This window comes from Dama dama, chromosome 4, assembly GCF_033118175.1.
Source record: "Dama dama isolate Ldn47 chromosome 4, ASM3311817v1, whole genome shotgun sequence".
NCBI lineage: Eukaryota > Metazoa > Chordata > Mammalia > Artiodactyla > Cervidae > Dama > Dama dama.
This window is the reverse complement of record NC_083684.1, coordinates 35,483,142-35,627,320: the sequence shown is the minus strand read 5'-3', so window position 1 is coordinate 35,627,320 and position 144,179 is coordinate 35,483,142. Positions and strand designations below refer to the sequence as shown.

Genomic DNA, 144,179 nt, shown 5'->3' with positions numbered 1-144,179 from the left:
CCTCCATTTGCAGTGGCACTGGCATTTCATTTGCTTGAATGTTGACATGGGGGTCTTCAGAAAATAAAGTACAGCTGATCAATTAGAAAGTTAAAAAAAAAGATATTTCAGGCCCATGTCGTTGGGGGCAAGGGAAAGGAAGAGAAATGTCTGAGTAATCTGAGAGTGATTTTTACACTCTCAATACACAATATGCCAAGCATATTGTGGTTTGGACCACACTGGCAAAGCTCCATATCCCTAGCTTAGTTTTCCAAATGATCTTTCACTGCTTCTGCTTTGTGATGGGTAGAGTCTCTCATTTCTCTGCTCTCTTTACTCCTTCAGTATAAACACACATTTTATAGATCTTTGTAATGAGAGAGCAGACTAGATCCCAGCATCAAAAGCAAAAGAGGCCAGGGGTGAATGACATGTTATATTTCTTTACCCATAAAATTGCTTTGGTAGAAGCATCTTTCCCATTAAAGGTGGTTGTAGCGGAGATATCAATATGTTCCCCTTTCAGCAATAGAGTTCAATCTATCACGTGTGCTCAGTCATGTCTCTTTTGGGACCCCATGGACTATAGCCTTCCAGGCTTCTCTGTCCATGAGATTTCCCAGGCAAGAATACTTGATATACAAGAATGAGGATATGGGTTGCCATATACTCCTCCAGCAGATCTTCCAGACCCAGGGATTGAACCCGGACTCTTGTGTCTTCTGCATTGGCAGGTGGATTTTTTGACCCATCATGTTCCATGAGCAAATCAAGATGCAATGCTCAGTCTTAAGGTGATATCCAAAAGAGGACAGATACCCTTCCCCACATTTGATACGTGGGAACTTGGGGGCATATTGGAACCCTCACTTTTAAAAAATTTGCTTTATGACACTTGGCTTTTATGAGGGACATACAGTAGTATCTGTTTCTGCTAACTGAAAGAAATTTGAAGAGAATTTTTGTTTTTGTGAAAAAAGTGGGAAAAAGTTAAAACAGGTTGGGTTTTGACATTTGTTTTGTAGTGAGCCAGTATAGTGGCAGCAGGCACCCCAAGCTTGGAGAGTGACACCACCAAGCTCCTTCCTTGGGAACCACGCTCAGCATCTCAGCCTCAAGCTGCTGTATCTCTGAACTGTGTCTGTAAGCATCTGTATTTTATCTCCATTTATTTTGTGCATTATTAGCAAAATGTGCTCCAAAGTAATTGCTTCAATTTACACTTAGGGAAGATTTCATAGGAATACTCTACTTTTGGATGGTGTGTGGGGGGGCAGGCTGTAAATGATATCTCTTTTTTGTGCATTATAAACTGAAGTTTCTCCTTAGAGTTTTCAGGGGTTACTGTTCTTGCTTTTGTTTTATGTCTTGGATTCACTTTTGTTTTTATGTTAAAAAGCATGTTGCATCTTTTCAGTTGCTTTTTCTGCAACACTTGAGATGGTCATGTAGTTTGTTCTTCATTTCCTGGTGTATTAATGTGGTGTATTACATTGAATTTTGTGTGTTTAACCATCCTTGCAATCCAGGAATAAACCCTATTTAGGCAGGGTGTATAATCCTTCAGTGTGCTGTGAAATTTGTCTTGCTAGTGTATTGTTGAGGATTTTTGAATCCATGTTCATCAGGGATATCAGTCCCTACTTTTCTTTTGTCTATCTTTGGTATCAGAGTTTTGCTGGTTTCATAAAATAAATTTGAAGGTGTTTTCTCCTCTTCTGGTTTTTGGAATAATTTAAGAATAAACTGTGTTAATTTTTCAAATGTTTGTTACAGTTATCTAGTGAAGTGAATTGGTCTTGGGCTTTTCTTTACTGGAATGTTTTTTGATTACCAATTCAGTCTCCTTATAGGCTATAGATTTGTTTAGGTTTTTAATTTTTTCATGATTCTGTTTTGGTAAATTTTATGTTTCTAGGATTTTAAAATTTTTATGCAATTTATTGTTGTATAATTGTTCATAAGTATGCTTATAATTTTTATTTCTGTGGTAGCAGTTGTAATGTCTCCTTCATTTCTGATTTTAGTTGAGTTTCCTCTCTATATATTTGTCTCTATATTTTCTTTACCAGAGTCTTTATTTTCTCATTTTTTTTCTGTTGCTGTTTAGCATAATACTGTTGCAACTTGAAGGACTCCCTTTTTCACTTCTTATAGGACTCTTCTGTTGGTGATGAACTCTCAGCTTTTGTTTATGTGAAGAAGTCTTAATTTTGTTATCATTTTTGAAGGACAGCTTTGCCAGATATAATATTTTTGGTTGGCAAGTTTTATTTTTACTTTTTTATTTCTTTGAATATATCATTTCTCTTCCTTGCAGCCTGCAAGGTTTATGCTGAGAAATGCACTGATAATCTCATCCTTATCTCTTACAGGTGACTAATCACTTTTTTCTGCTTAATTACTTTTTTCTTCTGCTTTCAAGAGTCTCTCTTTGTGACTTTGGCATCTTATTATAATGATTTGACCATAATGTGTCCCAGTGTGGGCTTCTTTAAGTTTTTCCTAGTTGGAATTTGTTGAGATTTTTGAAATTTTATACATACTTTCTTCCTCAAATTTTGGTCATTTTTGGCCATTATTTCTTCAAATAGGCTCTCTGCACTTTTCTCTTTCTCTCTCCTCTTGAGAATCCTGTATATTGGTTGCTTGTTGGTATCTTATAAATCCCTCGTGGTTCTCTTCACTTCTCTTCATTCTTAATTCTTTTGCTCGTCTACCTCAGTAATTTTAAATAATGTCTCTTCAAGTTTGCTAATTCTTTATTTTCTTTGATCAAGTCTGATTTGAACTTTTAGATTTTTCAATTCAGTTGTCATATTCTTTAGCTCTAAACTTTGTTATTCTTTTATATATATATATATATATAGTTTCTATATTCTTATTGAAATTCTCATTTTGTTCTTATGTAGTTTTCCTATTTTAATTTTATTGTATATTTGTGTTGTCTTAGTTCACCGAGCAGCTTTAAAAATGTAACGTTGAATTCTGTATTAGGAGATGTATAGATATATGAATCTTCAGTGTTAGTTTCTGGAAATTTATTTTCTTCCTTTGTTTGGGCCGTATTTTCCTGCTTTTCTGCATGCCTTGCTATCATTTGTTGAAACTTAGGTAGTTGAAAAATAGAGACCTCTGCCATTCTTTACTGATTTTGTACCAGGAGAGACTTTTCACCAATCATCCCACCTAGAGATCCTGGAGGCCTTTTAAACCTTTTCTAGGAATATGCCTTCTCTGAGCTCATGCGTGTAATTCCCCAGCTAAATTGTTCTGTCATTTATTTTCAGGAGTTCACAATCTTTTGTTCTCCCCAGCATCTTTCTGCACTTATACAGTCTCTTCTGGTGCCTCATTAGTCCACTGTGCTCAATTTTGTTCTCAGTAGCCCCCAGGCACTCAAACTATGCAAGTTTCCTTTGTTGTTGTTGTTCAGTTGCTCAGTTGTGTCTGACTGTTTGCTACCCCAAGGACTGCAGCACGGCAGGCTTCCCTGTCCTTCACCATCTCCCGGAGTTTGCTCAAACTCATGTCTATTCATCAGCGATGCCATCCAGCCATCATGTCCTCTGTAATCCCCTTGTCCTCTTGGCTTCAATCTTTCGCAGCATCAGGGTCTTTTCCAGTGAGTGAAAAGAATGAGGTCTTTGCATCAGGTGGCCAAGTACTGGAGCTTCAGCTTCAGCATCAGTCCTTCCAATGAATATTCAGGATTGATTTCCTTTAGAATGGACTGGTTTGATCTCCTTGCAGTCCAAGGGACTCTCAAGAGTCTTCTCCAGCACCACAGTTCAAAAGCATCAATTATTTGGCATTCAGCCTTCTTTATAGTCCAACTCTCACATCCATACTGGAAAAACCACAGTTTTGACTATAGGGACCTGTGTCAGCAAAGTAATGTCATTGCTTTCTAATATGTTTTCTAGGTTTGTCATAGCTTTTCTTCCAAGGGGCAAGAGTCTTTTAATTTCATGGCTGCAGTCACCATCTACAGTGATTTTGGAGCCCAAGAAAATAAAGTCTGTCACTGTTTCCATTGTTTCCCCATCTATTTGGCATGAAGTGATGGGACTGGATGCCATGATCTTGGCTTTTTGAATGTTGAATTTTAAGCCAGCCTTTTCACTCTCCTCTTTCATGTTCATCAAGAGGCTCTTTAGTTCCTCTTCGTTTTCTGCCATAAGGGTGGTGTCATCTTTGTATCTGAGGTTATTGATACCCTGCAATCTTGATTCCAGCTTGTGCTTCATCCAACTCAGCATTTCAAACCAAGTTTCCTTTAGTTCTCCAAATCAAGCAAAATAGAAAACAGATCCTTGGGCAGTCCCTCAAAATGCCAAAATAGTGTATGCACATTCCACTCTTTTCTTTTATTCCTAAAACAGTAGCCATGTTTTAGGAACTTTCTTATGATTATGCCACACCACCAGCTAGGGGAAGGTCTATACAAGCAATGAACTTTCTTACCCATTTTGATGCAGTTATTCTTGATTTTGTATTGCTTTGGATGCTACAACTTCTTAACTGGTTTTGGGGGTTCTCACTAAGGTAATTTGGTCCAACTTAAAAAAGTCTCTTTTCCATAAAGGGCTCTCTAACCAGGGCTTCCTATTTCATCGTCTTAGTGACATCATTCCCGAGCACCCAAATTTGGTTCAGATATTCAGTTGGCACCAGCATCCCAGATGATATTAATGTAGAAGATATGAAGAACACATATTTGAAAATATTGTTCCATAACAGTGGTTCTTAATATGGGTGGAGTGTTAGAATCCCTGTAGATGCACTGATGCATAGGGTCCACTTACAGACATCCTGATTTAAATGTTCTGTGAAAGTGAAAGTGAAGTCGCTCAGTCGTGTCCAACTCGTTGTGACCCCGTGGACTGTAGCCTACCCAGGCTCATTTGTCCATGGGATTCTCCAGGCAAGAATACTGGAGTGGGTTGCCATTTCCTTCTCCTGGGGATCTTCCCAACCCAGGGATCGAACCCAGGTCTCCTGCATTGCAGGCAGACGCTTTAACCTCTAAGCCACCAAGGAAGCCCCAAATGCTCTGTAGTGGAGCTCAAAGTCAGACGTTAAAACACTTGCATGGTGACTGTGATGCACAGCCATTGTTGAGAACCATTGTTCTCATGCCACTTGCAGATTAATTGATTAACTCTAGGAGTCTCTTAGGGCAGCTCATCTCTCCAAGGAATTAATGTTTAACTTAGGTATAGTTTAAACACCAGTGAAAAACTCCATTTAGCATCAGAGTCTTCTTCATTCCGTTCAGATCTCCATCCTTGTGTTACTAATTAAGGTCAAAACATTTAAAGATACATGCATTTGAAAAGGACTGTAAATCTAATACCACTAGTAAAAGAAACTGACTCAAGCCCATTAAAAGGTAAAGCAATTCAGCCTAAATTGTTGAACTGAAACAACTTACATTTCTTTCTAGATGAGTCTAGGGAAATGACAGGCAATTTTAACTCTTGACACACACTTTGGTTTATTAGACCACACAGTTAAGACGAGAGTGTAGGAAGAAGTACACTTTCTTTGTTGCCATTGAGATTTCCAAGTGGTATTTGAGTATAACTCCAGCCCTGATACTCTTACCAAATCCAGATTTCCTATGAGGTTTTTGTGAATCCTTCCAGCTAAGACTTCTGCCAAAGTAAAGAAGGTGATATAGGTATTAACTTGGACTTATCTTTAACTTGGGCTTCCCGGGTAGTTCATTGGTAAAGAACCTACCTGCCAAGCAGGAGACACAGGAGATGCAGATTCGATCCTTGGATCAGGAATATCCCCTGGAGAAGGTAATGGCATCACATTCCAATATTCTTGCCTGAAAAATCCAATGGACAGAGGAGCCTGGTGAGCTATAGACCCATGGGGTTGTAAGAGTCAGATACAACTGAGTAAGCATGCATGCCCCATGTTACTAGAAATATCTAAGGTGCTAGAATAATCTGGCATGTGGAAGAGATTCAGGAAACATTTACCCAAATAATGGACTATATCTGGATATAAATAAATTGTTTGCAAAAATCAACCAGGACACCTCCCTTCAAGTCTAGACTATTCTTAATCCACATGTGGCCTCCAGGACACTTTGGTCTTTAAATTCCAATTCTTTTCCTACATATATCTTTCCCAACCAGAAGCAGACTTCATAACTTCAGATTCCATCCTTTGGACCCAGTAACCCTACTTTTCTGGGAAGTTCTTTGGAAAAAGTATAGCATTAACTATAGGCAGTGTTGCATTGAGTTTAATAAGTAGTCTTATTTTTCTATTTAATTTTAAGATTAAATGAAAGCTTAGATAAAGTTTTGGTGCTAATAAGCATTATTATTCAAGCATGTATTTCTGTATCTTTAACATAATGTTCCTTTTCATGGAGTTCATCCAAGACCTTAAGCAATTCATTAGTAAATTCTAAAAGACCTAATTTTGCTCTCTTCGTCATTATGTAGCACCATTACCTACACATTTCTTTCAGAATTCCTTTCAGGTTATTTGCTTAGAAACATTGTTCTATGAGTGGATTGGAAATCCTCTCTGCTCTTTATCTCCTTCAGGAATTAAAGTGGGTGAGAGGTGAAATAAGAGATTTTGATCTCAACACTATTTCTAACAGCTTTTATTTCTTCATTTCTCCAAATTTGGTTTTGTTCTTCCACCCCTGCTTCTTTCTAACTAGGCTAAAATTTCTCTTTTACAAAAGCCCAGGACCTAAGCTAGGTGAGATGTCATAAATATTCATATATAGGTAAACCTTGACGTCTGCAAAACAATCAAGCAAACCAACCCAAACTCAAGTTAAACCAAAAATGAATCAGACATAGACTTCCTCTCTCTCTCTGATACTGTTAACAATTTTCCTGCTTTGACCATCAAATTGCTATAATATAATTTTTATGCTTATTGACAGTTTTAAAGGATTAAAAACAGTATAAATTGCAGCAAATTATACAGCTCCCTATTATTGAAACTTCAATTCATATCAAACTGACAGTTGAAAGAAAGCATTCTTTTATATCACCCTACAAAAATTCATCGAAAATGACCTTTCTGAATAATTGATGAGGATTTTTTGTCTTTGTTGCAACTTTCTAAGGTGTGCACACCACACTGCAGCCATATTATTCCAATGGACTGTGCAAAGCCTAATTTGCAACTATTCCTGTCAGCTTTTCTCTAAGTGGTGATATTTGTTAGGAAACTCTTCTAAAGCCAGAATAGATGAAATAGTTTTAGGACATAATCTGTTTCACTTAATTTACAAATAAACCCATTGGTTGAACACTGTCCAATGTGCTGTATAACGGATGATGAAAGTCAGTATTTATGGGTCAATTTTCCCCTTCCTACAGGTTAGAAGAATACTAATCAAAGACAAATGATAATTTAAAGGTCAGAATTTTCACAGTCTTTCATGTGTGAAGTTAATGTGCATTTATAGCGTGCTTTTAATGATGGTCTAGTTATGAAGCATAAATACAAAAGCTAGTATATTCTATGTCAGTATTTATCAAACTATATACAACATAGCAAGAAATAGCCAAATAAGTCGTTTATAGTCACTTAAACCAATTTGAAAAGTGTACCTGCAAACTCTAGCTAATCATATGCTATTAACTTATTGTGTTAATGGTACCCCTGATTAATATATATATATATATATATTTATATATGTGTGCATGTGTGTGTGTGTATGAAACAGAAAGCAATAAAAACCACCTCTAATTATATCACCCTGACTAATCACAGTCCAAGGAGATTTTTCAGTAATTAATATATATAAATGTAGCTGTAGATAATTAAAATCTATGGCCATGCCATTCTTTCTGTAACCATATAAATTATTGAATATGTTTTCACAAAATAGGAATCATAACATATACATAGTCTTATATTCTTAAAATTATTTTATGAAATATCTAAAATATACACATATTCATTTTCTCACTAAATTGAATCTTAACATCATGCTATGTTTACTACAGTTTCATTGTTTTAGAAAATATATGATAACTGAGACACAGTTAAAGCCCCCTGGGAAAAAAACCATCTGATTCTATTACCCTCTACCAAGGTAATCCCAAACTTGAATTTACTGTTTATCATTCTCATGCATATTTTAATATGTAATGTATATTTACATATTCCTAAACATAATATAGTCTTGTGTTGGAGAAAAGTTTAAGTAAATTAAATCGTACTTTATATGGCACTCTGCAACTTGCTACTCCTGCCTATTAGGTGTGGAAATTTATCTTTGCTAATAGATATATTTCTCATTCAGGTGTTCTCATACTTTCTATTGCAACAAGCCTGAGTCTCTTGAGTTCTTTATCATAGGTGCCCAATAGATGATTCTGATACATGCCAAGGTATAAGACCCAGTATTCTAGTTTGTTTTATTTGCATTGTATTGTATATCATTGCATAAATACATCACAGTTTATTTATTCTCTCTTGGCTGAATGTTTTATGTTATTATTATTTGATTTTGCTTTTGCAAGTAAAATACCATGTGAAATGCTAAGCAATGCAATATTGCCCTTTAGAGTTGTTATACCAATTTATAGTCCCATTGCCGTGCCTATCTGGTTCTAATTTGCCTGGAACTTCCTCAGTGTTAGCAGAGGTATCTTGGCAGACTGGCACAGTTGATTATCCTAATGAGAGTGGATAGTTTCACATACCCTAAAACATTAGTATTGTCCCACTTTTTTAAAATAATAATTTTTGGTCAAAGGGAAGGGATAAAAATAGTAACTAATATTTGTTTTATTTTGTATTTTTTGATCAAAAGGATGACTGATTGCTTTTTTATATCTATTAATCCTTCAAATTTACTCATCTTTTTCCTTTTTTATAAGAGAATGCTTATTCTTTCATATAGATACTTGAGTTTTATGAATTTTAAGCATTAAAAATCATAAAAATCCATTATCATTCATACATTACAAGTATTTTATGGAAGTCTATGCTGGCTTGCTTTTACCCTTTTCTTTATTTTGTACAAATTTCATCTTTCACAACATCAAATTTTTAATCTTGTATGTTTCATGCTTTTTTTTGTACTTAATCTAAGAATTCTTTCTGTATACTCTGCAAATAACTTTAATTTACAGATTTTTTTCCCTAACATTTTAGAATTTTACTTTTGACATTATATCTTCAGTATACCTAGAGTTATATGTGAATTAAAGAGTCAATTTTACTTTTCTGCATATAAATAATTAACTATTAAAACACTATATATTGAAGTCTGTTTTTTAATCACTGATTTATAGTATTATTTATGTCCCAAATCTATTTTTAATATATTTTACTTTAATTTATTGTTTCTGTATTTAGTGCAATTAGTCTATGTTGTAAACTCTATTTTCTCTCACCCCAACTAATTTCTCTTAATTATTTTAGTTTTAAATTAGACATAATATCTCATAGAACAAGTGATTTCAGTTGTTCTTTTTCAATAGTCTTGCTATTTGTGACCCTTTGCTCTTCTGTTTAAATTTAGTGGTACATTGATTCAGTTGTACTTAAATGTGATTTGGATTCAAACCATATTCAATTAATAGAATAATTTAGAAAGAATTGTTATCATAATGTCAGTGTTCCCATCCATGAGCATGGTATATCAGTCCTTTCCGTCAGTTCTTTACTTCTTGAGTAGTTTTTCTTCTGTCCTAGAAGTTTTACATATATTCTTGTATGCTGTTACATAATGGATATATTTTATAATTTCTTCATACTGATATCTACAAACACTAAGTTTTTGTCTGCATGTTACATTTTCATTATGAAGTAAATGTCTGAACATATGTAGATAATCATACATTCTAAAAACGGAAAGGGCTTTTAATTTTTTTCCCTAACTTATATAGCTGTGATTTCTTTTACTTATTCTATCATCCATTTAGCAAATGTTAAATAGAAATAATAAGGAAAGCCAAACTTCCTATGTTTTTGAATTTCTGAGAGTGCTTTTAAATTTTCCCCATTAAGTAGCAGTTGGGTTAATATATGCCTTAATGGTTTAAGAAATTTCTCTTCAACATTATATTTTCAGACTGTAAAAACATTTTTTCTTTGTAAATCATAAGTGAGTACAGCATTCTGAAGACTTCCGAACACGTGCATTGAAGTGATTATATTTGCCTTTTAGATGCAGTGGTAGGCAGTTACTAAAACAGGCCCCAGTGACTTCTACTACCTAGTACCCATGCAGTGTATAAGCGCTCTAATACATGATGGATAAAATTTGTGTGACTTTATATTCTTGCATGTTCTAAATCTTAAAAAGAAAATATTTATTCTTTTGCCATTGAGTGTGATAACAGGTATCTTGATTGCCGATGCCCTTTATAATAAGAGAATTTCAGATTTCATTCTGTTCCTAGTTTGCCAAATGCATTTCATTCATATATGGAAATGATATGTTTCTTTCAAATACTTTCAAAAACATTGTGAATTACCTTAGTTGGTTTTTTTTAAGCATTAAACTAACCTGCATTCCTGCAAAAATTCTACTTGATCATGATGTGTTAAACTTTTATACATTGCTGGATTTATTTTACAATTTTTATCAAAATAATTTGGACCTATGCTTATGAGGATGATTAGTTTGTAATTTGCTTTCCTTGTAAAGACTTGTCCTGGTTTTGTGAGTGTAATGTGGTTATCATAAAATGAGCCTGGAAGTGTTCCTACTTCTATATTCTGCAAGAATTTTATGGCTTGATATTATTTTTTCCTTAAATGTTTGATGTAATTCTCCATTAAAGACATCTGGGCTTTTTGTTTGTTTTTGTTTTTATCACAATTACATATGTATTATAATTAAGAGTCAGTTGAGTTTTCCTCACCATTTCCAACTCTCATGCCTTCCTTTTGAGTTTACTTTTATTCATATTAAAATATATCTTTCATGGGCTTTTTTTCCCTCCTCTTGAACTTCTGTGGGTAGAAAAATTTTGTTTGTATATGGCTGAAAATATCTTTATTTTGCACTCTCTCACGGGTCCAGCTCCTGATGCTGAAGCTGGGTTGATAAATGCTGTGAACATATTGGTTTCTTTATTTTAGTCTTATCTCTGAAGTCAGAAAACTCCCGTCTCTGACCATGACTTGAAGCAAATTGAACAATTTTCTTTCTCCTTTACCCTGTAGGACCCAAACTCTCCAGGCCTGCATGGTTACAGATACAGGGAACAGAAAGACTATAGTTTTTGTTTATTTGTTTGTTTTTTAGTGTCTGATAAAAAACCTACTTTACTTAAATTTGAGTGAAGTTACATTATGTTGGCTTCCTCATTTGCATGTCACCCTTCATTGCTAAGTGTTTGGATCAGAGGGTCTACCCATGTACTTTGATTGCCATTTTCACCCACAAGTGGATCATAGTTTAACACTGCAGTGTAAAAACTCTGTGTCACATCTACTAGTTGTATATAGGTGTCTAGGTATTACTAGTAACTAGGTTGTATCTTTTATTATAAACCTATCCACAGTTGCTAGTGACATGTGTGTATGCCAGATACTTGCTGAATGCTTACTGTGTACTAACCACTCTTCTAAGTATTTTATATGTATTAATTAATTCTAACAAAGACCAAATGAAATAGCTATTATTGCTATCTCTGTTTAAAAGGTGAAAAATTGCAGTATACATAGATTAGGTAATTTTCCAAGGGCAAGGAAAAATGAGTTGCCTAACTAGTACTCAAACCTAAGTTGTTTGACTACATCACTTAGATGTTTGATGAATGAAGAACAAATATGAATATTCCTGATGACATCTGTCCATCCTGGCCTACCTCTTAATCATGCCTTACCCTGTCTTGTTGCACTCATGTTCTGGCTTCATAAGAGCAAGAGACATACTTTATCATCTCATTATCCCTTACACCTAGCACTGAACTTAGAACTTTCTAGATTTACTGCAAATTGTTGTCATGGGGCTCAATCAGACCTGGGTTAGGATTCTTTCCTGAGAATTCACTCTATATACTGGTTAAGTGGAAATAATGCCTTTCACTATTTTGTTACGAGGCCTATTCAAACTTATGAAGCATTCTATTTAAAATTTACTTTAAAAACATTAGCTCTGCTGGGGATACTGTAAGGAGACAGTTGTTTTCTATCAGCATTTTACCAAGTGTTAGGGAAAGAAGCTTTGGGAGGACTAACAACTGGAAAACTCTCATTCTTATCAGAGTTTCTTTTTCAAAAGCTGTAGAAGGAAATGAAACATATTGTTGTTTCTCCCCAAATAGTTTGACCATTTCTCAGCATGAGCTCCATATAATGTTATATGTAAGATCTTCAGATTAAAAAAAAAAAATCCAACATGAGCAGATTAAACTTTTGTCATAAAATGTAGTACTATTCTGGTTATTCAAAATAAAAAGAAAATGAGAAATAAAGACATTTAATTCTCTCCCGTGTCATCTAGAATGCGGGGACATGTTCAAAATCAGCATCTCCCAGTTGGAAAAAAAGTCTCTGGGAAATTACTGAGGGACTTCAAGTAAAACCTTGGCAAGGAGATTCAGGATGCACAACTGTGGGATACTTATTCGAACAGAGCAATTAGTGTCCACTTTTCCAGTTTCCCTGCTGAGAAGACAGCCCTGTCAACTGCCTTCTTGCTGCAGAAATAGTCCCCACTGCCAGCCCTCATCTCTTCTGTGGCTTGCTTTTGTCTACAAATTGATACTTTGTTCGCCTTAAATGATCCAGCCCCTGAGAACGCCTTGGGTTCTGAACTCTGATGCTGGCTGATCAGCATGGGAAGGTACTATGGAAGGATCCCTGCTTGGAGATGACCGTCTCCACCTAGGAGCGAAGCTGCAGTGAGCGGCCAGACCGTGTGAAAAGAGCTAAGTTTGGACAGTGCCACTCAAGCCTTCATGCTGTCCAGGAGACTCTGGGTATTAATTTATGCTTCTCGTTTTGATTGGTTCCAGCCAGGGAATTAAGTAGTTCCCTTCTCTCAAGTATGTTCTGAAAGAGACTGAGGCTTAAATCAGTTAGATGTTTGTCTGTCTTTAAGTAAATGCATTAGTAAGAAGAGTTATGCAAAGTCAAACAGATTACTCTTCCCTGTCATTCTGGCAGATAATGGAGACACAGGAAGACTCCTGTAAACTCAACCAGTGGGAAGTCTTGCCTCTTCCATCTCTAGGGAGAATTTATTCTGCCTGATCCATTAGTCTCCATTTAGATCAAATTGCAGCCTGTGAAGAGCTTTACCCCTGAAATATTTTACCAAATGGTAATTCCAAAACCCCCAGCATAACTTATGACATGACTGATAAAAACTGATAAGATATCAAATGTACAAAAAAGACAGGATTTATGAACCTTTGCCCATGAGACACAGTAGAAGAACAACTAAGAATCACAGAGCCTTTAGAGAAGTTATATATCCAAACACCCCCTGATCCTGAGAATCAAAACCAACAAACACTGGTTAGTGAAAAATTTTCACCTTTGGTTGGATAACCTAGGTAATATGAACTTAACAACAACAACAAATATATATATATATATATATATGTATAAGCTTTTTCTCAAAACACACCTTCCTCCTCTAGATATGCCTCTCCACCCTACCCCCTTCATTTTTCTGTCATAAAGCAGATGCTAAAATGGGATGTGTTGTGTTCTGATGCATAATGCATAATGCTTACCAAATCTAAATGGCTAGATTATCAATCTGGGGTATGTGGAACCAAAACTGTGATTCCCACAACACTTCAGACACTGATATATGGCCATAAAGCCAAATCTAATGTGGGAGAGATGTCATCAGTCTCCACTGCATCTCTGTGTCCTTGTCTGACACCATGTTAGATAAGAAAGAAAAAGCAGGAGAAAAAAAAAAAAAGAGAGACGGTCAAAAAAAAAAAAAAAGAAGCTTGTGATTAAAGAGCTAAGAACATAGGAAGTAGGAGGATGTACAGCAAATAAATGCAATGCTTTACTGGTCAAAAAGTGCTTTGAGAAATCTCTGTTCCCTGGATCCTCGCAACAGGAATTTGAGATAGCTCCTGACTAGTGGCGTTGTTCATGCGTTATTTGTAGGGATCCTGGTGTTCGCAGTAAAAGTGAGAGACTCCAAGCCTCTCAAAACACGAACCCAGGATTACTGATTCTTTATCCCAGTATAGCCACATGACATTGCACAAAATGTGCAGGATGTGAGGATCAAATTCATAATTGATAGGAAATATAATTGCAGAAAATAAACCTATTAATTTCACATTGTTAGGGCTATTCACAATATCAATATCATTTTGTTGCAATTGCAATGCATACCCCAAGAGGGGATGGAGTTTTTTTTCTTACTTTCCTCAATATAGGTGATGATGAGCATCTAGAAGTCACAAGATAAATAATTTTTGAATGAACATTTAGAAGTAGAATAAACAGGTTTATAAACAGATGGTGCTCAGCTTGTAAAATCACTTTAAATGTTTGGCCTTCAGTTTTGTAAAAGGCAAACAACAACAAAATAGTTGATCTGATTTCTGAAATGTTTTCAAGTTCAAATGAAATTTTACTCATAAAATTATTTTTCTTTCCATTATTTGAAAGTTCTTTAAGGCTACAATTGTTTTAATTGTGTAAAGAATTATAAAGATTACACACTTCAACCATGATTGATGATATGTTGAGATATTTTTTTCTAAACCAAACCTTAACTCCTGGATCATATTGGAGCACCTGTTCTCCAAAATAGTACACAATTCTAAAAGTATTCCCAAATAGATCAGAAAGTGAATTCTTTAGAGTTATGCACTCTCTAATTTATTCTTGCATTAACAGCACCTGAAACGCTGGTGATATAAGAATAAATGAAGCTCAGTAAACTGTATTGATAATTATAGTGATCGTGATGATGCTTTATGATCACACACACTCACACTTTCTAATTCATGATATTTAATCTTGGCTGATTAAGATTCTGTTTATATGACAGCAACAAAATATTAACATTAGAATCCCTGGATGTGGGCTACATGTGGTGTCTATATTTTAATTATTTATAAGCTAGTACAAACACAAGACTTTGATAGTTTTTGTTTCCTTCTATTTTGTCAAGTTTCTCCTATTTAGTACAGAGCCCCGAACTAGTTTCAGGCACAAGTTGTTTTATTTTAAAGCTTTTTATCGCCAGTTGAAAGTAATATTTTATTTTCTTTTATTTGGGAGGAAAAGGAGCATTTTCATGATGAGTAAAACATGTCTGAAGCTTCTCAAGTAATTTACTCTGGTTGAGAATAAGCAGGAGTGATTAGAGCTTCAAATCAGAAAACTTCAGAGAGCCAGAAGCTATCAAAACGTGCAGCTTTAATGAACGATTTCTCACTCATGGCTGTGTAGCAATCACCACTGATACACTCTCTAGTTTTTTCCAAAGCATATGTAATTGAGCAAATCATCTAAACCCCCCACAAGCAGGCAATTATTCAACTACATTGATGCAGAATTACTGGGTCCAACATTTCATTAGAATATACCATAATCCCTTGTTCTCATGTTAACCTTCTCTGTGAAAACTCTAACTCATCCCAAACTGACACAGTGTCCTCTTGGTTATGCAAATAGTGGCATTGCAGGAGACAGGGTTTCAAGCCACTCTTCTATCTTCAGTCCCACGTGTAGGGCTCTCATCCCAATCTTTAAACAGAGCCTAGGAGTTCTAATAATTATTCAGCTAACATATATAAGCTCCCTTTGTGCTTCTTTTTGAAAATGTGCTTATCTTTTTCCCTTACAGAAGAGAGAAAGAGACATTGACAGGGAGATTGAATGGCACTGCCAATACCAGAGGAATAGCTGGGACAGAGAGCAGGAGGGCACTTTGGTGCAAGAGAGATGATAAGAAAAGTATAAAGCTGCTGGGGGAGGATGGTACTGCACCCCTCACCTTCTCTCCATTTCTGTAGCCCAACTGACCTTTTTCCAGACCCTGTCTTTGCATTCTATTGGAAAGAGCATGACATTGGATCCTCCCTGCCTGGGCTCAGGTGCCATTATCTGTCCCTGACTAGAGTCCATCCTTGACCATATTATTTAATATCTCTGAGCTCATGAAAGATGAGAATTACATGCTGTGGAAATCTGGGACAACTAGTACAATGCCAGACACGTAGCTGCAGGCACATAGACCCCCTAATCTGATGAAGGATGTTCCCCCCTGAAAAGCAATGAATATTTTATAAACATCTTCTATTTCTAAAGGGATATGACTTGAGAAGCATGATAGGAAGACATTTTGACAGAAACTTGATTGTTGTATGGGCCCTGGGATAATATACTTCTGAAAGAGTATATTCCTTCATTCCTGAGTCATGATTTCAATTTACTTTTTTCCAACTTGCCAGCTTGTGATTCAAATCAAGTTAAGCATTATAACATTAACTAAAAAAATATGCTACTTTACACTTTTATGTCATTTTCATGAGAACTCAGAAGTAAGACTAATCCCCCACTTTCTTAATAATAACAAGAATAATGGCAATTTTACATTTTATGGAGTACATACTATGTGGCCCATGTTAACTGATATCTGTGAAGTATTTCATTTAATTCTCACAATATCCATGACCTCATTGCTGTTTTTATCCTCACTTTACAAAAACCTGTGTGTCTGCGTCTGTGTGCTTATTTCTCAGTAGTGTCTGACTCTTTGTGGCCCCATGGACTGTAGCCCTCCAGCCTCCTCTGTTGATGGGATTCTCCAGGCAAGAATACTGGAGTGGGTAGCCAGTCCCTTCTCCAGGGGCTCTTCCAAACCCAGGGATCAAACCCAGGTGTCTTGCACTGCAGGTGGATTCTTTACGTCTGAGCCAGAAAGATTATAGACATTAACTTGGCCAAAGGTACACAGTTATTAAATTCCTGAGTGAAGAGTCAAACTCAGGCCCTCTCTATATACCTAACCAACCTTCTGTCCCAGGCAGTCTACCAGCTGCTTGCTTGTCTCATATGGTCAGCTCTCTGATCTTCCTTTTTGTTCTACTGAGGAACACTGCTGCCATGAAGCAAATCACTGTTTTTCAGCTCATCTAAGAGAGCTCTCAAGTTGCTTCTAGTTAGACCTAGCTGTCTCACTGGCTGTTTGTGGAACGATGGTCCTCAACCTTGGCTGCAGAGAGGAATCACCTTGGGAACTTTAATAGTGGTGTTTGGGCTCCGCTTCCAGGGGTTGATTTAATTTGTCTTGTCCCAACTAAAGAACTTTTAAAATGTCCGCAGATGATTCATACGTGAAGCAGTCCTTGGGAAGTACTGCTCTACAGCTTTGGGCCTTACACACTCTTCTTTCTGATTGCAGCCAAGTGGAGTCTTACAGATCTGGTCCTGAATTGGAGTTATGTGGTATTCAAGTTAAGTACGAAATATAAGTTTGGAAAGGATGAAAAAATGAGAGTGACGATGATGATAGCCAGTTACCATTTGTTGAAGGTTGCTCAATGCTACTGATTTGCATATATTTACATACATCATTAATTAGGCTATATCACCACTTTTCTTCAGAATCAAAGGCATGGGGATTGAAATTAGTTGACCCCCAAATCCAAACCAGGTATGCCACTTGTTGTGGGTGACTTCAAATCTCTGCTTTTAATTGTGTGATTAAGTCCATGAAGGAGAAAATGATGGATAGGTTTGGACATTGATGGTGATTATTGAAAGACTTGGGGAAGTTTTATGCAGGGGCTTCAAACTTGGTTGTATGGCAGGGTGAAATGGAATAGGAGGAATGGATTTTAGTTCCAGTCAGCTTTCTCTGGAGCAAAGCCAGTTAAGCACAAAGAAATCTGCTCTTGGGTGCTACAAGCTAAATGTGTTAAGAGCTGGCAGCAGAATTATTCCCAGGAGGAAAGACAACCGATCTACCATAGGGCAGAAATCAAAACAGGGAAAGTCAGGTGATGGGGGCATGCAGGACAAGCAGAGAATTAACTTGTACAAAACAGAACCTGTAGGTATCTGATGGCCATAGAGAAAAATTTATTTTGAAGATAAAGATTATTATTATTATCCATTGGCAAGGCAATCAGTGAGCTGTCAGGGAGTAAATAAGCTCAGGCATAGTTTATGGACATTCTCTAATGTTTATAAATGTCCCTCTGTGTTTGGGTTTGCTTCTTTATTAAAACCAAGCAACAACAACAGTAAAACTTAGTCTAGAACATTAGCTAAGATAGAAAGTAGAAGCTTGGGAATTTAAAGAAACAAGAAACAAAGATGTCCGCTCATGAATTTCAGGATATAACAGCAGTATTTGAGGGAAAATATAAATCTAGGGGCAAGGCTCTTACCTGGTGGCTCAGAAGGTAAATGCCTCTGCCTACAATGCGGGAGACCTCAGTTTGATCCCTGGGTCGGGAAGATCCCCTGGAGAAGGAAATGGCAACCCACTCCAGTACTCTGGACAATCCCATGGACAGAGGAGCCTGATAAGGGTTCATGGGGTTGCAAAGAGTCAGACACGACTGAGCGACTTCACTTCACTTCACTTTACTTCATAAATCTAGGGGCAAGCCTTTGGTACCCAGAGTACTAAGCAGAGACAGTCATTTCTGGAGAAGTAACAGTGGAATTCCAGTTAATAAAGTATATTAGTGGGTTTTCAGAAATGCTTATCAGCATAAGGCAGCAGATGATCACCTCTAGATGCTATTGTTAAACAAGGTGTCATATTAAATATGGTAAATTCAAAAAATAATAGTTGTTATGACAAAGCTATTTTGTAAATCTATGTATTACCCTTTTTATAATATTTTTTATTTTTGTTGTTTTTTTAAATTAATTTTATTAGAATATAGTTGCTTTGCAATGTTGTATTAATTTCTACTGTACAGCAAAATGAATCAGCCATATGTGTACATATGTCCCCTCCCTCTTGGATTTTCTTCCCATTCAGATCCCTGCTGTGCTTTTGGTAGAGTTCCCTGCGCTATATAGTATGTTCTCATTGGCTTTCTCTTTTTTACATTGGCATCAATAGTGTATATGTGTCAATCCCCAAATCTCAATTCCTCCCAACCCTGCTTTCCTCCTTTGTTCTCAATCAAAAATAGTACACTTGTTCATATGCACATATGAACAAATGTATTTTTCTATTGTTGTTCAGTCGCTTAGTCACATCTGATTCTTTGCAACCCCATGGGCTGCAGCACACTAGGCTTCCCTGTCCTGTATCTTTTACTGAGCTATAATTGACATAACAGCATTCATTTCAGGTATACAACATGCTGATTCTATATTTGTATAGATTGTGAAGTAAGTCTAATTAATATCTAATGTCACCATACATAGTTACAGAATTACTTTCCTTGTGATGGGAACTTCCAGGATCTACTTTCTTAGCAACTTTCAAATATGTGATATAATGTTAACTATAGTTATGATGCTGTACGTTACATCCCCATAACTTATTATCACATAATTGGAATTTTGTACCTTGTGAGTTGCCTTACTCATTTGGCCCACCATCACCCCCTATGTCTGGCAACCACCAGTCTATGAACTTTTTTTTTAAGATTATCTACATATAAGGGAAATCATACAGTATATGTCTATTACTTTCTGTCTTATTTCACTTAGCATAATGCCTTCAAACTCCATCCATGTTGTTGGAAAGGCAATAATTTATCCTTTTTTACAGCTGAATAATACTCCACGGTCTACATATGCACTGCATTTATCCAGTCATCTGTTGATGGACTCTTAGGTTGTTCCCATATCTTGGCTATTGTAAATCACACTGTGGTGAACATAGGGGTACATATATCATTTCAAGTTAATGTTTTTATTTTCTTCCAATACATGCCCCAGAATGGAATTTCTGGATCATATGATAATTTTATTTTGAGTTTTTTGAGGAATCTCCATATAGTTTTCCTTAGTGGCCACCCCAGTTTACCCACCAACAGTCCAGAGGGTTTCTTTTTCTTCATAACATCACCAACACCTGTTGTCTTTTCAACCTTTCTAAAAGATGTCCTATTATATCATGATTTGCATTCCCCTAGTAATTAGATGTTGAACGTCTTTGCCTGTGTGTTTTGGCCATCTGTATGTCTCTGGACAAATGTCTATTCAGAGCCTCTACCATTTTTTAGTTAGACTTCTTTATTGCTGAGTTGTATGAATTCTTTATATATTTTGGATATTATTCAGCCCTTATCAGATTTATGATTTGTAATTATTTTCTCTCAGGAAGTTTCATTTTCAATGTGTTCGTGGTTTTCTTTGCTGTACAGAATTTTTTTTAGTTTGACATAGTACCACCTATTTTTGTTTTTGTTGCCTTTGTATGCATTATTTCAATTATAAATTTTCAACATACTCTGAGGTAAATTGAATAGATGCCCATTTTATAGATTAAAAAAAAAAAGTCAGTGAAGACATGTGCCAGCATACACTAGTGATGGACATGAGCACTACTGTCCTTTTTCTAAGAACTGTCTTTGGCAGTGTTTAGCCTTCCTGTGGAGAATAGTCACAGATGATCTTTAGCAACACAAGATGGCATCCGTGGAAGATGAATTTATGGCAGATTTCATACTTCTGATACTTACTCCAAAGGCTTTTCTGAGTTTCTGCATACTTCTCAGTGTAAATGTGAAGTCTTTCAGAGGAAGAATGTAAAATATGAAGCCACAAAGCTTGAATTATTTTTTGGTAGATATGAATCAGTTATATGATACCTACATTGACAATTTTTAAGACCTCATAAGCAAATTTTGCAGAAAAGAAATGTTAGAGAAAAAAACAAGAAGGGGTAACAAATAAATGATTGGAGCAAAGTACATGTATGTTAGTACTGATACTGCTGCCGTTTCGTTGCTAAGTTGTGTCTGACTCTTTGGAACCCCGTGGTCTATAGCCCACTAGGCTCCTCTGTCCATGGGATTTCCCAGGCAATACTGGAGTCGGTTACCATTTCCTTCTCTGGGGGATCAAACCCGTATCTCCTTCCTAGGATTCTTTATCACTGAGCCACCAGGGAAGCCCCTGTTAATACTAATAGATTGGCTTTAATTCAATCCTCGTTACTTCTATTATCTCCTTATGATTTTTGTTTTTGGCCTGTAACCTTTTTGGCTTTGGCTTACAGTAATATGTGTGTGCTGGCAGAGTACCAGTTGTGCATCTACAGATACTGTTGCTATAAATGAGGAGGGCCTTGACACTAAGACTGGTGTGATCAATTGCAAAACCTGACTAGGACACACCTACTTCTTCCTCTACCCCCTGTCACTGGATTCAACCAAAGGAAATAATCACCATGCTCTGAATGAGCTCACTTCAAATAGGTTTGTATTCAGCTCAAATTTCCACAGTTGTCTTCATTAAATTATTCATTTGTGCCATCCAGAAATGGGGCAACAAGATGTCAGCAAAGGTCTCTTTCAGATTTTGCCTTAAATATCTTTATAAATATAGATTTGACTGCTAAGTTTATTTTTGTACTAAATAGTAAAGCTACTAATGTGGTTGGTAGATATAAAATATATACTAATAGTCTTATCTCATAGATTTTGAGTGAAGAGGATTTCCTCTAAATTTTTAATCATCAAAGGAATAGTTTCTGTTGAAACACTTGTACAAAGGACATCTTTAAAAGTACAATGGATGCTAGTGCTTATTTGGTAGAAGTTCATAAAATGCCATAGAATTTTATGTGCTGACAGTGCCCTGGAAGAAACAGAAACTCAGACTCTTCTGGGTTTACCAGCTAGGCTAGAGCAGTTTAGCAGAGAAGGCAATGGCACCCCACTCTAGCACTCTTGCCTGGAAAATCCCATGGATGGAGGAGCCTGGTACGTTGCAGTCCATGGGGTTGTGAAGAGTCAGACACGACAGAGTGACTTCACTTTCACTTTTCACTTTCATGCATTGGAGAAAGAAATGGCAACCCACTCCGGTGTTCTTGCCTGGAGAATCCCAGGGACAGGGGAGCCTGGTGGGCTGCCAGCTATGGGGTCACACAGAGTCAGACACGACAGAAGTGACTTAGCAGCAGCAGCAGAGCAATTTAGAGGCTTGTCAGAGGTAGCAAAGTCAGTAAGTGGCAAATGGATAACTTGAACCTACATCTCCCGATTAACATTCTAGGGCATAGACATCCTCTATGTGTGACATCATTGGATAATTACAATGAGCCAAGTATTATTATTATCATCTTCACTTTACAGAAAGAAAAGTAAGCAAATGAGTAAGTGACTATAATCAAAATGATTAAGTAAATTGTTCAAAGTGATAGCAGTGGGATATGAAGCAGGGCATTTTTTTCACTTCAAAATACATTCACTTATGTAAAACATTTATTGAGTGTCTCCAATATTCTCTGGAAAATTAGAAAATTAAAATAGCTCTATTTTAATTAATAAAATTAAAATTAAAATTGTTATTAAAATAGAATTAAAATTTATTAAAATATAATTTTAAATTCTATGAAAATTTTTGTTGATTTATTAAATTCTAATAAAAGTATTATTAATTTAATAAAAGTATTTCCATCAATTTTAGCAAAATATTAAAAATTCTATTTTAATTAGAATAGTTCTATCTTAATTCTAATTAATATAATCTAAAATTTATATTCTAATAGAATAATTAAAATTAAAATAGAAAGTTAAAATCTCCAGTTCTAACACCTCCATACATGGATATAACTAAGAAATAAACAAATAGACTTGTATAAATAAAATATTACATTATTTTTTCTTCTTGGCAAAGTAATATCTTTAATAGACATATATTTAAAACTATTCACCCCCAAATTTTCTCACTTCTCCATTTTGCTGGAGTAATAGCCAAAAATATATGAGCAACTCCCACTTCTATCATCAACTTGCTGGCAGGATGCTTCAACTCTCCAAGCCTCAGTTGTTTCACAAGTTAAATAGGTTTTTGGGTTAAGTGAGTAGCTTTCTGGACTTCTCTGGTAGCTCAGCTGCTAAAGAATCCACCTGTAGTGCAGGAGACCCCAGTTCGATTCCTGGTTTGGGAAGATTCCCTGGAAAAGGGATAGGCTACCCACTCCAGTATTCTTGGGCTTCCCTGGTGGTTCAGATGGTAAAGAATCTGCCTGCAATGCAGGAGACCTGGGTTTGATCCCTGGAATGGAAAGATCACCGGGAAGAGGTCATGGCAACCCATTCCAGTATTCTTGTTTGGAGAATCCCCATGGACAGAGGAGCCTGGTGGGTTACAGTCACAAATAATCAGACAAGACTGAGCAATTAAGTTCAGTTCAGTTCAGTCGCTCAGTCGTGCCTGACTATTTGTGACCCCATGGACGCAGTATGCCAGGCTTCCCTGTCCATCACCAATTCCATGTCCATCAAGTCGGTGATGCCATCCAACCATCTCATCCTCTGTTGTCCCCTTCTCCTCCTGCCTTCAATCTTTCCCAGCTTCAGGGCCTTTTCTAATGAGTCAGTTCTTCGCATCAGGTAGCCAAGATATTGGGAGTTTCAGCCTCAGCATCAGTCCTTCCAATGAACAGTCAGGACTGATTTCCTTTAGGATGGACTGGTTGGGTCTCCTTGCCGTCCAAGGGACTCTCATGAGTGTTCTCCAACACCGCAATTCAAAAGCATCAATTCTTAGGTGTTCAAGCTTTCTTTATAGTCCAACTCTCACATCCATATATGGCTACTGGAAAAACCATAGCTTTGACTAGATGAACCTTTTTTAGCAAAGTGATGTCTCTGCTTTTTAATAATGCTGTCTAGGTTGATCATAGTCAAGGCTATGCGAAGAGTTGACTCATTGGAAAAGACTCTAATGCAGGGAAGGATTGGGGGCAAGAGGAGAAGGGGACGACAGAGGATGAGATGGCTGGATGGCATCACCAACTCGATGGACATGGGTTTGGGTAGACTCCAGGAGTTGGTGATGGACAGGGAGGCCTGGCATGCTGTGATTCATGGAGTCACAAAGAGTCGGATATGACTGAGCAACTTAACTGAACTGAACTGAGGTTGATCATAGTTTTCCTTCCCAGGAGTAAGCATCTTTTAATTTCATGGCTTCAGTCACCATCTGCAGTGATTTTTGGAGCCCCCCAAAATAGTCTGTCACTCTTTCCATTGTTTTTCCATCTACTTGCCATGAAGTGAGGGGACCAAATGCCATGATCTTAGTTTTCTGAATGCTAAGTTTTAACCCATCTTTTTCATTCTCCTCTTTCACTTTCATCAAGAGGCTCTTTAGTTCTTCACTTTCTGCCATAAGGGTGGTATCATTAGCTTATCTGAGGTTATTGATATTTCTCCTAGCAACCTAATTCCAGCCTGTGCTTTATCCAGCCTGGCATTTTACATGATGTACTTTGCATAAAAGTTAAGTAAGCAAGGTGACAATATACAGCCTTGACATACTCCTTTCCCAATTTGGAACTAGTCTGTTGTTCCATGTCCAGTTCTAAATATTGCTTCTTGACCTGCATACAGATTTCTCAGGAGGAAGGTAAAGTGGTCTGGTTTTCCCATCTCTGGTTTTCCAAGAGAATTTTCCAAAGTTTGTTGTGATCTATACAGTCAAAGGCTTTGGTGTAGTCAATAAAGCAGAAATAGATGTTTTTCTGGAATTCTCTTGCTTTCTCTCTGATCCAACAGATGTTGACAATTTGATCTCTGGTTCCTCTGCCTTTTCTAAATCCAGCTTGAACATCTGGAAGTTCACAGTTCACATAATGTTGAAACCTAGCTTGGAGAATTTTGAGCATTACATTGACAGCATGTGAGATGAGTGCAATTGTGGGGTAGTTTGAACACTCTTTGGCATTGCCTTTCTTTGGGATTGGAATGAAAACTGACCTTTTCCAGTCCTGTGGCCCCTGCTGAGTTCCAAATTTGCTGGCATATTGAGTGCAGCACTTTCACAGCATCATCTGTTAGGATTTGAAATAGCTCAACTGGAATTCTGTCACCTCCACTAGCTTTGTAGTGATGCTTTCCAAGGCCCACTTGACTTCACATTCCAGGATGTCTGGCTCTAGGTGAGTGATCACACCATCATGATTATCTGGGTCATGATCTTTTTTGTATAGCTCTTCTGTGTATTCTCCCCACCTCTTCTTAATATCTTCTGCTTTTGTTAGGTCCATACAATTTCTGTCCTTTATTGAGTCAGTTCTAGAAGTTTGTGATGGACAGGGAAGCCTGGAGACTAAGTATAGATTGACTTTCTAACTTCAATGTACAGAGATTTATCCTGGAAAATACTTCAGGATCCAATGTGGAGTAAGAGTAGAGTGGCCTTGCAATTTGGGATTTTGGTCACTTCTGTAGTTTTGAGCAATAATTTGCTTTATGTAGTAAAGTTCAGTGTTTTGACAAAATTTGTTATTATAAAAATTTTGGAAGCGAAACGAGTTTACTCTTAGGTTCATCATGGTCATATATGATTGTTCAGCATCATCCTTTAAGCCATCCATTATATTTCCCACATTGAATATCTATTGGACTAGAGACACATTTTTTGAGCAGTTGCTATGGTCTTTTGAGCAGAAACTTTTTGTTTATCTAGAGGAAACTACCTCTTTTGATAGGATAACATGAACTTTCTCCCCAACCTTTATTGACTATTAATTAACAAACTGAAGTGATATCTATTGAAGGTGTATCACCTGGTGTGTGTGTGTGTGTGTGCGCGTGCGCACGTATCTGTTGTGAAATGAGCATCACAGTCAGGTTAGTTAATGTATCCATCACTTTTCATGGTTAAAATTTTCCTTCTTTATTTCTGTGGTGATAATGCTTAAGATCTACACTCGGAGCAAATTTCAAGTATACAGCATAGTACTATCAATCATTATCACCATAATGTACATTACATCTTCCAGACTTATTCCTCTTACCTAACTGAAATTTTTTGTCCTTTCACCAACATCTCTCCACTTCCCTTCCACCTTGCCCCAGGTAACCATCTTTCTACTCTCTGCCTCAATAAGTCTGACTACCGTAGATTTTTTTTTATAAGGCTTTGTTTTGGTGTATCCACAATCTGCCTCAGATTTTAGAATATTAGAGGAAAGGAAAATTCTTTGGAATTAGCTCGGTCCTGATGTTGACTCATGATTCCACACTTTACTAGCTATGAATAGCTAGCTACGCTGATGCTGCTAAGTCGCTTCAGTCGTGTCCGACTCTGCGTGACCCCATAGACGGCAGCCCACCAGGCTCCTCCGTCACTGGGATTCTCCAGGCAAGAACACTGGAGTGGGTTGCCATTTCCTCCTCCAATGCATACATGTGACCCCATAGACGGCAACCCACCAGGCTCCTCTCTCCCTGGGATTCTCCAGGCAAGAATACTGGAGTGGGTTGCCATTTCCTTCTCCAAGTCACCTAACCTCTCAGAGCTACAATTTTCTCATTTGTGATAGCAAAAAAAGTACAAATAATTGCATTGGTCATTCTAAGAGTTAAACGTAACAATGTATTTGCATGGTTCAGTATAATTTCTCACCCACAATGTACTGATAAAATTTTTAACACTGTTTTTTCTCAAAAGTCAACTGTATAGTATTATCGTTACCAAAGAAAATATTTCTTGATAGAAAAGGCAAAGTACTATATCCACTGAAGTATCAAAGATCATGTGTTGGTAGATATTTTTTCTATTAAATTAGAAAAGCACGTGGAACACAAACCTTTGGGAGACAGTTTTCCTTGTGTCTCGTGTTTTTCAACATCTCTTGTGTATTGTCATTAACTACCCTTTTGTTTTAGGCTATCTATTCAAGGATTTTGTACAGTAAATAGTCTTTGGAGATATAGATAATGTCTGCCTCCAAAGCAAAGGGCAGGTTTGTTTACTATGCATTATAACAAAGGTAACATTTCCCTTTCAGAGCAAAGTTTGGGTAGGCTTATTTGGAGCTCATTATAAAAGATTTGCATTCCCTAAGCTTGAGAGTCTTCAGCTATGATTCAAATCTACTCCATGCATAGCTCCACCTGGAACCCTCTGTTTTGCCTTCATGAGACTTGGAGGGCAAGGAAAACTGCAAACTTGTCATTCATGCTGATTACTCTGCCATGAGTAATAAAGTCCTGTGTCTGTGATCCAAGGGTCTCATGTCTTCTGCCAGCATCCATAAATCTACGATAGGTAAAATTGTTAGCTGATAAGTAAGTAAAATCTCCAGACCTTTTACTAGTCTTGGGACACCTCAATATAATTATGATTATGTTCTTAAAAGTAAGTTAGAGAAAACAGCCTAAATATCCATCAACCGGTGAATAGTTAAATAAATGTGATGTACCCAGATAATAAATATTATTCAGCCATAAAATAATGAAGCAATGCTATATGCTATAACATGAATGAACCTTGAAAACTTTGCTATTAAAAGAAAACAGACACATTTTTTGTGATTCTATTTCTATGAAATGCCCAGAATAAGGGAATCCATAGAGCCAGAAAGTAGATGAGTGTGCTCAGTTGTGTCCAACTCTTTGCAACCCCATGAACTGTAGCCCACCAGGCTCCTCTGTTCATGGAATTTCCCAGGCAAGAATACTGGAATGGGTTGCTATTTCCTCCAGGGGATCTTTGCAATCCGGGGATCAAACCTGCATCTCTTGTGTCTCCTGCATTGACAGGTGGATTCTTTACCACTGAGCCACTTGGAAAGAACCAGGAAGTAGATTAGTTGGTTTTAATAGATTACATGAGACTGCAGTTGTGGGGAGGAAATTGGGACTCATGGCTCATAGGTACTATGGTTCTTTTTGGGTTGATGGAAATACTCTGGAATTAGACAATGGTGAAGATTGTATAGCATAATAAATACACTAAAAAACACTGCATTGTGTATTTTAAAATAGTGAGTTTTATATTGTTTGCTTTTTTATCTCAATGGCAAAAATGTTGTAAAGGAATGAGGATGAGAGAGGAAGAGGAAGAGACAGGCTTGTCTGTTGCTGAGAAAGCATAGTTTGAGGCTAACAGACATGAATTTGAATCCCAGCTCTCCTTTTTACCATTAGCACCAACTCCATCACCTCTCTGCCTCATTCTCCACATTTTATAACTGTTCAACATAGTACCCACCCACAGGTTCATTGTGGAGATAAACAACATATGAGAATGCCTTACTGACTGATCCAGAGTTGATGTTAACTAATTAGTAAATATAGATATGACAGTGACAATTTCTTTAGAAAAAAATAAAAGAAAAAGAAAAACCAAGCCAACCCTCTGTGATGTGCCACTGCATGCTTACAAATACATAACTGGGGATAGAATGAATCTACGACTTCCCTGGTAGCTCAGCTGGTAAAGAATCCACCTGCAATGCAGGAGACTCCAGTCCAATTCCTGGGACGAGAAGATCCCCTGGAGAAGGGATAGGCTACCCACTCCAGTATTCATGGGCTTCCCTGGTGGCTCAGATAGTAAAGAATCCACTTGCAAAGTGGGAGACCTGGATTCGATCCCTGGGTTGGGAAGAACCCTGGAGGAGGGCATGGCAACCCGCTCCAATATTCTTGCCTGGAGAATCCCCATGGACAGAGGAGCCTGGTGGGCTAGTCCATGGGGTCACAAAGAGCTGGACATGACTGAGCGACTAAACACAGCACAGAGTGAATCTACCATGATTACCATAGAAATGTGTCTCCTACCAATACTTAAATAAATGCATTTAAAATATTATTTATGTTTCTGCAAGTGATTGGAAGTATCCTTCCTTTTCACAGTTCTATAGTAAGAATAATACATTATCAACAGAATTGACATGCAAATAACTTTTTAGTGTACATTAGTGGGGAGATGTTGGATAATTAAATCATATTGAGAATACGTTTGTAATAGCTTTTCTGACTGTGGACCATGCTCATTTTAAGAAATGGTATATTGTTTTGTAGTCAAGATGGCAACATACAAAAGCTTTGTTTTATAAAAACAGTTTTCATTGCTTCCTTAAAATGATGACACTTTTTTACTGATAAGACTGAGATTCTTTAATGGAATGTATTTCATGAAGCTTAAGCATTACTGGAAGGAAAAGACAGCAAACAGTACTGTTAGATGATGGGGCATTTTAATAAAGAGTACCAAAAGGCATTAAGATGTTGACACTGCGTACACTCTCATCATTATATGAAATTAAGCCAACTTCACCCACCTTCTTTCTGAATGAAACACATTTTTACACAGTTGTGGAAACCCTACATGGGCCTTAGCCAATCAATGCTTTTTAAATATTTAGCCATTGTTTGAGAGTATCATAAATGGTAGTTTTTCTTCATGGCATTTGAAATAAGGCCATCAGAATCCACTCCTTTTTTTTTTTTTAATTGTAACACCAGAGAGAACAGTAAAGAAGGGGTGAGCAAGAAAAAAAGATAAGAATGTGTTGTGCCTGGTTAGCAAAGGCTGAAAGAGCATCCTTGGAGTTTAAAAGGTGGAGAGGGCAAGAAAGATCAGCATATGAATCAGAGGGGGGAAAAAATGTATTTAAAAGGTGAGGAATATGCTTCTGTTTTTTCTCTGGCTATTCTCATTCAAATTCCATTTTCACACCTCCCTTTCCATTCATCCTCTGTCCTTCACCTATTCCGTTTTCTCTCCTGCCAATGCCTCCCATGTTACCGCATGCTGTCCTTGTTCCTCTACATATCATTTCCCACCATATAGTCTCTTCTTTCTGTCCCACACATTGCTTTAAGCCAATTTCCCAAATTGGATCCAGGGGCCCAATAGCTCACTTGGGAGTGTCTCGGCAGGGGCCCAAGCTGGAGGCAGTCAAGAGTGAGGGGCGTGGGCAGGGACTCCATACCTACTTCAGCTCAGTGCTGCTTGGATGGAAGCAGCCCTTGGGGCTGACAGAAAGGTCCTCGGAGAGAGTCGTTCTGTGCCAGTTGTAAATGCTGTCTAGGCCTTGGCATTTCAGTCCCTCGCACATTGAATGCAGAGCCTGACACAGTTCCAAGTGTACTGAGATGAATGAATGCAGTGTCAAAGGAGGAAGCAGCTGCTTGGGAAAAGGCATTGTGCCTTGGTGCATGTGTTCCAACTACGCGTAAACACTTCTTTTCTTAGAGGATGTTCCAAAGTCCTTTTACCCAGTGTGAATTGTGAAAGTCTGAGAGATGAGGGTTTTTTTTCCCTTTAACTCCTTCAAGGTACTACTCAACATTGTAGTAGGTTTATATTTATTTTTAATAATTGTTTTCTATATGACAAGTGAAAATGCTTTTGCAATTAGAGTAGAGGTTTTGTTTCTGAAGGCTATTGTGACAAAGTGCAACAGATATGATAGCTTAAACAGCAGGGAAGATTTATATTCTCACAGTTCTGGAGGCTAGAATCCAGGATCAAGGTGTCAGCAGGATTGGTTCCTAATGAGGGTCATGAGAGAATGTTCTGTTTCTCCTTGGCTTATAGATAGCCTCTCCCTTTGTCTTCACATTGCTTCCCTCTGTACAGGTCTGAGTCCAAATTTCCATTTCTTATAAGGACAAGAATCATTCAATTAGGACCCATCCTAATCATCCCAATAGGTCCCACTGTGACATCCTAGGGCTTAGGATTTCAACCTCTGAATTTTTGTGGGGAATACAACTCAGCCCAGAACAGGTAGTGATAAACCAAATTTTGTTTTACATAAATTTAAATAGAATTTTATTTTAAATTATTAGGTAAGAATTAAGTAAATATAAAACATATTTGTGCTTAGTCTTTCAGTTGTTTCCAACTCTTTGTGACCCCATGGACTGTAGCCCACCAGCCTCCTCTGCCCATGGGATTCTCCAGGCCAGAATACTAGAATGGGTTGCCATTTCCTACTCAAGGGAATCTTCCTAACTCTGGGATCAAACCCAGGTCTCCCACATTGCAGGCAAATTCTATACCATCTGAGCCACAAGTAGGGAACTATTAAATACATTTATCCCTGTCAAAACACTAAATACAGATTACCTCCTCCCTCTGATATTTCAGACATGCAGACTTACAGATATAGAAAACAAACGTTTGGTTACTGAAGGGGAAAGGGAACTGGAAGGATAAAATTAGGAGTCTGGGATTAGCAGAGACAAACTACTAGATATAAAATAAAAAATGAGGTCCTACTGTATAGCCCATGGAACTATATTCATTATACTGTAATAAACTATAATGAAAAAGAATATGAAAAAAGACAATGCATATATATATATGTAAAACTGAATCACTTTGCTGAACACCAGAAACTAACACATTATTGTAAATCGACTGTGCTTTAATTTTTTAAAAAAGGAAAATTGTTATCTTCAAGTTGCAGATTTTGCAAAACCCGAAATCTTGATTTTCAGTAAAATAGAAATGCATTAAAAAATTACTATGTAGTACACCTGAAACTAACATAGATTTGATGTCAACTATATTTTAATTAAAAATTGATAGCAGCAAAAAAATTAAGTGATGCATACACATATTACTGAGCAATTCCATTCCTAATTATTTAACCAAGTGAAATGAAAACATATGTTCACAGAGAAACCTGCACATAAATGTTTCTAAAGCTTTATCATAATTATCAGAAACTGGATAAAACTCAAGTGTCCATTAACTGATGGAAGTATAAAAATACAATCCATAGAATAGCATTCAGTGGAAAACCACTGAATGATCAGTCAATCAATAAGGACAGAATTACTGATGTACAGGATAACATGGATGAATTTCAGATGAATTATGTTAAGGAAAAGAAGGCAGACTCTAAAAATGGACTCTGGGACTCTCTTCATATGACCTTCTTGTAAGGACAAAACTATGTGGACAACAAATTCCTGTTTGCAGACGTTAGCGATGGGAGGAGAGGTTGATTAAAACTGGACATAAGGGATTTTTTGAAATGATGGACTGTTCTATACCTTGACTGTGGTAGTGTTCACAGAACTATATAAGTCTGTCAAAACTCATACAACTTTAAATAGAGTGAATTTTACTGAGTGTAAGATATAATTCAAATTATTGTTGTTTAGTCGCTCGGTCATGTCTGACTCCTTCTGGCCCTGTGGTCTGCAGCCCGCCAGGCTCCTCTGTCTGTGGGATTCTCCAGGCAAGAATACTGGAGTGGGTTGCCATTTCCTTCTCCAGGGGATCTTCCCAAACTGGGAATTGAACACACATCTCCTGCACGCATCTTCTGCATTGCAGGTGGATTCTTTACCACTGAGCCACCAGGACAATCCTTATTTAAATAACTTGACTTAAAACAGTTAAAAAGTTAAAATTATCTTGCACATTAGATAAAAAGAGCATGCCATATGTCAAAGGGCATAAACAAGCATTTTGCAAAAGAATAATTAAATGGTCAAATAAAAAAATGTTCACCTTCAGTAGTAACTGGATAAGCCTAAAACTTGAAATGATATATCTGATATAGCTTACTGTAGTGTCTGTTTCATGTTCTATAAAATATATGTTTTCATAATTCTATAAAGAGCATGTATTTATTAAAGTACTTAAATGGGACAGTACAACAATGCACATCATAATTCTAAACTGTATAGATATTTGGTCCCAGCAAATCCACTGAAGGAAAAATCAGGTGTAAATTTTTCTTTAAATCAATTAGTAAAGGTGTGCATTCTAATAGGATAAATAGGAAAATATTTGAAAGTTCAAAACTAGGGGCTGGACAAAATTAATCAAATGCATTTGTAAAGTGGAATAAAATATAGGCATCAAAATGAGAGTGTGTGTATATATATAATATATATAGTTGTTACTTGTTGCTGATCTGAATATCAGGACACATTGCAAGTAAAATTTCAGAAAACAAAATAATACATACAATATTACCATTTTAAGATGTATTTATAATCGTTCTTTTATACATGACCATCTATGATAGCTCATACACTTACAACATATACCATGAAAAGATGTTCAAATGGTACATCATCTGCCAATGCAGAAGACACAGGTTTGATCTCTGGGTGGGGAAGATCCCCTGGAATAGGAAACAGCAACCAATTCCAGTATTCTTGCCTGGAAAATTCCATAGACAGAGGAGCCTGGCAGGCTATAGTCCTTGGGGTCACAAACAGTTGGACATAACTGAGCAATGTATATATTATATAAGGTGTCTTTAAACGTACACACATAAAACAAGGTTACTTACTAATTGGTATACAGAAATATTGTTGCCAGGGGCTCAGAGGAAGCTAATTCTGTAATTCTCCTAGGAGCAGTGGTTTAGTTTGCTAATTCAGTGCTCACACAGATGTTAAAGCACGTAACTACTGTCAATGAATTGACTCCAGTTCACTTCAAAGCACCATTTTTTTAGACAATAAAAATTTCCTGATAATAATGAAAATTTTCCTATGGGAACTAGATGTGATAATATTTTGGAAGCACAAGATTTATTTAGTAAATTATACCTCCAGTGATAAAGAAGAAAAAAGTGGTTCTGGTGAGAGGTGGTGGTAGCAGGAGTAAGAAAGAGAAGCCACAAGTCCTCTTTTATGATGAGGTAGGTAGGGAGGGAGGAAAGGGAACATGTGTGACCTGGCTGACTCATTCAGATTAGCTAATGAGCTCGTTAGCTCAGTGGTTAAGAAAATGACTATTTCTTTCAAGTGTTGTAAAAAAAAAAAAATCATTCCTGTTACCAGTTTTAAGTATAAGCTTAAGACATGCATACATGCATGCTAAGTAGCTTTAGACCATAGCCCGTCAGGTTCCTCTGTCCATGGGATCCTCCAGGCAAGAATACTGGATTCTGTTGCCATACCCTTCTCTAGGGGATCTTCCCAACCCAGGGATCAAACCCCTGTCTCTTATGTCTCCTGCATTGGCAGGCAGATTCTTTACCACTAGGGCCACGTAGGAAGGCCATATGCTTAAGATCTCCATTCTTAAATACATGGTATTGTGCTGCTATGGCAAGACGGAGATGACAGTTTGGTTCTTAAGAAAATAAATTAATGCTATAATACACAGAGAAACTTTTAAATATCATTATCTTATAGGACTAGTTAATTTTGAGGATAAATTTTTCTTATTATCAAAACAGATTCTATAATTTATTCTACCACATCAGAATCTAGAAATCTGAATATTTTTATAAGTCCTCCATGTTGTTTTTAAGGATCAAAGTTTTAAAAATATGAAAAGGGAAAAGACAGATGCAGAATATGTAGTTCAATTATCTTCATGTGGGAAGTATGATATGACAAGGTGTAAGCATGTTTTAAATGAATGAAGTTTTATTTTCCAATTCAATCCAGTCCCTCAGTCATGTCCAACTCTTTGCAACCCCATGGAGTGCAGCACACCACAGGCTTCCCTGTCCATCACCACCTCCCAGACCTTGCTCAAACTCAGGTCCAATGAGTCGGTGATGCCATCCAACCATCTCATCTTCTGTCGTCCCCTTCTCCTCCTGCCTTCAATCTTTCTCAGCATTAGGGTCTTTTTTAATGTCAGTTTTTCATATCAGGTAGCCAACGTATTGGAGTTTCAGCTTCAGCATCAGTCCTTACAATGAGTATTCAGGACTGATTTCCTTTTGGATTGACTGGTTTGATCTCCGTGCTGTCCAAGGGACTCTCAACAGTTGTCTCCAACACCACAGTTCAAAACCATCAGTTCTTCAGTGCTCAGCTTTATAGTCCAACTCTCACATCCATACATGACTACTGAAAAAAACCAAAGTTTTTTCTGTACGGAACTTTGTCAGTAATGTCTCTGCTTTTTAATATGCTGTCTAGGTCAGTCATAGCTTTTCTTCCAAGAAGCAAGTGTCTTTTAATTTCATGGCTGCAGTCACCATCTACAGTGATTTTGGAGCCCATTTCATAAAATCTGTCACTGTTTCCATTGTTTTCCCATCTATTTGCCATGAAGTGATGGGACCAAATGCCATGATCTTCATTGTTTGAATGTTGAGTTTTAAGCCATTTTTTTTTTTTCAGTCTCCTCTTTTACTTTCATTAAGAGGCTCTTTAGTTCTTCTTTGCTTTCAGCCATAAGGGTGGTGTCATCTGCATATCTGAGGTTATTGATATTTCTGCCTGCAAGGGAATTGATTCCAACTTGTGCTTTATCCAGCCCAGCATTTCACATCACATACTCTGTAATATGTTAAATAAGCAGGGTGACAATAATCAGCCTTGACGTACTCCTTTCCCAATTTGGAACCAGTCTGTTGTTCCATGTCCAGTACTAACTGTTGCATCTTGACCTACATATGGATTTCTCAGGAGGCAGATCAGGTGATCTTGAAGAATCTCTTAAAGAATGTTCCACAGTTTGTTGTGATCCACACAGTCAAAGGCTTTAGCATAGGCAATGAAGCAGAAGCAGATGTTTTTCTGAAATTCTCTTGCTTTTTCTCTGATCCAACAGATATTGGCAATTTGATCTCTGGTTCCTCTACCTTTTCTAAATCCAGCTTGAACATCTGCAAGTTCTCCGTTCTTGTACTGTTGAAGCCTTGCTTGGAGAATTTTGAGCATTACTCTGCTAACGTGTGAGGTGAGTGCAACTGAGTGGTAGTTTGAACATTCTTTGGCATTGCCTTTCTTTGGAATTGGAATGAAAACTGACCTTTTCCAGTTCTGTGGTCATTGGTGAGTTTTCTAAATTTGCTGACATATTGAGTGCAGCACTTCCCAGGTTGGGAAATCTGTTCTCAACCCTAAAACTTTGGCAACAGTGTGAGAACTTCTTTGGTATAATTGTTTTCCAGTCTGTGGGTTGTCTGCTTGGCGGCTCTATGGTGGGGCTCGCACGCTGCGCCTCCCAGGTGTGCTACAGCCAGAGCTCCTGTCCCCATGGCAGGCCACTGCTGACCCATGCCTCCACAGGAGACACTCAGACACTCAAAGGCAGTTCTGGCTCAGTCTCTTGTGGGCTCCCTGGGCCCTGGTGCACACAAGGTTTTGTTTGAGCCCTCTGAGCATCTCTTTTGGGTATGGGGTTTGGTTCTAAATGTGATTTTGCCCCTCCTACTGTCTTGTTGGGGCTTTTCCTTTGCCCTTGGATGTGGGGTATCATTTTTTGGTTGGGATCCAACATTCTCCTGTTGATGGTTGTTCAGCGGTTGGTTGCAGTTTTGAAGTTCTCATAGGAGAAGATGAGTGCACATCCTTCTACTCCGCCATCTAGTTCCCAAAACAGGGCATAGGCCACATGGAGTGAGCCTGCAGCTCCCACTTCCCAGAATTCAACTCCAGACTTCTAAGACAGGGAGTCCAAGCATGGGTCTGTGACCCACCATGGAAGCTGGAGTCCAGCATCCTCTGCGTGTCTGGTGTGCGCGTTCCCATCACTGTGCATGCCTGCACTCTCTCTGAAGATTTGTTATACAGGTTTGGTTAAAGTGGCAGTCTTTCCTGGTGGCTCAGATGGTAAAGAATCCATCTCCAATACAGGATACCGGGACTTGATCCCAGGGTAAGGAAGATCCTCTGGAGGAGGAAATGGCAAACCACTCCAGTATTCTTGCCTGGAGAATCCCATGGACAGAGGAGTCTTGCAGTCTACTGCCAATACCGTCGCAAAGAGTCAGACAAGACTGAAATGACTTAGCATGTACCCACACCTTATCAAAATAGACTTGGATTTTTCCTAGGGGGAATATGGTTATGTGGTTCAGAACTCAGAGAAGCTAAAGGAAAAGTGAGGAAGAAAAGGAGGTGACACAATTGAGTTAACACTTGATGGATGAGTACCAGTTAGCTTGTTCAAGAAATGTCAAGAGACTTCCTGGGAGATGGAACAGCTTTTGTAGAAATGTAGAAAGAAAAAGAGAACTTGTCATGCTGGTAGCAATGAAGCATTGTCCACCTGGAACATAAGTTGGAAATTGGTGATTTTTGAAAGATGACCCTACAGAGAGAGAAAAAATGATCAGAAAAGGTGTTAGGGAGTTATGTCTTTGATAATTCAACTGAAAAGTGAATTAAGGAATGCTTAAAATGTGTTCAGTATTGTGTCAATGATGGCACAAAGGCAAGGTATTACCCTGTCCTTGTAGAAAGATGCTATTGTTAAAGGAACAAATAAAGTTCAGATATGTATAATGCTATGAATGAAACAAAGAGGGTTGACAATAGAAAATATAAAGATCCACATGCAAGACCAAGAGTTTTCCAGCCCAAAGGAAATGACAAGATCAAGGTTTGATATTCTTCTAGATGTAGAATGGGGGACATTGAGCATAGAGCAGGAAAGATAGCACCCAACAATGTCCAAGAGATGGAAGGAAATAGATGATGTAGTTCTTTGTGGTTCTAAGATATATTCTGGCCAATTCTCTTTATGCAACACTATAAAATAAAACACTTTATAAAAACAGAAAAGCATTTATATTGGCAAAGTCACCCTAGGGAATCATTTGTTCCTTTTCTACATGGTGTCAACGTTGCTGGGAAAGGTACTCTTGAGAGTTGTCAAATTTTAGTCTTCCATATGGGAAAACGCCTCATAAAAATAAATTGTTTGTTGTAAGAGACCTCATCTCCATTTATCTCTTCATGTCTCTGAAGTGCAATATGTAACATGTCTTTCAGGGATTGCTATGGTAAATGCACATTTTTCATTAAATACGAGAGTAAAGTGATGCTACTAGCAAGTGTTATGTTATTGGGTTGAGGGAACATTGTCTTTTTTTTTTTTTAAACTTTGCCCTTACAGAGCCAGTTTTTGCTGCCCCTAGATCTCTGTTGGTTGGTTTGTATGTTTTTCTTTTTCTTTTCTCACCTGTATGCACTAACTTTTTGAACAGGTCCCTTTCTCTCTTTGAAATGAAAAATTCTTATGGTGATATCTTTGTAACTCAAATTAATAGCATTGAAGAGTAATCAGGATGAAGATTATGTGAAATTTCACTGAAAAAAAGTTACTAAGTTTAGAGAAACAAGTTGTGTTTTGTTTTCAGTAATGAGCACATTCTAACCAAAAAATATAAGTGAGAATTTTTGCAGGAGACAATCCATCTGCACTCACAGAGATCCTTGAAAGGGCCCCACACTTGATTCCAGCTCCTCCCAGACACAGTCCACAGGCAGTACTGCAGGACCAGGGATCTAGCAGCAGATTCTCCTGCCCATCTCAGAAAATCCTGAAACAACCCTACAGGTGTCTTCAACCCCTCTAGCCACAATCAGCAGGCTAGCCTGACCAGGATACTAGCAGGAGACATACCCACCCATGCCTCCAGAAGAGATCTACAGGTTTCAGTCTTGGCTGTGGACCCTGAAATAACCCTGGGTCTCAGGTCCATCTCTTCTCAGACATGATGCAGTGCTAGTACTGCCTCTACCATATATATATGAGTGATATATATGTATGATATGATATATGTATATATGTGTATGCATATATATTTTGGGGGGCTTCCTGGTGGCTCAGTGGTAAAGAATCCACCTGCAATGCAGGAGATGCAGGTTCCATCCCTGGGTCAGGAAGATCTTCTGGAGAAGGAAATGGCAACCCACTCCAGTATTCTTGCCTGGAGAATTCCATAGACAGAGGAGAGCCTGGCAACCTATAATCCATGAGGTCGCAAAGAGTAGGACACAACTTAGTTACTGAGTGCACGCGCGCACACACACACACATACACATATATATGAGTGATACAACCCATGAAAAAGAGCTAAGAGATTCGCAGAAGGGCGTTCAGTCATGATCTGGAAGGCTTTTCTAATTATGCCTCTTGAGATGAGCCTTTGCAGCCATGAAATTAAAAGATGCTTACTCATTGGAAGAAAAGTTATGAGCCACCTAGACAGCATATTAAAAAGCAGAGACATTACTTTGCCAACGAAGGACTGTCTAGTCAAGGCTATGATTTTTCCAGTGGTCATATATGGATGTGAGAGTTGGACTATAAAGAAAGCTGAGCATAGAGGGAGTGATGCTTTTGAACTGTGGTGTTGGAGAAGACCCTTGAGAGTCCCTTGGACTGCAAGGAGATTCAACCAGTCCATCCTAAAGGAGATCAGTCCTGGGTGTTCACTGGAAGGACTGATGTTGAAGTTGAAACTCCAATACTTTTGGCCACCTGATGTGAAGAGCTGACTCATTTGAAAAGACACTGATGCTGGGAAAGATTGAGGGCAGGAGAAGAAGCGGACAACAGAGGATGAGATGGTTGGATGGCATCACCAACTCAGTGGACATGGGTTTGTGTGGACTCTGGGAGTTGGTGATGGACAGGGAGGCCTGGCGTGCTGCAGTTCATGGGGTCGCAGAGTCGGACACAACTGAGCGACTGAACTGAGATGAGCCTTTAGTAAAAATTAAGAAATCCTTTCCAGTAGCAGACAGTATATGAGGGTGATGAAGTAGTCAAGATTTTGTGCTTTGAAGGTTTCCTAGGAGTCCTAATTTTGCCACTATCTTAGAAAATTTATATACCATCTGTTTTTTCTCACTTGAAAATAACAGTAAAAATCACCAGTATATAAGTTATGAAAATCTATTACCCAATTAATGCTTATTTACCTTGAAACCTTAGCTTAAACATAATTTATTGAAACACATCTTTGACCAGTGTTTTCTATTTTGTGAATACATTTATATTTTCTCTATCATTATTTCTGCTGCGAAGCTTCACACACTAGTGATTGTGTACTTACTGTCTCTGTTTCTGGTTAGACAGTGAAGCTCCATCAAGGAAGGTTCATGCTTGTTTTCTTATAGGATGCTGGCCCCTAGCACAGTGTCTGGCACTTGAATCATTTGTTGCTGATGACTGTTCCTAGAAACCATTTGGTGAGCACGCCACGTTGTTCGAAGGGAAGAATAATTCTCTTTCAGGCACCGCTGGTTTGAAGTCCAGGATAAATCAGTCTAAAATATGAATCTATCTGACTTTTTCAGTGAAAGAGCAATAAAGCATCATCTTATGGAAATTTCTGACACCAAATGGTAGCAAAAGAAAATCAAGTGAAAGGTTATCCAGAAACTATTAAAAAAATGATCCTCAACTACTTTTCCAAACAGCCTTAGAGAACTAAAAATAACAAATCAATGTGTAGTACTATTGGAAGCAAAACTTGTGTCCCCATAAAGATAAATACATAGCAAATCACATTGTCTATAAGCTGGATTCCGGTCCATGAGAAACATGTCTAAAGCCTCAAACTAATAAGAAAAAAAAAGAAAAGAAGACGTGACGTAAATCTTTTTCAGGTATGCTTTATGATGTATGGCAAGGAGGCAGTCATATCTGTTTAAATATATCAGAGACTAGAGCTTAGTGACATTTTTCTGTTGGAGGCAATTCATTACTACTTCCCTGAAGTATGAAAGCTTTGCACAATTGGCATTAGAAATGTTTCAGGGACTTGAGAGATCGATTTATGGTGAGATATTACAGCAATTAAATATGTGCTATGAAAAAAACCAAGGCTCATAACTATCTAATGTCTGAGGGTTATGAATACTATGAAATGAAATAAATGTTTGAGATGATAAAAAAGGTTGTGATGAAGAGTCATGAGATGAAACTGAGAGATTAGAGATGCCCTACCTGGAAACATAGTCCAACAACTGTCTTCCTGGTTGTATTTGTTTCCTAGGACTGTGATAACCAAGGACACCAAACTGAGCAGCTTAAAAGAACAAAATTTATTTTATCACATTCCTAGAATCTAGAAGTCCAAAATCAAGGTGTCAGCAGGGCCACATTTTCTAGGGAAAGGCTCTAGAATGGAATCTATCCCATGTCTTTTTCTTAGCTTCTCTTGTTACCAGCAATATTTGGCATTTCTTAGCTTGCAGCTACATAATGCCAATCTTTGCATCTATCTTGACATTACATTCTCTGTGTGTGTGTGTCCTCACATCTTTTTATAAGGACACTGAGCATATTTGATAAAGGGCTTATTGTTCCCCAGTATGATCTCATCCTTGGGCTTCTCAGGTGGTGTAGTGATAAAGAATCCACCTACCAATGCAGAAAGTGCAAGGGACCCAGGTTCGATCCCTGGGTCAGGAAGATACCCTGAAGGAGGAAATGGCAACCCACTCCAGTATTCTTGCCTGAGAAATGCCATGGGCAGGGGAGCCTGGCAGTCTACAGTCTATGGGGTTGCAAGGAGTCAGACACAACTGAGCCACTGAGCATGGATGCATGACCTCATCATAGCTAATTACGTCTGCAATGACTCTAGTTCCAAAGATCATGTTTTTAGGTACTGAGGCTTATAGCATTAACATATCTTTGGGGGACATAATTCAGCCCAAAACACTGAGTACTGAAGATACAAAGAAAGGAATTGATAATTTAGTCCCTTCTTAGAACCAGCTTAACCTGTTTCATACAGTCCTTACCAAAAAATCCTTTGAGAATGTACGTGGGGAAGCTATAGCTAGTAATAACTAAGCCAAAGTCAGTCACTTTAAGTGGAAAAACTGGGATCCAAACACTAACTTGATCCTCCTCTTGGCCTTTTCTCATACTCTCCCCAGCATGTGCTATGCTGTGCTTAGTCGCTCAGTCATGTCCGACTCTTTGCGACCCTGTGGCTGTAGCCCTCCAGGCTCCTCTGTCCCTGGGGATTCTCCAGGCAAGAGTACTGGAGTGGGTTGCCATGCCCTCTTCCTGGTGATCTTCCCAACCCAGGGATCAAACCCAGGTCCTCCAGATTCTTTACCGTCTGAGCCACCAGGGAAGCCCAAGAATATTGGGTGGGTAGCCTATCCCCTCTCCAGGATAGTGGTGTTTTTTGAACACCATGGTGTAGTGTGCATTTTTCCATTTCAGAGTTCTGTTTTATTGATTCAAGTTAGTAAGAAAATCATTTTTAGTTTTATCAGCCATTTAAAAACTTATCTGAGAAGCATGTTTTTATTCTTTTATTTGGAAATGGATTGCATATCTTAATGTAAAATTTGCTGAGGCTCAAGAAATCCATGGCATGTGGTTACTTATCATGGCCTCAGGGTCTGTAACCAGCGTGAGAACCACAGTATCCACTTTAACATCACTCTAAGTGGGTGAATCTTGAAACTCTTGTAGGTGTAATCTCAAACTATGTTATTTTATCTATTAATTCATATATTCATTATACACACATTGAATTATGTCTGGTATAGTCCTAGGCACTGGTGGTTTAAAAAAAAAAAAGCTCAGAAAAGGTACCAGCACTTAGGAGTGTACTACATTCTAGTTGGAGAGTCAGCAGTAATCAAATGAATAAATATAATGGTTCAATGATATAATGAAGAATAAGTTACATGACATAAGAAAAATGACTGAACACTGCTATAGGTAAAGTGGCCAAGGACAGTGTGACAATGTTCACGTTCAGTCCTGTTCAACTCTTTGCAACCCAATCAACTGTAGCTCACTGGGCTCCTCAGTCCATGGAATTCTCCGGCAAGAATACTGGAGTGGATAGCCATTCTCCAGGGGATCTTCCCAACCCAGGGATCGAACCTGGATCTCCTGCATTGGCAGGCAGATTCTTAACCATCTGAGCCAACCAGAGAAGGCCAAGGAAGTCCACTTTAAGGAAGTGGCATTTTAATGATGCTATGGACATCAGAATGATGGCAAGGGGCCAGCCACAAAAGCAAAATGCTTTCTTGGAAAAGGACAAATGAAGTTCAAGCGCTTGGAGCTGAATATGTGCAAAAAGAAATGGAAAATGAGTCACAGATAACACCCATTGTGATTCTTTAGAATACCTGCTTTTGTGTTTATATTTTAGACACCTTTAGATTCAATTAAACTGATATCACTAAAAAGGGAGATCACTTAGGTGCTATTGCAATTGTTCTGATATGGGATATGGACCTGGACTAGGACAAATTGTTTAGGTTAAGAGAAGTAAAGCATTGTAGCAAGAAAACTGGCTAGGTGAAACTCAGGATATGAAAAGGAGTCATAATTAGATTGGTTAATGTGTGGGTGGACCTGAGCTACAAAAGGCTGCCAATCTCAGATGAATGTTGCTTACATTTTGAGACCTATTCCCTACTTAAATTTATGAGCCAAGAATTAGGGAGAAATAATAGAGGGCATGGGAAAAGAGAAGTAAGATATATATATATGTATGTATGTATGTATGTATGTATATATATATATAGTGATGGTTTTACCAACCAAGGAAAATTTGAACATGTCATGGCAGATGGCAGAGTTCAGATATTTTACCTTTCCTCTCACTGATGATAATTATATGTCATAATGCATATTGTAATTGTGGAAGTGTCAAGCCAGATGACCTAATAGATATTTTCAATTTGTAATTTCTGTGCTGCAGAATTAAAATATTAATCAACTAAAAGCCTGCTAGTCTGGTTAAAGGTTGACTCTGCACTGAATGGCCAGAAGTAATAGGGCTGCCTCTTCTTCTATTTATTGATGTCCTCTGGGCAGTTCCTCAAAGAGGATCTATGAGACCTCTGTCAGCTTAGGCAACGTCTTTTCCATTCCCTTCCTTGTGGTAGTAATGGGTGTTCACAATGACATTATGTCTATATGTAGTATAGCAAGATTCTATGTAAGAGGATAGTTGAAGGAAGGATTTTTGATCAAACAAAACCTAAGAGACAAACAAAATAATTGCATCCTCCGAATTCAAAAATACTGTGCCTGGAAAACTCATGGCTCATTTTAAACAGTGTTTCAAAATACAAAGAAATAAAATATTGGTTCTTGAAAATGCCTAATGTAATAACTAGGCAAATTGTTGTAAAACATCACAATGCATAGTTTACATATTTTGTGTTTTTTTTTTGTTCTATACTGGAATGTGGTATATTATCACTGTGTATGTAAAACTGAGATTTAAAAATATTTAATCATGTGAAATATTACTTTTAAATTTTTTAGAAAGTATTTTTCTGATGAAATGTAGAAGTCAGCTTGTTTTAATATCTAAAATTTATCTTGGTGTGGTTTGTCACATTCAACAAGTTGAGATTGATGTATTAAATAAATTTATTTTCTAAGTCCAGTAATAAATATGCTATAAGGAAATAAGTTCCATTAAAAAAATCATAAAACCCTCATTTCATAGATACTTGTGATTATTAATATCCAAGTAAGAATACTTCTTAAAGTAACAAATACCGTTTATGGGACACTCATATTAAACTCTGGGAAATATCCCAAGAACTTTACATATAGGATCTCATGAAAATTTCATTTTACAAATTAAAAAATTGAGCTTCAGATGTTAATAACTATTACTAGTATTTTTATTAACAGGATCAATTTTTGTTATTATTAACATATTATTGATTTTATAGATACTATCAAAAAAACGGTGGCTGTCAATACCTTCCATCCCCAGATGTATACTTACTTTTCATTTCAAGATACAGAGTCTAATTTTCCTCTCTTTGAATAGGGACTGGCTTGAATAGCTTACTTATCAAATAAAATGCTACAGGCATGTTGTTTTGGAAATTCTGAGGCTAGGTCTTTAAAATAATGTGTGCCTTTTGTCTGTTTCAAATTTGGGATATTGCCTATTAGAACCTAGGTGTCATGCAGGGAGAAATCTAAGCCACACTGAGAGACTAGGCAGGGGCACTTTGATTGACAACATGAGCTGACTTTCCAGCTGACTGTCATCATAAGCTACCTAGCACCCAAGGGAAAAAGTCTCTTGGATGCTCAGCCCAGTCAAGCCTTGAGATGGTTCTATCCAGAGCTGCCATCTAACTGAAATTCCAAGAGAGATTCCAAAAGCATTCCCAGTTGAGAGAAAGCATTTCTCAGGACTGTTAGAAATAAAAAATTGTTGTATAAAGCCACTGAGTGTTTGGATTATTTATTATGAGCAATAGATAACCAAAATCATAAATAGAATTTATTGTGCACAGGGCTAAAACATTTATATGAATCATCTGATTTAATTCTTATAATAGTGCTATGAGTTAAATACTATTATCTTCATTACACAGATTTAATAAAAAAAAAAAAAAAAGAGGGCCATAGAAAATTAGTGCTTTTTTAAAAACTGCACAGGTAATGAGTCAGATCCCCACAGTCTTGACTGTAGGCAACACTACTATGAAAAATCATCATTCTTATGTAATAGAGGTTAGATTGCCCCACTCCCACGTATAATTGCCATCCATTCATCATTCTAACATGAACAACTTTTATCCATTGTGGAGGAAATATTCCAACTCCTTTTCTTTACTGTGTGTTGTGTATCTAGCGGTTGGTAAGGTTTTCCTCTTTGATGGAAGTGGTACCCAGACAATAGTAGAGCCTGCATGGTTTGAATAACCTAGGGGGAAGCTGTTCTTAGTGGGCCAAACAGTGGAATAAGGCTTGTTTGGCTGAAATGAAGAGTGTTAAGATAAGATAGAATGTAAGAATAAAATTTAGAAGTCCAGTTATAGACTTAGAATTCTTAAGAATTAGGGCATGAGAATATGGAACTTAAAAGCAAGCCATTCTCTAGGAGGTGGATCCTAGTCATCCTTCTGAAACAAAGCCATGTTTTGTCCCAAACACGATGGGATTCATCATGATTCAAAGGCATATTACCATATTTTAAAGAAAGAATTAGGCTGTCCACTTCCAAGACACTCTCCTCTTCAATTTAAGTAAAATCAGCTGACTACTCACAAAGTTTTTGCCATCAGCTGCCATGCTTCTGTATGTACACATGCAATATAAAATCAAGTCCTTACTTGCATAAAGATGACCAGTTTCATTTGAGCTGGAAGGAACTTTGTGCTTCTGAATTTCTTATAATCTCACAGGATAAACTTAGATTAGCTTTTACTTCCTCCCAATGTATTTTGACAAGAATTCTCAAAGGCCCTATCAGACAGCCCCATAAATAGATTTCTATGTACATCATCCCCCAGGGGCTCAGCAAGAATCTCCCCCAAACTCAGTATACCATTCTAAGTTGCGGGGGGGGACACATAATAACACAAGCAAAAAGTAAGCTGGCCAAAGTTAATTTGTTAAAAAGCAAAAAGGAAGAGATAAAACTGGTCCTAAATTAAATTTCATTCTCATTTCTGTGTGTGTGTGTATACCTTTGTATTTTGCACATTAGGTTAGGAGCATGACAGCTCTTGTTGAGTGCTCACAGCCATGAATACTAGTGATCAGCTCTCTCCAGTTGACTTTCCCTCTCTCACTTAGGCACATTTTTGAAATCTATGTAGAGAGTTACCTACCCTATGCCCATCTCCACCCTGGACCCCTCAAAATGTCTATGACTGTTGCCTATGGGTTTTTCAGAAAAGAAAATTATTTCAAGCCAAAGCCAGGGATATATGTCAACTCCCTGCATGAGAAAAAATCTGCTTCTACATAATTTTTCTCCCCAAATGCTAAGAGCACAGTAAAAGCAGATTTCCCTTCTGGATGTCTAAACTATGCCCATTCATAATGTTTGCCACGGCCTCCAGAGCTCCCTTGCAGATAATACACATAACGGCATTTTTTTTTTTTTTTCCATTGTGTTTTTGGAATTTGTAGTAAAATTGTTGCCATAACTGAATTCTCGAGTTGTATGTTTATGATACAGTTTCTTGGATAAATGCAGTCTCTGCTATGATGGCCTATGGAGAATCATGAAGAGTTGCTTTCTATTTTTTTTTTCTTTTTTAAATAATGAATAGAATATTCACAGTCAGGAACCTAGCCTTTGTGCTAATGCAGATTCTTCAATAATAAATATCCTGACCAAAAATGTGTTTTTTACTTCACTCCTGTGTGCAGCCTGCAGTGACCATTGATAAACACTGATAGCTGAGCACTCACTGTGAACACAGTTTGTTCATATATTGATAGACAAAATCTCTCTTTAGAAATGTTAAATGTATTTATTTAGCATTCTTAAACCACATGTAGTCTTTCTTTTTAGATTCATAAATACCTCTGCCAGTACATATCTGTGGTTATCTCTTTTTTCAGTTCCTTATTAAGATAGGCAGTTAATGCTTTCCCTGCAGTTGATGCTTGTGAATTAGTGATTTCTTTCTTCAGAGGAGTAGCACTCTCTGCTAAGATTTCTCGTTCATCAATATTATGAGAAACCAGCGTTAAAGAGTTGCATTTATATACTGTGTTATTATGTAAGTGAAGTGAGAGGGCATAGGGAAAGGGAGAAACAGACACAGCTAGATGATCAGTTTGTCACTTCATGTACAATGTTATATTTGAAATCACTTGCCATGCAAATCTGGATTTTCATTTTTCATAACCTAGGACCCATCTGGAAACAAGCTACTCATCCACTCATAGAAGGAAATAAGGCTTGTATAGTTAGTTGTTGGATAAACATTGTACAAGAATGATAAGACCCCTGCCAGCAACTGTATTATGAACTCAGTATTCAAATATATTATTATAATGTAGGTGAAATGCTGCTTAAACCTATGGCTTTGTAATACTGTGTCATTCTATCCAAATATCTGCAGACCCTGTCTGATGAATCACCATTTCTTAGAAGCTCATAATGTTTCAAAATTCTTTAACATGACAATAGCATAATCAGCCCTTTCTAGTATATACTCCTGAATTGAACCCTGCCTACAAATGTTCTCAGAGTGGTATGTATTTTATGACCTTTCATTGGTGTTGCTTTGCCAATAACATTTTGAGACACACAGAATCTTTTTAATATTTGAGATTTAAATGGAGAGGAAAACCATTTAGAAATTTATAGCAAAGGTAAAGAAGTGAATGAAAGAAGAAAATAAGGCATTTAACTGACTATATGATAAGTCATATGTCTCTCTATATCAAATAAAAATTCAAGGAAAGTAATTTGATGATGATTCTGCATCTAAGATTCCCAATTTATTTTCTACCATGTATACTTTCAGTGTGGTCACACCTAATCTTATGTCTTTGATTCCTAAAATACACTCTATAAAAATGTACATGCCCACAATATATTTCTGCATATGTTACAGAATTTAATCCATACCTTTCATCATATTCACAAAGAGATATTTTGCAAAGAAACCTCAGGATCCTGGCAAGAGGATATATGTCATTGTTACCATCTTTCTAAATTCTGTATATATGCGTTAATATACTGTATTGGTGATTTTCTTTTTGACTTACTTCACTCTGTTTAATGGGTTCCAGTTTCTTCCATCTCTTTAGAACTGATTCAAATGTGTTCTTTTTAATAGCTGAGTAATATTCCATTGTGTATATGTACCACAGCTTTCTTATCCATTCACCTATTGATGGACATCTAGGTTGCTTCCATGTCGTAGCTATTGTAAACAGTGTTGCAATGAACATTGGGATACATATGTCTCTTTCGATTCTGATTTCCTTGGTGTGTATGCCTAGCAGTGGGATTTCTAGGTCGTATGGCAGTTCTATTTCCAGTGTCTTAAGGAATCTCCACACTGTTCTCCATAGCAGCTGTACTAGCTTGCATTCCCACCAACAGTGTAAGAGGGTTCCCTTTTCTCCACACCTTCTCCAGCTTTTATTGTTTGTAGACTTTTTGATAGCAGCCATTTTGACCAGCATGAGATGGTACCTCACTGTGGTTTTGATTTGCATTTCTCTGATAATGAGTGATGTTGAGCATTTTTTCATGTGCTTGTTAGCCATCTGTTTGTCTTTGGAGAAACATCTGTTTACTTCTTTGCCCATTTTTTTATTTGGTTGTTTATTTTTTTGGTATTGAGCTGCATGAGCTGCTTGTTTATTTTTGAGATTAATTCTTTGTCAGTTGCTTCATTTGCTATTATTTTCTCCCACCCTGAAGGCTGTCTTTTCACCTTGCTTATAGTTTCCTTCATTGTGCAAAAACTTTTAAGTTTAATTAGATCCCATTTGTTTATTTTTGCTTTTATTTCCATTACTCTGGGAGGTGGGTCATAGAGGATCTTGCTGTGATTTATGTCAGAGAGTGTTTTGCCCATGTTTTCCTCTAGGATTTTTATAGTTTTTAGTCTTACATTTAGAACTTTAATCCATTTTGAGTTTATTTTTGTGTATCATGTTACAAAGTGTTCGAGTTTCATTCTTTTACAGGTGTTTGACCAGTTTTCCCAGAACCACTTGTTAAAGAGATTGTCTTTTCTCCATGGTATATTTTTGCCTCCTTTGTCAAAGATAAGGTGTCCATAGATGCATGGATATATCTCTGGGCTTTTTATTTTGTTTCATTGATTTCTGTCTTTGTGGCAGTACCAAACTGTCTTGATGACTGTATCTTTGTAGTATAGTCTGAAGTCAGGCAGATTGATTCCTCCAGTTCCACTCTTCTTTCTCAAGATTGCTTTGGCTATTCGAGGTTTTTTTTTTTTTGCATTTTCTTACAAATTGTGAAATTATTTAGTGTAGTTCTGTGAAAAATGCCACTGGTAGCGTGATAGGAAGTGCATTGAATCTATAGATTGCTTTGGGAAGTATACTCATTTTCACTATATTGATTCTTCCAATCCATGAACATGGTATATTTCTCCATCTATTTGTGTCATCTGTGATTTCTTCCATCAGTGTTCTATAGTTTTCTATATATAGGTCTTTTGTTTCTTTAGGTAGATTTATTCCTAAGTATTTTATTCTTTTCGTCACATTGGTGAATGGGATTGTTTCCTTAATTTCTCTTTCTGTTTTCTCATTGTTAGTGTATAGGAATGCAAGGGATTTCTGTGTATTAATTTTATATCCTGAAACTTTACTATATTCATTGATTAGCTCTAGTAATTTTCTGGTGGTGTCTTTAGTGTTTTCTATGTAGAGCATCATGTCATCTGCAAACAGTGAGTTTTACTTCTTTTCCAATCTGGATTCCTTTTATTTCTTCTTCTTCTCTGATTGCTGTGGCTAAAACTTCCAAAGCTATCTTGAATAGTAGTGGTGAGAGTGGGCACCCCTGTCTTCTTCCAGGCTATAGGGGAAATTCTTTCAATTTTTCACCATTGAGGATAATGTTTGCTGTAGGTTTATCATATATGGCTTTTATTATGTTGGGGTATGTTCTTTCTATGCCTGATTTCTGGGGGGTTTTAATCATAAATGGATGTTGAATTTTGTCAAAGGCTTCCTCTGCATTTATTGAGATAATCATATGGTTTTTATCCTTCAATTTGTTAATATGGTGTATCACATTGATTGATTTGCAAATATTGAAGAAGTCCTTGCATCCCTGTGATAAAGCCCTCTTGGTCATGATGTACAATCTTTTGAATATGTTGTTGGATTATGTTTGCTAGAATTTTGTTAAGGATTTTTGCATCTGTGTTCATCAGTGATATTGGCCTGTAGTTTTCTTTTTTCGTGGTATCTTTGTATGGTTTTGGTATTAGGGTGATGTGGCCTCATAGAATGAGTTTGGGAGTTTACCTTCCTCTGCAGTTTTCTAGAAGAGTTTGAATAGGATAGGTGTTAGATCCTTTCTAAGTTTTTGGACATATTCACCTGTGAAGCTGTCTGGTCCTGGGCTTTTGTTTTTTGGAAGATTTTGGTTACAGTTTCTATTTTTGTGCTTGTGATGGTCTGTTAAGGTTTTCTATTTCTTCCTGGTTCAGTTTTGGATGGTTATACTTTTCTAAGAATTCATCCATTTCTTCCAAGTTGTCCATTTTATTGGCATATAGATGATGATAGTAGTCTCTTATGACCCTTTGTATTTCTGTGTTTATTGTGATTTCTCCATTTTCATTTCTAATTTTGTTGATTTGATTCTTCTCCCTTTTTTTCTTGATGAGTCTGGCTAATGGGTTGTCTATTTTATTTATCTTCTCAAAGAACCAACTTTTAGTTTTGTTGATTTTTGCTATAGTCTGCTTCATTACTTTTTCATTTATTTCTGCCCAAATTTTTATAATTTCTTTCCTTTTACTAACCCTGAGGTTCATCATTTATTCTTTTTCTATGTTCCATTTTCTAGTTGCTTTAGGTGTAAAGTTAGGTTATTTATTTGATTTTTCTCTTGTTTCTTGATGTAAGCTTGTAATGCTATGAATCTTTCCCTTAGCACTCCTTTTACTGTATCCCATAGATTTTGGTTTGTCATGTTTTCATTTTCATTTGTTTCTGTGCATATTTTGATTTCCTTTTTGATTTATTTCATGCTTTTTTTGGTTATTCAGAAGTGTGTTATTTAGCCTCCATATGTTTGTATTTTTTAAGTTTTTTTTTCCCCCCCTGTGGTTGACATCTAATCTTACCGCATTGTGATCAGAAAAGAGGCTTGAAATGATTTCAATTTTTTTTCGATTTACTAAGTCTAGATTTATGGCCCAGGATGTGATCTATCCTGGAGAATGTTCCCTGTGCACTTGAGAAAAAGGTGAAATTCATTGTTTTGGGGTGAAATGTCCTATAGATATCAATTAGGTCTAACTGATCCATTTATCATTTAATGTTAGTGTTTCCTTGCTAATTTTCTGTTTGGTTGCTCTATCCATAGGTATGAGTGTGGTATTAAAGTCTCCCACTATTATTGTGTTACTGTTAATTTCCCCTTTCATACTTATTAGTGTTTGCCTTACATATTGAGGTGCTCCTATGTTGGGTTCATATATATTTATAATTGTTACATCTTCTTCTTGGATTGATCCTTTGATCATTATGTAGTGTCCTTTGTCTCTTTTCACAGCCTTTATTTCAACGTCTATTTTATCTGATATGAATATTGCTACTCCTGCTTGCTTTTGGTCTCCATTTGCATGAAATATCTTTTTCCAGCCCTTCACTTTCAGTCTGTATGTGTCCCTTGTTTTGAGGTGGGTCTCTTGTAGACAGCATATATAGGGGTCTTGTTTTTGTATCCATTCAGCCAGTCTTTGTCTTTTGGTTGAAGCATTCAACCCATTTACATTTAAGGTAATTACTGATAAATATGATCCCATTGCCATTTACTTTGTTGTTTTGGGTTCGAGTTTATAAACCTTTTCTATGTTTCCTGTCTAGAGAAGATTCTTTAGCATTTGTTGAAGAGCTGGTTTGGTGGTGCTGAATTCTCTCTCAGCTTTTGCTTGTCTGTAAAGCTTTTGATTTCTTCTTCATATTTGAATGAGATCCTTGCTAGGTATAGTAATCTGGGTTGTAGGTTGTTCTCTTTCATCACTTTAAGTATGTCCTGCCATTCCCTTCTGGCCTGAAGAGTTTATTTTGAAAGATCAGCTGTTATCCTTATGGGGATCCCCTTGTGTGTTATGTATTGCTTCTCCCTTTCTGCTTTTAATATTTGCTGTTTGTGTTTGAACTTTGTTAGTTTAATATGTATCTTGGGGCGTTTCACCTTGGGTTTGTCCTGTTTGGGACTCTCTGGGTTTCTTGGACTTGGGTGGCTATTTCCTTCCCCATTTTAGGGAAGTTTTCAACTAGTGTCTCCTCAAGTATTTTCTCATGGCCTTTCTTTTTGTCTTTTTCTTCTGGGACTCCTATGATTCGAATGTTGGGGCATTTGACATTGTCCCAGAGGTCTCTGAGGTTGTCCTCATTTCTTTTAATTCTTTTTTTTTTCTCTTTTCCTCTCTGCTTCATTTATTTCCACCATTCTGTCTTCCACCTCACTTATCCTATCTTCTACCTCAGTTATTCTACTGTTGGTTCCCTGCAGAGTGCTTTTGATCTCAGTTATTGCATTGTTCATTATTGATTGATTCTTCTTTTTTTCTTCTAGGTCCTTGTTAAACATTCCTTGCATCTTCTCAATCCTTGTCCTTAATCTATTTATCTGTAACTCCATTTTGTTTTCAAGATTTGGGATCATCTTTACTATCATTATTCTGAATTATTTTTCATGTAGACTCCCTATCTCCTCCCCTTTTGTTTGGTTTGGTGGGCATTTATCATGTTCCTTTACCTACTGAGTATTTCTCTGCCTTTTTATTTTGTTTAGATTGCTGTGTTTGGGGTGCCCTTTCTGTAGGCTGGAAGTTTGTGGTTCCTCTGTATTGTGGAGCCTGCTTCCTGTGGGTGGGGTTGGATTAGTGACTTGTCAAGGTTTCCTGGTTAGGGAAGCTTGCCTCTGTATTCTGGTGGGTGGAGCTGGGTCTCTTCTCTCTGGAGTACAATGAAGTGTCCATTAGTGAGTTCTGGGGTGTCTATGGGTTTGGTGTGGCTTTGAACAGCCCGTCTTTTAATGCTTAGGGCTGTGTTCCTGCTTTGCTGGCCAATTAGCTTGGTATGTCTTGCTCTGGAACTTGTTGGCTCTTGGGTGGAGCTTGGTTTCAGCGTAGGTATGGAGGCTTTTGGATGAGCTCTTGTCTGTTAATGTTCCTTGGAATCAGGAGTTCTCTAATGTCCTCAAGTTTTGGAGTTAAGCCTCCTGCCTCTAGCTTTCAGTCTTGTTCTTACAGTAACCTCAAGACTTCTCCATCCATACAGCACAGATGGTAAAACATCTAGGTTAATGGTGAAACAATGCTCCATACAAGGGACACCCTGAGAGGTTCACAGAGTTACATGGAGAAGAGAAGAGGGAGGGGGGAGATAGAGGTGACCAGGAGGAGAAAAGGGAGAGTCAAAAGGGGAGAGAGCAATCTAGCCAGTAATCAATTCTGTATGAGCTCTCCACAGACTGGAACACCCAGAGAGATTCAGGGAGTTAAGTAGAGAAGAGAAGGGGGAAGGAGGAGATAGAAGTGACCTGGGGGAGAAAAGGGAGAGTCAAAAGGGGAGAGAGCAATCAAGCCAGTAATTACACCCCTAGGTGAAATGTATACTGAAAATTAGATTCTTAAAGGTACAGAATTGATAACAAATACCAAAAAGCAAAGATTAAAAATCTAGAGTAGAGGTTAGACTCTCAAAAATATAATATTTAAAAGTACAATACAAAATCAATTGCAAAAATTATATATATATATATATATATATATATATATATATATTATATATACATATATATATGAAATTTGCTTTAAAAATAGGGTCCTTTTCTAATTTTTTTTTTGCAAGTAGTAGTAGGTTATAAAAAAGAAAATTAAAGGAGTAGTAAAGAACTTAAAAAAATTAAAAAGTGATAATAGTAGAAATATATCTGGGAATTTCTCTGGAGCTGTTGTAGGCAGTGTGGTGTCAGTTCAGTTTCAGATAGTTCCTTGTTCCAACTTGTATTTGCTCTCAAGGTCTATAGGCCCCCTCCAGTGCTTAGTCAATGTTAACTACAGGGTTTTTATCTATTGCTCCTGTCACTTCCAGAGCGGTTCCCTCTTCTTAGTTTATTTTGGCTTCCTCTGTTTGTAAGTCTCTTTGGTGTCTACTTTTCGCCCTGACACAAGGGGGGTGAAGGTGGTCACTTATTTAGGCTCACTTGTTCAGATGTGCTGTGGGGAGAGAGGAACCCTGCAGACAAATATCACTGGAGTGTGTAGGGAGTGCTCACAGTGTCTGGACCACACTGGTTTTGCCCCAGCTCACAGCGGCATGTGCTTTCTGGGTCTACACTGCTCAGGCTCCAGGGAGCTTTGCAGGGGCACTGTTCAAAGTGGGCCCTGCATTTTGTGCACTTCCCAGGTCTAAACCACTCAGGTTCAGGTTCTCAGGTACTCCAGAAGGGCACAGACTCACTTGGGCGCATTTTGTGCCCTTCCCAGGTCCAAGCAGCTCAGGTGACTAGATGCTTGGCGAGTGTCCCAGGTTGGCTGTGCGTCTACTGGTCCCGGCCACTCAGTTTCCGGGTGCACTACAAGAGCACTGCCTCAGGTGTGCTGTGTGTCTCCTCTGGGGAGCTGATCTCAGGCTGCGACCCTCCTGGCAGACATCAACCGTCCAGGATCCCAGGAAGACGTTGTTAGCAACTGGGAGCCTGCTCACACTTTGGTGGAGGATGGCGGTCTCTGGGGCCAAGATCGCCCCTTGCCTTCTGGCTCTGGTTGGTGCACATCTGCCTCTGCCTCCAGCAGGGGGAGGGGCCTGTACACAGCCAGCTATCTGTCCTTTGGTGTTCGCTCAATCCTTTGTTCTGTGAGCAGGCCAGGCTATGAGTTAGAGCCTTTCATGGGAAAGTTCTCTCTCTCTCTCTTTTTTTTCCCCCTCTCTGGCGATCCCACAGTTTGGGTTGCTATCTCATGTTAGCTCCCTTAGATTGTCCTCAGGGCATTCAGACCTGGTCCTTACCCTAAGGACCTATGATGTTGCCTGTGCCTCCCTGTCCAGCCCCCTGTTGCTGATGGTGGATACCAACGTCTGGGTTACTTCTCCACTGGCAGTTGTGGTTAGGTGCCTATTCTGTGTTGTTCTTGTTTTTTTTTCCTCCCAGTTATGTTGCCCTCTGAGATTCCAAAACTCCCCACAGACCCAGTTGTGAGAGGGTTTGCTACTGTTTGGAAACTTCTCCTCCTTCATGACTCCCTCCCCAGGTCTGGTCTCCATCCCTAACTCTTTTGTCTCTGTTTTTGTCTTCTATATTTTGTCCTACCTCCTTTCGAAGAGAATGAGCTGCCTTTCCGGGTGCCTGGTATCTTCCGCTATTATTCACAAGTTGTTTTGTGCAAGTTGCTCAGCATTCAAATGATCTTTTGATGAATTTGTGGGGGAGAAAGTGGTCTCACTGTCCTATTCCTCTGCCATCTTGGGACCACCTCCCTGTCTTTTTTTTTTTTTTTTCAAAAAACAAAACCTCCCACTCCTTATCCTGGTGAGGTGACCAGTAGCATTCTCAGGGTTATTTGAAGAATGAATGTGTTAAAGCAGTGAAGCTGTGATAACCACAGCTGGCAAATAGAAAGTGTTGAGTAGATGTTAGCTCTCATTATTCTACCCAGCCTCTTCTTTTTATCTAGTATACCCTTTAAAGAACTCCAGGTATCCCTTTTATATCATTGCTGATTTTCTTTCCTACTTCTAAGAGAGAAAAGAGGTTCACCTACCACCTTCAAGAATTTTGAGCATACACAAGTAACTAGAACAAAGGTTCTGAAAGATCTATTTAGGGGGCTAAGTTATAGTTACAGAAATTAGGAGTGTTGTGTGGCTAGAGACCTCAGCATGTCAAACAAGCTCTGATTTGTATTTTAAGTTTCCTTCATGTAGCTTTGTGGCCTAAACTAGTCATCTATCTCAATGAGCTTCAGTTTTCTTACCAAAAAGCAATGCTCTTACCATAGTAGATATATAAAGTAACTAATACCTAGTAGATATCAATACATGCTTATTGATTCAAAAATCATTGTTTAGCTTTTATTTTGCGCCAGACACTGATAGGTTCCATGAGTACAACCTTGGACAAGCAACATGGTTTTTCCATTGAGAGTTTTTTCTCATCAATCCCTCTCAGTATTAGTTTTCTATTGATGCTGCAACAAATTGTCACAAAATGGTGGCTTAAAACAGCACAGTTTTTTTAAATAGTATAGTTCTGGATATCAGAAGCCCAGCATGGGGTCTCACTGAGCTAGAATTAAGAGTTAACCAGGCTACATTTCTTTTGGAGGTTCTTTCATCTCTCTAACCATCCTTCTATTATCACATCTCCTTTAAGGATCTTGTTTTGCTCACCCAGAGATAATCTCCTCAATCTCAAGATCGAAAACCTTAATCATATCTGCAAAATCACTTTGGCCACTTAAAGTAATAACATTCACATGTTCCAGAGATTAGAGAGTGGGCATCTTTGGAAGGGAGCCATTATTCTGATACCCCAACTATTATTGCTCAAGCTTAAAAATGTTTGGAAGTGAATTTTGTTCTGAATTTAGGAAGCCAGGAGAGTACTTAGCGCTTGGTAACCCATGGGTAAAGCATCTTCATTAAGTCTGTTTAAGTGCTTTATAGAGATGTCCACTCAGCCTGGGCAAGGTATATTTTTTGTTCCAGTTTCCTCTTAACCCCCACTGTGAAAAAATGAGCTCTACCATTGATGTGCTTAATTACCCAGTAGAAAGGGCATTAGGCAATGATACTCTGTAATGCTTGCCATAAGGAAGGACATCCTTTATCATTAGCAGACTGCTTAGTGGTGGGCTCACAATTGTACATTTTACCTTGCAGATAGTAGGAGCCCACTTATCAGTTTTTCTAATGAAATGAATCATGAAGTGGAAATAGTGATGGGAGGAGGGAGCTGGCTTAATGGTCCAAGGGGACTAATTAGAATCAGGTGAGAGCTGGAGAAAGCAACCTCCACAATTTCAGTCAGAACCCACCCGAAAAGCTCTAATTAACAGGAGTGATGGTCTTTGCTTTGAGACCACTGGAAAACACATGATGGTCAATTTAAATTCCCTGACCTAGTAGCCAGATAATGTCAAGTCTCAATGCATTTTTTTTTTTTAAGTAAGGGTAGAAAAATATCCCTTTGTGTGTATTTGTGTGTGTTGCATTAACCATAAGGCTACGTAAAAATGAAGAACCTTAAAAAGATACACTAAGCAGAGTGGTAGGTCAATGACAAAAAGGGAGTGATATTCAAGATACTCATTTCTTGAATACATAACACCCAGTGAGCATAACAAAGATGGTCTTAGGGCTGGAGGACTTGGGAAGACAGAGGTGGATGGGGACCTTGCTTATCCATTCTAACATCTGTGTCTCTCAATGCACAATCCAATTCAGGAATAATTTAGCTGAGGTGCCATCCTAAAACCACATAAGCTTTAAATTTATCACTTCAGCAAAGTTATTGTTCCTTCAAAAAAAAAAAGGTATACAAGGTATTTTAGCTGCAGGGTGCATAACTAGAGAAAGTGCTCCCTGCAGCGTGTCTCTGCCTTTCTACTAAATTAACTGCACAAGAACCGACCATGTTCCTGTATGACATTTAGTTTTTCTAATCTGTTTAATGCCATGGTTTGCACATGATGTATTCTGATGTGCTTTTATGTTTCAGATACTAAAAAAGCACATTAGAAGTGCAGTAGGGATTCTTTTACAGACAATATAACTTGTTACAAATTGCATTTTCAGAAAAATTATACTGAAAAATCCAATCTTATCTTATGATTTTTTCCTTCAAAATTACATTTCACCTCCTGCATGTCTTCTGTCTCTTGTGTCTAAGCATCTTCAGTTTGAGATCCTCTTGATTCATTCTCCTTTCCTCTGTGCCCTGTGGTAAATGAATTCAAATCTATTTTTAAGGTAAAAATCGACAGCACTTGGAGATGCAGTCAGCATTTATGCTAAGACTTGAACGGATGCTGGGGGAGAACTTTTGAACATATTTTTGATTCAAGTATAGATTTCAACTCTGGTAATCTCATTTTGTTCCTGGTAGAAGTAGACTCTGTCCTTTAGCACTCTGCACTCAGCACGTGTTTATAAAATGGGAAATGAGTAATAAAGTAGTTCATGTTCATTCTTGGATGTTTTTGACATGCATATTTATGAAGTTATGATAAAGTAAAATTAAATCACCCAGAAAAGCTTATTATCCAAGCTGTGTGCCCCAATGTGTATGCATGTTTGTGTGCTCTATATGTACATTTTATATTTTTCAGCGTATATGTACACACACGTGGCTTCCCAGGTGACTCAGTGGTAAAGAATCCGCCTGCCAATGCAGGAGACATGGGTTCAATCCCTGGGTCAGGAAGATCCCCTAGAGAAGGGAATGACTACCCACTCCAGTATCTTGCATGGGTAATCCCATGGACAGAGGAGCCTGGTGGGTTACAGAACATAGGTAGCAAAGAATCAGTTACCATTTAGCAATGAGCACACGTGCACATGACACACACATGTAGGAATGTGGGGTACTTATCCCTGTTTTTATTCACTGGCTCTGCCCTCTTCAGGAATACATATCTAGATTAAGAGTCTCATATTTTAAGGGAGGCATCTGTTTGGGGATTTTAATAATAGTCCCTTCCATTCTGGTTCTGTGGAATTATGTTCCTGTTGTTTACTTATATTTTTCTTACTTTATCTTCCCTCCCAAAACATTATTCTTGTTCTCTCCTGCTTGCAAGAAATAGGGGCAAAGGTTAGCATCACTTTCGATAATTTGGAGGACACATAAGTAAGTAATACACATTAATGACCTCAGTAAGGGACTCAGTTCAGTTCAATTCAGTCACTCTGTCGTGTCCTACTCTTTGTAACCCCAGGGAGCATGCCAGGCAAACCTGTCCATCACCAACTCCCAGAGTCCACACAAACCCATGTCCATTGAGTTGGTGATGCAATCCAACCATCTCATCCTCTGTCATCCCCTTCTCCTCCTGCCCTCAATCTTTCCCAGCATCAGGGTCTTTTCAAATGAGTCAGCTCTTTGCATCACGTGGCCAAAGTATTTGGAGTTTCAGCTTCAAAATCAGTCCTTCCAGTGAACACCCAGGACTGACCTCCTTTAGGATGGACTGGTTGGATCCCCTTGCAGTCCAAGGGACTCTCAAGAGTCATCTCCAACACCATAGTTCAAAAGCATCAATTCTTTGGCACTCAGCTTTCTTTATAGTCCAACTCTCACATCCATACTTGACCACTGGAAAAACCATATCCTTGACTAGATGGACCTTTGTTGGCAAAGTAATATCTCTGCTTTTTAATATGCTGTCTAGGTTGGTCATAACTTTCATTCCAAGGAGTAAGCGTCTTTTAATTTCATGGCTGAAATCACCATCTGCAGTGATTTTGGAGCCCAAAAAATAAAGTCAGCCACTGTTTCCACTGTTTCCCCATCTATTTCCCATGAAGTGATGGGACCAGATGCCATGATCTTAGTTTTCTGAATGTTGAGCTTTAAGCCAACTTTTTCACTCTCCTCTTTCACTTTCATCAAGAGGCTTTTTAGTTCTTCTTCACTTACTGCCATAAGAGTAGTGTCATCTGTATATCTACAGTTATTGATATTTCTCCGAGCAATCTTGATTCCAGCTTGTGCTTCTTCCAGCCCAGCATTTCTCATGATATACTCTGCATATAAGTTAAATAAGCAGGGTGACAATATGCAGCCTTGATGTACTCCTTTTCCTATTTGGAACCATTCTGTTGTTCCATGTCCAGTTCTAACTGTTGCTTCCTGACCTGCATACAGATTTCTCAAGAGGCAGGTCAGGTGGTCTGGTATTCCCATCTCTTTCAGAATTTTCCACAGTTTATTGTGATCCACACAGTCAAAGGCCTTGGCATAGTCAATAAAGCAGAAATAGATGTTTTTCTGGAACTCTCTTGCTTTTTCGATGATCCAGTGGATGTTGGCAATTTGATCTCTGGTTCCTCTGCCTTTTCTAAAACCAGTTTGAACATCTGGAAGTTCTCGGTTCACGTATTGCTGAAGCCTGGCTTGGAGAATTTTGAGCACTACTTTACTAATGTGTGAGATGAGTGCAATTGTGAGGTAGTTTGAGCATTCTTTGGCATTGTCTTTCTTTGGGATTGGAATGAAAACTGACCACTAATAAGGGACTAGTGGCAGGTTAAAATTATACAAGGCACATTATACAGGTCTTTTTCTTTTTATTAAATAAAAGCCTGTGTATTATCGAAGTGGAATACTTTGAATAATTAGAGATATTTATGGGCCATTTTACTTATCATGACCCTGCCTTCAACTGGAAGAATACTAAGCTACTACTGAATTAGATTCTCTCCATCTAAACCTTAGGATACTCTCAGGCTATGTCCCTATGTCTAGAGCTCAGGCTCTTTCAGCAGCTTTATAAAACAAGTGAGTTAATTTATTAAAATGATGAATTAAACAAGTCGCTGTAAGTGGCCATGCTCGATGACACTGGTGACTTGGAATAGTGCATCTGCCATGTTGATTTTGAGGAGGTGGGGGGCAGAAACAGACCAGTTAGGTTTTGGTGGACCAGAAGCTCAATTTTTTAAGATTAAGGGAAATCTAGGTCACCCTCCATTTCTGCTGGTGTAACGTTTTTATTCATGTAGTTGAATTGGAGAATATGCATTACAAAATATAAATAGCAGTAACATAAATGAAATACAACAATAGCAAAAGGGACAAAATCAGCTTTAAAGAAATTTTTAAAAATTTAAATGGTGTTTTAAATAATACCTGGAACAGATGAATGAGGAAAATACCACAACTGAAATGTTTGGGATACAGTGAAGGGTGATAGTTTGGACAAAATTCATACCCTTCTCTATTTACGTAAAAGAACAATAAAAATATTCTGTTGAGAGGCAAAAAGAAAAAGGTCAATAGCTATCAGTCTTTGTGGTATAATTATTAAGAACTCATCATTTCTTAGAAAAAAAATCACAATTTTTCAACATTTTAAATCTGTAAAAATACTGGGAAGAAATGGTTTATGTCTTGACAAGGTTATCTTTCTGGTTCAGCTTCCTCTGAACTTTTTTTTCATCTAGGCTTGGACTTTTGGATTTCTGTGTTTGTCTCTGCATTGTCCAATTTTAGCAGGAATCCTTCTAGGTCAATTTAATCAGGATCTCTCATCGTCAATATCTGATCATCCTCTGTATCTGGTTGGATTTCTCACCCTCCAAAATCCCTTAGATGATTTCTGATCACCCTGACCTGCTTTCAGCAAGAATTCTGTTAGGTTGGTTTAGCCAGAATTTCCCTTTACCCTTTATGTTTCCTCTTAGTAATTTTCCATCTGCTGATCTCCACACTTGCATTTTGGCAATAAACTACCAATTGCTCACATGGTATTTGAACTATGTACCCCATTTCAGTGGCCCCTACAACTACCTCTTGTGATGGCCCCCCTTAAGTGAAGTCTTCTTATAATCTTCAACAAATACTGAGAATAAGGTTTTCATTAACAATCTGCAGATGCCAAATCACCATCAGTATCCTTGCCACAGCTCCTGGGGACAAGAGAGTAGACATGCTACATTCAGGTAAAAAGCAGTGGTTTTTGAACTTAGAAAGTGCCTAGGTTTTCCAGGTCAAGTTTCTTTCCAAGAGATTGGAGCAATTTGGAAATCAGCCAGAGGAAGGCATAATTAGAGACCATTTTTTGAAATAGAAAGGATATACCAGTAAATAGAAATAGCACAAATTTTTTGTGAAAGTATATGTGGGGAAGTGTCACCTCCTATGCAGAGCTTCCTGTGGCTTTGCTCAGTAGTAAAGAATCTGCCTGCCAATGCAGGAGACGCAGGTTCAATTCCTGGGTTGGGAAGATCCCCTGGAGGAGGAAATGGCAACCCACCCCAGTATTCTTGCCTGAAAATTCCCATGCACAGGGGAGCCTGGTGGGTCCATGGGGTCGAAAAGAGTCAGACATGAATGAGCACTCATGCAAACACACACACTTCCTGTGTTTAGTCTTAAGAGTAAAAGAGGTTGATGTGAGTATCAACTCATCAGATTTCTTCAAAAAGAAGAAATACTGGAACTAATTATCTGGGGGTTCCATGATGCTTGGAATGGTGTTTGTCTGGCTCATACTCAGCATCAAGAATTATATCAGTGCTAGTTTCATCAGACAGAAACTTTTGCAATAACTTAGAGATATCTACTAGAATTTTAAATCTTCCAAAGAGCAAAGAAAAAACTTAAACCTTATAATAAAAATGGAATCTTTGTTTGTGCATGCATTTGTTGGGAGGTGATGTAAACCAAACTCAGCTTCTAGAAAGTGAAAATTGTCTGCTTAGGGTTTAGAGGTGATGTGCATACTTATAACCATCACCGTCACCAGGAAAAGAGTTCTGTAGGTCACAAATTAATTTGAAATGTGATATTCAATTAACCATGTGGCAAGAATGCATCCATTTCATCATCAATGCCCATCATTGTCAAACATTTTCATTAAGCTAAGATCCAAATAAATAATAGGGACACAATTTTTAGTTCAAGGTCAGCATATAAATCTAGGGGATGTAAATGCCAGAGGCATTGAATCACCTGTGATTACTTACTTTGCCAGATACTAAAGTTTAGAATAATAATATTCTTCTCCTGTACTGCAGGTACACATCTTGCAATGCTAATTTTTCTTTGTGGTATTTCTTTGAAATGCAAGAAAGGATATAGTTTGGTGATCAAAGTTCCCTAGTTCCCAGGTGTTGGGGTCAGTGAGGAGGATCCCCTGCTTGGATAAATGATTTCCCCAAGTTGAAAACATTTTAAAAGAAAATGCCTCATTTGCAACTTGTCATTTGGGGACAAAGCAGTAATCACATGAGAGATTTCTTTGAAAGAGAATGCAAATGCAGTAGAAAATTCCTTGGGTAAGGCTTTGAGATTTTTAAGGTATTTGGAAACTGACAAATTAAACTTTGTGCTAGCCTAAACATCTTACTTACCACCCTTCCATGAATGACTAGGCATAGGTTTTCAGAGCATTGATTTCAGAGAGAAATAATTATTTCCTAACAAGACAAAAGTAGTGATTCAGAATAATCAATATTAGTGGAGGAAAAAAATTACCTCCTGGGTCAGTATGTTTCTCTGACTTACTAGCTTTGCCACTTGGGAAAGCCAATTCTTCTGAAATGTTACTTCCTTCTAAGTAATATTGATCATGCATATTTCATAATGTTATTATGAATATTAAATGAGGTAATGACCTCATTTGAGAGGGTCCCTCATCTGAGAGTCATCATGGTATAGTACCTAACTGCATAGGCTCTAGGTGACACCACCTGGACTTGATTCTTGCGTTTCTCCAAAGACCAAATTAAAGATCCTGTACCTCAAGGGTGCCCACCTCCAAGATCTACTGCGTGATGATCTGAGGTGCAGCTGATGTAATAATAATAAAAATAAAGTGCACAATAAATGTAATGCCCTTGAATCATCCTGAAAAAATCACCACTCCTCCCTACTCCCCACCTCCCAGTCCATGGAAAAATAGTCTTCCATGAAACTGGTCCCTGGTACCAAAAAGGTTGGGGACCACTGCTCTACAGCCTCTGTAAAATGAATATTACACAGGCCACTTCCTCATAAGGAGATTATGAAGGTGACATTAGAAGATACAGAAATAAACAGGACCTGGTAAATGTCAATAAAGTTTAAGTCATTTCACCATTCCGTGCATTGTTTGATACCAACAACTTTCCATTATCATCTTCTTTGCACCAATGTGATGCTTCTGTGCTAGGTGTGCTCAGTCATGTGACTTTTTGTGGCCCCATGGGGTTTTCCAGGCAAGAATACTGGAGTGAGTGGCCATTTCCTCCTCCAGGGGGTCTTCCTGACCCAGGGTTCGAACCCACATCTCTTGCATCTCCAGCATTGGCAGACAGATTCTTTACCACTAGCTTCCCCTGGGAGCACTAAATAAATAGTATACTCAGTGTCAAAAATGTGGTTTTGCTACTTTACTTCCAGACTTGCCAGCGGCATTTAATTTATAATTTTAAGCAGTGTATTTGTCACATATTTTCTCATTTAAGTAGAGGTGGTTTTTGCCTCTGGCTTCCCAACAGGCATTTTCTTAGCCGCTGTGCAGATTTCTTTTGAAATGGCTGGTGTTAAAAACATCGATAACCAGAGAAGACAGCTCAAAGCGTGGTTTAGCCAGTGAAGCCTTCTGTCTACCTTGTCTACAAGACAGAAAGCTTTTTAAGTGCACAATTAAAAAGTTTGTTGATCACTTGATGGAAAGTGATCATTTACATCTGAGCAGGGTCAAGAGAATAAGGAAACATCTACCAAATTGCTCAATTTTTTTCTCCCAACTCCTTTAATCATATGAGTTCTTGGAGACTGTTCAGCACTTGGGGGACAACTGGAGTTTTACATTTTTATTTATCATAGTGGCTGACAAATCATAGAATATTTTCCTTAAATATATCATTTAATGGGTTGGAAATAATCAGTGTTGCATCTTTTTTAAAATGTACTCTGTGTATTAGTCTCATTAATACCAAGTCTGTGTGATACCAAAGGCAACCAACTCTTTTTATCAATACATTATTCTGACTTTCTGATCGGAATAAATTTAAGACAGTGATCTTGCTTACCATCCTGAATCTGACCCTTTGGGGTATTGTGACCTCATTCTGATTCAGTTTTGCTTTCAGTAAGATAGGGGAAATAGTGGTACTGACCAAAGAAAATTTTGTTGACAATTGAGGTATTGCACCTGGAGAGGAAAACAGCAGGAACTCATTTACCTTCATTAATAAAAGACATTGAGCCATGCTGAATTTCAGGTATATTGTGCAAATAATTTGAACAGAGTATTTGAAACTTTAAACCAGAATTGCTGTTATTTACATATAAGTTACAGCTTCCTGGTCTCATTCCTAGAGTCACTGTCAAGATATATATATATCTTTCTAAGATATATATATATAAGAAAACAAGAAAGAAAAAAATGAGGAAGGAAAGAAGGGAGGGAGAGAGGGAAGGAGGCAAGGAGAATGGAAGGAAAAATAAAAAGTTGCAAACATATTCATGTAACCAACCCTGAAAATTTTCAGACTCCACGTGGCTTGAGCTGTTAACAAATTCATATTTAAAGGGCTCAAATATGGGACTTCTTAGGTCCTGTTGATGGAGTTGATTGAACAATTGATGGAAAATTAATATCAACATTAATTGGAGGGTCTTTTTCTTTTCAAAAGAAGCACCCAAGTTTTATGCATGTAGTCCTCAGAAAGATCTCCGGACATGTTCACTAATCGGTTTCCATTCTCCGGAAATTTCACACATACACGGGAGCTGGTGGAAACGGTTCCCGTTCCTTTTACTGCGTTTCTGTCATTACTACAAGGCACTTGCTATAAATGTTCTCTTTTTTATCTCACCTCCCTGGAGAGCCACACCTTGCCTGTAATCAGCAGGTGGGAGGGGACAGGGAGGTTTGGGCTCACTTGGAGGGAAGTGTGCAGAGTCCACTGTAAAACAAAGTCTTTCACTGTTTTTTTCCTCACAAGGATATCATTCATCAAATGAATAGTCCAATTCACTTCATCATTCTTGCTTCCAAGAGGATCAGGAGTAGGGATATCACCATAATCTTTGTACCAACCAAGCCTTCGGGTCAAGGTTAGTGATGGGATCTTTTTAAGATATTCCCATCTTCCTCCACAAACTCTAATCAGTTTTATACTCAGTCCAAATTTATTGCTCTCTTTTCTTAACTTTCATTAATTTCTTTTTCTGTACTTATTCATTCATTCATCACCATTCATGTTCATCTCTGTGCTCTGCTGTTTTTTTCCTCTCAGATTGTTTCCTCTTGACAGGCCACAGAAAATCCATATTTTCTTGGAAGAGCTTTCATTAAAACCACAGTATAAACTCTTTGATCACCAGCATGGAAGAGACTTGGATGAGAAAGAGGGGAAGGGAAAGAAGAAGGAGAGACAGGGGTGAAGAACTGGTAGAAGGAAAAAAAAAGAAATTATTTGTTAGATATTCTGGAATTAGATTCTTTGCTTTGAAATGAAGAGCAAGTCCGTAGAATTAGTATTTAAATCTCAGTACTGCCACTTATTTACTGTGTGACCTTGAATAAGTTTAGTATTACCTTGGACATCTGTTTCTGTATCTCTAGGAAAAAAAAAAAAAAAAACAGAATAAGATATGCTTAATATAAACCTCTTACCATAATAGTGGCTATAGGTTTGGTGATCAATAAATTGTAGTTATTTTTATCATTACTATTAATAATAAACAAGGGTAAAAATACCTTTTACAGTACTTGAATTCTCTCTGTATGCTATGTTCTATCTTTTACATTCAGCACAGAAATACTCCTTACCTCAAGTGGAAACAAACAAACAAACAAACAAAACAAATGAAAGAAACAAGGCTAAATCACATAATAAGAAAATCAGGGGAACATTAGTGCTTACACACATGCACTTTGAATATATTCAGTAATTATTCCAGCTTCTCTAGGTGCTTCTGTTTTACTTCTGGGAATAAAATGTGCACTTAAGTCTCTAAAGTGCACATACAGCAAATTTCAACCAATGAGCAATAAAATGAATAAAGCAATAATGATTCAATGATAGCTATTATTTTTTACAATAATATTAGTGTCACATAAACATCAGAGCCCTGCAGAAGAAAGTGATGATCATTTCTACCATATATTTTTAAATTTCCGTACCTACATTTGGAATTTAAGGGAGTGGGAGGGGCTCTGTTTGAGCATGTGTGTGTGTGTGTGTGTGTGTGTGTACAGACACGAACATGAAGGCACGCATACAGATTCTTTCAATAATGTTTTTCAGTTCAGTTCAGTTCAGTCGCTTTTGCAACCCCATGACTGCAGCACACCAAGCTTCTCTGTCTGTCACCACCTCCTAGAGCTTGCCCAAACTCATGTCCGTTGAGTTGGAGATGCCATCCATCCATCTCATCCTGTGTTGTCCACTTCTTCTCCAGCCTTCAGTCTTTCCCAGCATCAGAGTCTTTTCCAATGAGTCCGTTCTTCCCATAAGATGGCCTGGAGCTTCAGCTTCAGCATCAATCCTTCCAATGTATTAGAGCTTCAGCTTCATCATCAGTCCTTCCAGTAAATATTCAGGACTAATTTCCTTTAAGATTGACTGGTTTCACCTCCTTGCTGTCCAAGGGACTCTCAAGAGTCTTCTCCAATACCACAGTTCAAAAGCATCAATTCTTTGGCACTCAGCTCTTTGTGGTCCAACTCTCATATCCATACATGACTACTGGAAAAACCATAGCTTTGACTAGACAGACCTTTGTCAGAAAAGTAATGTCCCAGCTTTTTAATATGCTGTCTAGGTTGGTCATAGCTTTTCTCCCAATGAGCAAGCATCTTTTAATTTCATGGCTGCAGTCACCATCTGCAGTGATTTTGGAACCCAAGAAAATAAAGTCAGCCACTGTTTCCATTGTTTTCCCATCTATTTGCTATGAAATGATGGGACCAGATGCCATGATCTTCATTTTTTGAATGTTAATTTTAAGCCAGCTTTTTCACTGTCCTCTTTAACCCTCATCAAGAGGCTCCTTAGATCTGGTTCGCTTTCTGCTATAAGGGTGGTGTTATCTGCATATCTGAGCTTATTGATATTTCTCCCAGCAATCTTGATTCCAGCTTGTGCTTCATCCAGCCCAGCATTTTGCATAATGTACTCTGCATATAAGTTAACAATATACAGCCTTGACGTACTCCTTTCTCAATTGGGAACCAGTCCATTGTTCTGTGTCCAGTTCTAACTGTTGCTTCTTGACCTGCATACAGGTTTCTCAGCAGGCAGGTCAGGTGGTCTGGTATTCCCATCTGTTGAAGAATTTTCCACAGTTTGTTATGATCTACACAGTCAAAGGCTTTAGCATAGTCAATGAAGCAGAAGTAGATGTTTTTCTGGAACTCTCGCTTTTTCAATGATCCAGTGGATGTTGGCAATTTGATCTCTGGTTCCTCTGCCTTTTCTAAATCCAGTTTGAACATCTCGAAGTTCTGGGTTCACATACTGTTGAAGCCTCACTTCAAGAATTTTGATCATTACTTTGCTAGCATGTGAGATGGGTGCAATCATGCGGTATTGCCTTTCTTTCGGATTGCCTTTCTTTGAGATTGGAATGAAAACTGACCTTTTCCAGTCCTGTGACCACTGCTTAGTTTTATAATTTTACTGGCATATTAAGTGCAGTGCTTTAACAACATCATATTTTAGGATATGAAATAGCTTAGCTGGATTTCTGTCACCTTCACTAGCTTTGTTCCTAGTGATGCTAGTGACTTCGCATTCCAGGATGTCTGGCTCTAGATGAGTGATCACACCATCATGGTTATCTGGGTCATTAAGATCTTTTTTGTTTTTAGGGTAATTAGATAAATTAAAAAACAGAATAAGTCATAATTCTTGCCTTAAAGTACTCCCAGTAAAGAAGAGTAGAGAAACATTAAACACTTGATAATGTTTGAAATATGTGTTTATCAAACATAAATTATTAAGAACCAGAGACTACTAAACATTTTTCAGGCCATCATTTGTAGTGAAAGTGAAAGTTGCTCAGTCATGTCCAACTCTTTGCAACCCCATGGACAGACCTTGGAATTCTCTAGGCCAGAATACTGGACTGTGTAGCCTTTCCCTTCTTCAGAGGATCTTCCCAACCCAGGGATTGAACCCAGGTCTCCCGCATTGCAGGTGGATTCTTTACCAGCTGAGCCACAAGGGAAGCCCAAGAATACTGGAGTGGGTAGCCTATCCCTTCTCCAGGGGATAGTCCCAACCCAGGAATTGAACTGGGTCTCCTGCATTGCAGGTGGATTCTTTACCAACTGAGCTATCAGGGAAGCCCTATTTGTGATGAAGATGTAGATAATTGTAGTAACAACAATAATGATGATACATAGTATTCATTGACTAGTTACTATGCATCTAGTTTTTTTTTCCTTTCTACTGAACTATGTTTTATATGAGAAAAATGCATATACAGTAAGTAATCAAAGTGATGAAATTTTTTCAGTTGGGCATATCCTTGTAACCAGGATACCAGAACCAAGAACCAGATCATTCTCACACCCTATAAGTTCCACTTTCTTGGTTAATACAAATTGTGTTACTATAAACAATTTAGTGTATGTCTTATGGTGACTGTATTATATACATGTATGTATATGACTGCCTCATTTCATAAAGATGTTCTTCTATATTTTCCTTTAGAAGCTTTACTGTTTTACCTTTCATGTTTAGGTCTGCAATCCATCAGGGATTGATTTTGCATATTATAAGAGGTGAGGGTAAGATATATTTTTCTTATATGAAAATCCAATTGATTGAGCACCATTTATCGAAAATATTGAATAAGCTATATTCAGAAATTTGAAAACTTTTAAAGAAACTCCAGAAAACCAATATATACATATGTGTGTGTGTGTGTATGTGTGTATCTTTAGTTATGGATGATTGATTATAAGAGAAATTCAACTCAAAGTAGCTCAATCATTTTAGATTCACTGACTCACATCACTGGAAGAAGTAGAAGTTTGAAAGCAAACAATGAAACGGAATGCATTTGTAATCAGTTTCTCATTTCTAGGTCATTCACTTCCCTCCTCTTTCTTTCCTTTCCTTCTAGAAGTTGGGTTTATTTTCCCTTATTTTGAAAATGGGTATAATGTCCATAACTTATGTGTCTGAAGTTCTATTATATATTTTAATCACTCACTTTGTATTTTTGTATGCATCCTTCATTCTAGAATACTGTAGATGGGACTCTTGTTACAGAAGAAATTGGAATAAAATAATTCAGTTAGGTTCTGTACCCAAAGCTCCATGTTTGCTCATGGGAATTCTTTTCTATAATCAATTTTATTATGAAAAAATGTATGAATAAGCTGAATCCATTTAAATTGTACAAACGTTGAGTTTTGGCAGATATAATAAGCCTAATGAAAAGGTCAGTTTTCATTCCAATCCCAAAGAAAGGCAATGCCAAAAAATGTTCAAACTACTGCAGAATTGTGCTCATTTCACATGCAAGTAGGGTTATGCTCCTAATCCTTCAAGTTAGGCTTACGCAGTACGTGAACAGAGAACTTCCAGGCGTAAAACCGGCATTTAGAGAAGGCAGAGGAACCAGAGATCAAATTGCCAACATTCATTGGTTCATAGAAAATGGAAGGGAGCTCGAGAAAAACATCTACTTCTGCTTCATTGACTATGTTAAAGCCTTTGACTGTGGATCACAAAAGACTGGAAAATTCTTCAAGAGATGGAAATACCAGGCTGCCTTACTTGTCTCATGAGAAACCTGTATGCAGCTCAAGAAGCAGCTGTTAGAATCGGACATGGAACAATAGACTGGTTCAAAATTGGGAAAGGAGTATGACAAGGCTATATATTGTCACCCTGCTTATTTAACTTACATATGCAGAGTACATCATGTGAAATGCTGGGCTGGATGAATCACAAGCTGGAATCAAGATTGCTGGGAGAAATATCAACAACCTCAGATATGTAGATGATACCACTCAAATACCACTTTCTAAAGTGATACTACTTTAGAAAGTAAAGAGGAACTAAAGAACCTCTTGATGAGTGTTAAAGAGGAGAGTGAAAAGCTGACTTAAAACTCAACATTCAATGTGTATACCTTTGGCTGAACCATATTGATGTGTGGTACAAATCAATACAATATTGTAGTTATCCTTCAATTAAAAATAAATAAATTTAAAAATCCCTCAGCATTCAAAAACTAAGATCATGGCATCTGGTCCTATCACTTCATGGCAAACAGAAGGGGGAAAACTGGAAACAGTGACAGATTTTATTTTCTTGGTCTTCCAGATCACTGCACATGGTTACTACAGCCATGAAATTAAAAGATTCTTATTCCTAGGAAGGAAAGCTATGATAAGCCTAGACAGCATATTGTAAAACAGAGATATCATTTTGCCAACAAAGGTCCGTATAGTCAAAGCTATGGTTTTACCATTAGTCCTGTTACCGATATGAGAGTTCAATTAAAAAGAAGGCTGAGTGCCAAAGAATTGATGCTTTCGAATTGTGGTACTGGAGAATGGAGAAGACTCTTGAGAGTCCCTTGGACAGCAAGGCAATCAAATCAGTTAATCCTAAATGAGATCAACCCTAAATATTCATTGGAAGGACTGATGCTGAAATTGAAACTCCGATACTTTGACCACCTGATGTGATGAGCTGACTCATTGGAAAAGACCCTGATGCTGGAAAAGACTGAAAGCAAAAGGAGAAGGGGGAGACAGAGGATGAGATGGTTAGACAGCATCACCAGCTCAATGGACATGAGTCTGAGCAAACCACAGAAGATAAGGAAGGACAGGGAAACTTGATGTGCTTTCAGTTCATGGGATTGCAAAGAGACAGACACAACTTAGCAACTGAACAACAGCAACAACCATGAGGCTATGGAATCACCGCCAGGATTATGATAGAGAGTATTTGCATCACTCCTAAAAGTTTCTTTGTATTCTTTGTGGTCTATCCATCACTGTAAATTTTCAGTCATTATATGTGACTTTATATTTGCATAGGACATGCCCTCTTTTGTATATAATTTGTCACTCTGCATAATGTTTCTAACAATGAAGTGGAAGTATTAGTCACTCAGTCTTGTCTGGCTCTTCACAACCCCGTGAACTGTAGCACACTAGGTTCCTCTGTCCATGGAATTCTCCAGGCAAGAAGACTGGAGTGGGTAGCCACTCCCTTCTCCAGGGGACCTTCCTAACTCAGGGATCGAACCCAGGTCTCCTGCATTGCAGGTGGATTTTTTACTGCCTGAGCCACCAGGGAAATGCATAGTATTTCTAAGATGCACCCAAGTGGTTAGTCCTTTCCTCCCTCCATCTTTTTTTTCCTTCCTTCCTTCTTTCTTTCATTCTTTCTTTGCTTTTCCTGAAAGAACAGACCACATATTGTCTGTCCATTAACTGACATTTGTGGTGTTCAGAGTTTTTGGTTATTAAAGATAAAGCTGATGTGATCATCTTGTACAAGACTTCATATGGATGTAACATTTTCATTTCTGTTTGGTAAATATGAATTATATTGTGAATATATGCTTAACTTTTTAAAGGAAATTCCAAACAATTTTTAAAAAGTGATTTTTATTGTTCTACATTTCTACAACATTAACGAGAACTCTTTTCAATATTTTTGTTAATAGTTGATACCATCAGTCCTTTTCATTTCAGCCCTTCTAATAGATATAGTATCATACCACTGTAGTTTTAATTTTTATTTTCCTGATGTGTAATGATGTGGAACATCTTGTTTTGCCCTTACTGACCAATCATTTATCTTCATTTGTGGACTGCCTGTATGAAAGCAAACTATCTAATCCTCTACATTTCTAAATTCTCGCCTGAAATCCCTGTAACATGAGGCAGTTTAACAAAAGAAAGGAAAAATACCAGCTTTTCTTGATAGAAGAGTCTACAAAAATAAATGAAAAGTGCAAAAAAGCAGTTAAATTGAGTGTTTCAATGCTAAGTTTAATTAAAAGTGGAGAATTGTGGGAAAATGTGGAAAGATGAAAAGGATATGAGCTAAGTGCCATGAAGTGGGGGAAACAGCTAGTCCTGTTCAGAGTGTTCTATGTGTCTTGGAACAATGTATCACCTCTTTGCAACCCTAAGGACTGTAGGCCACCAGGCTGCTCTGTCCATGGGATTCTCCAGACAAGAATCCTGGAGTGGATTGCCATGCCCTCCTCTAGGGAATCTTCCTGACCCAGGGACGGAACTCGTGTCTCCTCTCTCTCTTGCATTGAAGGAGGATTCTTTCCCATTGAGCCACCAGAGAAGCCCATATATTATGATACGGATCCTTAACAGATCATTTTCAAAAAAGAAAAGATGTGAAGTCTCTAAGTCATGTCCTACTCTTTGCAACCCCATGAACTATAGCCTATCAGGCTCCTCTGTCCATGGAATTTTCCAGGCAAGAGTACTGGAGTGGGTTGCCATTTCCTTAATCATTTTCCAAAGGGCCGATCAATTCAGTTAAACAGTTGTAACTTAGAAGACAAAAAATTTTTAATTCCATTCAAAATTATTTAGTTAGCATTTCCATGTGTTATGTAGACCATTGTAATTTCTGGGATTATAAAGCAGAGAAAATAGGTACAGTCCTTGTTTTTGTAGAATTTGCTGTTTAGTCGATCAAACACTGAAAAATTAAACCATAAAAATACAAATAGAACAACAAGGATTTTGTGTATAGCATAGGGAATTTTATTCCATATCTTAATGTATAAAGTGAAATAATCTGAAAAGATAATCTGAATCACTTTGCTGTATACTAACACAATATTGTAATTCAACTATTCTTCAATAAAAAAAAAATTACAAATGGAATGGAAAAGTATATTGCATTCCCTGAAAGGATATCCTCAGATTATATAAGAGTGGGTAATCTTGCTTGGAAAGAGGAGTAAAGAAAAGTGTATTTTGCTCTCCATCTTGTTAATTCTAGCAAGACATTTAATGTTGGCTTCTTACTCTCTTTCTTTCTCTTCATTTCCTATTTGGAGTTCATATTTGTCAACCTTTGCGATAAACACATGACCGCACACACAGTGTTTACTGATCAAGGAATGTTCTGATTCATAGATTTCTCCTTTCTGTCATCTCTTTAAGAAGAGATGTTGACTGATGTGGAGCATCTGGGGTCACTTGGGAGCCTGAGAAGCTTAGAAAACTCTACGTGCTTGGTAAAAGCAGGTCCACTTGGTTCATAAAAAGATTGAATAATATTGATGTGAAGCATTTAATACACAAGGGACATGAAAATTATACAAAATATGAGTGCTTGTAGTTTGTTTCTTCACAGGATCCTCAGGCTATAAATTCTACATACTTTTATAGCAGACACTAATGTGGTGCATGTATTTATTAAGAGATCATCATCAACAACATCAGTGTCAGTCTGTCTGATAGTAAAACAATTTGCTTCTAGGACATCCAGCAAATACTTCATGGTAGATGATTGACTGGTAACTTTTATTTTTATTGCAGAATTCATCAGGAGAACTGACAAATTTGTCGAAGAGAGTTGAATCTTGAGAGAAGATTTGCTTCTGTGGCAGGTAAGAATCCCATTTCACAAACTTATGATTTTCTTTTCTTTTCTCTATGAATTAAATCAAGTTTGCTTGCATTGTAAATCTTCAGTATTAACACCATGGTGTCCGAAACTTAATCTCAGACTATTTTGGACTTTTTGCATTGACTGGAAGCCAGATGTCTGTGTCTCCTTTCTGGAAGGCTGGACATAAATTTAGGTTTGGGAGGGAAGTTTGTGCACATAGATTCTCATTCAGATATGCCAGAATCTTTGTTATCTTTCGGTTTTGGATGCTTTCTTCACTATCTAAGTCTCCCACTTGGAAGCACTAGAATACCGCATAGATCCTGTGCCCACTTGGGACAGGAGCATTTCCACCTGGGTGACTTTGTTCAGTTGGTTGCCTTGGCCAAGCATGCTTTCCTGCCCTGATGTTTCACTTTCATCTCAAGACCCCACTGGGGGAACCAGTAAGGGGAATTTTGGGTGTGTGTGTGTCTGTGAAGAATGAATTGATGACTCTCCTCTAATCTGCTTCTCCATACAGCCTTAGCAGAGAAACACTGTTCTCCACAACAGTTCAGGCAAGCAGAATGGAGGGTGGATAGAGGAGACTCGCTCTTTATCCATTTGTTTTTTGTCCTTTGGTGTATTTTCTTCCAATCATTTTGTCTATGCCCAAATATTCATAATTTTCATGAGAGATGTGGCTTTGGGAAACAAAATCTAGAAACATATTTTTTCCTCTCTTTCCTATCTTATTTTTTTATTTTCTTTAAGATTTTAACTTAAGACAGTGAGTAGGGATAATAAAGTGCCTGAAAGAGGATGGTGAAACAGACCCATGTTACTTTTGAATTATAACTGTCTTGTCATATTTGAAAGATATTCAAATCATGTATTGGACCAGAACCAGCCTGGAGGAACATTTAGCTACAATTCTTAAAAGAGTAAATGTTACTTTTTGGTTTCTTTCATTACACTTGTGTGTACATTTTGGGTTGAAGCCCTTTGGAGACAGTCAAGGAAGTAAACCAGTGTGCATGTGCTTACACATGGATGAAACATGGTAATTCAAACTCACTGAACTGGATGTGGTTTAATTGTGTAAACATATGAAATGCAAAATGAAAAATCTAGGATTCACTTCATCCATATGGCAGACCATCTTTCCTATTAAGTAAGGTGTATGGCCATGGATAACAGATTCTTTAATTTTTATCCACATATTCTGTACATATAAAAATGATGGCTTGGTAAAAATGTACTTGGTAAAATTTCATCAATTCTATATTTTATGAAAACTTCCAAGGTCCTTGCCAACACTTAACAAGTCTTTCAGTTCCATAAACGGAAATGAAGACTGGAGGCAATCATAGGCACATATTAAACGTATATCACTTTCATTGTTGAAAAAGGCATGTTTACTGTCTAAACTATCAGACTGAATGAAGAGTATATTTACTGGCTCAATTCTATGATATCCTCTCATTTTGCCATTAATATTGTTTTAGTACACTATTTAAGTTTCTAGTAGGCAGAGATGCTATTATGTTAATTTAGTATCTAGCATGCCAAAATGCAATGTTTTATATGGGAGTGCTGTGAGAATATTTTTGATACATATTTTAGATATTGATATCTTTTATTTTTGTCTCAAATAGCAATACCTCCTTTTTTTCCTTCCTGTTCCTGAGACCAGTAAACCAGAGGAAATTCCTCACTTACAGGATTTCGGTTATGGAATTAATAAGGGGAACTGATATAGAGAGATAATTAAAATGTTCCCTCCTTTGCACAAGATAGAATTGCCTTTACCAGCTCTTCAAATCCTTCAGCAACCTCCCCTTCTACCCTTATCCTCTGAGAAACACACTGGTAATGAGATTAGTCAGAAACAATTGGGATTTGGCCATGGTTAATCATGTGTGGATTACTGTTTCAAAAGGATAAAATCCCAGATTCCTCTTTCATCCTTTCATGTACTTCCTTCTTGTTTCATCTGTTTGGTAAGCAATCATCTTAGGTCTTGTTCCGACAGAGTACACTGGCCAAATTTCCTTTTCTAGAGTTTAAATGACTGAATGTGTATCTGAGATCAGGCTTTTTCTAGGCTGAGCCAGTCTCTTCACCTCCTGGTCCTCCTTCTCCTCCTATTTCTCATTCTCCCTCACTTGTATCTAAGCTATTACCTATATTACTCTCAGTTATTTAGACTGAGGGGAGGAAAAAGGTTCTAATTAGGCTTTGTTTCTAATTAGGGTTTTTACTCAGCCTTTTTTTTTACCCTCCTAGGGCACAAGAGAAATGAGAAAAAATTGTTAAGGAAAAAAAAAAAAAGATAAAAAGAGGTTTCTACACTCTTTCTGAACATTGGAGACCCCTTCTTACTTCTTTTTTATTTTTAATTAATTTATTTAATTGGAGGCTAATTACTTTACAGTATTGTGGTGGTTTTCGCCACATTGACGTGAATCCGCCATGGGTGTACATGTGTCCCCGTCCTGAACGCCCCTCCCACCTCCCTCCCCAGCCCATCCCTCAGGGTTGTCCCAGTGTATCGGCTTTGAGTGCCCTGCTTCATGCATCAAACTTGAACTGGTGATCTATTTCACATATGGTAATATACATGTTTCAATTCTATTCTCTCAAATCATCCCACCCTCGCCTTCTCCCACAGAGTCCAAGAGTCAAAAAGTCTGTTCTTTATATCTGTGTCTCTTTTACTGTCTCGCATATAGGGTGATTTATCATCATTTACCATAATGAATTGCCATCTTTCTAAATTCCATATATGTGTGTTAACATGCTGTATTGGTGCTTTTCTTTTCTGACTTACTTTACTCTGTAAAATAGGCTCCAGTTTCATCCACCTCATTAGAACTGATTCAAATGTGTTCTTTTTAATAGCTGAGTAATATTCCATTGTGTATATGTGCCATAACTTTCTTATCCATTCATCTGCCGATGGACATCTAGGTGGCTTCCATGTCCTAGCCATTGTAAACAGTACTTCAATGAACATTGGGGTACATGTGTTGCTTTCAGTTCTGGTTTCCTCGTTGTGTTTGCTCAACAGTGGGCTTGCTGGGTCATATGGCAGTTGTATTTCCAGTTTTTTAAGGAATCTCCACACTGTTCTCCATAGTGGCTGTATTAGTTTGCATTCCCACCAACAGAGTAAGAGGGTTCCCTTTTCTCCATACCCTCTCCAGCATTTATTGCTTGTAGACTTTTTGATAGCAGCCATTTTGATTGGTATGTCTACTCAGCCTTTTTAATTGGGGTCTGAATTAGAATATTAGCCTCTTAGATATCTATGGATAAAATGAAACTTTGATTGCCATCCTGCTCCTGTTTATGGCATATCTTCCTTTTTATGGGAAAGAGAATTGAATTTCATGACTGGATTTGTGTGTTTTAATTCTTGCAATGATAACATCATGATAACAAAAGTAACTCATAAGCCATAATGTTGTGAAGTCAATAAGGCAGTTTCAAAGTCACACAGATCTAGAGTCACACAGATCAACTCTTTTTTTCTGATACTATATGTTTGCACATATATACACACACACACAAACACTTGTGCTATATTTAATGGCCCACCAAGGGACAATCATGTTTAAGTTACAGGTGGTACAGAGGTAACTCAAGCAGCTAAAAGCTGACTTTATTGAGTTTATATTTTACTGTGAGATAAATTTGCATTTGAAAATTAATTCCTTGGTAATAATAAATTCTAGGAATAAAATAAAGCTTTTGCTACCTACATTAATTTAAACAAGTTATTTAACTTTGAGCCTCAGTTTTCTCATTTGTTAAAAAAAAAATAGCAATTGAAAATCACATTTGGGCTGCCTTTTTTAATAAGATAATGTTGGGATAAAATAGTTGATATCTGTAAAAAGTTATTTGATAACTATAATGTGACATTCTGTTAGGACAGAGAAAAAGTACCGTATCCTCTCTTTCAGTCACATGAACATTGTAATTGTCCAGAAATGTCAGATTGCTTGTTTTTAACCATCTGTTTAATTTCTCTCAATATGGGCTCTCTTTTTTCTCCCCTTTGAATAGGTAGCTTGTGACTAGTCCCAACAAATGTTCACACAGATTTTTAATAATTTTAGCAATTCATTTGGAAAACCTTTGTGTTGCAAGTCCAGACCTTAGGACTCTGAGCTGGCAAGTCTGAAGCAACAGAAAGGAAGAGCTGAAAATAGGCTTAAGATGGGCATGTTGATCAGCTTGAAGCCCCGACCCAGGTGGTTGGACTGCATTTGAATATGGTGCAGGCTCTTGGCTGATGCTTAGGGGCTTTTGTGTTCAACAGGCTTTGTGATGTTTGGTCCTCTATCAAGAAAGATGCTTGGAAATCTCCAAGTTAGGGCTTTCCTGGTGGCTCAGATGGTAAAGAGTCTGCTTGCAATGAGGGAGATCCAGATTTGATCCCGGGGTTGGGAAGATCCCCTGGAGAAGGGAATGGCTACCCACTCCCTCATTCTTGCCTGGAAGATTCCATAGACTGAAGAGCCTGGCGAGCTACAGTCCCTGGGTCACAGAGTCAGACATGACTGAGTTACTATCACACACAGACTAGTTGGTGATACCTACAGTAGTGTTTGCATTTTCTAAAGGTGAGGTTATTTTCAAAGTTCTTGCATGTAAAAAAAGTTTAGAATTACTTCCAAACAAACATCCCCATAGGTTTCCACAGACATGGTTATGAATATTAACTAGTCTTGCTTCTCTAAAAAGAACATTTGGTGCTAAGCCTCTAAATGAAATTCCCAAGTTTTATTATGATATTGTCAATGTATCCCATATTTGAACATGCCTTTTAAGAAATTTTTTCTCAGATTGTGAGAATACAGAAAAATATGGAATCCTCCTGAAGACATCTATTTTTATTGTTGCTTTGAGTCATCTGTCTTTATTGTTACTAGTAATAGTAGATGTAGATATTAAGTACCTCATATGTACCAGGATTTAAACTTATCCTTGCCTGTGTACAAGTTGTATCATGTGTATCATTGCATGTGTATGCTTCCTTCATAGCTCAGCTGGGAAAGAATCTGCCTGCAATGCAGGAGACCCGGTTCAATTCCTGGGTCGGGAAGATCCACTGGAGAAGGGATAGGCTACCCACTCCAGTATTCTTGGGCTTCCTTTGTGGTTCAGCTGGTAGAATCCACCCACAGTGTGGGAGACCTGGGTTTGATCCCTGGGTTGGGAAGATCCCCTGGAGAAAGGAAAGGCTACCCACTTCAGTATTCTGGTCCAGAGAATTCCATGGACTGTGTAGTCCATGGGGTCACAAAAAGTCAGACACGACTGAGTGACTTTCACTTTTGCATGTGTATAATTCATGAGCCCTAAGATTCAAGATAACTTTTGTAAAAAACTTAATAAATACTGAGTTAAATAAGACGTGGATTGATTTTTCTCGTCCATAATTAAAAGCGCAGAGGTAGGCGACCCAAAGCTAACACTGTGGGTTCTCAGTTTCACTGGGATCAACCTTAAGCTCTATTTCCCCTCAGTTATGTCTCTTGTTCTTATACTGAAATATGGCTGCAACCACACCAATCATCAAATAACATTTAAGACAGGGAGAAGGAGGAAAAAAAGAAGTGCAAAAAAGACCTGCCAATTGAGTTCCTTTTAAAGAGATTTTGTGGAATTCTTAATGACTTCCTATTATATATTTTTGGCTAGGCCAATCAGCCAGCAAAGTTTAAGATTGAAATGGTTTTATCTGGGCGTAAAACCACTCATAGCAACATGGATATTCTTTTTGTTTATTTATGACTGTACTGGGTCTTCAGTACTGTGTGCCGGCTTTCTCTCGTTGCGGAGAGCTAGGACTTCTCTTCTTTGAGCGTGTGGGCTTCACACTGTGCGGCATCTCCTGTTGTGAGCACATGGCTCTCAGGTGCGTGGGCTTTGGTAGTTGTTGCTCACAGGTCTAGAGGGCAAGCTCAGTAGCTGTGGTCAGGGTCTTAGTTGTTCCACAGCACGTGGAATCTTCCTGGACCAGGGACTGAACCCGTGTCTCCTGCATTGGCAGGCAGATTCTTATCCACTGCACCACCAGGGAAGTCCGAGTATTCTTTTATTGTTCAGTCAAAGAAGAAGGGATGGATATTAGCAATTTCTGCTGTGACACAATTATCCCCATTTCTCTCATAAAGAAATTAATATATCCTGTGTTGATGTAATTGTTTTTCTCACCATGATCATGACATGTATTTTCATATGTCTAGAGATCTGATCATACCATTTCTTCATACTTTCAAAGAGTACCTGTTTTTTCATGGTCTATGTTGATAAAACTTACTCATCCTTTAAGAGGTCCTCAGATATTCATTCTAAGTGTGCAAAAAATTCCTCAAGCCTTAATGAATTAATTGTGACTCAATTATTATAAAATCATTTGAAACTATTTGCTATGTTTTATATATAGGATGTAACACTAGGTTCTATGTTTTGTAATTACTGGGTAGATTTTTTTTTTTTTTTCTTTTTCATCATAGAGGAGTTCCTTAAAATCCAAGTGTTATCTTGTACAGTGTTAGCAATAGTATTATTACTTTGTCTCTGCATTCATTTCATTATTGAATGATGTTTATTTTCCTTTGCCATTGAATATCTAACCAATTTTTAAGCTATGCAATCAAATCTAGATATGCCCAATGAGTTAGTCTTCATAATTTTAATTATACATTTTTTTCAGTGGTTTCCAATATTTAACTCACTTTTAAGAAGTAAGTATTTGGCTGTAATCACTATAATTCCTTGGAGTCATGCTTCTTTGTCTTTAATTTAAAGCATTATACATTTGTATGTCTATAGTATCTAAGTTCTGCTAGGTTCTTAGAAAACAAATTTTATAAATTAATTTTCTTTGCTTGGCTTTCCAGTGTTAGGATTGGCAATCCTGATGGCCCACTAAGCGCTTTTCCCAAAATGATTTTATTGGTCCGAAAGGAAATTGTGTGTCCAATTTTGTCTAGTAAGAAATGTTTCATATCAGCCACATTCCTTGCTATTTATTCGTGTTACTAGCAACTTCTAGGAGCTGCTGGACACATATTCTTTGTCATTGTGTTGCTTTCATAATTGACATTAGACTTTAAAATCTGACCTTTTATATTTTCTCCCCTACATGCTATTTTTAATGTCCAATTATGACATGGTTTTAACCAACACCAAATGTATTTTCTGTCCTTTAATATGATCTTTGATTCAAAAGTAGCTTAAATCTAACTATGTTGTCAGAGATGAGATAACTGCCACCTCCATGGGTGGTTCAAAGGAAGACAAAGAAATTACTTTGAATGAATAAATTCATGTATTTATTTATCACCATAATTGTGTATATAATTTCTTAGTATTATATTCAAAAGTTACCCTGCATAGCAGTCTTACTGAAGTAAGTTTAGGATATTTCCAAAGAATCAAGTGAAGATAATGACATATCTTCAAATATTTGCTAACCATTTAGTCTTACTATCTTGTAGTCATTTTCACAGATCCAGGAGTAGTCACATTTTGGGGGAATTAACCTTCTGTTTTTCAAGACTGACTTTGGCCTTGTGTATAATTCATAGATGTTCATGACATAATGCCAGGAAACAAATGTATGGATGTTCAGCCTGTGCTAGATACATGTGAGAATCAATAACTATGAAAGCAGCATGCTTCTAATAACATCTTGATAATATGCCCAAGGCACCTTTGCTAAAACTGTTATGCTTCTTAAAAAGTTGCTGTGCATACACTATGTTAGTATAGTCAGCAATACTCTGGTCTCCTTATAGTATTTAAGTTCTAAAGAGTCCCAGCAGTTAATGTAAACAAGAGAACCAAGCAAGGGAAACTGCATGTAATTCTTGATTATATTATGTCTTAGGAGAAGATATCTGCTGAGACCTGTCAAACTAGGATCTGTTTACCACCAGTGCCGTTTGCAATTTTTTGCTTGATCTTCAATTTACAAACTTAATTCTAAGACTTTATCTTTCTTGTATATTTGAATACCTAATTTTCCTTAGCCAGACTACTTTGTTATCTTGCTCATCTACAGAAAGAGTAAAAAATTATATATATATATGTATATATATATATCCCTTGGTAAGGTCTCTTCTGTTTGCCAACTAATCTATGAGCTGTGTGTTCTTTGTTTTTTGTTTGTTTATTTTTACTGGATACACAGACTGAGAATGCCTTCCTGTTGTCTATCATGGTAATAAAATATGGGGATTTGCTTCATATCTCTTTACAACTGGGAACCTTTCTTTTCTATCTTCCTAGTTTCTCAAATGATTCTTTTTTTCTTTCTGCATTTTCCCCCATCTGTAAAAGAGTTAAAGATTCTGTATTCCTTAGAGATTTGTAAAGAATAAATATGTTATTACCTGTCAAGTACTTAGTGATGAGTTGGTCACATGGTCAAATTTCTATTATTGTTAATTTCTATCATTGCACAAGCAAGTATATTTATGTCTCTGGTTGTGTTTGTGTAAATGGAGTTGTGTATGTCTGGGTAGGGATTCACAGGGAAAAGCTAAATAACAATAGGATTTAGAGAAAACCTGACTTGCCTTGGATAGCTCTATATTGAGTTGCATGGTTTTATTCCTGTTTTAATAATTAATCACATTATCTATAAGAGAGTAAGATCTTATTGGATTTTTTTACATTAGCTGATAAATAATACAGTATGACATAAATTAGTGGTTACCAAAAAGGGATAGAAGGAATGTCTTCCTTTAGTCATTAGTTTGAGGAAGACTGAATCAGATTGTAAGGCAGAAATAATAGTCACATATGACATTTATATGTGTTTTAAACTTTAGATATTTCATCAAACACATTTATCTCAAATACTCTCTATTTAAAAATTTAATGAAAAATATTCTATTACTGGGCTTCCCTGTTGGCTCAGATGATAAAGAATCTGCTTGCAATGCAGGAGACCCATGTTTGATCCTTGGAGAAGGAAGTGGCAGCCCACTTCAGTATTCTTGCCTGGGAAGTCTTATAGAATCACCTTGATAATTTTTGGAGTTGATTTACATTGGTATTTTGCTTTAGTGATATTACAGTTGAATTTTTAAATATATGCTAAATGAAAAGCAGAAAAAAAAAAAATTACTAGCTCCAATTTTGTCATTAAGTGCCTACCCCTGGGCAAGACTCGAACGGTCACATTGCCCCGCACTCTGTCCTGCGGCTGGTTCAGGAGGCTTGTGCTGCTGCTGTTGCTGCTCTTTAGTCGCTCGTCGTGTCCGACTCCCCGGACCCCATGGACTGCAGCCCGCTAGCTCCCCTGTCCCTGGGATTCTCCAGACGAGAAGACTGGGGTGGGTTGCCATTGCTCTCCAGTCATTCTAAATGTTTTAAAACAAAACAAACACATAGTGTTACTCTGTCACTGCCTTTGAAATTCTATGGTCCTTGCCACCTGCCAGGTGAGACTTCCATATACCTTGGTTATTTATTTACATCATTTCCTGTGCCTATCAGAGAAGGCGATGGCACCCCACTCCAGTACTCTTGCCTGGGAATCCCATGGACGGAGGAGCCTGGTGGGCTGCAGTCCGTGGGGTCGCTAAGAGTTGGACACGACTGAGCGACTTCACTTTCACTTTGCACTTTCATGCATTGGAGAAGGAAATGGCAATCCACTCCAGTGTTCTTGCCTGGAGAATCCCAGGGACGGGGGAGCCTGGTGGGCTGCCGTCTATGGGGTCGCACAGAGTCAGACACGACTGAAGTGACTTAGCAGCAGCAGCTGTGCCTGAAGTGCTCCTTCCTTTCCTTTTTCCTGGTTACTTCCTATACTTTCTTCGATTTTCAGCTTAAGCTTCACTTTCTCATCAGCTGTCTTGGCATTTGCTGACTTACTTGACCATATAAATCTATTCCAAAGCACATATCCAGCTGAATTTTTATATTTTCCTGTGTTTTTATTAGTTTTTTCCTAATAAAATATAAGCCTCATTGAAGTCAAGGACTTTGTTATTGCTCACCATTGGATGCCCAGAGTCACCTATGTAAGGGGCAGTAAATAAAATTGAATAGATGGGTGATTTCTTGAATCTTTTAATTTCATGGTATTTTTCTAGGTAACTAGTGTGTTACCCATGCTGTTATTAAAACAACTAAAGAAGAGGAAGAAATATAGTAACCAGGGAGCCGAGCCCAATCACCAGTAACAGCCACCAAACAGACACTGCTGTAGAAGTGGAGATGGTTTCTGAAAGGGGGTCTGTAAAGTCAAAAGGATTACAAATTTAAAAACAAGATAATGGTATGTAAAGCCGGCACATACTAACTTGTATAAGTCACTTGTTATATCTTTGAGTATTTTACGAAATGACTGGTAAACCAATGGCAGCTCGCAACTGGTTATGTTGGGTATATTTATACCACAGAAATTGGCAAGTGCTATAAAGCAAACCCACCTCCCACTTCCCCCAAGGACTGTTCAATGTTCACTAACACACTACTTCCTGTCACAGGAAACAGGAAGTAGCCATCTGAGCTAACATGGTAGAGCCGTGGGATTGGGAGGAATTCAGAGAGATACTTGGAGTTAAAAAAAATAAGATATTAAAGGTATATCTGCTAAAAGGTACTATCAGGCATAGTAGGATGATATTAGTTGATTATTTCCTCTTTCTTACTCGTGGCCTCTGAGATCATCATCACCCATGTCACTATTATCCTCGCTAATCCTGATAACACATATGTATTTCAGACAATTATGACTCTCATTTTAGAGATCACTAATTTGAAACAGAGAGAGATTAAATCAATTACCAAGAGTCAGGAAGCTAGGAGATCAGTTCAGTTCAGTTGCTCAGTCGTGTCCCACTCTTTGCGACCCCATGAATTGCAGCACACTAGGCCTCCCTGTCCATCACCAGCTCCCAGAGTTTACTCAAACTCATGCCCATCGAGTCGGTGATGACATCCAGCCATCTCATCTTCTGCAGTCCCCTTCTCCTCCTGCCCCCAATCCCTCCCAGCATCAGGGTCTTTTCCAATGAGTCAACTCTTCGCAAGAGGTGGCCAAAGTATTGGAGTTTCAGCTTCAGCATTAGTCCTTCCAATGAACACCCAGGACTGATCTCCTTTAGGATGGACTGGTTGGATCTCCTTGCAGTCCAAGGGACTCTCAAGAGTCTTCTCCAACACCACAGTTTAAAAGCATCAATTCTTCGGTGCTCAGCTTTCTTCACAGTCCAACTCTCACATCCATACCTGACCACTGGAAAAGGATAGCCTTGACCAGATGGACCTTTGTTGGCAAAGTAATGTCTCTGTTTTTTAATATGCTCTCTAGATTGGTCATAACTTTCCTTCCAAGGAGTAAGCATTTTTAAATTTCATGGCTGCAGTCACCTCCACAGTAATTTTGGAGCCCCATAAAATAAAGTCTGACACTGTTTCCACTATTTCCCCATCTATTTCCCATGAGGTGATGGGACCAGATGTCATGATCTTAGTTTTCTGAATGTTGAACTTTAAGCCAACTTTTTCACTCTCCTCTTTCACTTGCATCAAGAGGCTTTTTAGTTCCTCTTCACTTTCTGCCATAAGGGTGGTGTCATCTGCATATCTGAGGTTATTGATATTTCTCCTGGCAATCTTGATTCCAGCTTGTGCTTCTTCCAGCCCAGCATTTCTCATGATGTACTCTGCATATAAGTTAAGTAAGCAGGTGACAATATACAGCCTTGACATACTCCTTTTCCTATTTGGAACCATTCTGTTGTTCCATGTCCAGTTCTAACTGTTGCTTCTTGACCTGCATACAGCTTTCTCAAGAGGCAGGTCAGGTGGTCTGGTATTCCCATCTCTTTCAGAATTTCTCACAGTTTATTGTGATCCACACCATCGAAGGCTTTGGCGTAGTCAATAAAGCAGAAATAGATGTTTTTCTGGAACTCTCTTGCTTTTTCGATGATCCAGCGGATATTGGCAATTTGATCTCTGGTTCCTCTGCCTTTTCTAAAACCAGCTTGAGCTTCTGGAAGTTCTCGGTTCACATATTGCTGAAGTCTGGCTTGGAGAATTTTGAGCATTACTTTACTAGCGTGTGAGATGAGTGCAATTGTGAGGTAGTTTGAGCATTCTTTGGCATTGTCTTTCTTTGGATTTGAAATGAAAACTGACCTTTTCCAGTCCTGTGGCCACTGCTGAGTTTTCCAAATTTGGTGACATATTTAGTGCAGCACTTTCACAGCATCATCTTTCAGGATTTGAAATAGCTCAACTAGAATTCCATCACATCCACTAGTTTTGTTCGTAGTGATGCTTTCTAAGGTCCACTTGACTTCACATTCCAGGATGTCTGGCTCTAGGTGAGTGATCTCACCATCGTGATTATCTGGGTCATGAAGATCTTATTTGTACAGTAATCTGTGTATTCTTGCCACCTCGTCTTAATATCTTCTGCTTCTGTTAGCTCCATACCATTTCTGTCCTTTATTGAACCCATTTTTGCCTGAAATGTTCCCTTGGTATCTCTAATTTTCTTGAAGAGATCTCTAGTCTTTCCATTCTGTTGTTTTCCTCTATTTCTTTGCATTGATCGCTGAGGAAGGCTTTCTTATCTCTCCTTGCTATTCTTTGGAACTCTACATTCAAATGGGAATATCTTTCCTTTTCTCCTTTGCTTTTTGCTTCTCATCTTTTCACAGGTATTTGTAAAACCTCCTCAGACAGCCATTTTGCCTTTTTGCATTTCTTTTCCATGGGGATGGTCTTGATCCCTGTCTCCTGTATAATGTCACGAACCTCCGTCCATAGTTCAACAGGCTCTCTGTCTATCAGATCTAGTCCCTTAAATCTATTTCTCACTCCCACTGTATAGTCATAAGGGATTTGATTTAGGTCATACCTGAATGGTCTAGTGGTTTTCCCTACTTTCTTCAGTTTAAGTCTGAATTTGACAATAAGGAGTTCATGATCTGAACCACAGTCAGCTCCTGGTCTTATTTTTGCTGACTGTATAGAGCTTCTCCATCTTTGGCTGCAAAGAACATAATCAATCTGAATTTGGTATTGACCATCTGGTGATGTCCATGTGTAGAGTCTTCTCTTATGTTGTTGGAAGAGGGTGTTTGCTGCAGGGCGCAGGAGGGCGGAGAGGAGCTACTCCACATTCAAGGTCAGGAGGGGTGGCCGTGAGAAGATACCCCTCATCCAAGGTAAGGAGCAGCAGCTGCATTTTGCTGGAGCAGCCGTGAAGAGATACCCCACATCCGAGGTAAGAGAAACCCAAGTAAGATGGTAGGTGTTGCGAGAGGGCATCAGAGGGCAGACACACTAAAACCATAATCACAGAAAACTAGCCAATCTGATCACAGGACCACAGCCTTGTCTAACTCAATGAAACTAAGCCATGCTGTGTGGGGCCACCCAAGATGGTCGGGTCATGGTGGAGAGGTCTGACAGAACGTGGTCCACTGGAGAAGGGAATGGCAAACCACTTCAGTATTCTTGCCTTGAGAACAGTATGAGAAGGCAAAATGATAGGATACTGAAAGAGGAACTCCCCAGGTCAGTAGGTGCCCAATATGCTACTGAAGATCAGTGGAGAAATAACTCCAGAAAGAATGAAGGGATGGAACCAAAGTTCCAGTTTGTGGAACAAACTGGAACAACAATACCCAGTTGTGGATGGGACTGGTGATAGAAGCAAGGTCCGATGCTGTAAAGAGCAATGTTGCATAGGAACCTGGAATGTTAGGTCCATGAATCAAGGCAAATTGGAAGTGGTCAAACAGGAGATGGCAAGAGTGAATGTCAACATTCTAGGAATCAGCGAACTAAAATGGACTGGAATGGGCAAATTTAACTCAGATGACCATTATATCTACTCTGTGGGCAGGAATCCCTTAGGAGAAATGGAGTAGCCATCATGGTCAACAAAAGAGCCTGAAATTCAGTACTTGGATGCAATCTCAAAAAAGACAGAATGATCTCTGTTCGTTTCCAAGGCAAACCATTCAATATCATGGTAATCCAAGTCTATGTCCCAACCAGTAACACTGAAGAAGCTAAAGTTGAACAGTTCTATGAAGACCTATAAGACCTTTTAGAACTAACACCCAAAAAAGATGTCCTTTTCATTATAGGGGACTGGAATGCAAAAGTAGGAAGTCAAGAAACACCTGGAGTAATAGGCAAGTTACTTGGAGTACGGAATGAAGCAGGGCAAAGGCTAATAGAGTTTTGCCAAGAGAGCCTGGAGATGGCACGGTGCAAAACTGTATCCAAGGACTCTGCCTTCAAAAATAATCACTCTGTCAACTCCAAAAGGCTCCTGTTGGTCTAAATATCCCACACTTGATGTTGAAACTTCAATCCTGTAGCCAGAATTTGAAGTGTTTTATTTTTCCTTTGTGTTTGCTATACATAGTTCAAAGGCATTTGACTGTATTTTCTCTTGACCCCTCACTCCCACCCCAGCCAGGCCATTCATGCCTGAACTCTACCACATTTTACTTTAGCCATTTATATTTTCCTAGCCTTCAATGAGATGAAAGCTCCTTCTTGATATGAGTAAGTCACATTGTATCTTCTGAAAGTTTCAATATTGAGGGGAAAGTAAAGCAGGAGTACTACCTCCCAATATAGATTGCTTAATATCTTAGTTATTTAAAAATGTTTTTCTCTAGGTGGAAAAATGTTTAAGTATGCCTAAATAAAACTTTAAAGCAAATAACAGAAATAATGATAACACCATCAAAAAGTACGCTAGAAACAAGCTTTCATTTTTTTCTCCTGTCACTCATCTTGCCAGAGGTTTCTTAAAATTTGGATTGCAGTCCTAAGGAAACATGACAAATGCCATCATCACAGATCAAATAAGTGGAAAGATCAATTCATTTACTGCAGAAAATTGTATAAGCAAGTAACCTTAATAGCATTTTTCTTGCAACCCACTATCAATGTATTGTGAGATAAAATGAAAATGGATTATAGAATCTTCAAAATTAAAAATGGATCTGTATACGTATTTCCCAAGACAGTCTCCTGTCATGGAGTATCTAATTGTTCCTCACCCGTCTTTTATTGCTATTGATGTAAGAGAACATTATCTCGAAACAACTAATCAATATTATCATAATCTCCTAAAATTTTATCTCCGACTATAGGTGTTTGGAAGTACATCTTTAGTTACCAGATTTAATAATTGGTTTTTCTTTTCCAGTTTATTCAGCCCTTGAAAGATTCATGATATGTTTCAGAAAAAGATTCCATAAATATGACAATTCCTTGAAAACCAATACATTTCATGCTAATATACTGAATTAGCAATAAAATAGAAATATCGAGTATCTATTTGAAGTATCTCTTTGTCTACCTGAATTCAGATAATCAGTACCATCAGTGATGTCTGTTTTAACATATTTATTGTATCCTACTAGATAAATTTGCCAACATATCATTATATCTCTAGAAGTTTGAGAAGCAGATTTTTTACCTACCTCATTATCATGTATATACAAATTTATACCTCCTGTGACAGGGGAGATACCATTTGAGAGCACTTTAGATACAGACAAAGAGTCATTGTGATGTTAAGTGTAGTATTTTATGCAAGGAGGGCATAAGTCCATCCCCATCATTTCAGAAATATCTGTTCTGAAATGTAATTTCTGAAGTTTGTAAATTACACTTTTTTAAAATCACCAGCCTCTATACTGAATTGCTTTTATTCAGTTTAGTCACTCAGCCATGTCCGACTCTCAGTGATCCCATGAACCACAGCATGCCAGGCCTCCCTGTCCATCACCAACTCCCAGAGTTCACCCAAACCCATGTCCATCGAGTCGGTGATGCCATCCAACCATCTCATCCTCTGTCATCCCCTTCTCCTCCTGCCCTCAATCTTTCCTTGGATTAGGATCTTTTCAAATGAGTCAGCTCTTCGCATCAGGTGGCCAAAGTATTGGAATTTCAGCTTCAGCATCAGTCCTTCCAATGAACACCCAGGATTGATCTCCTTTAGGGTGGACTGGTTGGATCTCCTTGCAGTCCAAGGGACTCTCAAGAGTCTTCTCCAATACCACAGTTCAAAAGCATCAATTTTTCAGCGCTCAGCTTTCTTCACATCCATACATGACCACTGGAAAAACCATATCCTTGACTAGACGGACCTTTGTTGGCAAAGTAATGTCTCTGCTTTTTAATATGCTATCTAGGTTGGCCATAACTTTCCTTCCAAGGAGTAAGCGTCTTTTAATTTCATGGCTGCAATCACCATCTGCAGTGATTTTGGAGCCCAAAAATAAAGTCTGACACTGTTTCTACTATTTCCCCATCTATTTCCCATGAAGTGATGGGACCAGATGCTATGACTTAGTTTTCTGAACATTGAGCTTTAAGCCAACTTTTTCACTCTCCTCTTTCACTTGCATCAAGAGGCTCTTTAGTGCTTCTTCACTTTCTGCCATAAGGGTGGTGTCATCTGCATATCTGAGGTTATTTATATTTCTCCTGGCAATCTTGATTCCAGCTTGTGCTTCTTCCAGCCCAGCGTTTCTCATGATGTGCTCTGCATAGAAGTTAAATAAGCAGGGTGACAATATACAGCCTTGACGTACTCCTTTTCCTATTTGGAACCATTCTGTTGTTCCATGTCCAGTTCTAACTGTTGCTTCCTGACCTGCATACAGGTTTCTCAAGAGGCAGGTCAGGTGGTCTGGTATTCCCATCTCTTTCAGAATTTTCCACAGTTTATTGTGATCCACATAGTCAAAGGCTTTGGCATAGTCAATAAAGCAGAAATAGATGTTTTTCTGGAACTCTCTTGCTTTTTTGATGATCCAGCGGATGTTGGCAATTTGATCTCTGGTTCCTCTGCCTTTTCTAAAACCAGCTTGAACATCTGGAAGTTTACTATAGCAGAAATATAAGTTTCTTACCACATACAGAACAAACGGTACCTCTGCATATACATATACAAGGTATATATACATATAAAGTATATATTGGCACACCTTGGAGATGTAGATTCAGTTCCAGACAGCGCAATAAAGCAAATCACACCAGTTTTTGTTTGTTTGTTTGTTTCCTAGTGCATATAAAAATTGTGTTTATACTCCTCTGTAGTCTGTTAAGTGTGCAGTGACATTATGTCTTAAAAAAAGTAAAGCACATGCCTTAATCAGAAACTGGTGCTGGTTTAGTCACTAAGTCGTGTCCGACTCTTTGCAACCGTATGGACTATAACCCACCAGGCCTCTCTGTCCATGGGATTCTCCAGGCGAGAATACTGGAGTGGGTTGCCATTTCCTTCTCCAGGGGATCTTCCTGACCCAGGGATTGAACCCAGGTGTCTTGCATTGCAGGCAGATTCCTTACTGACTGAGCTACGAGGAAAGCCACTAATCAGAAACTACTTTATTGCTAAAAAATGCTAGCCATCATGCAAGCCGTCAGTGAGTCATACATAACCTTTCTCCAGTAGTAACATCAAAGATCACTAATCATGCATCATTATACCAAATTCAACAATCATAATAACTTTGAAATATTGTGAGAATTACCAGTATATGACACAAAGACATGAAGTGATTTAATACTGTTGGTAAAATGACACTAACAGACTTATTCAATGGAGGGTTGCCACAAACCTTCAATTTGTAAAAATGCACAGTATCTGTAAAGAGTAACAACGCAAAGTACAATTAAAGTAGGTATGCCTGGATATATGTGAATACTTTATGTATTATATGTGGAGAGAATAAATCAGGTGGTGCTAATGGTAAAGAACTCCCTGCCAACGCAGGCAACATAAGAGACGCAGGTTCGATCCCTGGGTCAGGAAGATACTGTGGAGAAGGGAATGGCTACCTGCTCCAGTCAGCTTGCCTAGAGAAAGAATAGAGAAACCAAGATACAGGGGCCTGGTGGGCTGTGGTCCATAGGGTGGCAAAGAGTCTGACACAACTGAAGTGACTTAGCATGCGAGTGGAGAAAGAGAGAACGAATCAAGAAAAAATGTCATAGCAATCTTCTTAAAAAAAAAACAAAAACAAAACGAAGCATATATTGAGCACCTTTTATATGTCAGGAGCAGTGTCAGTTGCTTCCCAGGCTAGTTCCCTGCATATGTTTCAGAACTTTGAAGTGGGTAGTTTTCCAAATTGAGAGAGAGGTACTTCAGCCTCGCAGAGGTCGATTTCATAGACTGTCATCCTGAAAATGAAATTATGCAACATATGTAAAAAACTAGTCATAATTCCTATAAGCTGCCAGATGAGCGAAATATTAACCTGTCCTTCTTCTACAGTGGTTTCATTTGTAAAATGAATTTCTGGCAAATTATTTTGACAGTTTAATGGGATTTTGAATTGTATCTAGTGTAAATAATTTTCTGTTTATGTCGTGTCTTCTGTTTGTTTGTAACTGAAACTAGATTAACCTGTGGTAAAATATGTTACATTCATTTTCACTTTGCATAAATACATTTCTATCTATCTATTTCCCTCACTGAGGCTCATTATAAAACCAGAGCTTCATTTTCATACTGAACCAGAGCTGTATATGTTGGGGGGTAGTAATAAGACATTCTTTGTAAGTTGAAAATTTTTTGAAGAAATACAATTGATATTTGTTATTAATGACCAGAATCATGTTTGCTCAGTTTTGAGAAGTGACTCTACCAAGCAACTTAATTTTGGCCCATGGTAGATCCTCTAAACCATGTTAAAATATATATATTTTTAGGTCAACTTACTATACTATGTATAGATAAATGCATCATCTGCAACATTAGTTTCTTATGATGGCTTTTTTATTTGCTGAAATTCAAGAAGCAATATATTCATCACATATTCTATTATTTGCTCACCTTTTACACCACTTACTATGACTAGCAAGAAATAATTTGGGGAAAAAATAGACTGTCTTTCCTTGATTTTGTAAGCTACTTAATTTATGAGTTTTCCCACAACATGTATATTATTTTTCATTAATTTGCTCTTAATTGCTACTTTAAATGCAACAGAAATTATTTTCAACAAAATGAAAACTGCTTAGTGTGTTTAATTTTAATTATACATTTTTTAAATTTTATTTTAAATTTTATTTAAAATTTAAATCAGATATTTATCTGTTACTCATTGCAATCATCATCTGGATATATTTCATTTCATTTTATTTTGATTAAAATTTTCTAACTCATGCTATGCATCCTACCGATCAGCTTCCCACACCACAACCAGAGAAAGCATAATCTATGATAACAAACTGATAGGCACTTAATATATCTATTTTTTCAGTCACAACCAGTGGAGTGTAAAATCACACAATCAGAATAAGGCTGCAGGGTGACACGGAAGATTTGAAAGAGATTAAGTTTCTCTTATTTATGATGAGAGGGGGATTCCAAAACGGCCAACCTAGCTGGCCAACAACTTCCCTCTAGAACACAATTTGCTCATAATTACTCTGCTACTTATGGAATCTGCCTGCGATGCTGGAGACCTACATTCAATCCTGGGTTGGGAAGAAACCCTGGAGAAGGGAATGGCTACCCACTCCAGTATTCCTGCTTGGAAAATCACATGGAACCCGGTGAGCTAAAATCCATGGGGTCTCAAAGAGTTGGACACAACTGAGCAAATAACACTTTCACTTTTCACTCTGCAGCTAGCAGAATCAAAATATGTTTTTTCTCTTATTTTTCTTCTTTTTGGTGAGCTGGAAACAGATGGGTAACCCAAGGGGGAAATGATTGATTGATGTAATTTTATAGTCCAAGTGTTTAATAAAGTTGAAGATTTGTGGTTCTCAACCCAGAAGCATAAGTCATTATCTAGGAACCTGTTAGAAATATACATTATGAGGCTCTACTGCAGAACTACTAAGTCAAAATTTCTGGAGGGCAGGCCCTAGACTCTTTGTTTTAACGAAGTGTGCAAGTGACTCATTTTACACTTTCAGTATGAAAACTATTGTTGTGAAGCAGAGGTTTGCAAACTGTGGTTCTTTGACTAGTGACAGTCTTGTCAGAGAATTTCTTAGAAATGCCAGTTCGCAAACTCCACCCGTATGTGACAAACCAGAAACTCTGGGGTGGGACCAGCAACTTGTGTTTTAACAACTCCTCCAGGGAATTCTGGTGCATGGTAAAGTCTGAGAACCACTGATGTAGTGGAAGTAGTATTCTGTAGTATACAGCAGAATCGCCAGGGAAGCTAGTTAAAACTGCAAATATCTGGGCCCCTTCCCACTTTTTCATACTGTTCATGCGGTTCTTGCAGCAAGAATACTGCAGTGGGTTGCCATTCCCTCCTCCAGTGGACCGTGTTTTGTCAGAACTCTCCACTATGACCGGTCTCTTGGCTGCACAGCATGGCTCATAGCTTCATTGAGTTACACAAGCCCCTTCACCATGACAAGGCTGTGATCCATGCATGAACTGGTTAGATAGCACCACTGACTCACTGGATATGAATTTGAGCAAAATCTGGGAGATAGTGAAGGACAGGGAAGCCTGGCGTGCTATAGTCCATGTGGTCTCAAAGAGTCAGACATGATTTAGTGACTTGCAACAACAATGGGCCGCTTCCCAGAGATTATGAGTCATCACTTTTCAGGGTGTGGCCAGGAAATCTGTATTTTAATTAGTTTTTCAAGTGATGCTCATATAGGTTGTTGATATATATCTATGACTGCAACCATGAAATTAAAAGACGCTTGCTCCTTGGAAGAAAAGCTATGACCAACCTAGACAGCATTTTAAAAAGCACAGACATTACTTTGCCAACAAAGGTCTGTCCAGTCAAAGCTATGGTTCTTCCAGTAGTCATGTATGAATATGAGAGTTGGATCATAAAAAAAGCTGAGCGCCGAAGAATTGATGCTTTTCAACTGTGGTGTTGTAGAAAACTGTTGCAGGTCCCTCGGACTGCAAGGAGATGAAACCAGTCAATCCTAAAGGAAATTATCCTCAATATTCACTGAAAGTACTGAGACTGAAGCTGAAGCTCCAGCACTTTGAGCATCTGATGCAAAGAACTAACTCATTTGAAAAGACCTGACTCTGGGAAAGATTGAAGGCAGGAGGAGAATGGGTGACAGAGGATGAGATGCTTGGATGGCATCACTGACTCAATGGACATGAGTTTGAGCAGGCTCTGGAAGTCGGTGATGGACAGGGAAGCCTGGCGTGCTGAAGTCCATGGGGTTGCAAAGAGTTGGACACGACTGAGCAACTTCACTTTCACTTTCACTTAGACAGATCCTATGTTGTCAATCTTTCAGAACAGAGTGAACTTCTCTAGAAGCAAAGAAAAAATTTGTTTAGGTAGTGTTTTATTTTTCAAAAGTTTTCAGGTGTCTGAATTAGATTAATTACCCACTTTCTTATTTTTCCAAATTCAGTCCTTCCAGCCCAGAAGAGATAAACCCCTGCTGGCACATTAGTATTCTGGATGCTGGGAATAATGCTTTAGATATAGTTTTTAACCTCGTTCATGACACCAGGAATACAATCATAGCATTATGAGTACACTAGTTCCAGTGCCTCCGGGAGAAAATACAATTTCTGCCTCATCAAGTTTTATTGATAAAACACAGATGTAGTTATATTATTCATATGACTTTCTGAATTTGTTTTTGTGTTTTCCAACTTTTTAAACATAATCTTTACATTCTTATGGGATAAGCAATCATCTGAGATATATTTAAATGAACACAGATTCAATTTTTTTAATTTATTTTCAGCATGTGATGGAAAAATAGAAAATAACAACAACAAAATGTAGTTCTTGAAGTATATTTGAGGACTTTTCTCTACAGTAACAAATGGATCATCAACTATAGTGTGTCATTGACCCACACCATGTTAATCATATGTTAGGTTTTAAAAATGCAATCCCTGCGAAATGACTTCAGTAAAAACCTTAGGAGTTCTGTTTATACAAACAAAACAGAAGCATCTGTCAATAATTAAAAAATTCTTAGACATTAAAAATCAAAAGCAATATAGACATAAGCTGATTATTATGAATATTGAAATATAAATCCAATGCGAATGTCTTCTTTTCTTCATTGAGCAATTCCATATAGAAGTTATCATATTCCATATACAAGTTTTTTGGAAGAGGATCAACTTTGTATCCTGACATCAGAGAGATATGTTTAATATGAGCACTGAAATACATCCTGTTAATTAACTGCATATTTACCAACTGTATGATTTCAGGTTAAAAGATTTATTTCTGTGTATTTGTTGTCAAACACCTCTTTGACCATAGTTTTTGAGAAGGAAAATGACATGTCAGAAATACCAGAGTGGAAGCTTCTAAACTGAATAGATAGGTTGGGATTAATTAATTTACTTATAAATAGTCATTTTAGGTGCAATGTAATTCTCTGGCAGCAACATGTAAACACTTTTCATGCCCATATGATATTCATGTGGCTAGAATTTTTGACAGCATCTAAATTCATGCTCCAAGATGATCTTTAAAGTCGTGTTTCTTTATTCTGATGGAGTTCTTAAGATAATTTAATCAACATCCATCACTTAATAGAAATGATCATTGCAAAGAATTCCAGAGAAATCAAGTCATTTATCCAATTCCATTGTCCATGTTGTCTAAGGTAGGACAAATCAGTGATACACTCACACTTATTTTTAACCCAGTGGCTTTTAAAGTCTTTTTCTTAGAAAATATTTCTAGATATTAATATTTCTCAAATCACTTTGCTGTGAATCATCAGTCACCACATTTTTCTTACTGCTAGGTATTTACTAGATATATTTAGTATAATTTATTTTGCTCTAAATTATCTGTGAGTGAAAAGATTCATGCTTGCAAGGAAGCATTGTCAATATAAACTATATTTACATATTTCAATAGAGATGTAAGGTATTTCAGTGTCTCCCAAATAATTTAGCTGGGTACTTACTTGTACTCTAGTGGTTAACTCAATGTCATCTCACTGAACGTCTCAGAATGCCTATTAGAATTACTGCATTTGACTTAGGTTTAACCATTAGCAGACAAAAAAAAGTGAGCTTGAATATTTTGAACAATTCTGCCAGTATAACTTATTTATATTTCTTGGCATTAATTTATTTACTCTATCAATTTGATAAATATTAATTGCTGCTGCTGCTGCTAAGTTGCTTTAGTCGTGTCCGACTCCGTTTGACACCATAGACAGCAGCCCGCCAGGCTCCCCCGTCCCTGGGATTCTCCAGGCAAGAACACTGGAGTGGGTTGCCATTTCCTTCTCCAATGCATGAAAGTGAAAAGTGAAAGTGAAGTCGCTCAGTCATGTCCAACTCGTTGCGACCCCATGGACTGAAGCCCACCAGGCTCCTCCGTCCATGGGATTTTCCAGGCAAGAGTACTGGAGTGGGTTGCCATTGCCTTCTCCGAAATATTAATTGAGTAGCTACTATATGTCAGGCATTTGTTCTATCCTCAAAGAATATAGCAACAAATATAATATTCTTCCCACAAAAAATACTCTGTTGTTGAGATGATTGTGAGGCAAGAGCAGAGATAGAAAGTCAATTAGGTTGTGAACACCATAATCTATTCAGATACAATATCATTGTTCAAAAGAGAATTTTCATTTGCATGTCCTGGATGACTAATGAGGTTGGGCACCTTTTCAAATGTTTCTAGGTACAGTGAATATAACTTCTGGTTTTCCTAGGATAGTCCTGGTTTATACATGTTATGTTGTATGGCTTAGCATTTGGCTCTGATCTTTTTTTAGGTAATATCATTTATTACTGAATTAAAGTAAGCTTGGATGGATTTTGAGACCTGCATTTGGTAGGTCAATTTTTTGCCATGTTTTTGCTTAATAGTGTATAAGATATATGTCTCAAAAACAGAGTTCTCTCAATTTGGTTATATTGAATAATGACCAGTTACAATACATTTTTCTTTTTCTATACCTTTCCAGTTGCAATGTAATCAACATCTCCCTTTCAAAAGCATTATGTATAAAATATATTTGAGAAATAAAGGCTGTGGTGTATTATTGCCTGATATCTTATGTTCAGACTATGAACAATATCCATTCCTTAATGGTCTGGTGACTTATCATATGTTGCAGACCACATGAAAGTACTTTTGTGGAGGCAAGAGTTTGGTCAGAAATGGTTAATTGTCAGTAGTTTTGTAAATTTTAAATCACATACAAGTATTTGCATATATTATTAATGAATCACATTTTTTAAAGTGAAAGTCAGTCATGTCTGATTCTTTGTGACCCCATGGACTATGCAGTCCATGGAATTCTCCAGGCCAGAATACTGGAGTGGGTAGCCATTCCCTTCTTCAGGGTATCTTCCCAATTCAGGGATCGAGCCCAGGTCTCCCACAGTGCAGGCAGATTCTTTACCAGCTGAGTCACCAAGGAAGCCCAAGAATACTGGAGTGGGTAGCCTACCCCTTCTCCAGCGGATCTTCCTGATCCAGAAATCGAACTGGGGTCTCCTGCTTGCGGGAGGCGGGTTCTTTACCATTGAGCCTCCAGGTAAGCCATATTATTAATGAATCACACTTTTAGAGCTTATTAAAGTTAGTTATCTTGGAATTAACAACCTATAAAATAAAATATATTTCTAATAAAAAGTCAGTTACCAAATTTCCAGCTTATAAGAAAGATGATGAAAGTTTGAGAGGCATATAACATTTGTCAACATTAACTTTCCAATATTGAGATTACAATGATGTCACTGGCTATATAGAAAATCAACATCTACTCAAAATCTTCAACATCTACCTGAATACTAGCACTTATTTTTGAAAGTCTGAGCACAAAAATGACAAATCATCACACGTACCAGCCAAACTTCTATTCATATACTCATCTGTGACTCATGACCTATTTAGATCAAATTACTATTTTTATAAATCAGTGTTACTCATTTCCAAGTCCAGATTTTGTTGTGCATGTAAATAATTAATACCTCCCTTTAAAGTAAAGTAGATATATATTTGGGAAGTAGAGTGAGAAGTCCTGGCAAAAGTCTATCTTTAATTCTGGAACAGTAGCGATTAACATATTGGACCCTTGAAAAAATTTTGGAAACATTTAAATGCTGTTGGTGAGATAGGACTTCCAAAATAGTGGGGTTAGGCCCTCCATGAATCTGCTACTTAAAAACAATGAAATATTCCCATAACATTATACTATCTTTCATCTCCCAAGGAAGAAAAATGTATCTGAAGCAGTGTGTGGCAATTAACAAGTACTAAAATGACCTAAGGGGCTTCTCAGATGGAGGTAGAGAACTTACCTGCCAACGCAGGAGATGTAAGATGTGGGTTTGATCGCTGGGTTGGGAAGATCCTCTGGAGGAGGGCATGGCAACCCACTCCAGTATTCATGACTGGAGAATCCCATGGACAGAAGAGCCTGGTGGGCTACAGTCCATAGGGCCACTTACAGTTGGACACGACTGTAGTGACTTAGCATGCACGCAAAATGACCTAAATTGTTATTATACTTATTATTGTTATCATTGTCCTAATTTTCCTTAGGAAAAGTATATTACAAGTGTATAACTTATTTTGACTTATGGACTATTTAAAAATCTATGAAGTAGTCATTATTTTGATTCCTGTGTTACAGACAAGGAAACAGAGTCATGGGTAGTTTACACAATTAAGAAAATTAATGTCATGCAGGTAGCAAGCAGCTGAGTTGGAATTTGAGCTCAAGCATATACAATGTTAAGTAAATACATTAAAATTTTATGTATACAAAGGTCTCCAGAATTAAAAAACAGAATAAATAACTTAAAATATTAATAACAATGAAATATGCGTGGTGGGGCTATGAATGTATATTTTTACTTATTCCCAGTTTTCTCTACAATGCCAATTGCATTTAATAACCATATGCTAATTTTATTCTGAAAACACATATTTCTAAGTGCTGCATATACCAAATGAAAAATCTCATCTTCAGTACAATCTAGAGAAGATTATCCCAGTTATAGTTATCCTGATACTATTAACTGTAGAAAATATAAAATGTGAATCTGCCCCATGCAAATTATTGAAGAGAAAGCTGGTCAGTGTTCAGCAGAGTAAAAGAATTTTATAGCAATAAGGAAAAATTGTTGTCAGAATCATTTATATATTTGTCTTGATCTTGAAAGAAAAAGAGGGGAACAAAGAAACAGGTGACAATGTTTTATGAAACCTGAAATCAGGAATTTATCACCTATACCAAACAGTGTCCTCCATCTCTAACTAAATTATAGACCTCAAATACCCTCAGCTAGAAATACCCATGGTAATTCAGCACTGAAACTTTCAAAGGAGAACTAAATCGAAAACTTAAATTGAGTAAAATCTGCTAAGGACATCTGGTTCCTAAAAGCTGGGATTTTATAATCAGAATATTCATGGGCAATGTCAGAGTCCAAGGCAGGTGCCTCTGCCAAGGAGAGTGTCAGTGTGTGCACGGGAAGTGTACAGAGAGCCGCACGCACACAGACACGTTTTAGATGTTTCCTTTGCATCACTGCTTTTTGAGTATTCTGAATTAGCGTCTGCTTGATCACATTTGAGACCTGCACTTTTTCTGAGAGTAAATCTCCTGGGGTCAATTTCCCTTGGCCTTTGTCTATTCTGCTTATTTATTTCAAAGACCATTTGTTCAATAAATGCTCATTAAATATTTGCTGCATATGAAGGGAAGAAAAAGAGAAAACAATTGTCAGTCATATTTGCAGAGCAGAAATAGAGACACAGACATAGAGAACAAAGGCGTGGGCACCAAGGGGGAAAAGAGGGAGTTGGTATGAACTGGGTTACTGGGATTGATGTATATACACTACTGTGTATAAAATAGATAACTAATGAAGACCTACTACATAGCACGGGGAAATCTACATAATGCTCTGTGGTGACCTAGATGGGAAGAAACTCCAAGGGAGGAGATATATGTATACATATGGCTAATTCACTCTGCTGTATGGCAGAAAATATCACAACTTTGTAAAGCAACTACATTCCTATAAAAATTTTTTTAAAGTGTGAGACAAATATTTAGAAGTGATTATAGTAGCAATAGTGCTCTGATAAAATGGAGCACAGAGAGCTATAAAAACATAGAACAGACCATATGACCTAGGCTTTGGACAGTTCTGGGGATTTTCCTGGGGAGGGTGTCAGGGTGGCTGCCCTGAGAGGATGTCACCTGTGTTAAGCTTGTTGGAGGGGTGGAAGTCAGCCAGCTGAGAGGAGGAGGGGTCATATGGGGCAAGGTTTATCAAACAAAGGGAACAGCATGTCTATTTCTAAACAATGGAGTTCCAAAGTGGAAGGGACAGGATTCCTGATGTTTGCTAAAGTGTTATAACCCATTGGAACACACTATTTTCCATCCCTGGGAAAGGAAAGCATCGGGGCAAGATTTACTATTGGAGCTGTCAGTTTATCAGGCTGGAGCAGGTGTCAGGAACAGCAAGAAATCAAGTCCAAAAGGAATAAAATCAGAAATAGAGAGATGAGTAAAAGTGGTAAGTAATGGCCATGGCAAAAGGCCACCGGAGACTGCACAACAAAACTCCAGCAGGAAAATGAAATCCAGACCTTGTATCAGAGAGAGGGTTATAAAAAGCTCAAGAGCAATTAAAGATTCCTGCAGGTTGAGCACTGCTTCAGTATTGGTATAAAAGTAGCAATTGATGTACAAAAACAGTAATCTCTGGTACTAAGTGCAAAATCTACACATTCTAGTAAATAATATTTAATATAGTAAAAACAGCCAAGACAATATACTGTTTATCTTACACATGATCATAGGAAAGATAAGAGATCTTTTTGGAGGTCTTGTTTGGGAAAAATAATCGTGAGTTTTGTCATATCGTTTAATCTAGAGATAGTTTGAACCTCCATCACTTGAATTTTCATCAGTTTATAACATAGAAGCTTCTCTCTGCTTTTTATACACTCTATTCTCTATAAGGCCTTTATGGAAAAAAGAGAATTTATTTTAATATGTTCATTATGAAACTAACCAATCACTGTCATTAAAAATGTTTACTTTTCTTGTTTACAAGTAATGTTTACAAGTAAAATGTTTACTTGCCAAAGTAATAACTGCTCATTGTAGAAACTGCAAAAAAGCATATAAAATAATATCAGTCACAATTCTATCAATTTAAAAACTATAATCACAGTTAATATTACAGTATATGTCTTTTTAGCATTTTTCCTATGCAGTCAATGGAAAATGACATATATAGTATAACTGAAACTAAGATGTATATCTTGCTTTTTTTTTTTACTTGAATCTATCATAAAGGTTTTTCTAATTCATTAAAATAGTACTCAAAAATATATATTTAACACAAATCACCACATAGTGATTCATCTTGTGATCTCACTATAAATTACTTAACAATTCTCCAAATATTGTATATATATTGTAGTGGAAGAAATATATGCAAACAAAATGCAATTTTAAAAGACTTTTTGAAAATACAAATCTGCATATACATATCTGATATTTATTTTAGGATCAGTTCTTAGAAGTGGAATTATTGGGTTAAAGGGTATAAATACTTTAAAGTGGGAGATAATCAGAATTTGCCTAAATAAACCACATGAACTACTGGCTTTTATGATTATACAAGCCAGAGGGGTAAAATTCTAAAAAGCTTGAAAGATAAAAGGAGTGGACTAAATAACCTTAGCTAAATTAATTGTTTGAATTTGGAGAGAGATCATAGGAATTCAGAATTCTAGTTTTCTTCGTACCCTGAAATTTTACGGGAGATATGAAGCAAAAGTAATTTGAAATATTTCACATTTTTTTGGTATGTGTTTTGATTTGTTTTGCTTCGAATGCCTAAATTTCTTAAAAAAGAACTAGAATTTGACAAAGTTCACCTTCCAGTATTCATTGATTTTGGATCTTGTGAACTTTTAAAGGAATAGATGAACCTATAAGTGGCCAGGTCGTTTGATGCTTGGGCGTATGTGGAAAGCATATTTGAAATATTTGTGATCCTCTCTGAGACACCTTAAAGTCATAAATGCTAAATATTTTTAGAAACTGGCATTGGTCAGTAAATATTTTGCATAAGTGATGAGCTTTAATATTTCACTATTATGGCTAAATGGTTAGAGTCCATTTATAAATTAAATACATTTGGTGTATTGGCTTAAAAAAAAATAAAACTAGAGGAAGCAGCAATTACTTTAGTTCCAGAATCCATGCTTTGAATTTTACTTGTCTTTTTTATTTTTTTCAGTTAGTCCTCACTACAATACTATAGAACTCTTTTTCTTATTATTTGTTTACATATGAATATACAGAAGCTTAATGTATTGTTGTCAGCAGAATATTTGTGAATAGGATATTTACGTCCAGTCACAAGAGACATTCATGGAATAGCTACGACTTACCAGACATTATGTGACGTGCTGTGGATAAATAATGAGTCCATACAAGGCTCAAAGCCTTGTTCTGGAGACAGAAATACAAAGAGTTATTTTTAAGTGCAGACACAAATGGCTCCACAGGAAGCCAAGAAATGCTTCTGTGGAATATGATGGAAGATTTAAATCTCTGTACATTAGTAAAATTTAGCCAGATTAAACTTATTTGAGTGGATGAAAGCCCTTGCATAAATGACTCACTGTGTAGCTTCTGAGGAAGTTGTCCACTTTTGTCTCAGTGTATTTGGAGCCCAGTCTGTGTGCACCATTGTGCTGGTATATGCCAAGGTATATTTAGACCTGACAACAGCCCTGATGGTAGGGAGTATTTGCCCCATTTTACAGACACAGAAATGGCACCTCAAAGAAATTCAATAACTATCTAACTTTGTTTAACTCTACCTGGAATTCAGACTCATATTGGTCAGCTCTTGAAGTCCATATAATCAACAGTGCAGGAAGCTGCCTGAAGCACATAAAATACGTGGAAATTATATAGTTAGCACCTGCTAAAGAGTGAATGTTTACTTTCCCCCTCCAAATTCATATGCTGAAACCTAACCCCCAAGGTGACCGGGTTTGGAGATGAGAGGTTTGGGAGATGATTGGTCATGAGGATGAAGACCTCATGAATGGGATTAGAACCCTTATAAAAGAGACTCTTGAGGGCTCCCTTGACCGATCTGCGAAGTAATGCCTCAGGGATAACATGGACATCTATGAACCAAGAAGAGGGCCCTCACCAGACACTAAATCTGCTAGCACCTTGGCCTTGTACTTCACAGCCTCTGGAACTGTAGCAAAGATTTTCTGTCATTTATAGTCTTCCCAGTTTATGTTTTGTTTTGGCAGCCTGAGTTGACTAAGACACTCACTCACTGAAGAAATATTAGCAAGCAATTGCCACAGTATGTACAGGACATAACCTGGAAGCTATCAGCCTCAGTTAACACAATGCTTGACCTGTTGTTTGTGCCTTTTAATGACCAAAACACGAGAATGAAAATCAAAGAGGTCAGGAAAAGAAGTGTGCGTATATGTGTGTATGTGTATGACCTGGTTTTGCAGCATTGGGACTATGCTAGGGAAAGATTACTTGCAAGACCATCACTTCATAAATAGGTAGTATAGTCAGTCAGAGAGTCAGTTCAGTCACTCAGTCATGTCTGACTCTTTGCGTCCCCATGGACTGTAGCATGCCTGGCTTCCCTGTCCATCACCAACCCCCGGAACTTGCTCAAACCCATGTCCATCGAGTCGGTGATGCCTTCCAACCATCTCCTCCTCTGTCGCCCCCTACTCCTCCTGCCTTCAATCTTTCACAGCATCAGGGTCTTTTCAAATGAATCAGTTCTTCACATCAGGTGGCCAAAGTACTGGAGTTTCAGCTTTAGCATCAGTCCTTCCAATGAATATTCAGGACTGATTTCCTTTAGGATGGACTGGGTGGATCTCCTTGTAGTTCAACGGACTCTGAAGAGTCTTCTCCAACACCACAGTTCAAAAGCATCAATTCTTTGGCCCTCAGCTTTCTTTATAGTCCAACTCTCACATTCACACTTGACTACTGGAAAAACCATAGCTTTGACTGGATGGACCTTTGTTGGGAAAGTAATGCCTCTGCTTTTTAATATGCTGTCTAGGTGGGTCATAACTTTTCTTCCAAGGAGAAAGTGTCTTTTAATTTCATGGCTGCAGTCACAATCTGCAGTGATTTTGGAGCCCAAGAAAATAAAATCTCTCACTGTTTCCATTGTTTCCCCATCTATTTGCCATGAAGGGATGGGACAATGCCATGATCTTCATTTTTTTGGATGTTGAGTTTTAAGCCAACTTTTTCACTCTCCTCTTTCACTTTCATCAAGAGGCTCCTCAGTTCTCCTACCCTTTCTGCCATAAGGGTGGTGTCATCTGCATATCTGAGATTATTGATATTTCTCCCAGCTATCTTGATTCCAGCTTATGCTTCATCCAGCCTGGTATTTTGCATGGTGTACTCTGCATATAAGTTAAATAAGCAGGGTGACGATATACATTCTTGACATACTGCTTTCCCAACTTGGAACCAGTCTGTTGTTCCATATCTGGTTTTAACTGTTGCTTCTTGACCTGCATATAGATTTTTCAGGAGGCAGGTAAGGTAGTCTGGTGTTCCCATCTCTTGAAGAATTTTCCACAATTTGTTGTGATCTATACAGTCAAAGGCTTTGGCATCATCAATAAAGAAGTAGATGTTTTTCTGGAATTCTGTTGCTTTTTCTATGATCCAACAGATGTTGGCAACTTGATAGGTAGTATGGGAGTATGGGAGGAAGTAAAAATTTCCAGTCAGAATCTGTAAGGCTAACCTATTGTTATCTTCTAACTAAAACTTGCTTTGTTTTTTTCAAGACAATAGTGTTCCTTGTTCCTTTGTTCTACAGAGTCAACAAAAACAATACCGGGAGCTATCTGTGGCTCAGATCATGAACTCCTTATTGCCAAATTCAGACATAAGTTGAAGAAAGTAGGGAAAACCACTAGACCATTCAGGTATGACCTAAAGCAAATCCCTTATGATTATACAGTGGAAGTGAGAAATAGATTCAAGGGATTAGATCTGATAGACAGAGAGCCTGAAGAACTATGGATGGAGGCTCGTGACACTGTACAGGAGACAGTGATCAAACCATCCCCAAGAAAAAGAAATGCAAAAAGGCAAAATGGTTGTCTGAGGAGGCCTTACAAATAGCCATGAAAAGAAGAGAAATGAAAGGCAAAGGAGAAAAGGAAAGATATACCCCTTTGAATGTAGAGTTCCGAAGAATAGCAAGGAGAGATAAGAAAACGTTCCTCAGTGATCAGTGCAAAGAAACAAAGGAAAATAATAGAATGGGAAAGACTAGAGATCTCTTCAAGAAATTTAAAGATACCAAGGGAACACTTCATGCGAAGATGGGCACAATAAAGAACAGAAATGCTATAGACCTAACAGAAGCAGAAGATATTAAGAAGAAGTGGCAAGAATACACAGAGAACTATAAAAAAAGATCTTCATGACCCAGATATTCACAATGGTGTGATCATTCACCTAGAGTCAGATATCCTCCAATGCGAAGTCAAGTGGGCCTTAGGAAGCATCACTACGAACAAAGCTAGTGGAGGTGATGGAATTCCAGCTGAGCTATTTCAAATCGTAAAAGATGATGCTGTGAAAGTGCTGCACTCAATATGCCAGCAAATTTGGGAAACTCAGCAGTGGCCACAGGACTGGAAAAGGTCAGTTTTCATTTCAAATCCAAAGAAAGACAATGCCAAAGAATGCTCAAACTACCTCACAGTTGCACTCCTATCACACACTAGTAAAGTAATGTTCAAAATTCTCCAAGCCAAGCTTCAACAGTACACGAACCATGAATTTCCAGATGTTCGAGCTGAATTTAGAAAAGGCAGAGGAACCAGAGATCAAATTGCTAACATTGTTGCATCATTTAGAAAGCAAGAGAGTTCCAGAAAAACATCTACTTCTGCTTCATTGACTATGCGAAAGCCTTTGACCATGTAGATTGCAACAAACTGGAAAATTCAAGAGATGGGAATACCAGACCACCCCACCTGCCTCCTGAGAAATCTGCATGCAGGTCAAGAAGCAACAGTTAGAACCAGACATGGAACAACAGACTGGTTCCAAATAGGGAAAGGAGTACATCAAGGCTGTATATTGTCACCCTGCTTATTTAACTTATATGCAGAGTACATCACGCGAAATGATGGACTTGATGAAGCACAAGTTGGAATCCAGATTGCCAGGGGAAATATCAATAACCTAGATAACACTGTCATCTCAGATATGCAGATGACACCACACTTATGGCAGAAAGTGAAGAAGAACTAAAGAGCCTCTGGATGAACATGAAAGAGGAGAGTGAAAAAGTTGGCTTGAGGCTCAGCATTCAGATCAGGCTCAGCATGATCTTAGAAAACTAAGATCATGGCATCTGGTCCCATCACTTCATGGCAAATGGATGGGGAAACTCTGGAAACAGTGAGAGACTTTATTTTTTGGAGCTCCAAAATAACTCCAGATGGTGACTGCAGCCATGAAATTAGAAGACACTTCCTCCTTGGAAGAATAGTTATGACCAACCTAGACAGCATATTAAAAAGCAGAGACATTACTTTCCCAACAAAGGTCCATCCAGTCAAAGCTATGGTTTTTCCAGTAGTCAAGTATGGATATGGGAGTTGGACTATAAAGAAAGCTGAGGGCCAAAGAATTGATGCTTTTGAACTGTGGTATTGGAGAAGACTCTTGAGAGTCCCTTGGACTGCAAGGAGATCCACCCAGTCCATCCTAAAGGAAATCAGTCCTGAATATTCAATGGGAGGACTGATGCTGAAGCTGAAACTCCAGTACTTTGGCCACTGAATGTGAAGAACTGACTCATTGGAAAAGACCCTGATGCTGTGAAAGATTGAAGGCAGGAGGAGTAGGGGGCGACAGAGGAGGAGATGGTTGGATGGCATCACCGACTCGATGGACATGAGTTTTAGTAAACTCCGGGAGTTGGTGATGGATAGGGAGGCCTGGTCTGCTGCACTCCATGGGGTCACAAAGAGTCGGACACTACTGAGCGGCTGAACTGAACTGAGTGTTCCTTGGTTAAAATACCTTCTCACTTTGACATAGCTGGGAGCCATTTTTTCCTTCTTCTTACCTTTAAATTAAACAGGATGCCTGGAGGGTTATCCATTGACAAGTAAGCAGTGGGAAGAAAGCTACATGCTATGGATGTAGAACAAAATAGAAAGAATACAGCCATTGTTGACATCAGTGAATCCCCATACAAGCTCTAGGCTTTTTCCTCTAGTATTTATTTTTGTGGACAATACACAGATCCATTACTTGTTTAAATCATTGTAGTAGGGTTTTGTTTTCCTACTTGCTGCCAACTGGATTCCCAACTGAATTCAATTCAAATCAACGAAAGCAGAAGAGTTCAAGTTGGGAAGATATTCAACTTGTCCCAAGAAACCGGCATCAGAATTGATGACAAGAGGAATGAATGGGCTATGTAAGGTATTGAACAATTTACAAATGTGCCTCCAACATCTGTTTCAGTAATGGTCTTGGTCAAGTTAGCAGTACCCTGTATCAGAACAGGGGCAGGTATGGGAACCTTGATTCAGGGGGATCAATATCAGCTGTAAACTGAGAAACAGACAAAGAAAGAAAACAAAGCTGAAGAGCTGGCCAGTCAAATACGCTAGTAATGAAGTAGTTTTGGATCCCAGGGGGCAATAACAGCTTCAAAGCTCAAGTATGAGAACATTCTGGTGCAAGCTTCTGGAGCCACTGAAATGAATAATAACTTGCAAACTCCAGTCTCCCCCATGTCTCTTGTCCGAGATTCAAAGTTCCAAAAGACATTGTCCAATGTTCTGGGCATGGACATGTGCCTCCATGCCCAACTACAATTGTAGTTTCAAAGAGAGGATGACATCTAGAGATTTCAAAGTGAGACATTGAACATACGTCCAACCAAGATTTAATTCAATGTTGTCGTTCCCCAAATGGAGGTTGGAGAAATAGCAGGAAGAATAAGGTGAATCCTGAAAGGTCAATAAAACAGCAAATGTCCAAGAAGTCCCCTGCTCCTGCCTCTGCAAGTTTGACCCCTTAATCGTCCTTAAGTTCTGTTGTTTTAGATTAAAAAGTTGGAATCCATGTCCCAGTTCCTTTGATGACACTGTGAGTGTCATAGGTCTGATAGAGGGAATGAAAAAGAAAGAATTAGTATTCGATACTTACAGCTGAGGAACTTGGCCCCTAGACTTAAATTCTCTTACAAATAATCCCCATGCATCCATGCACACTGGCAGATATGACACAACACTTTAATCGCCATTGGCTATGGGCCTAATAAAAGGGGGGTAATAAAATCAAATTCTGCTGGGCTCCATTTTTACAGGCAATATCAAGTCCTGTGAACTTAAATGCCCACTGTCTATTTAGATAGTCATGGCTCAGAGCTGCTATTAAAAGTAGCTAGAAATACTTGTTCTGAAGGGCTGAAATATATTGCAAATTACACTGGAGTATCCACTTAGTCCAAACTAATCCTATATTGCACTGACCTTTGCAAAATCAGTTCTGTTTTCCTTGGCAGCTTCATTTCCACTCCTTCTCTTTGTCTTATTCCCTTGAAGTTCCATCTTTATTGGAGTCAGAAATCGGTATGAAGTGGCTGCTAGGTTTCAGGTGGGTTTGTGTGACTGTGTGTGATAGGTTTTGCTTCTGGGTGACCAAAACAAACCTATTTTTCATTCCATTTCCTTTGCAGCCTTATTTTCATTCCAGCACTCTGTATTCCTCAGACACCATCAAATACTTTTCCTTTGTAAAACAATGAATGTATTATCCCAGGCTGTGCTTTTTCTGGGGCTGAAAAGAGAGCTGGGGGTTTTGTTGTTTCCCTTCACATTAAAAAGAAAATGCTATATTCTAGACACCCAAACTTTTGTGTCAAGTAACAAACAAACAAAAAAAAAACCAACAACAACAAAATTAATCATAGGAGGGGGATAAAAGCTACATCTGGCACATTTTCACAGGGGTATTGTTTCCAAATTCTTAAGTGGGAAGGGTGAGTTCTGAGTGAAATGCTAATGTGGAACCAAAGCCTTATCTGAAAGAAGATGGAGAATTTAGAAGAGAATTGCTTTCACTTAAACAGGGAAGTGGTTTTTGACCTTTAGAATTTAGCCAAAAGCTTGAATAACCTCACTTCTCAGTCTTTGTGTGCAGAGAAGGCACTAATCTCTGCTCTACTTTAATAAAATTTTATCAAATATTTTGTATGGAGTTTTACTGAAGCATCACTCAGACTGCAGACACCCAGCTGTGGCCTGTGGCATGGTCAAACACCAACTTGGCTTCAGATTTTTATGTGCAAGTTCAAAAGAGACTATATTTTACCAACCCCATATGTTCTCTCAGACTCAGACTTGACTCAGTATGGATGGATGGCAAAGTATAGCATTTGGCCAAGTTCCTACTTTGTTAGTACACCTCACTCTAGTTTTGACTTCCAAATATGACATTCTGTCTACAGTTGCGGTTCCTTTACTTTCGTGCAGTCAGTAATACTCTTGGGAACTTGAAAAATATATAGTCCCAGAAGGAACCTTCTGAAACAGAGCATTTTGTGGTAACATGAGAATCTGTATTTTTTTTTTGCAGATCACTCTGAATGATTTTGAAGTAGACTGTCCTTGCACTACATTTTGAGAAACCACTAACTGTTTGAATTATGTTTGTAACACTAATTGGAAAAAGAATTTCATGTCTTCTTATTTGTACTTTACAATGTATAAAGGTTTGAAGACTTCTGTTTTTTTCAATGATTTTTTTTTTAACCATCCCATCTCTCCTTTTTAATGGTCCTTATATTTTTATCTTTTTAAACATTTAAGTGTTAAATAAAACTGTTTTTCTTGCATGCTGAGGATTTTGATGGGGAAGAGTTACTTCTTTTGTTGCCGTCACTATAAAGATAGCCTGGACACTCAAGGGTTAATCCTGCTGATTGACATGCTGGGTAGCCAGGATTTTGTGTTTCATGCCATCTAAGGGCCTCTGGAATAATTGGTTGTCCTATCTCATCAGCATCAATGGAGTAAGGAGGAAAACATAACATCTAGGCTGTGAGGGTGTTTTGTTTTTTTTTTCCCCCTCTCCTTTTCGTGTCCTCTTCTTGATGATAAGGACACAGAGATAGAGGAGTAGAAGGAGGAGGGGGGAATCAGGAGAGAGATTAAAAGAATATGATGAGAAAAGGATGTCTCCTTGTAGCTATTGCCATTCTATGCGGAGAAATCAGATAGTTTTGATCTCAAATCCCAATCTCAGTTGCCTTGAGCAAGGACCTTTACCTCCTTGATACTAAATATTACTATTAATTAAGTTGACTCCAAACATATCTATTGGTCCACGGTCATATAGGAAATAAATAACATACTTGGAAAAGTTCAAGTGTGTTTGTGTTCAGCAGAATTACTTCAGGATATGTTCACATTTAGTAATTAACATTAATATTGAACAGCACTTTGGTTAGCAATTTTTTTCATAAGTGTTAATAATTTTACTAGTGTGACTTTCAAATGATAACCTCATGTAGCAATATATATTTCCAATTACAGGACAAAGGTAGTTTGGTAATTAGACTTCTTCTTTGGTTTTCCACTTAATCAGGAGGCTCAAAACATGTGAAGAAACATTTCAAGTGAACTTTCTTGCTTCTTAGAGTAAACAGCCTGGCTCAGTTTCTCTTGCCTCTTCTGTTTATATCAAAGAGATTAACAGATCTATATTTAACGATATTCTAAATATGGATGATACATTGGAATTTCTTACCTCCTCTATTACGCTGTCCTTCACATAAATTCATCTTTGGCCATACAAATAAATATAGTTAAACATTCTAAAGAATCAGTTCCTAAGAAATACATAACCCTGATAAAGAGAAAAAAAGCCACTAGTTCACAGCTGAGAATCATCATGTTGCTGAGCCTCAGACTGTCTGCTTTAGACTCAGCTTGAGTGTCATCATCTTTGGAATACTTCTCCGATGATCTTCCCTTTCCCCCATCTCAACCAAGTCACCATAGAATCAATAGCTTCTATTTCTGAGCATTCATGGGAAGCTTCCCAAACATCTGTCAGATCATTTATCATTATAGTTGGACATCGGGTACTATAAAAGTTGCTCTGGATCTAAAGATGATTTAGAAAAACACCCTGCCCTCCACGAACTCTTCTTATAGGGGAGACGGATGAATAATTGTATCACAGGTAACAAGGAGTTTGTAGGAATGTATGAATCAGTAAATGCAGTAATCTGGTGAAAGTTCCAAAATCAAATAATTTGCCCTGCATTTCTTAATAATAGAAAGTTAATATATATTTTCTGCTTTCTAGTTATCAGTTATCTTATTACATGAGATAAACTAGCACTTACAGAATATCATTTCAATTCTTTCAACAACTGCAAAGTGAGGAAAATAATACCTTATACTTTAATCTTTGGGGAAAAATGGAGACTCAGAGGTACTACAGGTTTTCCATGTTTACACAGTGACATTTAACACAGATCTGCCTCATAATGGAGCCTTAGATGCTAAACAAGACATGAACTCTAATGCAACCTAACAAAGGTTCATTTGAATTTTTACAATGGTGATTTTTATGAGGGTACATAAGAAAATAATAGAATATATATTGACATCATTTGTTGTCATTACAGAAAAGAGATATGTGGTCTGTTAAGGAGTTAATTTCCTACAGATTAACCTTAATGTCTTCCCTTCTCAAATAAATCACATGGTATCGGTTAAAGAGAAGGTGAGAAGAAATATCTGTCAATGTACATTTTTGCTGTCTACCCGAATGGGTATTTGCTAAATACCCATTTAAATGTGTATTTAAATATACATATATAATGGTATATCAATAAATAAAATTAAAAAATAGAAGAAAGATAAACCCATAATACATTATTTCTTTGTAGATTACTATGTAGTTTATATGGTCTACACATGGAATGAATACAAAACTGTATAATGTAACCAAAACCTTTTTTTTTAAGTAAGGGTTATCTATTTGTGTATGATAGAGGTTTCTTTTAATAACCTATCTCCCTAAAGTTTTCTAATCTGAACAAATTAGCCTCCATCCCTTGTTGCATATTTTTCTTTTTACTAAAAATCATAGAAGATCAAGAAAGCAGTTTATCCTTTGTTATTAATGAGGTCTCCTTTGTAAGACAACATCATTTCTGTTCTGGTCACTGCATTATTACAATAGCATATCAAGTTGCCATCTTATTTTAAAATTCCACATAGTTCAGAGAAAAAACAGAAAGTTCCGGTGTTTTGATGAGTTTGATACCATTTTTGTCTTTCCATTTTATTGAGATATAATTGACAGACAGCACTGTATAAGTTCAAGGTGTACAGCATAATGACTTGATACATGCATTGCAAAATGGTTATCACAGTAAAGAACCCTTCTTTTTCTACATGGAAGGAAGAAAGGAAAGAAGGATGGAATTAATTAAGGAGTAAGAAAGGAAAAATAGAGAAGAAAAAAATTAATGCTGGATTCTTTTACAGATGATCAAAAGCCAAAATTTGGATTTGAAATGGTATGAGTTATCTATTGATGTGGTAAGTTACCCCAGTAACTTACTAGTAGCCTAAACAACTAGTAGCCTAAACTCAGTAGCCTAAAACAACAAATATTTATTTTCTCATTTAATTTCTGAAGCTCTTAAATCTTCTAGGAGTTGTTTGGCTGGGTGGTTCTAGCAAAGTGTCTCTCATGTGGTTGCCCTCAAAATGTCACTTAGGTTGCAGCAGATCTTAAAATGGCAGTCTCCACTGTCACTTTACCTGGGTTCAGATAACAGCTTCATATATCACTAATTGTGTGAACCTGAAATATTTATTTTCTTGAAGTCTTAGGAATTACTAGATACTGTCACGTAATAGATTGGGAAATTAATTCATGGAAATCTTGTTAGTACTCAGTGACATCATATATAAAAACAGGCAGCTTAATGCCTATAATATAGCAACTTTTCAATGAATGCCAGTTTTTATTATTGATATTATGAGATCTACTATGAAGTAGATAGGAAAACAGCCATGGGAGCAAGGAACATTTTATTCATTTTAGCAAATGTGTAAAGGATATCTCTCTCTTGCAGTGACAGAAATGTCCTGGGCATTGTGGATAGAGTCATAAATGAGATATGTGTCCTCTTTCCCTTTAATGTTCATCTTACCTGAAATATAAGCTCTAGAAAAAGGGCAGAAGTGAGGATTATTGTGGAGAAGGGAAGGGCATCATGCTCCACAAATCAACATCAGAGAATCTAATCTAGTCTGGAGGCTTAAAAACAGAATTCCCAGAAGAAGAAATGTTTAAGTTGAGTGTTAAAGGATAGTAAGGCAAATTGCTGTGGGCAGAACATGAAAGGCAGTAGTATTATGGTGTTCAAAGGCCCAGGAAAAAAAGAAAAAGATAGTATACCATGATAAAGGAGCTGAAAATGTCTAGGGATTATAGGGTTAGAGAAATCACCAGGTGGTCAGGGAGACTGAACAGGCACTTCAACTCCAAATGGAAGGTTATGTGGGTGTGTGCATATGTGTGTGCACTAAAGGGGATTTTTAAATGCAACTATATATTTTTTTATGACTAGCAAGTAAAGACTATAAGAAATATGAAGATGATATAATAGGAGATAGATCACAGATCAAATCACAAAGGGCTAACATTGCCATGAGACAAAATCTGTCCTGATAAAACATCATACTTTCTTCAAAATATCTAAAAACACAAATTTGGGAGTGACAGTCACTATTCTGTGGTCAGGCAGGAACCACAAGGATATACTGTGTCCCTACTTTCTACTGGGTTTTATCATAGCTAAGGGAAGCAGGACAATCATTGAGATGAAAACTTGAAACTCCACTTCACAATATGCCTCACTGGTAGCACACCTTGACTATTCTCTTCTCCCCAGATTGACAAGAGAAGGGACATGATAACAGACTTTAAGAATATCACTGGCTCATAAAACTGCAAAGTGGTGCAATGTGATTCAAGTCAAGGTCATCATGATTCCAAAGCTTGTGATCTTTTGCTATTCTATGTTACCTCACCCATTTCAACAACCTCTTATCCTGAAAAATGATCAACATGACATTACCTAGCCATTCTGCCACTGTTCTTCTAGGGTTATTTTCCCAGTTGCTGCTGCTGCTAAGTCACTTCGGTCGTGTCCGACTCTGTGCGACCCCATAGATGGCAGCCCACCAGGCTCCCCCATCCCTGGGATTCTCCAGGCAAGAACACTGGATTGGGTTGCCATTTCCTTCTCCAATGCATGAAAGTGAAAAGTGAAAGTGAAGTCGCTCAGTCGTGTCCGACCCTTAGCGAACCCATGGACTGCAGCCTACCAGGCTCCTCCGTCCATGGGATTTTCCAGGCAAGAGTACCGGAATGGGTTGTCATTGCCTTCTCCATTTTTCCCAGTTGTCAAGTGTTGAATAGAATAAAGGCTTTAAGAGAAGGACTACTAATACATTAACAAGCAATCCTTCTGGAAAACACTCTTATCATTGTTTTAGGGTGGAATTTGTCAGACTTAATTCCATGAGAATGTGTCTTTGTGGTATTTGTGACCGGAGTATTGCATACATGCCAATATATTCTTATTCACTTTCTTTTGGTACTTAAAAACAGTTTAAGCCAAATCATCAAATCAAGTCTTCTGTAGACATTTCACTCAATGTTGTATTTCTTAGTATAAATATCAGACAATGCTCATTGTTGTTTAAATTACTTGTTCTGAACTTAATTTTAAAAAGCAAAAAATTGAAGAGGAAGCAACTTTGAGACATGATAAGGATAAAATGGTCAAGGCATTCTGAACGTCTACAGTGTGTTAAATCCTTTGTATTATCTTATTGCAGATCCTTCATTTCTCAGAAAATACAACTCATTTTTAAACTATTATACAGATACGGAAACTGAGACTTAGATAATAGTTTAGTAAACAATATGCCCAAGAATCACATCTATGGCATGACATCTTCAAATTCCATGCAGTCTCCCCAATCTAAAACATAGTTACCATTCACACAGTAACAAAACAAGTACAAATAAACTTGCATTTTAAGGTCTTGCATATGTGAGACATTGTGCTTTACATAATCATCACAGCAATCAAACTTGTTGCATAGAATTCTCATCTCAGTTTTATAGATGAGGAAACCTAGAAGCAGTTTAGCAGACCTGTTCAAATGCCCATAGCCAGGAAAAGGCAGCAGGACATAAACGCATGCCTTCCTATAAAGCCTGTCTACAACTTTTCTGCTGCTCCAAAATTTGAACTGAGCATCTGACACTCTTTCAAAATTAAGATGCAAATTCATCATAGCATTATCTTCTAGAGGTCAGAGTTGTCTTCTTCACTGAAAATTGAGGTCCTGCCTCAAAACTGATTGTGAACCCGTCTGTGTTTTTCATGGAAGTCTGTATTTAGCTAAACTAGTAAGAAACTTTGGAGAAGGCAATGGCACCCCACCCCAGTACCCTTGCCCAGAAAATCCCATGGACGGAGGAGCCTGGTAGGCTGCAGTCCATGGGGTCTCAAAGAGTCAGACATGACTGAGCATCTTCACTTTCACTTTTCACTTTCACGCATTGGAGAAGGAAATGGCAACCCACTCCATTGTTTTTGCCTGGAGAATCCCAGGGATGGGGGAGCCTTAGTGGGCTGCCGTCTATGCGGTTGCAAAGAGTTGGACATGACTGAAGTGACTCAGCAGCAGCAGCAGCAGCAGCAGCAGTAAGAAACTTTGAGGAATATGCTGAGCTTTCATTCTAATGTAATTGTTCCCAAGTATGTTCTTCTGGACTTGGATACTTAAGAGCAGCTTTAGAGGAAACTCCCAGCCACTATCCCGGTGTACTTGGCTTTATTTGATGGCTTAAATAAGAATTTTAGCCTACCCAGTTGCTCTGACTCCCTATAGTCTGTCTCAAGGGAATATTAAGGCCTCTTGCCTTCTTTTCCATCAGCTAAGGACTATACAGAAAAGCAAAGAATGTTTTCTGAGAAGCCACTGGATGTTTCCCAAAGAATTGAGGGTTGTCCCTGGATTGGGCTACTTTTGCTAAATATATTGCCAGACCACCAGAAGACAGAGGGCAAGTTTAAGCTGAGAATAGTTATGGCTGGTTTTCAAGGCCAAACTGATATAGAAGGATAGAGTCACTCAGCAATGTTTGAAGGAAGTGTGTGGTCATGTGATTTCCAGGCAGATGGTGGGAAGGGAAATGTCTCCAATTGAAGGATAATAGCATATTTGTATTTAAATGCTCACGTCTATATAGATGTCTGACTCACAATGGGTCCTCAGTAGAAGATGGCTTTAATTAAACACTATTCTGTAGACTCCAAAGGGGAAACTGCATGGTAAGTTATCTTCAGGCTTTTGTTACCTGTACTTCTTGAACATGGTGAACCACAGCAGATGTTTTGTGACTAGAGGAAAATGGATGATTTGGAAAGAAGAATGGTCATAAGTGCCCTTAGGAATCTCCCTGGATATGTTAAGATTGGGCTGCATTGTGATTTAACAAATATATTGGATTCTCTCTGATTTGTTAATAATCACAGTGACTCTAGTTATATATATGTATGGCTTCCCAGGTAGCGCTAATGATAAACGACACACTTGCCAGTGAAAGAGACATAAGAAACTTGGGTTTGATCTCTGGGTTGGGAATATTCCCTGGAGTAGGAAAAAGTAACCCACTACCGTATTCTTGACTGGAGAATCCCGTGGACAGAGGAGCCTGGCAGGCTATGGTCCACAGGGTCTCGAAGAGTTGGACATGCCTGAAGCAACTTAGCATGCACACATGTACGCATGTGTGTGTGTGTGGCTTGTAATATCCAGAACAAACATGTTGATGGATATACTATAAGAGATCCAAGCATTCAGATCCCCGTTTCTTGTCAGGCATGGTTCAGACTGCCAAACCAATCTCCCTGCTGGTTATTTGATTCCAAGGATGCTCCTAAGAATCTCTTTGTCATGAATAGATTTAGCTTACATTAAAAAATATTTAGTCTTTGAATCTAAGCTCTGACTTTGAGACAGCTAGTTCAGGCTTTTCCTTAATGGACCAGAAAGAAGCTATCAGCTTAGTTATGGTTTTTTCAATTCAGTTTTATCCATACCCTCATTCATTTACTCATTATTTTAACAGATAGTTTTGGGCATCTAATATATGAAAGATTCTCATCCGTCATTGATGAAAAGGTAGGGTCTAACAAGAAAGGAACAGCCAAATTGCAGGAAATTCTTTAATATCTTGAACACTGTAGGCAATATAGAATGTATGATTTGTTTCTGTAATCTTGACTGTAGAAAGAGACAGTGTCATTTCGTTAATGTACACACAGACCCCAAGATCACGTTATCCAGCCTTCTCACATTATAGCTAAGTTCAGGACTCAGACCAAACATCTTCTGCATCTCAAATCATGAAGAGTTCTTTTTTCATCTCCTTAGGTATGGGCTTTCCTGATAGCTCAGTTGGTAAAGAATCTGCCTGAGACCATGGTTTGATTCCTGGGTCAGGAAGATCTGCTGGAGAAGGGATAGGCTACCCACTCCAGTATTCTTGGGCTTCCCTTGTGGATCAGCTGGTAAAGAATCTGCTTGCAGTGCAGGAGACCTGGGTTTGATCCCTGAGTTGGAAAGATCCCCTGGAGAAGGGAACAGCTACCCACTCCAGTATTCTGGCCTGGAGAATTCCATGGACTGTGTTGTCCATTGGGTCACAAAGACTTGGACACAACCGAGCGACTTTCACTTAGGTATAAAGGATTAGTTTTCTTCAAGAGATTACTAGGCCTCCTTGAACCTAGTCTACTAGTCTTGTAAAGAATCACTTACCTATGTCAGTCCACTAAATAGGTATCATTTTAAGCAAAATCCACAGGTGAAATATGTATGTTTTATTATACTCATGAGAGAACAGAAGATCACTTATATGAATGTCTACCTAATCATGCATGGGCTTGGACTGTTTTAAAAGGAAGTGGTTTTGGTCTTCCATGGTAACATACCCTGGTGGTGGGATATACTGGACCGTGAATAGCAGATCAGTGGTATCACACTGGCCTATCCATGCATAAGAGCAGGGTCATAGAGATTGATTATCTTTGAGATAGATGTGCCCTTTTGAAAATCAGTGCTTGCTATGGCAGTTTAATTGATTTCAAGAGAGAAAGTTCATTTGCTTTAGTGATACTTCAGTTTAGCTTGAGAGAGAAATTTGAAAAGGAATGATAGAAGAACAAATAGAAGGAGGAGGGGGAGGAAAAGAAAAATAAGGAAAAAGGGAAGAGGAGGGGACGAAGCAGGAGGAGAACAAGAAGAAATGAGTAATGTTTATTGAAAGAACACGATCACGTCTGCCTTCTGGTTCTCAGATATTGTTTTTACCTGTAGAGATAACTGATTTTCCCACAAAAGTATCTCAAAGTTATAAATATTTCTCAATATACATTTAAAAATTCATTTAAATTGCCACATGATACTTTTTTATGATTTAGGGAAATGTTGGTGAAGGATAAATTCTTTGTGACTATGATGACTAAAGTATATGTTCAGTCTTGAATATATATGATATATATATTTATATATTTTCTCATCTTCAGGTAAACCCACTTTTAAAATATTTTGTGAAAGTAGAATGTACATACAGAAAAGTATGCATATTATAAATGTGCAACACCATAAATTTTCACTAAACACACTCATACAGACAGCATTAACATTAAGAAACAAATATTGCCTGCACCATAGAATCATTATCCATTGTGCTTACTTCCAGTTTCTAAACCCTTCAAAGCTACCATCGTTCTGACCTCTTTTGCATTTTATAAGAATAGAACCACATATACATTATCTTATTTTAGTCCATAGTTGTTTGTGTCTGGTTTTATCAAACATTATGTTTGTGAGATTCATCTATATGTCTCTGTGGGCTAATGAATTGTTGATTTTTGTTGTCATTCTTTTCATACGGCAGTTGATATAGCCATGATTCAGTTATTTTAATATCACATTCAAAATAAAATCTGTGGCAAATTCATTTACCTCCTATAAATTATAACCTACATATTAGAGACTAAAATGATGTTTTTATTATCATTATACTATTAAAGAGTTAAAAAATATATCTAAATTTTAGAAATAGAGTTAAACTACAATCAGGCTCCCTACCTTTCAGGTAAATCATCTTCTGCAAAAATAGTTTCACATTTAGAAGTTACTTTTTCTACTTACCTTGCAGAATTCTTAGATAAAGCAAAACCTAAAATGGATCATGAAATACCTTTACAATCAAAACATGTTTCACTCCATTTTCAGATAAGTGTATGAAATGAAGGGTTTGGTTGTTTGCAAGGGCATCACTTGGTTAAAATAAGGTGAAAACCTAAGTAGCTTTCCCCGTGCATGTATGCCTAGTCTCTCGGTCATGTCCAACTCTTTTGCAACCCCATGGACTGTAGCCCGCCAGGCTCCTCTATCCTTGGGATTTCCCAGGCAAGAATACTGGAGTGGGATGCCATTTCCTCCTCCAGGAGATCTTCTCCTACATCTCTTGCATTGCAGGCAAATTCTTTACCACTGAGCCACTTTTCCCAGTGACATTCAAACTCATTTATCCTCATAGTTCACATAGAAGCTGCATGATATAATAGATTAAACTCAATGAGTTTAAATTAAATTCACTGAAGGCAAACACATTTTCCTTCCCAGTATTACTCTTTCATTATAGCACGGTGCTAAGCTCACTGCTGACCACATTAATTCTAAATGATGAAACTGAAATCACGTAACTTTTGGTAGATAAGTATGGTAGGCTGAATAATGATCACCAAAATATGACTATGTCCTAATCCTCAGAAGCTGTGAAGATGTTATGGTATGTCCTTTGGAGGGATTAAGGTTGCAGATGGAATTAAGGATGATAATCAGCTGACCTTGAAATAGGAAGATTACCCTGGATTGTTCAAGAAGTTCCAAGGTAATCACAATAGTCCTTGTAAATGGAAGAGGGAGGCAGAGAATCAAGTTAGAATCAGAGAAAGATTTGAAGTTGCTAGAGTTCTGGCTTTAAAGATGGAGAAAGGGAGGAAAATGGATATCGCCCCCAGGCCACTAGAAGGAACATATCCATGCTGGCACCTTGATTTTAGACCAGTGTGACCTAATTTTGGATTTCTCAGTTCCATTATCTATAAGACAATAAACTTGTTTCACTGACTTTGTGGTAATTTGGTACAACACAATAGCAAATTAATGTAATAGGTGTGAGTAATTGACTAACAAAATTCTTTTTTTCCTGAACCAGGGGAAAATAAGAGTGGAGGGGATGGGCAATAGATAAATCTTGTCTTTTTTTCTCAGAATGTAATGATTGTTTTACCTTCTTTTACAAAGCAAGTAGCAGATGATTCTTTAGCAAATGCTTCTCTTTAATTCTTGAATAAGATGGCATTTTTTAAATGAATGCAAATCTACTTCTGTCTCAGCCTAGAGAAAATGTATGCATGACTTGAAAGTCAAATGTGGACATGGGCAAAACAAAGGTTTTTTGTTTTTTTTTTCCCTTCATCCTTGTCCCAAGTAAGCATTTTTTAATCTTCTTACGAAAGACATAAGATCAAGTTGATAGGGGTGGGAGAGATACCTCTCTGACTCTGGGACCCCCAGGTGCCTGCTCATGTAGGATATGCCTTCAAGGCCACTTCTCCAGAATATATCCCAGAGAGTATGTTAAATATAGTTTCTCTACTTAAGTTTAATTATAACTGTTTTCTCGTGTTCCCATAAGAAACATTTCAGAATGTGAAAATCTGGTGCATATGGAAATAGGAAATTCATAGGAACTTCTGGGTACCTTGTCTTCACAGTAATATAAGGAGCCTGTTTCATTTTGAATGCCAAAATTGTTCCAACAAATCTGGAGTTTTGTCACTGAGTGAGAAATTAGAGTTAAATACTCCGAGCTGGGAATGACATTGAAACACATAGATGGAAGTAACCAAAGAAGGAAGTGGGTCTATTCATAAATTATAATAGACTACAAAGGCTTTTAAAGCTCAGCTACAAAAAAAAAAAAAAAAGGCTTGGAATTTTTTAGGACCCCTCCTCTCAAAGGCTGGCTGAAATTTGCAGAATGGCTTAATATATTTTTGTAATTCTAATAGCCATAGGAATAAACACCTGTGGCAGAGCAAAGGCTGCTAACACCAGGGAGAAGGGCCCATATATGTACGTAGGCTCATCGGTCACCACATTATTCTTGGGCTTGTTCTCATCCCTCATTAATAGACTCATACACTATTCTGTTATGCTTCTGTCCACATCAACCTTTGCAAATGATATTCTAAAAAGAGTCATTGTGCTGGACTCCAGATGAATGTGCCAGAAAGGGAAGTGTTAAGGGGAGGGTATAAGATACTTTAGAAAAATAACAAATTCCTAATTTTGAATATAACGAGGCCAGTTTCCTTTCTTCCTTCCTATCAGGGAAGAACTGTCTCTTGAAAAACTTAAGAAAGTGAATCAAAGCAAATTAGAATTCAATGAGCGCATACTATGCTTGCTGAATTTATCCTTAATCTTGTAGCACTCTGGGTTAGCATTATCACCCATTTTTCCCAAAGAGGTATACATGCGGAAGACTTCACCTACTTTCTCAGTGACTGCACTAGTGAACTGTAGAGCTTGACAAAGTACCCCAAAATTCCAAATCTCAAAGCATAAATGACTTCCTAACTTATCACGTTGACTTGAATGTGTCTGTGATCTTATCACAGCATAAATGACTTCCTAACTTATCACGTTGACTTGAATGTGTCTGTGATCTTATCACACAGAGATGATCACAGATCTATACTGTTCATTCATAACACACACATAACATCTATAATGCACACATATCTATGACATCCATTCCCTTTTGTGTATTCTAGTTTCTGATGATTCTCTGCATATTCTTCACTTGTATAATTAGATATTATGTATTTATTTAAATATTCTTTGCACCTCATCTAACATCAAGGACAGTGCCTACCACAAAGTCAATATTTTGTGACATTTGCTGACCAGAACACAAAAGAGTCTTATTTATAAATATGAAACATCTAAGGATTTAAGCTATAGCTGCATTACTGGACTGACAGGGCTTGAAAAGAGAGTCTGTTAGCAGCAAGGGAACAAGCTGTATATAATATCATGGATGTGATATCTTTGTCTTTGTCCTATTGTATTTGTTAGGAGCAAGTCATAGACCTTGCTCACACTCTGGGAAGGGGATTACACAAGTCATGAATGCTAGGAGGTGGAGGTCATAGGAGCTTTCTTAGAATCTATTTGCCTTAAAAGGCAAGAAGAAAAGCATTTTGTTAATATAAGCACATAGAGCATTAGAAATTAACAGGGTATTTGTATACAAGATAGAGGAAGATCCCATTTGAATCAGACTCTGGCATCTTTTACATTATTTTGTGGCTCTCTTATTTAACTAATGAGCACAATATTTATCAATCTGCATAGCAAGTCAGACTCATCAAATCCTCTAGCACTTGCCTCATGAATATAGGTAGTGCCGTGGTAAAGAATCTGCCTGCCACTATAGGAGATGCAAGAGATGCAGGTTCGATCCCTGCATCAGGAAGATCCCCTGGAGGAGGAAATGGCCACCCACTCCAGTATTCTTGTCTGAAAAATTTCATGGACAGAGGAGCCTATAGCCCATGGGGTTGGAAAGAGTTGGACATGACTGAGGACGCATGCTCACTCAGTCACTCACTGATCAGTTCACTCGAGCAAAGGAAGATACCCTTTCTTCCTGGACACAAAACAGATAATGGTGTGATCCAGATTTGGAGGGAACATATCTAGGATTTAATCTCATCTTAAGCATTTATTCTTTTGGCGTCCTTATTTTATACATGCATATTATACAGATATGAGCATGGAAACTTATAGTGTTAAAATAGGGGAAAATGTGCTAGGCATTATTGTTGGGAAATTTGATTATGAGATTCCTTTAATACTAAGTATTAAGTACTAGTTATTTGATGTTCCTAAGAAGAAGATGGAAATTCACAGTGTGGCTTTAGATTAAACGAATTGACTCGTTTCTTTTTTTTTTTCAGTATGTTTGACAGTGGTTTCTTGGGTTATAGAAGACAATTACTTCAGCTCTCTAAGGAGATTTCTAACTGCAGCTGCTAAGACATTTGTGTGGTTTGGGACTATGTTTTGGAAGAATTTTTGAAGAGGACAACTGTAATATAAAAATATATTCATTTTATTTTCTTTAATTACACAACAACAATGGGAATATGGGGCTTATTTCACTTGTACTTAGAATGTAAAATTCAAGTGGGAGACCTAAGTGAAAATGGGAACAATTTTGGTCATTAAAAAATATCCTGTGTCCTACAAGAGGCAGATTCATTCACCATACTTGACTGTCACATTAAATTCTGAGCTTGAGAATTAAATGTGATTGAACCTGATTCTAAAACTTGGCACTAAGCATTAGATCTAAGAATTCTCCTCTAGGCAAGGAGGCGGATCTTATTTTCTCAGAACACCAGGCGAAAGCAGAAGGAAAAGAGAATGACGGAGAAGGGGGAAAAGAAAGAGAAGAAGGAAAAATAGAAAGCTATAGTCTGGCTTCAGTATACAATCGTTATAAAGTCTCTTCTCCTTCTCCCAAACACCTATCTTCTGTAGGACATGCTCCATTTTTGTGGTTCTCCGTGGTAGGGATTTCAAAATGAATGATGAGATAGAAGAGAGTATTGTATTGAGATACAGGCTACACAGACCCAGGTTCCAGCTTTGCTCCTGCTAAACTGAGTCACCTGGTATGGTGTGTTGGACCCTTCTAGATGTCAGTTATGAAGTGAGTGAAAGTATACATTGCTCAGTTGTGTCTGACTCATTGTAACCCCACGGACTGTAGTCCACCAGACTCCTCTGTACATGGAATTCTCCAGAAGGGATTGAACCTGGGTTTCCTGCCTTAAAGTCAGATTCTTTACCCTTTGAGCCATCAGGGAAGCCCAGATATCAGTTATCACTGATGGCAAATAGGATGGGGTGAAGTACATTAAGAGTGGCAAAGGATGGATCTTGTATGTCTTTTCCAATAGTTGAGAACATCTATCTAGAAAGCCATGTTGTGACAGAGTTTGACCCACACAGAAATGCAATGAGGGAGACTGCAGGGGCCAAGTACTGATGCAAGAGCATGGGTGGAGCAGCCGAGCAGCATCTTGCCTGATAGATATTTACCATCCCAACACTCCACTCTCTTCCAGATTGGATATTCTAAATGACTATGACTCACTTTCCCTTGCTCTTGAATAAAATAATTTATTTTAGAATTAGAGAGCAAGTTTAGCCAAAGCTGGAGCAATATTTGTGTATTGTCTCTCTCCTTTTTTTTTCTTTTTTTAACACTAGCCATAAATTTCACGGCAGCAAAGACTATGTTCTTTTGGTTCTACATTGGATCCACAGAGACTAGCCGAGTATTGGCACATAGTAGGTATATATTAAGCACATGGTTGAACCACTGAATTCTGCAGTACTGCTTTTGAAAAAAACACATACTGCTCTCCATCTCACACTGAGTTCTCCTGAAAGAGGCTGTTGTTAAACTTGTCAGACTAGAGTGTAGTCTGACACTACATTTCATTTGTTGAAATGAAACAAATGAAAACACAAAACATGCATTATAAAGTTGATTCATCAGGAATAAATGGCATAAACAAATAAGGGGGAAGGAAACAGAGTCCATGGATATTTATTGTTTTAATCCTACGACTATTTTTAGGGTCTTCTATAGGTAAAGAATCCGCCTGCCAATGCAGGAGACACAAGTGACATGGATTCGATCCCTGGGTCAGGAAGATCCCCTAGAGGAGGGCATGGCAACCCACTCCAGTGTTCTTGCCTGGAGAATCTCGTGGGCAGAGGAGCCTGGGAGGCTGCAGTCCATGGGGTCGCAAAGAGTAGGACACGACTGAACATGTGTGTATGCATATGCATGGAGTTTTGTAAACAAGTGTCTGACAAGCTAATTCACTCCCTGAGCACCCTGACTTCATAACAAACAGTGTCTTCCCTCACCAGCTCCCATATCATTTTAGTCCTCTCCTCATAGATCAGGATCACAAAGCTGGTGCATCTGGAAGATAAGCTTATACAGGTAGAGAAAAAGACATAGTGTAATCATGTCAGCCTGTCAGAATATCAGGCTCAAAGGAACGAAAGACAGACTGGCCAGTTTTAATTGGCCCATAAGCAGTTTTGTTTTTTTTTCCCCTCTCAAAATACCCTCAAGAAAAATAATTCCTAGTTTTTGGCTGCTATTATTAAAACACTAAAAAAATGAGCATTTCCTGTTTATTGAAGACTTATAATGTGCAGAACTCTTGCATTTTTTACCCTGACCTTCACACCAGTTCTTTCTGGAATATTTTCCAACTCAGTCTAGGTTCCTAAGTGTCTGTGTTTAAAGGGGTCCTCCAGTTCTCTATATAATGGCTGGACTTCTATTACAGGGCATTAGTTTTACATTAAGAACTATTAGGATCCTGTGGATGACCCCATTATAACCAGCTTCTGCCATTCACATCAGTACCTGCAGGAGACTGACGTGATCATAGGCAGACAATGTCTGGCTTTAACATCAAATAAATGATCTTTCACATCAAGTGCCTTTGGCATCTAGGGTGCTCACAGATATCTTCTTGATGGTTCCATGTTTTTCCATTTGAAAAACATAGTTGTAAAGATCATTGTTTTTGAAATCAATTAGGTCACAATTTTTATCTATGTGATCCTGAACCAGTTATTTAAATTCTTTTTACCTCTGCTTCCTCATCTATAAAGTGGGGGAATTAGTATTTACCTTAGAAGATTGTAGTGAAAAATAAATAATTTTCACCAGCAATGTGCAAGTGCTCCATTTCCTCCACATTCTTGCAAATGCTTGTGTGTGTGTGTGTGTGTGTGTGTGTGTGTGTGTGTATATATATATATATATATATATATATATAATAACTATCCTGACAAGGGTAAGGTGATATCTTATTGAGGTTTTGATCTGCACTTTCCCTGTATTAATGCCATTGACTGTTTCTTCAGATACCTGTTAGTAATTTGTATATCTTCTTTGGGGCAATATCTATTAAAGGTCTTAGCTCATTTTTTAAAGTGGGTCTTTTTTTCTGTTGAGTTGTAGGAATTCCTTATATATTTTGGATATTATTAATTATTTGAAATTATATAATTAACTGCTTATCAGACATATGGTTTAAAAACATTTTCTCCCATTCCATAGGTTTCCTTTTTGCTTTGTTGATTATTTCCTTACTGTGCAGAAGTAATGGTACAGATTTTATGGAAAACAGTATGGAGATAAATAAAAAATAAATGAAAATGGAACTGCTATAGGATCATGCAATCACACTTCTGATTATTTATTCAAAAACTTTGAAATCAGAATCTCAAAGATGTATTAGCACTTCCATATTTATTGCAGCAGTATTCATAATAGCCAAAATATGGAAACAGTCTATAAATCCATTGACAGATGAACAAGAAATTATGGTATAAACACATAATGGAATACTGTAGAAACTTAAAAAAGAAGGTCTCCAATATGCTACAACATGGATGAACCTTGAAGACATTATGCTAAGTAAAATAAGCCAGTCACAGAAAGACAAATACTGGAGGATTCCACTTAACATGAGATATCAAAAATAGTCAAACTGATAGAATCAAAGAGTGGAATAGTAGTTACTAGGGGCCAGAGAGAAGAGTGAATGGGGAATTACTAGTCGATAAACACAAAGTTTCAGTTAAGGGAGATAAGCTCTAGAGGTCTGCTGGTAGTGTACACTTAAAATTTTAAGAGTGCAGATCTCATGTTTCTATTCTTTCCACAATAAAATAAGTGTTTTTAATTAGATATATTAAGACATACCATGTACTTAGAATACTACCTGATACACAGTTGGTGGTGGTATTTACTTGCTAAGTTGTGTCTGACTCTTTTGCAACCCCATCGACTGTAGCCCACCAGGCTCTGTTCCTGGGATTTCCTAGGCAAGAAGACTGGAGTGGGTTGCCATTTCCTTCTCCAGGGAATCTTAGTGACCCGGGGATTGAACCCACATCTCCATCATTGGCAGGTGGATCTCTTACCACTGAGCCACCACAGAAGTCCCTGATACAGAGTTAGTAGACATTAAATAATAATTATATCAAAATGCACTATGTCTGTCAATGCAGTAGAAAGCATCCTTTATGCTGCCTGGAAAGAACCAGCTAATGGATAGAAAATGCCAAGTGATACTGACAACTACTATCATGTATGAAATTATTAGCTTGTATAAAAGGCCCATTGAATTTTTATGTGAAAATTAAGTTAGCAATACAGAAAGAAATTGGAAAGATTGCAACAATGACCTCTGACTTCTAGCCATTTACAGTCAGTAAGCCTAATGAACATGATTGAAGACTCATACATTTATGTTGATTTTACTTTGATAGCCTCTGCAACATCTACAGGTTTTAAAAATAACCCTTCCATCTTTTCATTGAGAGTGCTATGCTAATTATTATGCAGGTTTATCACATGCTTAAATAGCATCAGTAGTGAAAGCTCATAAAATATTTATTAAGAAATATAGAAGTATTGAAAACATTAAAACATTGGCTTTAAACATTAAAATATATTTCTAGGAGCTGTTTGGCCAGGATTTCATTTAAAAGTTTTCAAAGTTTTGTGCTGAGAAAATCCCTAGGCAGTAATTTTATTGTTGGAAGTCATTTAAACTAATATTTGATATTTTACAATCTATTCATGATCCATTATGATTTGTAGGCTTTGAAAATTTTACTATAAATTCCATCCTCATTAGAAGAACTGGTGACTGCTGCAATTCCAAAATATACTTTCAGTAATTTAGAAAATGTTCTTCAGTAACATTCACTAAAGGCATTTACAATTAACATTCCTTATAACATTAAGACAAAGTATGGACTCTTGAAAATAAATTTAACCAAATGGAGAGGTTTTTGAAAATCAATGTATACATTCTAGGAGTGGATTGTGGAAATAGGTTCTGAGGGTCACTACAATGACCCATAAGATTTTGAAGTAACATTTGGCCAATAGTCTTCATCACTCACACTTGCTATGAATGTGAGAAACTGAGGAAAGCAATCCAATAACAAAGAATTATGTACAACTATTTATTTAAAAACTCCTATGTCATTTTTGAAACTCTGTATATTAGATTTAAAAACTCATTATGTCATTTTCATCAAACTAGCTTAAGGAAAAAGGGATTTATTGGTTATTGTAACTGAAATTTCAGCAGAAATTCTGCCTCCAAACATCGATATGGGGGCTTAGGAAATTATACAAAGTTTGCGACTTACTTTGATAGGCATTCAAAAATTTGGGTTGGTGATTGGAGAATGGGATGAATAGATGCTTGGATGTATGAAAAACCAACTATGGCATGATGTTAATTTTAGAATCTTGGTGGTGGGTAATTAGGTGATTACGGTAAAATAGCTTCATCTTTTCTTTATATATATAAACATTTCATGACAAAATGTTGTAGAAAATGTTACCAACCTGGTTTCTCTCTCTTGGCTCTTCTTACTGTGTCAGTGTGTCCAAAAAAGCACTAGCCTAAGTGCTTTCAGGTAATTTTGGCAGCAACAGTATGAAATCATTCCTGTCAGATTCAAAGGAACGGTTTTACTGAATTTGGTTGGCAATGGCTAGATCACATACCCACACCTGAACAAATCACTGGGGTGAGGAGGTTGCAAAGTTCTGATTAGCTAGGAAAGAATCACATGCTCCACTTGTGCAGATGGGCTGAGACTCCTCCCAGAATGTAGGGCTGAGAATTCGAAACCGGGGCTTCAGGTGGCTTAAAACTCAATTCCTGAAAAATCATTCAGATGTGATGTGTAGACCATCAAATACATGATGAAACGTAATTCCTGATGTTAGAATGCAAACAACTGCCTAGCCACCAAAAATTATCTCTCCTCTTAACAAGTTATGTGTTGTAATGCAAATTAATATAATCTTAAGCATTTCACTTGCTTTTGGAAGGCAGTGGTGCTCCTAGAAGAGCTGCAGCAGATGAAAACAAGAGTATTCCAAGATTTTTGTGTATAAACACTGGCTCAGAGAAGGAAAAAAAAGAACGCAGTGAAACACGGTTGGGTTCACTGAATTTATGTAACAACTAAGCCTATTATTCCTAAACATCTAAACATCTACTCTTCAGTGAACATTCTTCTTAAAGTTTTGTTTTTAGAAATAGAGCATAACTCCCAAGTACCACTCAGGTGTGTAGAAAGGTTTTTTGACAAGACTTCTAGGATGAAAATTTATGTTGGAAAGTTGTAGCTTCATAATTTCTACAGTACTGGCTGACCAACTTTCAATCTTTGACATCGGTTACCATAACAAATAAAATATAACCTGGATTCCTGAAAAAGAAATGTAGCTGACTCTCTGTTATAAGATACAGGTTTGAATCAAGATTAACTTGGGCAAAAAACTAAAAGTAAGTATTCTGATTTTAATGAAAGTTGTACCTCAGATGATTATTAGGAAATAGAGCCAATGTTTGTGTATAGAGGTTATAGAACCTCGTATGGAACTATATTATGTTACTTTAGGTATACAACGTGCGTGCATATTAAGACACTTCAGTTGTGTCCGACACTTTGTGACCCTATGGACCATAGTCCGTCAGACTCCTCTGTCCATGGGATCCTCCAGGTAAGAATTATGGAGTGGGTTGTTGTGCCCTTCTCCAGGGGGTCTTCCCAACTCAGGGATCAAACCTATGTCTCTTATGACTCCTGCATTGGCAGACAGGTTCTTTACCACTAGCACGACCTGGAAACAGGTGTGCATTAAATATAGATGTGAATAAAGATATAGATACAGATAGGCAAAGAAATTGACACTCTAAGCCTTGAAGTATAAAGAGTTAATTTAGTTGTTTCATTGATATTGGGATTTGTGTTGACATTTTAATCATGAATTATGCCTCTGCCTCAGTGCTGTAAACAAGCCTTGATAAATAAATTTAACCTCATTTTGCAAATGAAGAAACTGAAGCCTTGCAAGTTGAAGTATCTTGCTGAATTCTACTACCACTAGTATATAGTAGTATAGCTGGATTTAAACTAAAATCTGAATAATTTAGGGGATCAAAAGACTATGGACATAGGTTGTAGGTATTTTATTAAAGAAAATCGTCCCAATTTTCAATATATACAACAGATTTTCTTGGACACCAAATGGGAAATTAATTTGAAGAAGAGTCCAAGTCAGTTCTTGTGTGTCTTTTGACTCCAGGGCCTCGCACCCCCATGACCCTGAAGCATGGCTATTAAGAAGATTGCCCTTTTTGGTGCCATGGGAGGACCGGGCTCACCACCTGGTCAGGCGGTGCAGGTAGGCTATGAGATGACAGTGCTGGCGTGGAACACCTCCTCCAGGCTGCCCGCAGAGGGCCCGAGCCAGCCCACGTGATTGAGGGTGATGTCCAGCAGATGGCCGACGTGGCAAGACTGTGGCTGGGAAGAAGGCCATCATTGCGCTGCTGGGCACCAGCAGTGATCTCAGTCCTGCCACAGTGATGTCTGAGGGTGCCCGGAACATTGTGGGGCCATAAGGGCCCACGACATGAACCTTGGCCTTCCTACTGTAGGACCCATGCAGGGGGCCCCCAAGACTGCAGGATGTGACCAGTGACCACGGTCGGATGCACAAGGTACTGCAGGAGTTGGGCCTGAGGCTCATGGCTATGATGCTACCACATGTAGGAGAACAGCTGCTGAATGGGGCCCCCACTCAGTGACCCTGGATGAATGGGGGCCCTCAAGGTCATCTCTGAACGTGAATTGGCCCATTTTAGGCTGTGCTGACTCACTGCCAATGAGCACAGTGGGAACAGCCACTGCTACTCCCACCAGTACCAACTTTTTCTTGGAGGACAGCACCCTATCAGTATTGAACCAAGAGATTCAAATTAAAAAAAAAAAAGAAGTGCCCCAAAATGCAGTTAGTACCTTCCTTTTGTAACTAGTACCTAGACAAAGCAAACTCTTGAATCTCATGCTATTCAGTAGCCCCAGAAATATATATCTATTGATAATAGAGTTTGCCAATTTCTTCCAGTCAATTTATCACCATGATTGACGATATTAAATGTGATATCCCATGCATTAAATGAGCCCTCCAGATGATCAGAGTGAAGCCTGTGGGGAGGAAGAACACACTCTATTAGTTATCTTTTTCTGACACAGTGCTGGCATCAATATCTTCAGAATATTTGCTGCCATGCATGGCTTAACTTCATCTGCACCAAAACACTTATTTTTCTTTCTTTATGCTCAGTTTGGTTCTTAGTTCAGCTAGACATTTTTTTTTTTTTCTTTCTTCTTGAGCAATAGACATCAGTGGTTTGGTTATAGAATTTAAGTCTCAGAAGCACAAGTACAATACTTTTTCAGTGAATCCACAAGACAGAGAAATATTCATAGAAGTTAATAGATTTCTCCAAATTTTACATGTAGTCTGGCTGTAATCCACACAGTCAAAGGCTTTCCTGTGGTTAGTAAAGCAGAAGTAGATGCTTTTTCTGGAATTCCATTGCTTCCTCTATGATCCAGTGAATGCTGGTGATTTGATCTCTGGTTCTTCTGCTTTTTTTAAACCCAGCTTGTACATCTAGATGTTCTCCGTTCACGTGCTGTTGAAGCCTAGCTTGAAGGATTTTGAGCATAGCCTTACTAGCATGTGAAATGAGCACAACTGTCTGGTACTTTGAACATTTTTTGGCACTTCGCTTCTTTGAGATTGGAACGAAAACTGATCTTTTCCATTACTGTGGCCACGTTTTCCAAAATTTCAAAATTTGCTGACATATTGAATGCAGCACTTTAACTGGTGCTGGAGAAGACACTTGAGAGTTTCTTGGACTGCAAGGATATCAAACCAGTTCATCCTAAAAGAAATCAACCCTGACTATTCATTGGAAGGACTGGTGCTGAAGCTGAAGCTCCAGTACATTGGCTACCTGATGCAAAGAACCGACTCATTGGAAAAGACCCCAATGCTGGGAAAGAGTGAAGGCAAGAGGAGAAGAGGGTGGCAGAGGATGAGATGGTTGGAAGGCATCACCAATTCAATGGAAATTAGTTGGAGCAAACTCCAGGAGATAGTGAAGGACAGGGAAGCCTGGCATACTGCAGGCCATGGGGTCCCAGAGTCAGACACTACTAAGGGACTGAACAACAACAAAGTCTGGCTGTGACTGCTCTTTGTAGTCATACTTGGCCACTTAGATTTAGGATGCTGCCCTCAGGCAAAATTTGAAGAAGCAATACATGTTTTTTGTTCTCCTCAATTTTGCCTCTCTCCAGCAACACACTTTCTCAGCTGTTTCGTTTCAAATGAGTTCTAACTAAGGGCCCTTTTCTATATGCAGACAATGGAAGAGCAGATGGCACTTTTTCCAGTGTATCTTAGCCAAGATTCCACTCTGGAAACACAGGCAGTTCTTGTTCAATAGCCCTGAAAAAAATTGGTACAGTTCATCTCACTTGATTTCATGTCAGCTATGACTTAGAAAATCCTTGAACACAAGTTCATTTTTCATTTTCAATAAGAGTGACCACTGAGTTCTAACTTTACACCAGGTTTTTTACATTCTTAATGTCAAATGTGACTGCAAATCTACTATGTAGACACTCTTAATATCTCCATTTTATTTTCCTCTCAGTCTCATTATTTAGCTTCAAAGAAATTGGATAAAAAACAAACCCTAGATTTTAATTAACCTCTTAATGATTAAGTGAGCTCAGACAAATAAATATTTTACTTTGAAATCTTTGCAATGGGGATATATGACAAGAATTAGGAAGAGCCAAAATATCAAGCTAATACTTCTTATTTTCCCTTCTTTTACCCATAACAGATATTGTTAATCATGTACTGAACTCTTTCTCTCCTAATAGTACTTAAAAACACATAGCTCTTTGGGAAGTTATTCTTACTTTACAGACCTTGAAAAGTTAGAGAACATATATTTACATACCCAATACTTGGCTACCTTAGATGTCTCTTCCAAATCTCACATTCTAGATTTCAAGGTATGTCTGCCTCTTAGCTTTTCTGCTAATTGAAATCTGTCATTATATATGAAGGGGCTTCCCTGGTAGCTCAGACAGTAAAGAATCTACTTGCAAACAGGAGACCCAGGTTCAATCCCTAGGTTAAGAAGATCCCATGGAGAAGGGAATCACTACCCACTCCATTATTCTTGCCTGGAAAATCTCCTGGACAGAGAAACCTGGCGGACTACTATCCATAGGGTCGCAAAAAAGTCGGACATGAATTCCGTCAAATGTCTTTCACCTGTCTTGTCACCGTGATGGGTGTTTAAAACGTGTGTGTGCCAAGTTACTCAGCTGTGACTGACTCTTTGTGACCCTGTGGGCTGTAGCCCACCACGCTCCTCTGTCCATGAGGATTCACCAGACAAGAACACTGGAGGAGGGTTGCCATGCCCTCCTCTAGGGGATCCTCCTGACCTAGTGATCGAACCCAGATCTTTTTATGTCTCTTGCATTGGCAGGTAGATTCTTTATCACTAGAGCCACCATACAAAAGTCAATAAAAGTCTCTTACCTCAAGGGTATATCCAGTTATGACTTTCTTTAAACAGCTTATTTTCATTAAGGCAGGAGCATGTTTGAATTTATTCTTTAAATTTATGTGAGAAGAGAAAAATCTTTGCTCATTTGAATTTTGAAGCATATATTTCCTCAGTGAAAGATTTTCATGAAGGCAGGCACAGCAGGCAGAACCGCTGCCCCAACAGATATTTTTGACTTCACCCCTCATGTCAAACATGACTGAAGTGAAGACCTTCATACTTGCTGCTACATTTTTGTCTGCTAACAGTCTTTCTCCTTAAGTACTGTGACTGCGTATCTCCATTTCCTGCCTTAAGGATTCTGAAAGCATCCATCTGTCCCTCTGCTTTATCCTGTATTCACTGTGCCCTTCACACTACCACCAAACTTGGTTGATTTACAGCAGAATTGCATAGAATCCAAGCTCAGAATAGTCCCCGCAATTGAGTGACAAAAGGCTAAATTAGTTCATCTCTTGTTTCTCTGTTTGGCTTCAACCCAGAAGTTTTCCGGGTACCCAGAATCTCAGGAATAAGGTCCTGGATCTGAAACCCAACCCAAGGGCAGTGCTTAGCAAAAATATGAGGTTGCCAAAGCTTAGTTCGGGCTTAGCAAAAAGCTGTCAAGACAAAGGTCATTTGGAAGAGTTAGGGATGAGAGACAAAAAAAAAGAACCTATTGGAGTGGGACAGATGCTTGAGAGTAGTTGAAGCAGTAGGTGATGGGAAGAAATCCAGTCAGGCAAACAAAATATGAAGTAGGTGGCAAAAGAGGATATAGCAACAGCAACCAGCATGTTAAGCAAAAGGAAAAACTTCTGGTAAGTCACTTATTGTATTTATTGAGTTTGTATGCTTTCATTTTTTTCCTACTGAATGGCAAGCTCCTTTAGGGCAAGAGGTATTAATATATCTAGTCCACTTTTAAACTCTATTGCTATGAATTAAATTTCTATTACTATGTTCCCATGTAAGTGCTTCATAGATGCTTGATAAATTCACATAAGAAATAAATGAATGGTTGGATTCCACCATTAAACCATTTTCAGACTCCCATATTTCCTTCTTTATGTTATCTTTCAAGTTTTTACCACTTCAATAATTTTAGGATTTCCTTTTCATGAAGCTTATTTTACTCTTTAAATTTTGTGTAAAAAGGATTATTTTTATTATGAGAATGATAAAGAAAATTAACATAGTCTATGTATCAGAGCAACCTAATACAAATACTAATACAAAAACAAATGGTCAGAAGAATATTTTAAGATGAAAATTAACAAAATGAATGGGAGATCGTGAAAGATGAATGGTGGCAAATGCTGAGAAGCACAGCATTATGTTATCAAAGGACTCAGACTTGTGACTTATTACCCAATGCTGAATGTCAACTGCAAAGATGCCAAAGCATTTAAAAGTATGACACATTGAAAGGCCAGTCTTGTCTATCTTACTTAGGCACATTTTAAAAAATTATCAGTTATTTTCAAAATCTCAAGGGCCATTAATGCATTTAAAATGTATTAAGGAAGTGGCTTGGTACAGTGACTTTGACAGTTTATAAGACGTCTTATCTGCAGCATGATAGTTCGCTTTTCTGAGCCTTAGGTCTTCTAGTTATAACTGGGGATATATAATAATTTTTCTTTAACACACACAAAAGGCTTCAAATAAATTGCCTTGTCAAGTGGCTAGAATACAGTGAAAGTGAAAGTGGCTCGTCATGTCTGACTCTTTGCGACCCCCTGGACAGTACAGCCCATGGGATTCTCCAAGGCAGAATACTGGATTGGGTAGCCTTTCCCTTCTCCAGGGGATCTTCCCAACACAAGGATTGAACCCAGGTCTCCCTCATTGCAGGTGGATTCTTTACCAGCTGATCCACAAGGGAAGCCCAAGAATACTGGAGTGGGTAGCCTATCCCTTCTCCAGTGGGTCTTCCCAACCCAGGAGTCGAACCGGGGTCTCTTCCACTGCAGGCAGATTCTTTACCAGCTGAACTACGGTCAGTATTCTGCATCTTTTTAGATATTCAAGAAGGTAGATATTCAGGAGTTACAGGTAGATGCCTTGGAAAGTAGTTGAAATTGTTAATGTTTGCATAATGATCAGGTGTGGAGTTCAAAAGCAGACCTCCAAACTTGAGGAAGGTAGTCCAGAAAATTACACAGGAATATAGCATCCTACCTGAGTATATGAAGGAAACAGTGACCTGTCCTGTGGACTGTAGGATGAGATTGTGAATAATATGTATGTATCCTAGATTTATGGTTATTGACACTGGAGGATTGGATTAGAAAATAAATGTTCATTTCATACCAAATTGCCAAAATACAGTGCCCTATGATTAGGTTTCCTAGAAATAATTAGGAGAGAGCCTGATTGCCAGGTAAAGGGCCAAGTCCAAGAATTTCTGATAGGAGAATTTTTTAGTCACTCTTTAAATTTATTTTTAATTGAAGGATGATTACAGTATTGTACTGGTTTCTGCCATACATCAACATGGGTCACCCATAGGTATACATCTGTCCCCTCCCTTTTGAGACTCCCTCCCACCTCCCACCCTTTCCCACCCTTCTAGGTTGTTACAGAGCCCTGGTTTGAATTCCCTAGGTCATAAAGCAAATTCTCACTGGCTCTTTATTTTACATATTTTAGTATATATGTATCCATACTCCTCTCTCCATTCATCCCACCCTCCTTTCTATCCACCCCTTGTGTCCAGAAGTTTATTCTTTATGTCTGTGTCTCCATTGCTGCCCTGGAAATAGGTTCACCAGTACCATCTTTCTAGATTTCATATATATGTGTTGATATACAATATTTGTTTTTCTCCTTCTGACTTACTTCACTCTGTATAATAAGCTCTGGTTTCATCCACTTCATTAGCACTTACTCAAATGCATTTGAATAGGAGAATCTTTGAAAGTGAAAATCACTTAGTCGTGTGCGATTGTGGCCCCGTGGAATTAGTCCATGGAATTCTTCAGGCCAGAATACTGGAGTGGGTAGCTGTTCCCTTCTCCAGGTGATCTTCCCAACCCAGGGATCAAACCCAGGTCTCCTACATTGCAGACAGATTTTTTACCAGCTGAGCCACCAGGGAAGCCCAGGAAAATCTTTAGCAACATAGAATTAAGCTGTCAATACATATTGGTACACAGAATTGATTCCTCTGGATTCCAGTTCAGAAGAATAAATGTTATACCTAATTAAGTCTTCACAATAATTCTGTGAGTATCTCCATTTTAGAGCTAAAGAAACTGATGTGTAATCAGAGGAAACACAGTGGCATAAGAATCCCGTGGTCCCATCTATTCATTATGTACCTGTGATTATGTCCCTTTCTCTCTGCATTTCATTATTCCCATCTGTAAATGGAAGAAAAAGAAAATTCACATCTCGAAAAAGTGTTCATCATGATCTATCACTAAATATAGGATTAGGAGTACATGCAGAAAAGGGAAAGAGAGAAATGGATGATTCAATTTAATAACTGTATCCCTCAATTAATTGGTTACAAATATAAGTTCCCTGAATAAAAACAAGTTTAATGTTGGGAATAATGAGCACCAAAATCCTGTTTCTATCTTTTTCTTCAAGTATATCCACACACAAATGCTGGGGATTTAGTCTAGACCATACAACACAAGTTTTCTCTTACCCCCTGCTGAAAATTTGCTTCATTTCTGATCTTGTCTACAGCCTGTACCATTTATCTCAGTGACAGCAAAAGAAACTTGGGATTAGCTATTAACCAGTAAATAGTATAGCCCCCAAGCCTCTTGGCAGTGCCACCTGGAAATACAAATAATCACAGACTCCCTAGAGTAGGAGACCATGTCCTTGGTCAATGAGGTGAGAAGAGGACAGAGGGTAATGAGCAGACCGCCTAGTATTTTTCTTATTTTATTCCCCTGCTGTTCTAATGTGAAGCCAGGTTAAGGACATAGGACACATTTTAGAGATTAGTTATAGTTAAAATTATAACAGCCAATAAGATTTAATGCTTAAATTAGGCCCATATCATCCATTAATTTATTCATTCATCCATTCAGTCATTTGAAAAATATCTACTGAGCACCTTCTTTGTGTCAAGTTTGGTCAACAGCCACGAAGGACACAGAAACAAATAGGGTTTCTGGCTTCAAGAAGCTCATACCATAGAAAGGCTATGCACAGTAAACATTTATCCATTTTTTCACAAATAGTTTTATGTGCCTAATAAATCATAGCTAGTCAGTGTACATGCTAGCTACTAAGGCTTTGAAGCTCCAAACAAAACAAAGCCACATAGAGTTTGGAGTATGAATTCCTACCTAATGAAGCTATCAGTTTGTGGAATGTTATGAGGAGTCTAAGATGGTTTTCCACCAGCTCCTTTAGTTTGTCAAATTCATCCTCATCCTCAGGGCCTTGGCTCTTACTGTCCCCCTTATCTGGATTGCCACTCCTCACCTCTTCATGTGATTGGCTCTTCTCTCATATTTAGATCTCAATGAAAATCTTACCTTCTCAGGGATTAGATTCTTGGCCAGCCGATGCAAAGCAACCTGCCTCTTCCCTTGATTTTTCTCATTACTCTGTTTCATTGTTTTCCAAATATGTGTTCCCTATAAATACATGTTGCTTGAATGGATGGCTTGAATAAATGAATAGTTCAATGAGGATATGGAAAACGAGCATCTTATCCTACCTATGAGAGAAAGGAAGACATCATGCAAAAGAGTGTCATCTTCTATGAGAAAGAGTTATGTTAAACCAGAAATTGGCCAAAGTAGAGGTATTTCCAGGCTATAGAAGCACATGTTCAGAGGCATCACCTACAAGGGAGAGTGTTACATTTCCAGGGACCCCAAGTGTGTCAAGTGTCCCTGGACTTGTGATCATATGTTTGGAAGTGACAAAGGAGGCTGGATAGAAGGCAGTGGGAAGACCATGACGACACTGATTTGCTGAGCAGCCTGGACTTCATCCTGAGAAGAACAGGGAGACACTGAATCATTTTAAATGAGGTAGCACAAACACAAGACTTGCATTTCACAGCAACTGATGTGGTAGTAAGAGGAGTTTCCTAGGTGGCGCTAGTGGTTAAGAACCCACCTGCCAATGCAGAAGACTCCATGAGAGTTCCATCCCTGGGTTGGGAAGATCCCCGAGGGCATGGCATCCCACTTCAGTATTCTTGCCTGGAGAATCCCATGGATAGAGGAGTCTGGTGGGCAATGGTCCATAGGGTCTCAAAGAGTCAAACACAACTGAAGCCACTTAGTATGCATTCGTGCAAGGAGGTTGGTAGAAGGTAAACATGGAAGAACTGACTTTAAGTCTCTTTAAACTGCACATGAAGCTAATGCCAGGGGAATGAATTAAAGCTCTAGAATGGTAGAGACGAGAAAATGTGAATTCATTTATTAAGAATGTAGAAATGATGTCAAATGGTAACATTGTGGGAATGGAAGAGAATAATGATGACCACAATCCTACCTGGAGTATTGTGTAGTCAGTTGGGACATTATAGTTCATAAGCCATGGGATTAGAGTAAATGAAAGAAAGTGGATGTTGGGATTGAGGAAAAGAAATTATTCAGTAGACACTTGCTCTCTTTGCAGTGGCCTTGGGATATTAAAAAGAAACTGGCATACATTTATCAAAACTGTAGAGAGTTCATATTTGGAATTAAATTTGGAGTGAGTATGATAATTCAGTTTACCTATTCAAAGACAAAATAGATTCTCAGGGTGCTTTAAGTCTCAAATTGTCCCTTAAGTATGATCGCAATACATTCTTATTACCTAAAGATTCTTATCATTTAATTTATCACTATTTTAGAAAAGATCTGGTTAGGTCAATTTACCTCTAATTCTGAAAGTCAGTAACTGAGTAGGAATTTTATCTCTACATCAACAATCATCATATGAAGGATTGACTAAAAATACACTTATCAGTGGAAATTATAAGGGTTATGGCAACAGGCAAACCTGGCTTTAAATTGTGCTTCTCTTTCTGTCACTAGATAGATCTTAGACAGGTTTTTTTTTTTTTTTTCCCTTTTAAACTCCTCTGTGCATGTATTTTTTTCGTTTTAGCACAAGAGAGATAGTAATGAATTTACAGTATTGGTACAGGAAACCCTGATAGCACATATATGGCCTGATGCAGAGAGAGATAGTCAATAATGGTTCTTAATTAATTTCATGATCATAATGATGTCATCATGTGGTTCAGACCAAAATCTTCCTTGGAATAATAAAAGTCAGCTCTTCTTCCGGCTTTTAACAACAGCATAGAATGGCGTTTCTACCCCAGTCCTTATTCACAGAGGGGGGCCCTTTGCCTTTTGCAAAAGGGAATGCCAGAACGAAAATGCCGGAATGACTTTTATTTTCCTATTTCTGTATAGCACGAATGGTGTAATGTTATCAGCAGAGATAATACTGCCTGTAAATAGCTCTGAGTGAATTTGGTTGGCAAAGTCGCGGGAGAAGATTGACAGGATCTTAAACAGCAGTAGTCAGGGAGGCCGTGGCTGGAGTATTGACGGCGGGTGATTTCGTGAGTAATGAAGAAGGTTATATGATTAAGTTTCCCGAAGCGTGCAGTGCCTGCCGTGAGCACTTGCTGCCGATCGCCACCCTTCTGTGTTGCTGACTAGCCTCACTGCTTTCCAGGCAGGATCAATAGGATTAGAGGATTTGCACAGAAAGCTTGCCTGTGGCTTCTTGTTAAGGGTGGAGGGTGCCTTATAGCTCTCCTCTCTAGCGTTTTGCACCATTCCATGTATTAATCACATACAAAGTCATCTTTTGGTTCTATTTTATGACTGTTTTTCTTCTATTACTTTTTTTTAGAACTTCAGACTTACCTTTATCCCCCCTAGAAATAAGATAATGCCCAAGACAGCATCCAATGTGGCCAAATCCTATGCATTCTTCTTCAAGGCATAGCTCCTTTTTCACCTCCACGAGAGAGCCTTGAGGTCACAACCTTGGTTAGAATGACACATTGTGTTCCTAACTCTTCATACATTTGCCACCTGGCAAATCACCTGCCCATACTTGTTTTCCTCACTAGATGGTTAGCCTCCCTGACAACAATTGTATCTTATTAATCTTTGTAACCTCTCTACCTAATTATATATATCCCATAGTATATGTTCAATGAACATTTGCTCATTTTAAAAACCATATGCTAAATGCTCTAAATGAGATTATTTTAATTTATTCATTGCTGAGAGAAGAAATATCTCAGTACCAACCCCATGGAGTTGTTGTGAAGATAAAGTAAGCTTCAGAGAGGTTTTTAAAAACAGGAGCCAATGACAGAGGTACGCAGTGAGACCAGTGTTCAAATATGGGTCTTGTGAATTCAAAGTCTGTACAATTGACCATTTTCTTCTATTTTTTCTGGCAAAGACACATTGCATGAATTAAGTATAATACATTTGTATATTTTAAAATCTTCTTATCCCATGGTTAAGTAAACCAGCAGACAAGGAAAGTTGAGAAAAGATGAGTGAGTGTGAATCAGTCGAATCATTCCATCTCATTCTTCCTCCACCTGAGAAAATACTGTCTTCATATAAACATGGCACTGATAGCAGCCATGTGTCAGAGTCTCAAATCGCATCCCTCTCTTTCTTGCATTTCCCCAGGTATCGATGTTCATTATGCTCAGGTCTCGTGGGCCAAGTCTGATTACTCTCACAACATCCCTTCCCCAGATAGTCCAAATTCTGCAACCCAGCTGCCTCCATTTGCTCTGGACGCTTGCTGAGACTTCCACTGTCTTCTTAAGTGCCTGGCAGGTAATCACAGGTGGAGAGAGATGAAAATAATGTGTGTGTGTTTTTTTTTAACTCATACACCTATATTAAGTTATTTCAAAGCTTCAGTTTTAGAGAGGGAGGAAAGTACATTTAAGCATTTATAATTCAGCAGACAGGGCTTATCTGGTGGCTCATTGGTAAAGAATCCACCTGCCAATGTAGGAGATGAGGGTTTGATCCCTGGGTCGGGAAGATACCCTGGAGAAGGAAATGGCAACCCACTCCAGTATTCTTGCCTGGAGAATTCCATGGACAGAGGAGCCTGGTGCTACAGTCCTTGGAGCTGCAAGTCAGACACGACTAAGCAGCTAAACAACAATAAAAACCCAGCAGACAACCCTCATCACACACCCCAATCTACTTTATACATTGTATTTTCTTTTTTTTTTTTTTAATTTTTTTTATTTTTATTTTTTTAGATCTTAGTATTTTTTATTTATTTATTTTTATTATTATTATTTTTTTTCCAGTGGGTTTTGTCATACATTGATATGAATCAGCCATGGATTTACATGTATTCCCAATCCCGATCCCCCCTCCCACCTCCCTCTTCACCCGATTCCTCTGGGTCTTCCCAGTGCACCAGGCCCGAGCACTTGTCTCATGCATCCCACCTGGGCTGGTGATCTGTTTCACCATAGATAGTATACATGCTGTTCTTTTGAAATATCCCACCCTCACATTCTCCCACAGAGTTCAAAAGTCTGTTCTGTATTTCTGTGTCTCTTTTTCTGTTTTGCATATAGGGTTATCGTTATCACCTTTCTAAATTCCATATACATGTGTCAGTATGCTGTAATGTTCTTTATCTTTCTGGCTTACTTCACTCTGTATAATGGGCTCCAGCTTCATCCATCTCATTAGGACTGGTTCAAATGAATTCTTTTTAATGGCTGAGTAATATTCCATGGTGTATATGTACCACATCTTCCTTATCCATTCATCTGCTGATGGGCATCTAGGTTGCTTCCATGTCCTGGCTATTATAAACAGTGCTGCGATGAACCTTGGGGTGCACGTGTCTCTTTCAGATCTGGTTTCCTCAGTGTGTATGCCCAGAAGTGGGATTGCTGGGTCATATGGCAGTTCTATTTTCAGTTTTTTAAGAAATCTCCACAGTTTTCCATAGCAGCTGTACTAGTTTGCATTCCCACCAACAG

The 144,179-nt window shown here is 37.9% G+C and overlaps 1 pseudogene; it reads left to right on the top strand.

The window, feature by feature from the left end:
- Nucleotides 1-131,874: 131,874 nt before the first annotated feature.
- Nucleotides 131,875-132,527, top strand: LOC133055038 (flavin reductase (NADPH)-like; annotated as a pseudogene).
- The last annotated feature ends 11,652 nt before the right edge of the window (nt 132,528-144,179 follow it).